General features: G+C 28.7%; 1 protein-coding gene across 1 annotated transcript; it reads left to right on the plus strand.

Annotated features, from left to right (window-relative positions):
* The first annotated feature begins 43676 nt into the window (after positions 1–43676).
* Positions 43677–107823, plus strand: LOC132928056 (protein glass). Its single transcript, XM_060992619.1, has 5 exons — positions 43677–44549; positions 71866–72762; positions 74733–75099; positions 76311–76510; positions 106971–107823. The coding sequence occupies exons 1-5, from the start codon at positions 44171–44173 to the stop codon at positions 107165–107167; spliced, it is 2040 nt and encodes a 679-aa protein (XP_060848602.1). The 5' UTR covers positions 43677–44170; the 3' UTR covers positions 107168–107823.
* Positions 107824–144179: the final 36356 nt, after the last annotated feature.

Below are 144179 nucleotides of genomic sequence, written 5' to 3' on the forward strand. Positions count from 1 at the left end.
AAAATGTAAATAATGCATATAATTCCAGTCTCTATAAAGTAATATTATAATATCGGATGATTAATTTACTCATGGGTATTATAAAAATCTATTTTGTTTTATTACTCACCTAATTAGGTGTTTCTATGTCCGATATTGTCTATAATAAATAAATATATGAAAATATAAATTTGATGGCTGAAATTGTGTGTAGACAATTGGCGAAAAAAAACTTAACATATCAAAAATATTATTTGCGTACTGCAACGCAGTATGTGCCTTCTAAACAATTTGAAAAGTCTACGGTGCCATTTATTATATTCTGTACATAGACATAGAATAGGTATAAGCCATGTGTAATGCTAAATGTTTATAAAAATAATATATAGTCCCACGTCAATTGTTGCAGTGTTCAATTGTGGGTGTGATCGTGTATAATACTACTATATAATATCTAAATATATACACACACATTTAAAATATAAATATTATGCTATATATAGTGGAACTCGTCCGTCATATTCCTCCACGGAAGACCACTGCGCCGATTAGATGTTATATACATACGTCGCAAAAAGTCTTTGAATTGTTAATAAAAATAAAATATACGCGCACACACGTCATCGAAATATATAGTATGTACTCGTGTACGACTCATCCTGTGTGATGTATAACCACCGTGCATATTATTATTAATTATAATAATAATATGATGTGTGTAATATCGTGTGATCCTCGCCGTTGTTAGTTCTGCGCAATTTGATGATTATAAATTGCTAGCGATGAGAGGCACTTAATAGGTGTTTATAATATGCGACATTTAAATATTGACATTGCGATGCTGCAGTGCAATAAAATACGTGCATATATTATATTGTTACAAACCTGCTAGGTATAATAGTGATATTATCATAAAATTATGGTCAGTTATAGTTACTTGTGCTAAAAATTATATTTGTTATATTGCAGGCGATATAGTACCTAATACCTATGAATCTAGGACAAAATATCGTGTACTTATCCAAAGGATAAAATAACCAAATAATTTTTTTTATAAAAATCTGTTAAAAAAAGATTATTAATACATTATTTTTTTAGTTAGATATATTGTTCATTTAAAGAACATTGAATAATAGTATAATAATTACATCTTAAGCTAGGCTTGAACCAACTTATTATGTCTACTACCATATAGATTACAGATATGAACATATTATTACTATTATTATTTTATTGCTGCATTAAATTTTATTAAAATGTGATTTAAAAATAAACAATGTATCTAACTAAAAAAATAATTTATTAATATTTTTTTAATACTCTTTTTTAACAGGTCTTAAAATATTTTTATTTGAATATTTTGTCCTATACATTGGTTATTTTATCCGTTGGATATTTTAGTACAAGATATTTTGTTCCAATTCCAGCATCTATACGTAGTATGTATCATCATTCATCATTAATTAGTAATTACAATTATCAAATATCTAGCTATAGGACACTTTAAAATACCAATAGTAGTTAATAATACCCACAATCTTGACCACTTACCCGATTTGGTATGGAAACATGGAGTATTGCTGTCATGATAAAGCAGCAGTGCAGCACATAAACCTAAGGATAGCTACCACCAGGCGCGAACGCAGAGGGAGGGGTTTGGGTGTTTAAACCCCCTCCGAAATATCAGAAACAAAAAATAAATTACCTGACCTACTCGTACAAATGAATAGTATGATATTTATGTAAATTTTTTCAACCCCCCCTCCTTCCGGAATTTTTTCCTGCGTTCACGCCTGGCTACCACTAATTAGGATGATATTTTTTCGAATTATAGTTAGTTAACGCAGTGGAAAAACAATTTGTTCAAAACATAGTTCAAAACCTATAAACTCGATAACTCAACGTAAACCTTACTTACAATATATTATATTATTATTACAAGTTTACTGTAAGGTTAAAAGCTGATTCAGAACAAGTTCGAAACAAACGCAGCACTTTTGCAGTTGAGTAATTTTTTTAATTTTATTAAAAAATAATCAAATAAATATGTTTAAATTATGTTATACTATATTCATCTATAACATTATACTATGAGTTTTATTTCTAATGTATATATTATATTTATTTGATTTATTTTATATATATATGGGTTCCTTGTTACTTAGACGCATCATATAGTCAATCGGTAGTTGATAGGTACTATGTACAGAAACAACAAAGAAAATTTAGGACCTATAGTGGAACGATAAGGAATTTTAAAGTTTATTTGCGAGAGCAAGGAAAGAGCATAAATTAAACCATCAATTAACCTGCGCAGAATTACTTGCATTAGATAAACAACACGTCCGTCAGCTAAGGAAGTAAGACTGAGCTCGTATATAACTGGATATAGTTTCGTCATGTGGAAAATGTTCTATTTTCAGCATATAAACTGCCGATGATAAAAATCGTATTTGGACTCGCTATAAATGGTTTATTGTTCTCTATTGTTATTATTATAGATATATTTTAATCTTTCTTTAATAAAAACTCGTAAGAGTATGAAAATGATACAGTTTTAAAATGTAAATATCATAAATAATTTTTTGATAAATGATTAAGTAATTAAAATATTCAAAAATCATTTTTTATACTTGATTATTTTAATTTCAAAATTCAATCCCTTTTTACTGTGTTCTAAAATATCAAATTAAGTCATAATAGTATACACTACTAGTACGATCATTATAAAACATTAAAAAAATAAATAAGCAATAGCAATACTATTTAGTTTTCCATTTGTATACTGCAATACCGAATTTGTGAAAACCCCTTTCAACTTTTAAACTTCAATTCTTCTTATTTCAAAAAATTGGAATTAATACTTCTTTATGGTTGTCTTATAGTTTTATAATGTTGTATATTAAATATAAATAAATAAATAAATAAGATTAAGAAATAATTATATAATAAAATGTAATATATACAGATATAGACCGTTTAAATAAAGATTCTAGATAGGTACCTAGTATATTATTGCCACAGCCACCGCAGTAATAAACTATATTGTAAGTGTTGAAACTAATAATATTATTACCTAACGCGTATGTGAGTCAACAACACTTAATATCAATTAATAATTAAATATTTTATTAATATCAGTTTAATAAATAAAAGTAATAATATGATGATCAATAAAATAATAAAATATATAGGTTGTTCATTAATTTGTAATACAACGTAGGTATCTACTGTATTGAACTAATATATTGGTCATAAACCCATAACTCTCATTTTCACAAATTTACAAACATTATCATAATATCGTTATCAAAATATATCAATATACCTACTATAAATTTATAATTAAGTAATTTTCCATATTATTTTTTTAAGTTCCTTTATTTGAGAACTTTTGTGATAAAATAATCTTTTGTAGAAAGTAATGTCCCTGTAAAATCAATGAGCGTCACAAAATCTATAATGCTCCTATTAATCTTTGTTTTTATAGGTATACAATACTTGTATATTATTTTTATAATTTATTATGATTTGATCATTTAATCCAAGAATAATTATTTCAAGTATGTAAAATGAACTTGATACACGTGCACGTAGAATAGTCACACTTGTAATTATTGCGAGTGTCGTAGGTAGTAGATATGTATTTAATTATGTATTCGAGTTTCGACGTATCCACAAAGACTGATTTATTGAATGTTTTTTACTTTGTATTCGAATAAATCATAATACATTTATATATGTGTCGATACTTATCTATTCATGGTATTAGATTAACTCATTTTGATATGTTGTAAATTATGTCAATACTAAAAACACTCCACTAAATATTGAAATCGTAATATCGACATTTTATTTCCCTATGCGGCATTTAACAATTGTTGAACCAATAATTGTAGACGCGTAAATATACATACTAGATACCTAAGTATGAAGTATATAGGTAGAATGCCGTAACCTGCTTTCTATCTGTGGTCGATCATTACCTCAAGTATAGGGTATGATATTGGAACCGTTGCGGAAAACCTTTGTAGTTTTTGGACACGGAACCTTGTTGACTATTTCGAAGAATTGACTATATAAAGAATTTCGCGTGTTTCAGATATCCTTCATGCATAAATATAAATGCAATAAATATATAATGTATCGACATGGCGAGCGCCAATCGATTCGTTTCTCAACTACCGTCGTTAGCCAATTGTGAACGTTCAGAATTTTTTAGCGCAAGCTGAATTTCCCATGTACACCTACACTCCGGAGAACCAATTATTAAATTTATTTTATTTTAATTCATTATTCGTAAATAAATTTGTTTTTTTCTCGCTGTCAGTTCGTACTTTGTCGTCACTTGCTGTATTACGTTCGTTGATAACGTTTACGAACCTTTAGAGTTTAGATCATAATATCCTTTGCTGTAACTGGGAATCACGCGTTGATTGTAACTTGTCAACCGCGAGTAGTGGGTACGTAAACGTTTTATTTAAAAACATGATTTTGATACTTAAGCCTAATACACCGATAATAAGTTTATAAAATTTCTGAAGTGGTCTGACATTGCATTTAAGAGGACGCCACTCTCGAATGTGTTGTCTCTGTCTTACATATACATATAACGCAGCAAATTTTCGTTTATCAGAATCCATTTTACGTTGTTGGTTTAATTTTTAGTTAGTTATAGGCTATAGCTATGTAGAATATTAAAACTTTAAATGACATTCATAATTCCCTTTAAAATAAAAATGTCAATGAAATTATACTCTAGATAATATTCTTACCTTTAATTTTGATAATAAGTAAATTTATTCTATAATATAAGCTAACAACATAAAATTGATTCTGTTAAACAAAAATTTGGTATATTGTGTGCATTTAAGACGGAGACATCACATGTTTGTGGTGTCCTCTAAACGTTAAAAAATCCATGAAATAATTTTAATAGACTATTCATTTATTGTCTTTATATAATTTTATATTGATATTATATTGCGTGTCATTTAGAATTTTAGATTCTGATTTCTGAGCAAAGTGATTGGTTTTACATTGATATGATGTAACTATATCTTTTTTGTATCTAGTACTTATGTAGTTAAAATTTTGGGAAGAGTTAATAGCAAAAACGTCCTGTAATTTTTTCTCAATATTAGAAAAATATTTAAAGAATACCGTAAAAGGTCCATTTTTTTCACAAAATCGATTTTTAAAATTTTAGTTGTGATTCAAAAATAAATTAACTGTAATTATTAAAAATAAAATAATTATTTTTAAAATATTTAGACTATCGTTTTGAGTTTTTTATAAATATTTAAAACATTTATCTTTCTTATTTGTTTTTCCTATAAATTTTGATAAAAAAGTTATGCAAAAAGCTTGAAAATGCAATCACATTAATTTTTATGAGAATAATTTGAAGTTCAAATTATGATGACATTAGATATTCATACGTATAATAATAATTTATCCTCAACCGATGTATTTGTTATTTTGTTAACATTCGAATAATTCACTATATTACTTAGGTATAACTTATTATATCTATCTATCTATTAATTTAAATTTTAAAAATATATAGACCAGATACGTATTTATAGGGTTATAAAATTTTAAAGCTTTTTTTTTCTTAAAAGAAATTATGCTTTGTCAAAAAGCTTGAAAATGTAATATAAAGTTTCTCATAAATATTACTTATACTGATAAAAAAATATTAAAAATATACATAAATATATTTTTATTACATTTAATGAAATTCATCAAAATCACGAAAATTTCCTACTATTTTATAGTTCAAAATTCATACAATATTCAATTGTAATAGTTATAAGTTATAACTGTTATAAGGGTTGAAAATGAAATATAAAGTTGCTCATACTAGTTGTTCTTACAGTAACATAAAAATGGTACACCATTATAATGTTGCAGATTGCAAGTATACAAATATAGTTTGATTATTAAAATGTTATTATATTGCAACAGCATTTTGTTTTTAAGTAAAACACTTCGCATAAAATATTTAAATATATAAAATTAATTAAAACAAATATCGCATTACATTATAATATTTTAGCAAAATATAATTCCTAAATACAAAATATAATATAAATAAAAATATTTTATTAAATAAACATTGTATTTTCGTTAAGAATTAATGCTTTACAATAAATTGTATTAAACAGGGTGCCCAAAAAAGAAGGCTTTTAAAAATTAACTAAAAAGCACTTTACTTTTCAAACAAATATAAAAAAAGGGTGGGCAAGTGGATATCGCTTTGCTGTTTAGTAGTGATGAAGAGTAGGTCACTCTAATGGGTGTGTTAAATTTGAATGCAATGACGGGTATCATTGTATACGAAAAACGATTCTGAACGGAGATGATTTGCAAGTCAATAATAATTAGTAGGATATAATATATTATAACCTATATATTCAAATTGTAATTATATCGTTATTTTACGCGATTTTGTAAAAAATTAAATTTCATTCGCTCATACATTTTTTTCTATATTGACGCTAAAATTTTTTTTACGGTTATTTGAAGAAAACATTTTGGAGAACCTTGTATTGAATTTTTTAACCTTAGATATAAATGACAACAATTTTTTGAATTTTCAACTTTAAAATTCCTTGCAAGTTTTTGCGATTTTGGAAATATTTCATAAACATTTGAATTTAAATGCTTATAAATAAAAATTGTGACTTATTCTCTCTGGCGAGTTTCAGGAGGACACCTTAACCTAACCGGGGTCTAGTTTTTTTTTTTTTTTATTATCCAACGAATCGATGACTCACGCACCACTTTCATACTTTTTTTTCAGTTTTAAGATTTGGGGTTTACTCTATAATATAGAGACCTAAGGTTCATTTAGATTTTATTAAGGATTTGTGCATGAGCATATTTCAATGTTTAAATGTGTGTTGTTAAATCAAATATTTAATGAAAATTAATGATATTAGTTGTTTTGTTGTAATTCGATAAATATTATTCGTTGAGATTATGCCATTACTTTAAATTATTATTTGCTATAAACAATAAATTGTATTTTTTAAGATATTTAGATTGATTTTTAGCCATTTTTAGTACAATTCTTTCTACGTCAACATAGACTTAATAAGTTAATAACATTAGTATTATTAATGATATATTAATATAAGGTAACTGTTTTTATATAATACGTGAATTACTGGGTAATATCTAAATAAATACATAATAATTTATATTTATACATTATTCCTTTAGAAATATAGGCAGACTGCAGACCACTGCCATTCCTGCAGTTCAAAATTTTTTTTTATATGCAATGATTAAATAAATTTACAATAACAAGAACCCCTTGACATCTACTACATACAGCAGAACGTCTTTCCCGCAAACTTTTAATTATTATATTTTTAACATATTATTTTTTATTTTTAATATTTTTCTTGTTTTATTTTTCAGTCATTTTATAAAAATAATTACATCAAAATAAGTATTTATAACTTGCATAAATTAATATAGTGTGTATATTATATTTTTCATTCCATTAATTGTTTAAGCAGAAAAAAAGTTTTATGTTATTAACACCAGTTGCAGCCTTGCAGGTACTTAATAAATCGCACATTTAATAACCACTATAAATAATTCGCTATATATATATATATATATATATATTACTTACCATAACATATTTTTTATGAATAAAAATAATTTGTTAATTGACAATGGTTGATATTCACTAGATTAAAATCGTAGTCTGCCAAAAATGGCTAATAGGTCATAAGCTATATAGTATATAGTGACATAGACCATGTGTTATTAGAACTAACTTTTTTATTCAACCTAGAATATTTTGTTAAATATGCTGATGTGTTTTCGTAATACCTATAATTTATTTTTGGTAAGAAACATAATATAATATTCATTGCGAAAAAAATGACATTTTTAAGAATCGATTTTTTAATTGGTTCATAGGTATTTCATATAAATTATTAATTGTTAAAAACTATTAAAAATTCGAGAAATAAAATTGGTTGTTTCGTACACCACAGTTATCTATAATATATATTAATTAAACATTTATACTTTGATATATACATGTATATATTTAATATTAATATTTATATCAAAACCATCAAAATATATTGTATAGAAATTATAGTGATAAATGCAGAAAACAATTTCATGAGGGGTGTTGAAAAACTATTATAACATCGTATAAATTAACGGTACTTAATTTTTTTTTTAGTTTTTCTGTATTTTTTTCTTTTTTGAGGGGGACATTAACCCTTGAGATAATGAGATTCCTTCTTGTCTATGTGTAATGATAATTACCGAATTAAAATTAGTCCAGGTGCAGTTAACTGAATATCTAAATGACTAAATTTTCATCACTTTTTATAGGCGTAGGTACATAAACCATGATGTAAGAGTTTAAATTTGCATGTAATATAGTATATACCTACTATTTTAGCACGGTCGACAATATATGTATAGTGATTTAAGTCTTTATTATTATCTTGTTGGCGCCATCTACTTGTAAAAATGTATTTCACCCCGAAGGGTTACTTTTAACAAATCCGCCACTAGACCTCACCCTCGGCATTGAACAATGAAAATAATACTACAAAACGTTATAGTATACAAGTGAACAAAACTAAATTTATTATAAAATTAATCAAAATTCTGATTTTTATTTGCATCAAAATTCAGAACGTATACTATACCTATAAATGACAATTAACTTTCAAGTAATAACAATTAATTCAATATACGTAGTTATAGTTAAGTGTGTACATATTTACTATATGTAATGCACTTTTGTGTTTTATCTAAGTGAATATCAACTTAGGTAATTAGGTTGTAGACTTGTAGATAGAATGACAATAAATAGCACAATAAGATCCAAAATATTTTGAAAATTTTATTATTATTAGAATATAATTGTATAAATATTTTATTCAATTTTCAAGTCTAAATTTACAGTTATTATTTTTTAAATTACAAAATAAAATCAAAATATTTGTGTTTTCCATTATATTATTTGAATTGTTGTTAAATATACTAAAATCACTTTTGACTTCCCAATTACCAACTAGATCCAATTCGCAATTATAAAAATCTGATTTTTCATAATTTGAAATTCGGAAATTAAACCTAACGTTGAAATTAGCTATAAAAACGCGTATAATTGTAAAATGATTAAAATTAATACATGTAACTCAGAATCTTACATAAATTTCAAAATCAATTGATTTACACATTTTTTGGATTGCCATTAATAAAAATATATTTAGAATATATTGAATAATATATAATCTATTATGTTGTATATAGTGACATTGTTGAACAACGAAGGCGATGGAAATATATTAGTACTAATATAAGTACTTTTTAATTCAATAATCAAAGGAAAATAAAATTCTAGTTATTAAAACTTTCAAATATCAAAAACCAATATATAAGTTTTGTGGCATTTGAAGGAGAAGAATCTAATTCACTGAGAGTCGAATGTATTATGTGATTCAGTTAAAAAATGATTTTATTCACAGCGAAAGTAGAAACTGTGCATTTTCACTATTCTGACAAGTAAGTGTAGAAATATAATTAGGATACGATCAATGACAAAATGCTTAATCGACCAAACTCATTTAGAATGCGTTAAAAGAAACGAAGGGCACAGTATGTATAATATATACTCTTTTTGACAGTTATTAACTCAATAAACGCCCACCCACCCAGCTCACATTCTGCCAATAAATACACCGAACCATTTTTAAATTAAATTATGTTTATGTACTTTTTCCGAATACTGTACACGCCTCTTAACACTACAGCTTTCCCCCAATGCAGTACTTAACAAAAAAACTATGTAACTTGACTTGACACAACAAACGGCTTCAATATAAAATCTAATACAACATATAGGAAACAAAACTACCTATTGGCTATTGTGTAATATTAAAAAAAAGACATAATATTATTATTATAAAAATAAATAAATAATTTCATATACGCATTACATGCGTTTTTATTAAATGTTTGCAGTTGATTTAAACATTAGTTTCAACCAAAACTAAAAACCAGATATGCAAAATAATAAGCTGTTTCAACGGATGATAAAGTATATAAATTATAAATTTGTATAGTAATTAAAAACAGTTTTGAAGTAGACATATATAAGAATTTATGTCTTAAGATATAGCCATGAAATATACCATCAGCGTAAATATAAACCGTGAATGTATTTTCCATAAAACTATAATTAAAAATGCATGCACTTGTAAGGAAAAAATTAGTAGAGTAAGATGTATTAAAATAATCAACCCAACTCAAAAACTTTTACGCCAAGCTGTAAGATTCGGACTGAGCCCGTCATTACCAACTACGAAGGAAAACCAAAAATAGGCGACTGTGACCACGACTATCCCAAGACATCCTCCATACGGACACCGAAGAGTCCTCATCGGAAGATGAAAATAATCAGCACTAATAATATCAAACTTAAAACTACGAATTAACCTATAACCTTTTGTCACTAATATAAATGTGAAAATTAAATTGTAATTGTAATTTACTGTACTTATTGTAATGACAATAGCACCCATTGTGCTAAAACATTTTAATAATAATAAAAGACAAAAAAAACCTAAAAATCAACGTTCTGCAAATACTGCTATAAAGCTAATATTATAACGACTTTAAAATCATAGAAATAATAAATAAATAATTTAAAAATGATTTAAATGAAATTATTTTATATAATTATATAACACAATACTATAATTAAAATATGTGAAAATATTTAATATCACAAAAATATTTTTGTATTTTATATAATTGTAGTAACAAAAATAAATGTTGATCAAATATAACCATTTTAATGAAATTTCAAAAAATAAGTCATGCGCAATAAATTAAATTAACCACTGGTAGCGGATTTTCCTATTTTATTCAAATACCTACTTTCTCGAGTATTTAGTTATTACCTAATTTTTCAACTTAAATATTCTATTTAATACTTACACGAGTCTCTATCAACTTACTTAGATACCTGAATATATTTTTTTTACAATAATAAATTTTTTAATTCTCATTTATTTATGAATTAGCATTGAATATGAGCTTTAACAATTGTTTTGCTATTTATCACACTATATTATGTATAAGAAAACATATTTTGTATTTTTAATTTTTTAATTTTGGTATTTTCAACTTGGACATACTATTTAAAATTTCTTCACGTACTTCCTCAGTAGAACATTTGAAATGGTTAGCCATCTTTGAGTTAGGTATGTGCTATTCGTTCGATGTTCAGTGGTTAAATTAATAAAACGTGGTCCCCTGTATGGCTATACCTCCATGTTATTAATTTATTTTTTCATAAAAAAATTTGAAATTGTCGGTATTGATGTTTTGGTCATTCGGTTTGTTAAAAAATTATACTAAATAATAATATTACTATGTAAATTTGACGCACCTATATACATATTTGAATACTATTATATTTGTTTACATGACGAATTATTTATTATTTTGTAATTGATAAAATGATCTTGAAATTTTTAATGTAAAAAAATCATGATGTTTAATCCCACAAGTTCCGTAGCATTTATTTTGGATTAGAATATTCATAAAAATGTTTGTAGAATAAAAAATGTAAATTTTTAGTATTTTTGAAAACATATTTTGTGTTTATGTGATGAACCATGAATACAAACAAATAATTTAAAATATTTATCCTTCATAATATTATTTTTATTATTACCTATTTATTTTTACACGATTTAGTAGAATAACACTTGAGAATTGTATAGACTATCTGCTTTCCTATACTTGCATTTATTTGTTTTGCAAAACTGCGTACATGTTTACTGATCATATCCTTGTCCTCCTAAATTGGCTGCTTCTCGCAATGAAATTAAATTACCCGGTACATCTTCAATCAGTGCACATTTTTTTTTATTAATCGTAAATTGGTGTTTGTTGTAGAATTGTTGCAGTTTTACTTTGGTTATACCAATTTTATAGAAATTATTTTTCAATGAAATATAGGTATATTTAATTTAACTTACTCCCCAATATTTCATTGACCAAATCATTTTTTGGACATTTCCATCATTTTTGTTAACCTTGAAATTTTAGATTATTTTAACTACTCTTTTCTATTTTGTTGATTGATATTAGTCTTGTATTTGTCGTTATTAAATTATTTTATCTTCATTATCTTTTTTTTCTATTTCACGAATCACTTCATTAGTTCATTATTTTTTTTTGTCGTTAGAAAGGACTTGTTGACTCTAAGTAATCTGTAGTTCTTCTTCGGTTTTTAATTTTGCAATTATACTTACAGGAAGCAATGAAAAGACGTTAAACCAATTTTAGGGGTGTATCAACATCACTTCATATTATGGTTAATATTTTGTATGTTGTATCATGGTGACAATCCCGATTTTTCATTAACTGTACATATCTTAGCTCAATTAAAAAAAAATTGTATTTAAATAATAATTTAAAAAACTTTTAACTTTAGATACAAATGTTTAACATACACAATAATAAATAATAAAACATAATAAACAAATTGAATTATTAAAAATTTACTGTTTTTATTTTATAATCAAATTAATTAAGTGTTTGCTATCAATATTATTATAGTGCATCTGTAACTATAATTGTTGATTGAGCCCATTCATTTTTTGAAAATAAATACATAACGCGAGAAAGTACATATTATGTACTATACAGTTACTTTCATTGTATAATAAACCATATGAAATTTAAATGTTAAATTAGTTTAAAATAATATAAGTACTGTAGTTAATAATTGTTAATATTAGGCTAGTATAAAGGAGGGTTGGGAATTCAACTCCTCCCTCGAAAATTAACAGTTGTGTAATTTATTTATATTAATCATCAATAACTATAACAATGTAGATATAATAATCTAAATTTAAATCTTATAATTCATTTTTGGACTATTTTTTAGTCATTTAAATTAATTAAATCATTTTAATCTACAAGTTATAAAATATATCTAAAATTGATCATTGTAAATTTGTCATGAATCCCTCCACCCCCTGAATTTTTTTTTGTACGAACCTGGTTAATTTAATAGAAATTTAAATAAAAAAATATTAAGATTTTAAAATGGTATATAATTTCAGAACACGTTCATTTTAGTTTTGTGTTAAATTTAAGGTTTACTTATAAACAAAATATGGCTTTTATTTCAAAAAGTTGGACGTAATATATTAAATATCGACGTTTAACATTTACGTGCTGTGCAGTGTATATTGTATAATATATAATATCCATGCCACTGATTAGATACTAAATCGACTGGCAATGTTTTTAAAAGGCGAACGAGGGGGTAAAAGAAGGGTTTTCCTGTATAATAATATTTTTGAACCTTTGATAGTCAATTTCTTATTCCGGCTAAGCACAGCGTGTGTGGAGGGGGGACGAAACGATGGGAAGAAATTGTTACACTCTTTGATGTTGAATGAAATTGGGTGTATATGCCGTAGCGGTATCGTCCTGTATCCAGTGTGTATATTATGTATATATATGTTCGCGCCCACATCCCCTCCAGAACCATCGCGCATCCCGTTCTCGAAAAGGGGTTGTAGATTTTTGACGGTCCGGGCCCGGAAGCTTAAAACGATTCAACAGATTATAGACTTTTACTTGGCCAACGGGCTTTTTCATTTCAGACATTTGCATAGCAAAGAGATCAAGCCGACAATTTTATGTACGGTGCTTTCAGTACACTTCTTACACCGCTTTCTAACGTTTACACATACACGTTCACATAATATATAGTTTCAAATATTTTTATTGTTGAAAACGTCAGTTTTTTGGGTCACATATGACACATATTAAATTATTTTAGATGATATCTTCGTGCGAAAAAATATGTATAGAAAGTGCAAACTTATATGGGATAGTATATTAAAATTTATCCCAACATATAAGGGGAATACGGGGGATCTATTAGTCCAATGAGTGTCTTATATTAAATCGATATCTTATCGTCATTATTACCACATAATATTAAGGCTTTAGAATGAGTTATAAATATTATAGTAAAATAATTATAAAATATAAATCAACCGGAAAAAAAAAGTTTTCAATGAATATGGTGAGTCATTAATCAACACCACTCTTTATTGGTTTATTACGAAATATAGTAAAGAGTTTTCTTTTTTTAAACTAAATATATTATAGTTAATAGTAATATTATATACATAATTATCTATATTATCTTTTTAAAATTATTTCAATAAAATCAACTGGAAATTAATTTAAAAAAATATTGATTTATTGTTTTTATTTAGATTATTTAATGCAGCATTCATTTAATGGCTAGAATTTATTTGATGGTTACATTTTTTGCCTCTTGAATGACCAAATAGGATAAATAATTTGTTTTTTTTCTCCTTAATATTTAAAAAATAATTGAAATTTTTATAATTTGATTGCCATGTGTCATGTGGTATGCATATTATATTTTAAATATTGATTTGATTGTTACTTTTACATCAGAAATACCAAATTTATATATATTTATATATTTACGTATACTATGTTTATACTACATTATATATGTAATATGTTAAAATAATAACATCTTATTTAATTTATAGCTGATAAATGTAAATTGGCATAGTATTATTTTTCATATGAATGAACCAATGCTACCTTTTTTATAAATTGGTTTTTTGTAATTTTGACAATGTTTCATTAATAAATTATAAATTATAATTTAAATAGATCCTATATTATTAGAATGTGGGTAGAATATATAAAGTATATATTTTATATTTTACAATATACTATAGTGGAAATCATGATTATTGACTATGAATTATTATATTATATAATTTATTATGTTTGTTTTTAAATTAAAAAATATTGTTTTATTATTTTTTAAACATCAATCAATTTTGTTTATTGTAAAAAGTAAGTATATTTCAACAATAATTTTTAGCTTCTATAATATTCAATATTTTTATTATACTGTTTGAACTGTGGTAATATATTATATTATATTATTATTATATAATTTATTGTTTAATAAATAAGGCTATAAATTTAAAATATTTACATATTTTGTTTTTGCTCGGATATATGTGGTTTTTACATAATATTGATTTTTCCGGATTGTATTTCAAAGTATAATCGATCCATAAACTAAAATTTAAAGTTACATTTACTTATTAGATTATAAATTATGTATATGTAGTATATGTATTAGATTTTGGTACCTATATAATATAACATTAAAACTATTATATTTTATTATTTTGTGAATTAATATGATATTTTAATTTATGTCATCCTAGGTCATCTTCAAAACATAAACAATTTTAAATATTATGTACAATATTATTCAAGTTATAATAGTTTAAAAATATTTTGACTTAATAATTTTTTATTGCTTTTATTTTATAACAATTTTATTAAATGTTGTATTATTATCATGTATAGTTTTGTATTGATGGGTATTTATTGTTAGGTATATCACAAGATAAAACACGTCGCTTTTTTTACTGTATATACCTATGCATTAATATATTAGAATTTTAATTGCTTTAATATTCACAGTCTGAACAAATATTTGACAATGTTATAATTCGACATACCTACATAAATGGGATATTAGATAAATAAATCGTATATAATGTATTGAGTGCTATAGACAATTTTGAGTTTAAAATTTCAAATAATACTGATCGAACTATATACACTTAAATACTTTATGCCAATAGCTATGAAATTTTTAATACAAAATTAAGAAATATTATATTGTCATTATTATTTCGAACTAAAAATAATTATATGAAATTTGCTACTTTTTTGTATCGATTTATTTTATGATAGTAGCTGTCGTCTATAAAATACTCTAAAATATAAAATATAGATACTAAGTTAATATTATATAAGTCCCTGCTGGTTGAAACGTATTATATTATTAGCTTAAATTTAACCAGACTGATACGCATTAATACAGAGACTTATCAAACATATATTATTCACGGAGGATGAAATATATATATCGATTGCTTTTAGTTATTTTTCTTTCGGTATGAAGGGTCGAAACACTGCCTGGTTTACGTATATACATATATATTGTCATAGTATTATGTTTGTGGTAGATACATGTATCTCTTAAATCCATTTATATTACGATTTATATGAACAGATAGTATCCTATTAAATAGCCAATAGGTAATTTTCTAGGCTTTCAAGTATTTATTAGTGCAACAGTATCACATTTATGAACGTTTGTACTTGAAAAATGTAAATTTTAAATTTGTGTATTTTAATATTTATTTATTAATGGTCTAACATCATATGTCAATTTTATTTAAATTGAAATAATTAATATTAAATATTGTATACACATTTTATAAAGTATGCATGCGCCATGCATGCATGTTAAGTGTTAACTGTACCGCGAATCGTTTAAAATTACAAAGGTCCGGTAATCCTGGAGTGTGTTGTATGTTATACTGATACTTTTGTAATGCATATCATGATAAAATTTTAAACAAAAAGTAACATTTAGTTTTCCAAAAATATTATTTCTAGAAAAATCAAACTGTTCACTATCTCGTATTCTCGTTGATATTATTTAATTATACAATGACATTTACAAAATATTCATACTAATTTTAACTACACTATGAACCTATTTATACCATTATATTATATAGTATATATTATACATTTCGATTTTCTATGAATATGATCATTATGATCAGTTATTACTTTGTATGCAATATGCGTGTATAATATATAAATATTATTTGCGGTTAAATCACGTAGTTGATATTATTTAATAAATATTAATAATAATATTTGTTCCTAATTTATAATATTATTCTATATCATATATTATATTCAACATCAATGTAAAACGTTAGATGCCTATTATTCCATTGGCAGGAAGTTACATATTATAATATGATACTTTATTTTTATACAATTATTTTAGTTTTTTTAAACGTATGCTAATAAGATATACTTCACAAAATAATGCTTGAAAATTAAGAATAATATTTTTGATATAAATTTTTTTGATGATAGCAAAGTCAAAGTTGTATTTTAATTACATTTGTTATTAAATCTTGATATAATAAATATGTAATTATTTATTAAAGAAAATAATAATAATAATAATACAATAATAAAAAAAAATGAAAATGAAAATATAATATATTATCATATTAAATGTCTAAAAAGTGTATAATTATGTGATCAGTTTAAAAACTGAAATAAAGGGTCATTTTCCTTCAAAAAAAAAAATAAATAAATAAAATGAAAACAAACAAATAAATATAGGCTTTTTCTTCACTAATAATTTTTTTATAATAAAATAGGAAATTATAATTTTCTCAATAAGCATTATAAACCCATAATTTACATATTTTAAATTCTAAATAGAGCAATGAATGTACCTATTGATTTTATAATGAAGTGTGTGTTTATGCTTAAATTTTAAATTTTGAGGATGGTTTTTTATAACAAATTTAATCTAATTATCTTCAGAGAGATCAAAATTAAAACTCTAATATTTTTGAGATAATCGGTAAAAGATTTTTACGCAAATCCAGTTTTAGACAAAATCGATTTTGTTTTTTGTTGTTACTAAAATACATGTAAATATTTCAAATTTTCACCAAATAGTTAAAATGTTTATATTATTATTTTATATACATAATATAATTTTCTGAATATTTTTACTCTTTTTGAACTATTTATAAACATTTAAGATTTTTATAAAAGTATTTTGTAGTAAAAAAATTGTAAGTGGATAACATTTTGTATAAAAAAAGTTGATACAATTATTATAATTATGAACGTAATATACGGAATGACCATTTATGTGTATTTTTATTGATATTTATAAGTTTCGAGATGATAAATAGTTAGTGTCATACATTCATACTGAAGTGTGTACACAACAGTTGTAGGTTATAGGTTTTTGGTACAGGCTAGTAAATATAGCTTGTAATGTAAAAATTATGATGTATTACATACGATTTAATTATGAATTCAATTTTAATATAATCTAACTTAACCAATACTATGACTTTATACTTGGGTGCATATATGTATATATATATATATATGATTTTAGTTTCAAAATATGTAGAAGGTAAACAGAATATGGTTTTTAGAGGAAAATATTACATATTAATAACTTATAATATACAACCATAATATTGACCAAAATCAAACTATTTTAACTATTTTAAGTGTATATTGTTCTTATAAATATATAAGATAGGCCTACAGCCTACATGTCTGATAAGGAGTCTGTGTGATTATATTATTAAGTTATGATTTTATTGATTCTTTTATTTTATAAAAAGAAAGAAACACTTTTATGTTAATATTATTTAAGTATTAACCTATTTACAAAAACTATAAACTATTTATTATAAGCTATTGAAAACCATAGTCATTTTTGTAATTTAAAATGTCTTCTTCTTTCTTTTCTCAAATTAACCTTAAAGTTCTTGCTTGTTTCTCTACATTATATTTTCCCTTTGTTATTCCTGTTCATACAATATTATAACTATGATAGGAATAGTTAAATTGATCGGATAATGTGCCTGATAGTCAATGAGCAACTTACTTTGTTCAGTTACAAATAAATAATTATAAATAGTTGTATTTAATATTCAACACGTTTGTATTTGTTAAACATAATTTATTTATTTATTGACTGTCTATTTTATTGAGTATAAGTTTTCTGTAAAATTAATATGAATTTTTATTAAATTGTACAATATTGGGCACCATTTCCATATATAATAATAAATAAATATTGAAATAAAAATATCATCAGCTTTCCACAACCTGGGATTTATCTTATTTACGATAATGTACATTAATAATATAATAATATACCTATTTTTAAAAAGTATATATATTTCAACTTATAAACATCAAGCTTTGGATAATTTATTTCCCCGAAACTTGAGATATAGTCGATGTAGCGAAGTATTTATAATTATATAAATTTTTAGTTTGTACTATGTATACTATAATAATATAAGTATACTGTACAATTCTCGAAACATGCTTAAAAAATGTATGCATACAAAGAATAATATTATAATTTTCGGTGTAAATATGGTTTATTTCATGAAAAAGTTGAGTAAAATATAATTTATATTAATATTTGAAATTAATGACATTTTATTTTTGAGAAAATGAAATATAACTTACAAGTTAAAAGTATAAAAATCTGAGTCACTAGTAAATAATATTGGTTGAAATATTTTAATTAAAATTCATCCATGATCATAAAAAATATGTAAAAGGTAAATATACAGTACATAAATTCTTATTTTAAGTTGAATGGTCGAGGAAAGAGTATATAATATATAATTTTTATAACCTTATTTTATTTTAAAACTTAATCTTGTCTTATTTTGGCTTGCTAAATGACTAACTAAACATGAGTATTTAAAAAAATATATATTTGTTTATTATCAACAGAAATAGTTGGTGTAAAATAAATTTGATTTAGACACGTATATGATATATTATTATGTAGGTAAACCACGTTGCGTCGTAATATTGTGATAGCGGATGTATGTCGACAGTATACACGCCAGTACTTAATAGGAAACTTTAACTAAACGGTTTTTGTAGTGTACTGTTATGTATCGTACTATAGAATAGGGACATACCCCGGACTTGAGAAATCGTTTCTACAAAAAATGTCAACTGTCTCGCGGCCGCCAGCGTATTATAATAATACGCAATGAGGGTCGTACTCTGGGAAACCGATCCAGACGCGCGTTGCCGTCGTAAGAACATAATAATAATAATAATAATAATAATGAAATAACTCGAGCGAAAACTGATCCCATTCTGTTTATTATATATAGTACGCTATAACGATAATTACGTTCATCGAAAAGCTTCGCCCACCCCCAGCTCTCGCGCTACCCAGTCGTATATGGTACGAAAAACGGAATCTGCCCCATGGGTGTACGCGACGGCACACGATGTCATACACGACGAGTGACGACCAGTGGTTTCTGTTGACACGACACGACGTGTAAAATAATGTTATCCCGGGTGCATCGATTGACGACGTATTGTACTACGCGTATACATATAGTGCGTATATTATTGTTATTATTGTATACGTATAATATTATTATGATATTATTATTAATATTCTGATTATTGTGTTGTGGTGACGGACAATGTGATTCGTCGAGGGTATATAGACGCGACGCGCGTCATTGTTATATTTCACGCATAATATAATAACAGTGTATAATATATACCTAATGACGGTGATGATGATTTCGCGTATTATGTCGTACTGTTTATTATAATATAATAACAATACAGCATGCGCGAGCGGATTTTGACGGCGACTTTGCGCAAAAATACATGGGTTAGCGGCAACGCGATTCGGCGGGGATTTACGGCCCGGGTTTTATTTTCGTCTCTCACAACCCTCCTCTGACAACATCGTTTATTCGTGCTATTTTTGTTATTGTTTTAGTTTTATTCATTTTTTTCTTCCGTTATTTTGCTTTCGACGAGCTTCGCGCTGGACGCGGTTGATATAGAGCTGGTTGGTGGTGGAAAGCCCATGCGGCGCAGATCGCGACTATGTAATAATATGTATATACATCGCAGAGTACGGCAATAACAATGGGATTTTTCACCATCCCACGTCCGTTAACACATATACACATACATACACACATATTACATATTATATATATACACGGATAAAGGCCTGAGACGGCGGCGGTGGCAGTGGCAGTTGCGGCAGTGGAGATTCAGTAATCCCGGCGCGTCAAGATAGGCGATAGATGACCTTTGCAGCTGACTCGTTCTCACGATAGTTTTCCACGCGAAACGTTACCACACAGATACGCACACACACACGCGCAAAAACATATACAATATATATATTATAAATACCCGCGCTTTCTATCTACCTCCTCGCCACTTACCCGAACCCAGTCATCATTCATCGCGTGAACACCCCTCGGTGTTACTCTCCTCCGCCGACCACCATCTGCTGGACTAACCCTAATCTATGTCCTACCCCTCAACTCTTCACTACTGGCTGCCCGCATGAAACACATCATATTCTTCACGTTTACACACACACACTATTCACATCATAGACTATATTCTATAAATATACATATCGCATTTACATGTATAGAACCTATTTTAATTTTTATACTACGATTTGTAGTTTATATAATATTAATATACAAGTATGTTGAGTTGATACTTTATATATATTTAAAAATAATAAAAATTATCATTAAGTAAAAGTGCGAGTATCAATTTTTTTTATAGTGTTAGGAATTTAATATTTTTGACATTCCAAAATCTAATTATCTAATTAAATACAATTGCAATCAGAAACCACCCTTAATATTTAAATTAAGTTAAATTTATCAAAGCCCAAAAAATAATTTGTATATTTTTAAAGTTATTTTTAAATTTTTATTTATCCCAACAAACAGCAGTTGCTTAAAAAACTCTTATTTTGCAGGAAAACTTATATGAATAAAATTCAACATACTATTAATTAACAGAGTTATATATAGGTATTATAAATTATAATAATTTGTGAGGTGTTTATAAATTATTATTATCATGTAAATTTAATTTTGCTGAGGTACTTCAGCACCTCGTTTTGTACCTAATTAGAACATTTATTAAAAATATTTGTAATTGGAACTAATTCAAAGTTGATTGAGTTATAATTAAATAGGTTTATTATAAGTTTAATCTTACACAATATCTTCATATAATATATAATATGATTATAATAACAATTTATTACAAGTTAATGAAATTTCTAATTAACGAATAAAAACTGTACCAATCTAATATAACTTTTAACATGAGAACTAAACAATAAGTATGTAGTAAATAATATAATAAATAGTTACAGTGTTTCTACACACATATAAACATAGTATGCATACAATTTATGAAAAATGATAATAATACACTGCGTTGTATATTTTGCGAGGTTGAAAATGCTAACAACATCAGACCACGGAGGAAAACATTCGGTTTTCGTATGGAAAATAATTGTTTCCAGTGAAATCCAATGCCTCTTTTCAATGGAAAACAGCCAACGGCAGAAACAACTGATCACTGGACCGCATGATTAAAACGGTTGCACCATGCGCGTACACACACACACAAACGCGCGTATATGTATATAACTAACCTATATATATATTGAAAGAAACATGCGACGAATGAATTTTTCTCTTCTACTTTTACAAGCTCACACATGTACACGGATACACATGATATATACATATGTGTGTGTGTGTGTGTGTGTGTGTGTTTGATAATAATAGTAACGTGAGCTAATGAATTAAACGCACAATATAAACATATATAATATAGAATATGTGTTCAACGACCGATGCTTCTACTAACTTTGCTCAGTGTTCTCTTATACTACTTCCAGTCAGCAGTCATCGTGTTAAATGGTCCCAAACAAAACAAAATGCGTTTTTTCTACGCTGCGTTCACCACTCCCTAGCCACTGGTTTCCGCTATTCACTTGACCTTTCAAATTAAATTCGAATTTATTACCCAAGTATATAAGATTATATATTATTATATATAATATAGTAATAATATATGTAGAGATGTAGAGTGTGATATACAGATATCCTTCAAAAGACTCTCCCGCAGAGGTCATGACGGTCACATAATGAATCAATCTCCGTATACAATGAACACAAAAATATTAAATACATAATATAATACACCGCTATATAGCGCTAATATAGCGGAATACGTACAATACAGTCAAACCAATGCATATTGGGTATATATCGTTCATTTCATGAAAACTTGGCATACTCCTGATTAAATTTTGATATGTAGAGGGTAATAAGATCAGATAATTATTATTATATACACAGTACTTGTGAATGAATAAATATTACATAATAGGTAATAATTATTGTTCCAGTATTCATTAAATATTCTTTTATTTTTTTTTAATTGAATAATTATAAAAGTAAGTACTTTGTGCATGCCGAGTAATTACACAAAAACCTTCTCCGAAGTAATCTCACGTAAAACTATTTAACTATTTATCCTCAAATTTGACCAGTAGATCTTTTGAATTTCTATTAGCTTAATTATTGGGGAGGGTGAATAATTAAGCGTAAAGCTATTAACACAATATCAGTTTTACTAAACGTAAATTTGTTATATTGTATGTTTGTAAGACGAGGAAAACACACTTTGGTGTATAGTGTCCTCTTATATATATAAAAAACCAGAAAGAAAGTAAATCGCTATACTATACAGACAATAGAACATACACTAAGAGTGTATCTTGTGATTGTTACGAATGTGTCAAATTTAAGTTCAATAATAAATACGAAATTAAAAAAATTAAAATGCCTATATATTGATTAAAATTTTATCAAGTAAAGATAATTATAATTTTACTAACACTATACCTAGTATATTTTTAGTTTCTAGTATCGATCAATATTTTTTGAGTTATCTCAAAGACGAGAAATCGTTAATTTATGTGTGACTATCCAATTTCCCAATTTAGAAAATTATAAAAAATATTTGTGAACTGTAAAATAAACGGAACTTTTTTTTATTTTTAACAATTTTATACTTAAAAATATGGGGAAGATAGTTAATCACTCCGCTCTATAATAGGTGTCGAGTATTGTAAGAGACCTATTGTCTCATTGAATAATTGAACCTAATGTATTAATGTATATGTTAAATTTTAATTTAATGAAGTGACATTGCATACGAATTAGGGCAAAGACGGTCTATTATAGCCTGTAAAATTATCAATTATAATTTATATATTTTTTTGAAATTGCTATTAAAGTAAATAAGTATTTTATTTTGATAATAATAGTAAATATTACGAAAGTTGCTAGTAGGTTGATATAATTTTTATACGATATAAATCATATTTAGTTATAATGTTGTAGTATATATTAATAATACATATTATATAATTGTTATTCAATTTTGAGTTACTTCCTTAATATAATATAGTTTTAATATAGGTTCATTTACTATTGCATAGATAAGTAATAGCTTAAAATTAATCTACATATTTTTAATAATTGTAATCGTATAGTAAAATTCATAATATACGTAAAAAAACCGTCTTTAGGTACGACCTTATTAAGAAACCTTGTATTACATTTTTAAGGTTCTAGACCATGCGAATAATTTTTTTAATCAAGAGTAAAAAATAAATGAAAATACCTATGGTTATTTATTTTTGAGTTCACCAAAAAGTAGAATTGATTTTTTAAAAATTGGTTTTACGTAAAAATTTCCGTTTTACTTAATTTTTTATTTTTTTCACTAATAATTATATTTTGTAAAATATTGGGGTTTTTGAATTTTGGTCTAAAAAGTAAAAACTAAATTTAAAATGTATTATCACAAATCACCCTCGAAGTTGAAGATCAAAGTATTTTTCAATTAAGTACTTATTATGTATAGTCATTAGGTGATAATTATAAAATATATACATTAATTAATCCACTCAGAATTTAAAATTGTATGCAATTTTAACTACAAATTAGTACCTATACAGTAAATATACTATTGAAAAAAATTATTATATATATATATATATTATATTATATCCAAAAAACTACTCACTAAGTGAAAAATCGAAGAATTTTTACTATTACAAAAAGTGATGACTAATGAGTAATGACAGACCCAATAATAAAAATACACATAATTGTAAAATCATTATTGTATTCATCTCTATAATACGCTTGGAATCTAAAATAAATATAATATTTTGTCTGCTAGAAAATGTAATAATGATTATTTGACCAAATAATTGCGTTCACACGTACCGAATGCGGGACTACAAGATCATATTGAAAGTGGAAATTTTAAATAATAATAAATTTATTAAATCATCTTTCATATCAATATTATTAATCTTATATAACTTTAGGTACTTAGACTATCTAGACGTTTACTTAATGAATAAATAGAAACTCATAATATTGATGGGATAATTATTTTTTGATGCAAATGTAATTCAAGTAATATTTTTACTCAATAAATAGTGTATAATATGACTCAATGATTGGGTGGACATGGTAGTATAGTACTACAATTGGTACCAAAGGTACATTTGTTTTCAAACTATTTGAACATTTTGTATACACTATTAGGTATATTATATAGGATCGCATTATTCACCTGCGGGTCGCGGTCCAACGGATTGTTTCGAATAATTTATTATAGCACTGCGCTTCTGTCGCCATCGCGACCGCACTACAGTCGTGTGTGATAGATTATATGTTGTCAGCGAGTCGCTAACCGACGATCGGGTGGAACAAATGACCGCAGAGTTTTGACGACGGACAGCGATGGGGTTACAACTTCGATATTATACACACAACACACACGTATTATGTATATACACACGCTCAGTATTCACATACGTAATAATAATATATCGTGTACTCTTGTCCGCGTAATAATACGAAAACGCTGTGCTGCAGAACCCCGAAACTCATTATGCACTAATTGTCGGCGCATGCATTGCCGTTTTGTCGGCGTCCGACCGTAAAGTACAACACACACACACACACACTAATACGGGACGCGTGGCGTTAATCACAACCAGATTAGTCAAACCAACTTTCGAGTACACGTTCACAAGTATATATATGTATACCTACATAACGATAACACAACTTGAATTACATAATTTATATTATTTTGTAATATACTCGGTTTCCCGGCCCAGTGCTGCGGTCGTAATAATAGCTGTACTAGTAGTTTATGTTAAGTATATGTTATATATTATATACGTCAATATTATTATACCTACCACAGATGTTAAGATGACGTTTTACTGAAGATAAATCAGCTCAACGATTATTGCTGTTTCTTACAATATTGCCTAAACAACAATTTACGCAAACCATTTTGATCGATAATAAACACACACACACACACAGAGATATATGTACATATTACATATATCATAGAAATAACAAAAGATTATGCTCTATGCAATAGTATACAATATATTACATATGATTGATAAATATAATATTTTAGGAATATTATCTCGTTATGAATAATATATTTCTATTTATCATACATGCAGACATTTTATAAATATATATTATATATACCTATATAAGTGTTATGAAAATATTAATTTTTAATTTTGCTTACATACAATAAGCTTTATAAACAGGTTTATAGCTTTGAAAATCATGCTATGTATGATTTCACTTTGGTAATATACTAGTATTTTTAATTTTAAGACTATAACAATATAACTATTTGTAAAAATCGTATACGTTAATAACCTTTGCTGTTGAAGCCTTAATTCTTTAAAAAAAAAAAAAAAAAAAATTAAATACTTTAAACTGTGCGAGTCTAGTCTAATTTTTTTTGTATAAATAAATTCATCGTATCAAATATTGTTTGTTTGTACTATCAAATGTTTCATTATCGTTAACTAACTCTACTGAATTTATAACAAAATTATGACAACAACTATAAAAAAAGCATTTATTTAAAATTATAAAATATTTAATGTATAGGTGTTAGAGTTAGGTAGCATAATAAAAATAAAATTGTGTGCATATAAACTTAAACCTTTTACTTTCTAAACAAAATTAGTTTTATATTTTTATATTTGTATATGACATAGGTATATATGTATATATATTATATTGGTTTTACGACGATGTGCGTGTTTATTTTCTTTCATAAAACTCTTTTGGGACAGTAAAAAAGACACTTGTTTTAGTTGACTGCAGAGTGTAGGTGATGCACATAGAAAATGATTTATCTTGCAGCAGACCACACGAATCAAAATTTTTCCATTCAATCAATTATTGTTTTAGGCGTTTTAGCTATAGATTTTATGCATAAGTTGTATTTGACTATCTGTGGTTGTATATGCGACGATTTCATTATTTCGTGATATCTTACCCATTTACCCCTATTAATGTGACGGATTTTATCTGTAAAGGGTTATATGAATATAATGTAGTTTAAAGGTTTTAGGCATACCTGTACAATATAATAGTAATTATCTAGTAAATTGTAAGTGCATATCCAGATATGCGTTTGATATAGTACAGGTATACATAATATATATAATGTAGGTATATCATGTGCACGCACACACACTTATATTTATATATATATATGTATACAATCATGAAAATGATGTCAATTCCCGGGTTCGTGACGGACTTATCCAAACAAACACACACCCGCGTTGGGGTCATCAAAATATCGGACATTTACACACACAAGCACTGCGTAATCACGATATTATAATACATTGCAGTGTGTATATATATATTATATATACATACGTGCGTGTGTTAGCGGGTTCGCGTAATATTATAGTATACAGTTATGTTTAATTATTCATTACAGTTGTGGTAGCTAGTATACCTATATACATATGAGATATACCACCAACACGTGCTCGGTTGACGCCAGTGCTTTGGGATTTGCGTGACTGCGCACAATGAACAGTAACGCGGCCGCCGTCTAAGTCGAGAGAAAGACAGACGATACGTATGGATGATAGTCGATGGGGTGAAAGAGAGAGATGCAGAGAGAGCAAATTATTTTCTCGTCATCACGAAGCTTGCTGTAGTGCGCGGTGGATGGACTGGCTGACGACGAAAATTCGAACCCCCGTACCCACGCCCGTGTGTAAACACTGGTGGTAGAGACGGCAAGAGACGCCGGTCATCGCGTATCGCCACTTTGAATTATTTCACCTCGGGGACCCGATAACGTCTATATAACATATATAATGGCTATTATACGGCCACGTCATTATGTTGATTTCGCCGCTGTTATTTTCTTTATTTCTCTTTCCCACACACTATACACACGTACGCACTCTCCCTTACAATAGTTTTATTTTAATCACATTCGTTTATAATAACTTATAATAATATACAGTCCGATTCGGTTACATTTTGGTTTTATAAAATTTGTATGTGACGTATTAACTTATAAATTTATCATAACATCACTATGTGTGTATGTGTATATGATACCGGAGTACTGTTTGTACAAACAGTTATGAAAAGGTAATGTATATTGTCTCACCTGTTACAAATTGAAAGTGATGTTAGATTATATTTGGTCAAAAATTGTTACGACATAAATACCTTTTTTACGACACGATTTAGTAAAATTATTGGCATATATCAAAGGATATACAAAATACTATTTACAAAAGAAAACCTACACGATTGATGTGCATAAAAATCTCTGTCATTTCTCCATTTGCAATTATGAACTGTATTATACAAAAACTATTAATTTAAATAATTACGGTAATACAAAATATATGATTAAAAAATAACACGATGTTATATATGCAACGTATTGTTGATATGCTAATTTACCTATTTGATAATAATAATAAAATATTCAGAATCACTAGTTACTGTATATCATTAAGTTAAAATTGTTGATGATAATAATAATAATAATAAATGTAATTAGTTTACCTTGGTATCTGTTTCCAATTCTACCTAAATATAATAGTAGAGATTAAGTATTTTTAAAATTTGTATATTGGTCGAAAGCTTTCATGTTTAATTCTATTTTAACATATAATTAACACTGTTGATAAAACTGGGCTGGGCTCATCGCTCATGGCTCGTGGCCCATGTAAGTTTGGTATCATAATAATAGATGTAATAATTTGTGAAAATAATAAATTACAAAATTTTGGTAACGTCACATAAAATATTCTATTTTCAATCGTGTTGCTAAAAAGGTATGTGCTCAATCTTGTTTTACCGAAATAATATAAAGTTTAATTTGTTTACATATCCCTAGGTTATATAGGTAGTAATCGTAAACTTTTATTTTTTTAAATTAAAAATTAAATATTTGAAAAAGTGTATAAGCATAATAAAATATTAACTATATAGGAACCACTCCAACGTCACCGCTTTTGACTGACAAATAAATATTACACGGAAAAAAATATTTAGTTGATCTAACTTCAATTTTAGGTACATTAACTTTAAATTATAGTTTCCTATGGAATAGCTATATTTTTTAGTTCCGGATACTATTATTTTATAGTTAGAAGATTAGTCTTGACTCTTCATAATCGTTCAAAATCATTATTCAAATTAATTGTTTTAACTTTTTTTTACATTATGAGTATGTCAACTTTGATAATTAGATATATATATATGATTTATATTTTATACCACGCAGATTCGCATTTAGATTTATTTTAAATAAAAATAATAAATTTGAAGTTCAATTGATTTCAGCCAGTCGTAAATAGATAAGTGACTTTAAAGAAAAAAAATTAGAATTGATTAGCATTGATTTTATAGTAAGTATATACTATAGATTTATTACTTGATTTCGTCGGGTTAAAACAAATCTCTTTTCATCGTTTTCCGTTTTGTTCCAGTTTAAATATATACGAATAGGACTACTAAGTACTAATAGGAGTTATTCAAACTCAATTATAATGATTAATTTCATGATTTTTCACTTTTTAATATTCTTAATAGTTAATATATTTTTAAAGTGGATATTGCAATTTACTTTTTTTTTATATATAAAAACAATTTATATGAGGTTTTATATTACATTAGCAAGCTTTTTGAATGATTATACATTTTATTATCAATATTTATAGAATCTTAAAATACCTATAAAATTATACTACACATGGAAAATGTTAATATAAATAGTTGGTGAAAATGTCAAGTATTTACAATTATTCATTTTTGAATTATAAACAGTAAAATAAAAAAATTGATAGGTTAGAAATTATTTATGATCAAAATTTGTCTTCGTCTCGTAGGTTTAAAACGTCCAGAACAATTATACTAACATTATGACGACACTTAAACTAGTAAGTCCAAGACCAAGACCTAGTCTGCAAGACGAGATCAAATAAAAAATATTAACACTGTTAACTTTTTTTATTTTTTTTATCCAAAAAAATTGAAAAAAACATTTATAGCGTAACTGTTTTGATTTATTTATTAATATTGCATTAATTTTGAAATAATAAGTACCTGTAGAAATTATTAATTTCGGGTTAATTAGTTTATTTTCCAAAGCGACACAAACGCTGATATGTTCATTTATATCCGTAAATAAATTTCTACTTTGAAAATTATATTAATAACAGAAGTTCTTATGGCGGTTATTATACGATTACATGCCTTGTTATTATTTTATAAACAATTTTAACAAGGTATTCTTCTTTGGATTTTACAAATCCACATCACAATAGTATACAGTACCTACTACCTTCCGTGCTAGCAGAATACCCCCTTGAGACGGATTTTAAAATGCTGCTCTTTATTTTTTTCTATTCATCACAAAAAAATAAATAAAAATAATTAAATAACTGCATTGTTACAAAATTATAATTATGTATAATATTATACTTACACACACATTTATAAAATTGGCACGAATTAAATGTATTCGCTTACTTTTCCTTATTAGATCTAAATTATTTTTAATAAAATATTAAAAGAAACTTTAAGTGTTAAATGAAATTTTTGGTTTTCCAGTCAATCAAGAAGGCTCTCATTTTCTCGGTGAGATACAAGTGTACTAAATTCATAACTAGGAATATACCAATAAATATACACATTAAACAATATAATATGTATATATTATAAAATTCTGCAATAACTATGCAGTTATAGAAAACTTTATTAGGAAACTACTGAAATTATATTTTTGTTCACTTTCAATAAATCGCAGTTTCTTAAAATGTGACACTCAGGTCAATTACTATTTTCTCCTTTTCATTAACACGGAATCGTATATTTTTATACGTATAATAATAATCTATAGCATGCTATACTAAAAATCTACATAATACTATGGCGCGTTTCACATATATTCTACGAACCTAAATATCTATCCTATACGTATTATATAATATAATAAGTAAATAAATGTCATCTTAAATATAACTGTTGTATATCGGGATAGGTGCTTATATAAAACTATGTATATCTACAGTGAGTTTAAGAATGATATATCAAATATAGATTTAATAAGTCTTACCTTGATGCGCTGACTTCGTTAAATAATCGAGGCGATTTCATCAAACGGGGTTTATAAGGCTCGCAAATGTACATTATACGTTTCATTTCATTTCAGTGAATGACATTGGTCTGCACACTATTAGTAAACAGTAAATCGTCAAACGGTGACACTAAAACGGTTGTAACGAAAATCGGATAGCGCGAAAAAAAAAACGGAAAAAGCGGCATGCACGCAGGAACTATAACGTTTTAACATTATTAACTGACAGAAAAATAGTGGTTATCTACTTATGAATATCGATTACCGAGTATACACTTATAAACTCACTGGATTTCGTTAATGGAGCGAGCGTATGGAAATACGCCGAAACCTGATTAGCACTTCCAAGAATTAATTATAGAAAGAAAATATATTATAAGGATTCGGCCATTAAGTGCTACGATGTAATCATTATTTATGAACATCATGAACATATTTTATGATTTAGAAAGATAAAAAAAAAGTATGATTACCACGGTCTATTGAAATTTTATAGAAAAACCGTGGTTAGCGCTACTGGTCGAAAACTGGAAACGACCGTGGTCTAAATTGTATACAGTGAATTATATTGATTGTTAGTGAGAAGGTCAGTTTTAGGAAATTGATCGTCGTCGATCGCCGTGTACGTTTTCTCCGCGCCCTTTCGCGTCGCGCTTCATTCGATTCTTGATCTAACTGTTTTCGCATTGTGTTCAAGTGTGTATATATTATTTAGTATACTTAATGGTATGTTCTATAATTAGTGCTGCAGTACAGTGTAAAAAAAATTCCGCCGAAACAATTCTATGTTTGTGTTCTTATCATTGTCACTTTCGGGCTAACGAAACGCGTCGACAGTTTTCTAGCTAGTTTTCTACGCCTAAGGAACGCGTGTCAAGGTAAGACGTATTTATATTATAGGTACCTATTATTATTATTATCAGATTTTTTCGTTCTAATTGAAATATTTGGAATAGGTATTTTTTTTATATATGATATGTATTACGTTTGCAGTGATAAATTGCTAAAAAAAAACTGTTAATAGGTATACGTATTTTTTTCGTAGGTAGGTGACAATCATGGTAATAACCTTAATATATTAAAAGTAACTTACACTTAATTTGGTTTTGGATCTCTTTAAGTACTATTCAGAAAAAAAATTAAAAAGATAAAAATTGTAACTACGTTAAACATAAACAAGACAAATGTAAATTATTTAATACTAAAAAATGTTCACAAACTATACATAATTATATATATTTTTAAGAATATAAGCATAAGCATGATAACAAAATAGTTATATTTAAATGAGTAAAAATGAATAGTTTATCATTATCGAGGTTATAGTTTCTTAACTTCAATAATTCAACACCTCCCATTATTTAAAAATTATTTAGTTTAATTTTATAAATACTAGTATACCTAGTTAATAAGTATAAGTATTAGTTATATCTAGCTATATCAACGATATATAATATGATACACACATACATAGTTATTAAATCGATACAATCGTCGCTTCATTCATAATTTAATATGAAAAGGGTCTACAAAAAAGGTAAAATCTTCAAATAATTACATGTATAGGAATTTTGAGAAATTAATGAACTATAGGTGTACAGTCATTATCGAATGTCTTGGCGTCCTCTGGGTTGTATTTTCGAGTAAAAGATTCCAATCTGGTATGCAATGTTGAAATTATCAACTATTAAAATTAAATTAAAAGATAAACTATAAGTTGAATTCACAAAGTGTGTTTCACTTATTACCAACCAACTCCATGGTTCTCTAATTAATTTGTTGGTTAAACAATATCAAAACCGAGGAGGTTATACAACTTAAACTATGTATTCATATTTAAATTTTAAATAGGTTCATAATATATATTATTTAATATTGCATTTTTATTATACTTTAAAACCTATCAATATTTAAAAACAAATTTTATTACGCAACAATTATTATTAAGATTAAAAGAAATTATTTTCTTTATAATTAAAGATACTTAAATTATTTATATATATTATATGTATTATGAACCTACCTATATATTAAAATAAATTAAAAGCTAAATTTAATTTAACTTTAAGTTAATTTTAAAAAAAAAGGTCATGTGAAAAATTTGATAAATATACTTGGTCACATTAGAGGTACACAAAGGTTAAGAACCGCTGTTTTAAACTGTTTCAGGCTTCAACTAGGGAAAAAAAATATTTTTTCTATACTTTAATAACATATATTATACTTGAACATTATACTTGGCCAACGAGTAAATGTCATTTTAAATAGTAATGGTTTTATTATATAGCATGGCGCTTTGCTATATTGATCGTACAGTACAATGATAGTATTATTATACGACCAGAAGGGTTGACAATTTTTTTAATAATCAGAATTTCCGTACAATACAACTGAGTTTATGTCCACATTGACATCTAAATTTACGATTGTCTGCGATACTAAATAATTTATTAGTTTATACAGTTAATGACAATACATATTATTTACCTATATATGTGTTTGTATAGATCACTTGCAGTTAAGTTGTAAAAAACGTGACAAAATATATATTATTCATTTATATATACCTACCCTATAACAACAATACAACAATCCCCTAAGCGGAACGAAAATGAAAAAAAAAATATTCCATCGAGGTGTAGTTTTTATGTATTTGTTCTTATAGCGGGAACCCTCCTTTTATAGCTCTTTTATTCGCATCTCCCCTAGCGTGGCAGAAACAAATGATTTACTAATTGTATGTAATGATACTGTGCAACATATATATCGAATAGACAAGTTATTAACGTTTTAATCACGCCATTTATTTATTGTATTTATCATTTATGGCGATTGTTTTAAACATACTGTAACCTAATTAGTATATTTAATATATTTCGTAAAATGAATAACTTTGTATGTAATAGGTTAGAATATGTAGTTATACTGATAGTATTTTTTTAAATGTTTTGTAATAAATCGTGACTTACAATTACAATTTAACTACGTACCTATGTGGAGAGGTATTCATTTTATATACATAATGTTATTAGTTAATTATACCATTCATTTACTCTATACAATTTAAATAATTATAAAATATAGGTAGCTAAAAAAAATATCATTAATCTGGCATTATATTATAATATATTAATAGATAGATTCCTTTTGGATGTTATACAAAGGGTAAGAACCTGAAAGTTTTTAAATTATTTAATTATCATTTTACATTTTACGCAGGATTAAGATTTAGGACTAACAAACATTATTAGCATGGTTAAAAATGCTATTTTTGAACATTTTTATCTTATGTTATTTTAATAGATATTCTAATTATTGTGTTGTAAAAGCTTTGAACTAACTATAACTATAGCTTTCACTTATCTTCTCTTCTAGTACCCTTCATACATTCATACATTACACTCGGGTCATTCACTATATCCACTATGTTATAACCTCTTACCTGTTGTCCGCACGAACATCTAAGATTCTTAGATGAAAAAAAAAGACCTACTACTATATAGTTTCAGATTACTCATACGTTTTAACATTTTTTACCTGACTCATTTTAGTCGCTTTTATAGGTGTAATTAGTCCTTTAAGTTAGGGGGGGGAGGCTAAATTCCTAAAAATGTTTTATAGCAATTTTTTTTTTATTTGATTATTATTTATTGTTTTTATTGTTGTTTACAATACATTTTAATGATAATTTGTCATTATATTTTGTTATATTGTAGGCAAAAATAAAGTTAATACTAATATGTTTATATGCACATACATTTACCCAACGATTTTTGGGGGGGGGATTGAATCCTACCTAAGCCTCCCCTAGTTACGCCTATAGTCGCCTTATACAACAGGCATGTGGGTACCGTAGGACTGCCGACTGCTGGAACACTCTGATCCCGTCTCATAGAAAGTTTTGGACCTATTATAAATATTATAATTTTTGGGGCTTAAATAACTACTTTATCCCTATCTAGATACGCCTAATGCCTATGAAAGATGTCAAGAATTTTCAAATATATGTTAGAATGTAAACTAATTAACAATGCATTCGTTTTTATATATAACTGTCCAAATGAATAATTCTTTAATCAGTTGACAATTATTGACAAGCCCTAACAAGAAATAGTCATAATCAGTCTATATCATCTGTACTTTTGATATTATGTAAAATGCAGTGGCAATACAATTTAAATTATACGTCGGTGACAAGAAAAAAGCTGTCATCAACTTGTCCATAAAATAGTTCAAAGGTTGTGATGAAAACTGTTGAAACAATGATGAAATAAAACATTAGTAGGGGACGTTGACAAATATCGATATATTTATGGTTAAATTGATCAGGTGGAGAGTCATTGCGATTACAGTTTTGTGCGTAGGTACCTATCAATATAGATCGTTAACAAAAATAAATTAACATAAATTTTTCTGCTAAATCTAATCGACAGTATTCTGCGTTTACGTGGTTTCCATTTTGTATTCGCAATATTATAAAGGTACCGTACATATTATTTAATAATAAAGCCACTACCACTATAATAATAATACTACATGCGTACCCGTGGCACACAAAGCGCCGGATCGAATTACATGTATTTTATCATTTGTTACACATTTTTCGTAGTCAACACACGATGCGACAAGGTTAAAACGATTACGGCACAGGAAGTTATGGTTGGGGAAAGGGTGGATCCGTTCCGCAAATGGAATATCTGAGTTGAACGCGGTGTGTATATACTATAAACCATATTATCATATACTTTTTACAAGTAGTATACTCTGACGATTATAATATTATACCTTATACTTGCACGTCACATGTTTTTTCTCTTTATAAGATGGAGGGGAAAGAAAAATTCGACGGACAAGTTGACAGCATCGTCATATCAATTCTCGATATTGATATACATATGTATACTATAAGTTAATCTGATTGTGTTATTTAATGTAGGTGAAATTAAAATAATAGATTCGATTTCTTATGCCGACGTAAAATAAAACACCTACAAGTTATAAAAGTAACACATGTACTTAAGCTAACCTTTACGACTGTATGACAATTCTCTTTTATATTATATGTATAATGATAATGACTAATGATGTCGGATGTACGCTGGTAATGGAGCTGAGTTACCTAAGTATTATTATTTTGTTATCTTGCCAATATAATACTTTATTAGTTAATACCTAACTTGTTCCTACGCTGGTTACCGTTCGTGTATTCGTTGTTGTCTGACGTTGACATCAGTGTTGTACAGATTAAACATGTGTAAAATACTATAAAATGTATATATATATCTAACATTTAATTATTTAACATGCATTCTTACCTGTATTATACATATTATAAGTTAAAAATAATCAAAGAGGCGTGGCTGGAAAAAACCATAGCCAACAGTATTGAAGTCATTATTCACACCCCAGCTCTTTGTATGAATTTAAATGCGGTTCCGCCATCCTTTCCTTTCAGACAATCAAATTTCTTATGCGCGCAGTGTACCCCTTCATATTCCAACACTATTTCTCCGTTCAAATCGTTCAACCAACCACCTTTCACCCTTTGTTATCACTATCTAGTCACCCTCCTCACCAATTTTCTATAGTTAATAGGAGCTGCAGTATAGTATATATATTATATATGTGTGTAGCCGTGTAGCCTACACGGTGTAGGTATATAATATATTATATAAAAATAACTTTTTGCTTAGCCTCTTCTCTTATATCGCATTGTCTTTTTTTCGCCAACAGTATCACGTATCTTTTTTTTCGGTGGTTCTGTCTACGTCCTAAGTATCTAAAATTGAATAAAAAATTTGGTTATTAGCATTTACTATACATATAATACATATATTATATAGTATTATAATCTAAGTTGTCTTACATTCAACATTTGATCGTGACTTCTATCGTTATCTTCCTAAAGGTATGCTCCTAATACCTATACAATATAGTATACGATATTATATACTATATAGGTACTTTATAATATATACCTAATTTATTATATATATATCAAACATCTCATTTGTATATATACTAACTGTAGATTGTAGCCGTGTAAATAATATTATACACTAACTAAAATTTCAGAATGCCACTATTGCCACTCATCCAACGACACCATTACATATCTATGCTCTTCAATATTATACTGAACTATACATATTAGTTCACTGTTTTCCGCCATGTGAATTATAAGTGTATAAAATGTATTGTATTTAAAATTCTAACTGTATCTATAATCTCCAATATTGTTCATATTTCAAATAATATCAAAGCCATTGTAAATATTCAAACACTGAAAGATGCTATATAATAAACTCTACATATTAGTTTATTTATACATTTATAATGAAACATTTTGAATATCACATTTAATTTCAGAAATATGTTTTTGAATGTCTGAAAATATATCGTCAATTCATTATAGTGTTATTTGACAATGGGATATGAGAAACTTTTTTTCCTTGCACTGTCATCTAACATTGATTTAAAATTGCTTTGCTAGTTGGTAATATTAAACTTTGTGCTATAATGTGAAGCTATATTTTTTCAATATTAACTCGGCAACTTTATAACTAACAATTTGAGCTTTCTTGGTTATATTTATTAGTTTTTCGAATATTTTACATGTGTTAATAATAACACCAAACAATTAAAATAATATGTTTTATCTTTATTTAATAAATAACTGTGTATTATAGTTGTAAGATGTATTTTCAATTTAGTAAACAGTCCATACGCTTAGCTATTGCTGAGTTTTATCCCCATAAAAGAAAAATACTTAGGAATAAGGCAAATTTCAGATCAATAATAGGTAAAACCAAAATTTACATAATTATCTTACGGTCAGTACCAGGAGATTGTGGACCAGATTTGATAGCATCGATAGCTATTTTTTTGTGTGTAATTTCGTCGATATTCTCATCAGAATCGTTAAGCTTTTGTTTTTAATTAAAAACTTGTCCATATTTGAACGTGTTTATTGGTCCTAAAGTACTTAATTTTAGCAAATAGACATATTTACCAAAGTGTGTCACGATTTATAATAACTCATTATAAGGAAGCCACTGCCTTAAATAATAGAGAGATTTCGAAAATTTATCTAATTACGTCCATATTTAGTGTATTTATAGTGAATATTAATAATAAATGTCGAACCTACCTATGTAATTTAGATAGTATTTAATGCGTGTCTATAACCATACATTATTTTAAAAATAAAACTCAAGTTGTTATCTTAGCTAAATATGTATTTTGATTAATTATAATTATTATTATACTAACTATACTAACTAAAAATATTTAGCTATGTAAAATATAAATACATTTTAGTTTCGCATAATATTTATAATATTGTATTAAATCGTAATTATCTATATGGTGATAAATGATAACTAAGTAATCAAGAGTTAAAAATGCGCAATCAGTAAACTGTTAACTGTTATAATACTATATTATATGCGATTTCCGATTGACCTATTTTATTGTTATTTTCATTAATTAACAAAACTCAAGAAACTATAAATTCGCTTTTCGCAAAAAGAAAAAATACGCAAATTGTTAAATACAAAAAAAGTCTGTATATTTCCATTTTATTTGTTCGTATTAATTGCGTTTATAAATAAGTATATATATAACGACACGGACATCGCAGCTTATTTCAATTGAATTTACACAATTTGCATTTCTCGCTATTAAACACTCGGACGTCTAATGACTGAGAGTACGTGTACAGAAATGTAAATGTGGAATTTTGATTTGAAATGAAGTAGTATTTTACCCTTGATGCCTTCACTTAATTCCATTCTGAACGTGCTAAATTATTTACCCTCTGAAAATCTGTTACATTGTGGAACCGTATAAAAAAATTAGGTATCTTGAGCTTATACTGAGCACAGCTCATTATTAGACTTCATAATTTACACATCGTATTAATATTGATAGGATGTAGTTTTATGATCTTTGATTTTATCATTTTAAATAAAATATATTGAACAGAAATTTAGCAAAACGTAGTATAAAAATGAATCGAATTAAATAAAAATGGTGCAATTAGAAAAACTAAGTACCTAAAATATAAAATTAAAATATGCTTAAACTTTAGGTTTAATTTTAATTTTACGTTTTAAGTGAACGTACAAAAACATATAAGTACAAAACATGATTAAGCCTTTTTAAGTTTTAAGTAACTGTAGATTATTTTATGGAGTGAACATTGTTGATGCTTAGATAGGTATAGATGTACAATAGGTATATATGATAATATGTAAAAATATGACTATATGAGGTACACCAGCTTATAATATGACTATATTATAATATTATTATTTGTATAAATTATAGACCAATATTTTACAATCATGTGTATTTTTTTTGTGTGTACATACACGATAAAAAATGTTTTGATTTTCAATTTTGAGAGTGGTTTAAGATAATAAATTGGGTTTAGTTTGTATTTTTGAGAGATTAAAATAAAAAATTTCACAGTATTTTTTAAAATGACAGAATAACAATAAATTACGGGAAAACGGTCATTTTAACGGAAATAAAGTTTAAGATAAATTTAATTGTTTTTTTTTTTTTGGTGTCACTTAAAAACGGAGTCATCTAATGCTTTTAAATTATAACAATAGAGTAAACATAATCATCATTAATAATTAATATATGTAATTTCTTCCAAATTGGAAATATTAATAACAAGTATACATATAAAAATAATTATATTTGTATATTTTATAGATTTTTAATTTCTAGTATGAAAATGATTATGAGGAATGTTATATTGCATTTTTAAACCTTAACTATTAAATTAAAGTTAAAGATTTTTAAATCTTATAGATAAAATCAGAAAATTTTTTTATGAACCTTTAACTACAAAATAATTTGTAATTTTCGAGATTTTGAAGAATTTTGTTGAAATTCTAAATTTAAATGATTATAAAAAAAAAAATTGTGTCAATATTATTTTGATATTTTTAATTGGGAAATAAACCACATATTAGGGACCTTGTATTACATTTTAATAAAATGATAATTATATAATATGTACCTATATATAAAGAATCATAAAAACACTTGTTGAAATTTTCAATTTTATGCAGGATTATTAGTCTTAAATTATAACAAAATAAAAAAAATCAATTAAGTAAAAAACGGGTTTAGCGTAAAAATAGGAACCACTTTTTTTTTAATTTTTCATAAGGTTTTCCCAATTGTAATAAAAAGTACTTAGATAATATATTTATGATATTTTGAAAATTATATCATGAATAGAAAAGTATCATATAAACATTTGCCGAAAAATTAAAATATTTACAGTTATTAATTTTACAATTATAACAAAATTTTTCATTTTGTCTGTGGTTTTTCCCGGTTATTTTAAAAAATACTTAACGTTTTTAATGTTGAACTTCTAAAGCACAAATAAATTCCAATTTTTTTTTTATCCTTAACCAACTTTGAAAGTGAATATAAGTTTTTTATCTACTACCTATAGTGTATACAGAAAAAAAATCATACACGTCATTCTAAATAATACATTCATCTCTTCGTTCTGAACTTAAAAACAACATGAAATATACTCAGTAATAATATAGGATGATATATCATAATATATCGTTGGATTTAATTTTGACACACCCACAACGGGTACCTATTTGGCCAACTTTTTAAATCTTGAGATAGTGTACTAAACTATCTTAGCATAAAATATTGAACTTGGTGAATTACTTATGATTATTAGAATGTGTTCAAAATATGAATATGAAAAAGGTATACCATGTACGTTTAAATATTGAATTAGAGTTCTCTGTATTCAATTGTTTAATGTAATACATCATAAAATATAATATTATGGTAGTTTATTTTGTTCTGGGTAATTTTTTTCTGTTGGAATGATCTATAAACATTTAAATTCTTCACCTCGAATCGTGGCTTTTTAGATTCTCTTCCCAGATTTAAGTTATACATAACTTAACCAGTAAATATGTTTTATAACCACATTGCAAAGATGGTTTTAAACTGTGGTACCCCGTACACAGAAGACCTCGTGGTGGTACAGAATATAAATTAAATTACAGATATATTAAAAATGATCATAATATTTTTTCAATTTATCATTTTAAATAGTTTTGTTTTTAGTATTTATTTACCTAGTATTATAAGCAAATTTTTCGCTGTAAACATAACAGAAAGGTTTAAGAACATTCATTGCCTGTCGTGCACGAACTTTACTATAATAATATATATACTTCCGTACATGGTATATCCAATTTAAGTGTTTTAATATTGAAGTATTTTAGTAAAAAGTACATTAAAAAAGAAACCCTAAATCTAATATATATAATTAATAAGTGATGGCGATGTAATTTTTCCACGCGCTTCTTATATAATAATTTCTACCATTTCCTTTTCGTATATTAATACAATAATAAGTCGCGCGTGCTGCGTCTGGACAGTGTTTAGCAGCCACGTGCAAAGTGTATATACATTTTATAAACTTACGCCAGTTGTCTGAATGTATATAAAATGTATATAATATATCTCATCACCTTTGCAGCTTAGTGCTATACATATAAACGCTCATCACGTGAAAAGGCTTCCCAGAAAATTACGTCCGAAATACTGCTAATAGTATATAATATATATTTATATTATATCTTGTTTGTATGGTACGAAATGTGAATTATCGAAATTTCTACCCACAATCTGTGTTTGTGTAAATTTTATGTGTACCTAAATAGTTAAGTTCCTTTGCTCGTATCTCCTCCCGTAAGTTTTTAAACGACGTAATAATATATGATATAACATGCAGACGTCAGAGGTTAAACCACTGGTAAAAAATAAAAACCCGGATGGTAAAGTTAAAATAAAGGCACAAATATGAGTAATGTATTAAATATTAATTATCATAACCCTATATTATACTGAGTTTACTGGCATTGACATACACATACTGCTATACTTTATAATATGATCTATAGAAATAATAATATAAGCGATAATAAGAAAAAATAATAGTACACAATTAATTTAAATATTTTTCTGAAAGTAGATAAATAATAAATATTATATTGTTTTTATAAACAATAAATACATTAAAATGTATAGTAAAATATTTTTTTTTATAATTTATAATAATTTTAAAATAAACCTGTTTGTTAATTATTGCCTTATGTCTTGTGATACCAATCCATATATATGTATCACATCAAAGCCAGGTGACTTTTTGTGAGTAGCAAATAATCTATAAGACTTAGACTTTCATTTTTCATGATCGATATTTTTCTGTATCTCTATTTATATTACTTATATATAGATGTTATGATGTATATTGTATATTATAGTCTTATTACTATTGTTTTATTTAATATATTATACAAGCGTGGAAGAATATATGTTATACAAAATACACAAGAGTGTATGTTCAATATCAAAAATTAACAAAACCTATATTAAAACAATAATATAACAATAGGTAAGTGGGAAAGTCATTATTTCTATATAATATATTTAGGAAAAAAGTGGTGAAAACATCATAAAATATTTATAATTATTGTTAGGACATTGTCAGATTTTCGTTGTATCATAATGTAATTTCATGTACAAATAACCTATACTGAGGGTACAAATAATATTTATGTTGTTTACTTTAATGAATTAGTTCCTGCAATATTTGGTACTAATGTTTAATTTTAGAAATAAATAATACTATTAAAATGTTCATTTTTGGTGAAAACAAGTATTGGCATAATAGAGAGAGGCATACATTTATAATGAAAACAGGATACCGCCCTGTGTGACGATGGTTCGTATGCGTAATAACTTTTATAATGCGATGTGCATTGTGCACACAATTACATAAACAGTGCATCGAACAAAATCGATATTGGTGTAAAGTATATTATTAATAATGCAATGAATCAAATCATTATTATACGAATTACCACTATATGCATATTAAGTAGAATCCGACAACGACAAAAAAACCGTGAAAATCGAACGCCTCGACCTCGACACACGTAGGTACATAATGCTATAATAACGCCGCTGCACACTATACAAAATATTAATATTATTATGTGGTGCGCATCAGCGGCGGCGGCGGTGGTGGCAGTGGCTGACGCCACGCGCAAGTGTGGCCGTCACAGATTTGGTCGTCTACAACGCGCGTTATTATTATTATTATTATTATTATATTTCATAATAATAATATAAAGAGGCGATCGACGGCGGTGCAGGTGGTAGGGGACGACGACGTGGGACGGGAAGGGTAATAAGATTCAGGGGAGGGGGACGGCGCGGAAAAACCGCACGCACACTCACGTGGCTATAATACTGTAATACATATAATATTAAACCGGCGACGTCGCGGCGGTGGGTGATCGGCGGCGGCGGCGGCGGCGGCGGCAGCGAAGGCGGTGGGTGGGTGGGATTGGCGCGTCGCGATCCGTGTGCAGCGGCGGGTGTACGGGTTCGAGCGGGCGCCGCCGAGCGGACAGACGAGCGGCGAGCGTGTGTATAGGTAAAACCGCCGGCGTGCTCGCCCGTTGCGGTTAGTCAAAAGCCGTTTTGTGGGAGGAGTGTGTCCGGGGCGGCCGCGGGCGCCGCCGCCCACCGACGTGCCCGACCGTTCGGCCGGCGCCGCCGTCGCGACATTACAGTCCCGACCGGATCACGTACCGTACCATCCGTGCTGGCAGCGCGCGTCCACGACGCATACCTGTCGCCTGTCGGACTACCATAACATAGAAAACAGACCGTAAAAATATAATTTTCCGATTCGGAATCGCATCGAAATTTGCAACGACATTACAATTTGATATATACATACTGCAGATAAGCAACGTCGTTCACGCGTCGTAACACATCACGTTGCACCATACGGACCTCCGCGGCAATCGCATAACCAATAACAATAATCGTTTTTCGGCAACTGATTTCACGATATTCGCGCATAGATTTTCGCCGGCGAAATAATCACGCGCGGACGTGCGCACTTTTCCGTTTTTGCAGCCGTCGTCCGCTGCTGCAGCCGCGGACCACGACAACCCGTACGCCGCCGCTGTCGTTGTCCCGTCCGATGGAGATCACAGTGTCCGCGCCGATCGACTTTAGCGTGTCGGTCAAGAGAACGCCGCCGACGGCGGTCGTCAGGACGCCATCGTCTGGGGCCGCCGCGGCCGCTGCGGTGGCTGCTGCTGCCGTTGCGACGAGTTGTGCCGGTGGTGCTGCGTCCAACACCGCCGCACAGCAGTCCAACGACGGTCGCCGTTCACCGGTCGCACCGTCGTCCGGTCTCCTCAAGTTCGTTCAGCACGACCACCAACACCATCATCACCATCACCACCATGCCACCGGTGCCGCCGTTTTAAACGCAGCGGTCGTGAACGGCCACCATCACAGCAGCGCCGGCGGCAACAGCGCGTTCCGCTTGGTCACCCCGAAAGCCAAACATAACGGTAAGTCGACGATACGCCTAGACGAACGTTAATTATTGTTGTTACGGTAACGATGGAGTGATATTCTTATAATCAACTAGTAAACGATTATTTAAATTGGGATTATTGGTATCGCTGCAGTAATGGGTGAAAGTAATACGCGTTCAATATGAGGATATGTGGAAAACACAAATTCTTCATGTGTAAGGGTTAGTGGTAGATTGTGCGGCGTGAGGCCAGGAGTTTTCCCGGTAGGCTGTGGCCCAACTTTAACTTAAGTGCTACCCTTGTCGGCTGCTATATTAAAACTTCTTTCACAGTTGTACCTATAACTTATTATAATTAATTAATATAAATAAAATTATGATTTTATTCCTTTTTTAATTATCAAACTTATTCTATTTTTTTTTTTTTTTTTTGTAATTTAAAGTATATTATATAGCATTACTTTATTATCGATATTAAACAGACAATATTATGGGTATTAGGTCAAATAATCAAACTAATAACATTTCACGATAATGGATATTGTACTGTCTGGTGTAGAGACCTGTGGCATTAAGCTCTACGTTGGGTTCATATTACATATCATGGCTATTTATATATATATTATATTATATTAATTTAAATATTTTACTACTTATTAATTATGCATTCCTCTATAATATCTATCAATCAAAAATAAATATATTTTCTATATTAAAAAATATTATAATATAACCTAAACTTGAATACTAATATTTGTAATATGCTTTATTAAATATGAAAAATATAGACAAAAGGCATATCGAGCTGATTTTTATTTTGAGTCATCCCAGGGACGGATTTAGATATGTCAGTATGTGGTGGCCCTTGGGCGGAATACATTATGGTGGCCCCTTATATACATAAACAAGGAAATATATTTTTTTACTTATTAAATGATATTTATTATCATATTTAGTAGTAGTAACAATTAAACAATTAATTACTTATTTAATAATGAATAATAACTATAATAAAACAATCAAATCAAGTATAACTAGTATAAGTAATATCATCGTAATATTTTTCTTGTATCCTAATTTAAATATCATAAAATTATGGGGTCCCCGAATTTGTGGGGGCCCTTGGGCTGCAGCCCACTTAGCCCTCCTCTAAATCTGGCCCTGAGTCAGCCACTAAAAGGGAATCAAAACATGATGATGTTCATATAAATATATAATATACTATAAACCAATCAGCAATCTATAATGTAATAAACACGCAGGGTATGTTTTATATATTATGTTGATAATATGGCGTGTGTATGGGCCTACTATCCAATTTTCAAAACATAATTTATTGCTTACTGTATAGTTATAGGTACTACCTATATAATGTATATAAGCTATATATTTTATGATGTATAGGTTAATGTCTGTTTTCACTACTAGTGATAGAAACTGACAATACGTTTTAATATATTGTACATAATGTAGGTAATATTATTAATCATTATAATATACATTTTGCCATTTTGGTGATTCCCATAATATTAGTATAAGAATAAATACTCATTTAGTCTTTACAAAATAAGATACCTGTCTAATTATGTATCATGTGATGATAAATCTAAATCATATTCATTACCTATATTTTCTATATATCATCGTTTCGATGATTCATATGTACTTATTTCTTATTATTTAATTTAAATAGTTTATCCTGTATAGATAAGCTGGAAGGATTCTAGAACAATATATTTTTATTATACAACATTATGTATGAATATTAGTAATAATAAACCTGTAATAATGTTTAAAAAAACATCATGAATCGTTTATGATATTGTTTTAGCATTCGTGACATAATAAAGTAATCATAGTTAATTTTAAATAATATATTGGTGCACATATGTTTGATGATAGCTAAGAAAATTACATATTAACTTCAAGTAGGTTTTCGCAAAAATATCTCATGAGAAATAAATTGAAACAATAAAATATAAATAATCGAAGCGACAAAGCATTTCAAACGATAAAAGATTGATCATATCTTTCATGTACTCAATAGGTAAATGATTATATTTGTTAAGCATCATATTTTTGTTTTTTTTTTATTCCTTATACATATAAATTAATACATATATTATCTTTTTTGCATTAAAATAATAATAAAAAAAGTAATAATTTATAATTTTATATCAAACCAAAATGTTCTAAATCATAGCATTATCACTTTAGTTAGTTCTATTATTTGTACATTAAAAAATTTCAAAGATAATTTAATAGTTAATACCACTGTTATTTAAATTTTCGCAGATTGTAATTGTCAATTTATTTATAAACAAGTTATAATATAATCATCAGTAGTTAAATTTAATGATAATATACAAATAATACTATTTCAATAATATATTCTAGCTAAGATGACAATATATGGTATTATACTTCATATAACATTAATATTGAAAATACTTCTATATTAAAACATCAAATATCGGAGGCTATAGTTGCAGGTATAAATTTAAATGAGTTGAATAATCTTAATAAATATTTAAAAATAGCTAAAAATTATTTTGAAATTTTTATCATGTCTAGAAAATGTTTACATAAATAATATTTGGTAATAATCTCAAGTCTAATATTGTGTCAAGTATGAAATGATTTTATCAAAAACAAGTGATGTATAATATTCTTGTTTGTTATTAATTTTTGCTTGAGAAAAGTACTATAATAGTTTCCTATTTTTTACCCTAAAACTATTACCATATTGAATTTGGTTAGGAAATCACAGAAAACATACCTTTCGATGTTGAATATTGAAACATTTAAAACAAATATGCTGCACTTAAATATGTGATAACAGACACAAAATATAAATATACAAATAATAATAACATCTCATTTGTAAATCTAATAAATGCTTCGCTTGTTTAGAATTTAAAATATCGAATAAATTTCAAAAAAATATACCTATTAATTAAAAAATATAAATGCTGTTATTACTTACTTATTAAAAATATACTTTGTATAAGTAATAAATATACGTTGACACGAGGATAGTTTTTTATTATATTTTATAATACCTATATACTATAATTGTTTACCATACATACAATTTAGATGACTACATCATCGTGTAAAAACTGTTAAATAATAATACATTATGGATAATGATCATTTCAAATACTCCCCAAGTAAAACGATATTTATGAATAATTCAATTCAGCTACGATACACAATTTTGTAATTTCTTATTATAAAAAATACATAGCACATAATAATAATGTATGTTTTTATGATAAATATGCATTTAAATTGTTGAAATAATATGCTACTTGATATAATAGATAATGATATAATAGGCAGTGGTATATTAATTGTTATAGTTGCTGGTGCTATTCTTTGTAATAGTTAAAACTAATAAATCCTAATGAAAAAAAACCATAAGCAATTTTGCATCGGGTTACACCCGTATACCCATGGTTGTTCAATGTTCCGTAATATACGCCACTAGACAATTTAACGTCCTATTTATTAACGGGTAGATAAAAACAAAAATTAATGGCTCGCCATTAAAACACCTTTTAATACGTTACGCCACTTAAATCGGTTCCAGACTGCGGGAAAGCAAGAATACGTAAAAACAGGAAATGATCAATTAAAAAAAATCAAATTTTCACATAAATGTCAACGTTTGCCTACATAATAAATTATTAATCATTATATTTTACAAATGTTAAATGTTATTCATCTCCGCCGTCGCGTGTTTTTTGCGTAATAATAGTTATATACTTGATCATAGAATTCGCAATAGTTTTGATCTCAAAAATTATTGTCGTATATGTGTGGGTATATAGGAAAACAATTGTAGTATGGAAATCTTATATTTAATAAAATAAGATAGGTATTATAGTAAATATATATATTTTTAGGTGTTATGGTTCTAAAATGTAGCTTTCGACGTAATTTTAAAATTTGCTTTATAGTTCCATCGAATATACATGCATTTGACTTTGATATACGATACAGATAATTATAATTTTAGTTACTGACGAATGTATTGATAAGTAACAACCAATCGAGTTGTTTATTTATAAATAATATTATATATATAACCAAGTAGGTTTTTTTGGGCGCTGTCTACATATTATAATATACACACACACATATAATATGTACATACTCTCGTTTATATTGACAATAAACTATAAATATCATAAAACGATCGTATATAAATGCATTCAGCTTTCAGTGTTTTGAGTGCACGCACGAGAAACAGTGGCTTTAGATAAAACACCACACCAGTTGCGATTTTAATAATAGTAATAACCATGTATAATAGTAGACATTTATAATATATGATTGTAAAATAAATTATTAGGTTAATTATTACCAGCAGGTGGTATATATGGTATAATAAATTAGTATATATTTATGTAGCCTTAACTGTGATACTCTATAGAATAGCATCTGATGATGGTTATGGTTCTTAGGTGTATAAATGTATAATATACGAGATATCATAAGCCGGTATGGGTATGATTAGAGCGAAAAGTAGGTATTGTTGAGACAATCAAATCCGTGCGTGTATAAAACAGTGGATCAAGTGATATACAGTATTACAATTAAGACCTTGATTTACGTTTGATTTATCGTGAAATGAGAGGAAGGCTGGGGCGTGTGAAAGAAAATAAAAAATAAAGTAAACGAACATGACATAATGAGCACATCATATCATTATTACGAATGGTCAAAATGTATAATATAAAATAATATTATAACTCCATACTATCATTATACCCATATTGCGGTGCATTTTCGCGGCAGTATTTTACGGGCGGACTGATCAATATTTCACGGCTAACTATCGTATTTTTCTATTAATACTTATTAAAGATGATAATATTAACCAATCACACCTGTGTTAGATTACCATCTACGATAACTATGTATACATAAAATATATTTATTTATTTTATATTCACGGGCAAATGCCTTTTTTACAAGATTATAAAATACGCTATTGTAAAATTGTTGACAAGTATATTATACTATTATTTTATCACAATTAGTACTAATATAATTATTGTATTAATTCGAATGCGTTGAATCTAAATATGTTGCTAGGAAGTAAAAAATAATTTAATCTAACCTAACCTAAGCAGAAATCTTACTAGCCAAAGCAAAAGCTTTTGAATAAAAATGTATTATTTTCACTATTGATATCATAATAATTAGGCATTATGAATATAAATTCCGTATGTTTCTACATGGTATACTGAAACAGTTTTCAGATAATAATTCGAGACAGTCAATGGGGTTGTTCAAAATATCGTTAACTAACACAATATCTGCAAATGTTCGTCTTATACTTTGTGAATCAAGGCTCAAGAAGTTTTCACATAAGATACACAAGCAATTCTTTTCAAAAACTTACAGGGGATCATGGGGCATAGTGTTACGGTAACAATAATTTGTATTACGGAGTTGGTAACACCAAAATAATTAGATAATGAAAATTATCAAGATCATTTATATATTTTGAGTAATTATTTATAAGACCAGATAAATGAGCTTATTTCGAGAAAAATAATTATTAATATAAAATCACTACTTTTTTACCTAGATACCTATATTTTATACTCATATCTATATAATTATTATATTTATGTTTATTGTATAATCTATATAATATGTGGCGCGAAATGTTAAACCACGATTATGACGACAATGTCAATACATAATAAATAACCATGTACCTCGATACATCTATAATATAAAAAAGGTATGTGTGTATTTGTGTAATATATTATTGTTATATATAGGTGCCTATACTCGCGATTTGAGAATACGCAACGTTTGTCGGTAGCTGAAACGTGCCTGGAACATACAATGATAGAAACGCCTTTACACATTGCATGTATACACAATACGCACACACACACCAAGATTACCAGACCTTTGCAATTTTAAACGATTCGCAGTGCGGCTAACTTATTTAAAGACTAGGAAAAAACACGTTCAAGATTTTTATTTTTATTTCTCCCTGAAAAGGATTTTTCTCGTACACTCGTTTATGCTGTGCTGTGCACAGTTTTTCATCAAATTTTGCTTTTTCAACTGAAATTGTTTTTTTCTCTTTTCAGTGCACGTATATTGATCAAACAATACATTAAATATAAATTGATTTTATAATAAAAATATATAAAGATGTTATAGTACCTGTTTATATTATACATTATACTACAATAGTATAAATACTTTAAACAGTATAAACTATGCATTATTACAAAACAAACAGGAAAGAAGTCTGACCACTAAATCAGTTGGTCTGACTCATGAGTCATTAACGTATTAAGATAGTGCTTATATAGTACATAAGTACATATTCAGTATTAGAAAAAATGTCTGCACATGTGGAGACAATAATTAACAGTTATATAATAATCCAATTAATATTGTACGGTGATTAATGCTAATCGTCAAAATGATACGTCAGAATTATTATTTATATTACATATTTGCTCCCTTAAAAACAAGTAATAATTAGTGTAATTATTATTTATGTCTATGTTTAAATTAATATTTCAGTATTTAGTTGTTTGTAAACAGTAAATAGTTTGAAGAGCTCGAATTGAGATGGAGAACGCAATAAGGGGACGAAGGTCCATTACTTTTAGCATATAACTAATATATAAAAATAATGTTAATATCTAGTATCTAGTATTCTAGTATAAATATACCTCTGAACATAATCTATGACGAATAAAGTACCACTGGTTTTAAATTTGATGATAAATTATAATCTTGATCTAATATTCATGATTCTATTATAAAATTTCATAATGTTTAACTCAGCCTGCAGTATACTATTAATTAATTTTATTTATTTCAACAGGCACATTTTCACTATTATGGAAAACAATTTATGTAGTTCTAATTTGCATATGGTTAGATTTAAATAATGTGTTTTAATATGGGTGTATTATTTATATTAGGTACTAAATTAGTGTCAATAATATTGGCACCAGTTATTCTGAAAAGTGACCGCGGTAGGATGAGCAGTGCAATGTTCTCTAGATAATTCGATTGAGTTTAAAAATTGTAACTTTTAAGAATTCTTTACAATTATATATACAATTATAATTGTATTATATTTATAAAAATCCTATCTTTTATTTTTTTTTTTTTAACTTGAGCACTGGTATGTATGTAAAATAGAGCCAAGTATACTCTTTATACTTCAAGCTTAAAATTAATAGCACTATTACGTCAGGTTTATAACATGTGTATATAATATATATTAGTTTACAACTATTAGATTGGCTTGAAAACATTTTATTATTTGTAATAGTTTAATATAGTTGAGTTCTAGAGAAATTATACTGTAATTTAGTTTCTCGTTGTCTTCTGCAAAACGAGAATGGTGATCTCTCTTTATCTGTAGTTCGGATAGTCACTTACCTATATAATAATAATAATAATAACTTTTTATTTACAAAGTTAAAAACTCTATTTTCCTAGTATAAATAATAATTAACAATTTTATAGGTTTAATATTATTTTGTTTTACGAAATATTATTATATTGACAATATGTTTATGTTATTTATAATATTGTTATTTAGTATTATAAAATAATAATAATAATTAATTGGATTTTCTTAATAATATATAATTATTCCAAACGAGTAATATCTAAAGTTTGGTACCTTATTAATTACTTACCACAAGTCAATACTAGTTAAGTGAATATTTTATACATTCTTCCCACTAAAAGATTTTTTGCAACAAACAAATAATATTTATTTTTAAATTTACGATTTACAATTTTTTAAAACTATTGTACCTATTATAAAAGAAATGACTTAGCAAAAGAACAAAATTTAAAATGTATTAATACTAATCATTTGTAATTACTATAATTTAATTTAATGCTTCTAAAATAATTTTTTTATTAGGAATCTATAGTATATTATGTTTATTTAAAAAATTATAAAATTGTAATTAAGTATTTTATTTATTCAAATAATAATATTAAAACATTTAAATATTTTACTTATTTTTAAAATTTAAAATGGGTCCTTATAACAATCGTTATCTCATCTATTGGAAAATTAATGCTGGTTTATATTTTGTGTAGATAGGTTGTGCCTAAAGAATTATGGTTAGTTATCAGCTATTGAGCTATATTATAATACTTACTTATTTTTTATGGTATTTAACAACAAATTATATAAATGATAAAAATAATTATCTGCACATTAATATAGGTAATAATTTATTTATTTTGATTTGTGATCACATTAGAATTATACTCTGTGTATAGGCATTGCTCAAGAACAATATTATGATCGTCGAAGTCTTCTCTTTTGGGGCGTATATCGCATTATATTTATATGCTGTTGCGGCAACCAGGGGTGATCCAATGACGAGTGAAAAGAGGTAGAAACATAAGAAAAACGCCATCGTTGTCGACGTGGCTATATGTAAACTGCGGCAAAATTACACCTTTTTTTAAATTTGAAATGCAAATTGCGGCAAAAATATTTAATATTATACCTACTATCTTCGAAAAAACCGATAAGATACATTATACAAACTACGGCAATTGATTTTATACAAATAATATATAATATTATAATAATATATTATAATATATATAATATATGTCCATACCAATACGATAATAGTATAATACATATTAGGTATAGGTATATCATATATTAATATATACCTATAATCTATATATTATTATATACATAATTATATATGTTATATTGGATACAAATTGGTTAGGAAAATCTAAATGTAGTTTTAAGTTTAAACGTAATCTATTAAATATCGGTCCCTTTACAAGTAAAGGAATATCACACGTGATAATACTACTTAGTACATATTTACTAGAGTTGTATGTCACTAGAAGAAATAGTTTAAGAAGTGTTTTGTTGTTTAATATTTAATTTAATATGGAACTTAACACAATGTTTAGCTAGAATGTTAAACAATTAATAGTGTTAAACAATATTTTAAATTTAAATTTAAATATGAATTAAAAATAAGTGGTTATAAAACATGGAAATGCTTAAATAAAACATGCACTATATATGTAGTAGGTAGGTATATAAAATAAATTGCTGCAGTTTGTATAATGTATCTTAACGGGTTTGTCGCAGATTGTATAATGCCGCGGTTTACATATCGAATTTTAGAAAAGGTTTAATTTTGGCGCAGCTTATTATCTCCTTTCGACGTGCCCAAAACGGAAAAGGCTGTGTCGTTGTCATTAACCAAACATCGAAGGTGGGCGGGAAAGTGACGTGGGCAGCGGTAAAACTGTTTTGTTTTGGGAGACAACTGTCCGCGGAGAAATTAAACCTTGGAATCACACACACTGACACGCGCGCGCAGATGGTTAACAATCATATAAAGTATATCCCCCGTCAGTCCGTCCATCACACATTGTGGTGTCGCCGTAAAAGTCGTGCGTCGGGGTCCATTATATTATATTATTATATATCTCTGGTTTAGTTTCTAAACGGAAAGAGGAATGTATTTTTTATTTTTTATTTTTTTTAATAGAGTTTTATTACGATTGCTTTGTTGTTTTAGCGCTCTTATTCCTCTCCTCTTCCGTTATTATTATACTCTGTTCTTAATAGAAACGCCCGCGTGCGACCACTCGCTCATATATATTTATATTATATAATAGTATACTGCACGTGAGTCATCTGGTAAAACGATGTCAGTGTCGTTGAGGGTCAACTATCGTCTCGACCCTGGGATGTACGCATGCTACGATGATAGCTTTACGCGGCGGTGGCGGAATATTATACGTACTGCAGTTAATGAAAATTAACTGCCGTCGCGGCGCACCGCCACTGCCGACTTCTACTTCCGTGCTGCCACCACCCCGGGGTTCGGTACTGTTAGCGGATCGCGTTTTCTATAATTTAATACGTTGCACACACACATATACACTCTCGCGCGCGCATACATATATATATATATATATATAAATAATATAAATATAAATATTATTACGTAGTGATACTGCCGCTGCGCGCCAGACGGTAAATTTATTGTTTGTCGCGCCCGGTTGCGATAAATTACCCCGTCAAACGCAATTAGTGAGAAAATTTACAGAAACACGACATGTGGCTCATCGCCCCGTGTACCTTACTACTCGTATCGCGATTTTCAACCACTGACTTAACCTAGCTCATCAGAATGTTTTTCGCTTTTACCGTTTTCGTAAGTCTATTGTGAATAGATTATAAATAGCGATAAATAATTGATGGATAGAATGCTATTTGTGGTGTATAACCATGTACTATGATTGGATGATGACGAGGAACGTTTTACATAACTTTATGTAATATATTTGATATGGTATACACTATATACTCCACTATATACTCACTATACTGTAGAGCAGTGGTTCTCAATCTTTTTAGTACCGCACGGGGCAAATTCCCCCCGAAAAATCTTTCGCAACCCACATGGTTTCACTTTTCAAAAAGTAGTTATAAAAAACAAAATTTGTATTATATAAATATGTATAAATTTGTAATATGTTTTTTGTATTTTATAGGTTTATAATCAATTTATTTTTACAAATGTACTTTTAATAATGAGGTGTATGTGAAATGTGTGCTTAATTTCTGTTATGGTTAATAACAGCGTTGACATCATAATTCAAAAAATTGTTCGCGACCTACCAAAAATTGACTGACGACCCACCAGTGGGCCGCGACCCACATTTTGAGAAACGCTGTTGGGTTGTTGTAGTGGGTCATTTATCGTGTTCTTTTTTTCTTATTTATCTTTTAGTTCAATAATGTTTTTATTCAAATTTCAAATACTAATTTTTGAAATTTTTAAGTATATTTACTAAAAGACAATATAATATTTTCAATTACTTACTTGAATTTTTTATACTATTTAAAGAGTACTCTACATGAAATGCATGTGGTGAATGGTGATATAAACTTTTCTTTGTTAAATGAGAACGATCCTTTTTTACTGTAAATTATTATTTAGAAAATAATCTTTTTGAAAATTTTAATATATTTAAATTCAAATTCAAACATTTCAAATGAGTAATTTTAGAGTTATTAAACTTTATGTAGATACTAATTACTAATAAGGATAATATACTCGTAGTCCATGATATGAGTTTAAGGATATAGATAATATCTATATATTAACATTGTATAATTTGTAAAATTTGAATAGGTATAGTAAATACTAGATTAAATATTAGATATTATATCAATATTTTATATTTTTGTAAACCATTTTTAAGGACTATTATCATTGCTGTAAATACTTTAATAATTCAGACACTACTCATTTAAATGTTGGTTTTGATACATCAATATCAAAAAATGTTCTAATTAACAATTTACTGTAAAAACAAAGGAATCCATTTGAAAAACAGATAATTGTAACACTACAAAACACTTCTCATATGGCATAGAAAATGTAAATATTTAAAATTATGGCCTATAAGTATACCTACTAAGTAATTTCAAAAATTATTAGGTACTTGAATGAATACAAAATATAAAAATAAGTACAGAAATGAGCATGCTATAGTGAATCACTTAGTTTAAATATTTTATATAACATGTCAAATTGTAGCTGAGATATTTTGTTTTTTTGTCTATATATGTACTATTCAACATTTAGTTATTTACTTGTATTTTTATTTTACCCATTTTTTTTTTTAACAATTCATGACTTTTTAATGGTAACCTGTTAACAATATAATTTAATTTTACTAGTCGAATTTAACACGTATAATAAATATATTTATTTTACATGGGAAACTGTTATCATTATAGTTTTAAAACAATTATACTTTGATAATGTAAGATTTACCTACTATAATAAACTAACACTTTTGTATAAAATAAAAATATGTTATTTTTATAATAAGTAATAGTGTAATTTATATTAAAAACTATAATGCTTATAAAAATCGGAATTTAGTGCTTTTGATATAATTTTGATTGAATTTCTACTTGACAATTTTTTAAGATATTGACTTTTTTTTTGCTTTTGCTGTTTAAACTGTTGGTGACATACCCAGTAAATATCTTTAGCTTACACATATATTATAAATTGTTTTCATGTAAGTAAAGAATTATTAATATGGAGATTGATGGTTGGGTTACCTGAATAGTATATATTTAGTACTTGCACACAATTAAAATATTACGAAATTTATAGACTGTATTGATAACGAATTTTAGATTTTAATTTTATTACATACAATTTACTAGGTACCTAAGATCCACGCAATGACGTGTGTATGTCTGTTGAACTCAAATAGAAATTATGATCTCCATGAGCCAATCACGTGCATGCATGTACATTGTACAGTGAAACAAACCATATTATAATATAATATATAGGTTTTAATAAATATGTGTTTTATTTTATTCAAACCAAGTATAGATATACGAGCCATAATTACTTAAATAATAACCGTACAATCTAATACGAGTATATAGTTGTTTAGTTCTTAAATATTCACCCAATAATATTGTTCCCGGTGTAGTATAGATAACTTTTTAGGCTATAGTACAAATGTGTTTCAAAACAATTTCAAATACTATACACCATAAAATGATTAACTATACCTACTATAATACTTATATAGTATATAAGACATTATATTGTTTGCTATCGATAAACATAATTCCACGTGTTAATTATGCCTGTACTCCCGTAAACACATAAAATAAAATTTGCATAATGTGTCTATGACGGTATTATAAAGAATTCGAGGCAAAATATAATAAACATGTCTGATTATTTTGAGTAGTTGGGTTTCATACTGAACATTAAGGTGACAAAATAAAAAAGGGGGAAAAAATAATACTTTGTTTCTAAAATTTATTTTGACATTAAATTATTTTACCAAGATAAATACAACGAAACTAAGCTTAATTAACAGAATTTAAAAAGTTTGAATCCCTTCGTATAATTAAAATTAATTTAAAATAATTGATTTTCATTTATACTGAAAATGTTACTTAAGAATATGACTTGAATAATTTACTAGTACGGAGTTAAAATATTTAAAAAATAATTTTAAATATCAAAGTTGAATTAATATTAATTCAAATACTCTAATTTCATATCTATCTTATCTTAATTTAATATGTACTACCCACCATATAAAAATAAAATCGGTCAAAAGGCATTTTATTTGAATTATCATGGTGAAAACTAAAAATAAAACACAAAAAACAGTTTTTATCGACTAAGAAATAACAATTGAAAATTTAAATTGTCTATAAATAGCTCAAAAAGAGTTATAATATTTTCAAAATTATATCTTGTATAGAAAATGATAATATAAACACTTTGTGAAAAAAATGTTTGTATAAACAGTTATTCGTTTTAAGATTACAACAAAATAACAATAATCGTTTGAGGAGAAATAGTTATTTTACGGGTGAATAAGTAATATCGTAAATACTAACTTCAAACGCTCTTAAACAAGTAATTTGATTTTACGCTAAAAATGTTTTAATTGTTATCAATATTAAATTATGAGGAACTCGTGTTAAATATTTAAGCTTTTTGACATTTTTATTATCATTTGTAGAAAAAAAAAACTAAATCAATTATTAAATAGTGTTAAATTATTTTTATAACTGTATTACCTATATAATATATTATAATATGTTGGTATACATTATTCCCCCTGCTGAGTAATACCAATTAATATTTTCTTTGGGTTATTATGACTCTTTGTTTTATTCTAAAATTACTATAATTTTTTTAATTTAACTTTTGTATAATAATATTCCTAATAAAATACCAAAGTAAAACTACACCATTATCGTAACTTCTATAAAAATAAATATTCAAATTGATCTAGTAATTCTGAATAACTTCACAATATATTATTATAATATCAGCTATAAAAGGGGAGAGTCATCTCGGTGCATGCATGCACGATATAGGGCGGCGTGTATTATGATATTTCAAAGTATATATATACGTATCTCACGAAGATCTGACAAATGAAATAACTTTTGTTTTAATCAATATTTAAAAAAAAAATGTTTTAAATATAATTCATAGACACTTGCGCTACATTTTTAGTATACATTTTTTATTTTATATTTTTTAATATTGAAAATAAAAAAATAAAAAAATTGATAAAAATTTTTCCAAAATATTCGAAAATAGTAAATTAGTGAATCTAATTTAAAAAAAATTTAGATGGTAAAAACATTTATTTAAGTCCAGTGGCTGATTTTTTACAATTTTTTTAAATATCAATATTCTCGTTAAGTAAATTACGATCTAGTTTATGTAAAACAATAAAAAAATAGATTTTAACATACACCTATTTAAAAATATTTATATAAAATATTTTTAAAACAAATTAAATTTTTTGAAATTATAATGTTTCTAACATAAACGATCGTAATTTATCTAATTTATCTAACGTTATTACCATCTACATTTTTTTTTAAATCAGATTTACAAATTGGCTATTTTGAATATTTTTAAAAATTTTTTAATAAATTTTTAAGTTTTTTATTTTCTATATTAAAAAATAAAAAATGTATACTAAAAATTTAGAGCAAGTGTCTATGAATTATATTAAAAAAAAATTTTTTTAAATATTAATTAGAACAAAAGTTATTTCATTATTTCATTTGTCAAATCTCCGTGAGATATGTCGTAGGCCATATGGAAAATTAGTCTTTTTGGAAAAATATTAGGCTCCTTATTGCAACAGGGTAATTTGTTTGTAAACTACTTTTTTTTTCAAACGGCTATCTGTTTTTTTTAGCTTATTGCAGACAAACTAACAGAAATTAAGCCTTTTAAAAATTATTTATTATTTTTCCAAACGGCCAGTGGTTGTTCAGACTTATTGCAATGAAATAAATAAATAAATATAATAAAATAACTATATAATAATTGTAGTCTTTAAAAGGCCTTACTACTGTTTATTTGTAATAAGGCTAAAAATAGTCGGCTGTTTGGAAAAATAATAAGTATAGTTTGCTTATATGTTACCCCATCGCAAAGAGTCTAGCTAGACTTTTTTCAAAAAGACTAATTTTCCATATGATAGATTACGACATATGTGTTATATAGGTACCCATAATAATACATAGGATAAATTAATTTACATAAGCGAATATCAGTTAATAAAGTGTGTATGTATACTACTTATTCGTATTACTTTATGCTTTGTTGATTTTCACAATTTTCTAAAAAAAGTATAGAATTATATTTGAAAAATTATCTTTACATAGTTTATCTGTGTTTTTAATAGTTTTTAATCATAGTTTTGAACAAAAAAGGTTTATCACATAGATACTTTTCGACTTATTAAAAGAAAAAAAAAACTAATAAAAATCTCATCGTAACCAAATTTATATCATATATTCATATATATATATATATATATTGTAAACTCGTATGTGTTAATACCATGGCTACAGCTGTATTCCGAATTTCGACTACGATATTATTATACTAAATTACTTTCTTTTAAGCTTCACTCTACAAAACTATATTTTTGAGTAGCGTACCTAAACAAATCTTATTTTTTGTACAGACTACAGGTTACATAAATATAAGTTTCTAGCGAGTAGCGGTACTATAATAAAAATTTAACATTCATCGGGGTTGTTTAATATAGCCAGCAGCCCGTATATAGGTACATATTATATTATGTAATATCGCGACCGGCTCGTAAAGAGGTTATACGGTATGCGCGAGATTTTAGCCCATTACGTATATATTATGTATATTGTATACATATATCTACCTACGACGAGTTGCGCAGCATAAAGTTTTTCGGTCATCAGAGTTTTTAAACAGTTTAGCGGAGACATCAGGTGCGCTTGTACCGGAGACCACTCTGTGTTAATGCGCTTTATACATCCGCCACCCTTTCCGCGCTTTCGCGTATATATTATGAATACACACACACACACACACACACACACACACACACACATATATATATATATACGTAACCAGCGTCAATGGCAAGGTTAGAATAAACACACTGGAATATTATTATCATTATTATTATTATTATTATTATTATCGTGTACTTAATATATATGCGCGTGAACAAAAGCTATTCAGTATAATTTTGCCGCAGCGCGTTCTTGGCTCAACCTGGTTGGGTGGAAGAGAGTTGGTGTTTGGATGGTTAAAAGCAGTTCAGGTCGGCGGAATAGGGCGTATGATATTATAATATTATATTATATATACAGTGCGAATAATGATAATAATAATAATAATAACCCACAAATTCCGTTGTGATTATGGAAAGAGTGTCTTGATATATAATATCTGCAAGCGTATAAATGTGCGCATGCGAGATTCTTTGTGGGATGGGGTGGGAAGCTGCGCAAAGGGAGAACAGGCCATTATCAGATTCCTCGGGGAGAGCAAATTATACACACACACACACACACACACACACACACACACACAAATTATAATATTGCGAGTGCTCGAAAAGCGCATACCGTAAACAGTGTCGTGTATATTATATACATATACAATTATGCAGTATATACAATACGAAGTAAACGCGTTCGCAAAAATACACTGCCACGCGAGAGCGGTCAATCAACGCACACACGCATACATAACCTTGTCATGATTATTATTATTATTTTTCGTAGGCGTTAAATTACTCGGGCGAGATTAATTGTATGCAATTCTCTGGGTTTCATATTAACAGCCACCGTTGTTGAACTGATTATATACAAAAACAGGACGGCGTCGTCCATGTTATATTGCATGCACTAATTTAACGTCGGTGCTACACAGCTGAAATTTGATGTTGTCACCTTTAAATATTGTATTATTATATATTTTGTTTAACAAACAATGCAAAATTATATAAATATAAGCATTTTGTTTAAAATGTTTGGTATTTTAAGTAAAACCAAAAAAAAAAAAAATGTATTATGATTTCCGGATATCATTGAAGGAATATATAAGTATGTGTATTATATTATTCCTACCGCTGTTACGATTTGACAAGAGTGTGTCAGTTAAAAAAGTATTTACATTTTTTATACGTTTCATCAATGCGTGATAGTATGATGATGTATAACTATATTTTAATAATATATAGTTTTGTAGAGAACAATTCAATTTAAATCAAAGCTAAAATATATGACGAGAGCGATTATGTACCTAGTGCAATCGTTTTCTTATCGGCGTTGACGTCTAGTATATTATAATATAGGAGGAACCAATATAGTTTATGTTTCACCACATAGTTATTGTTCAGAGTAAATATTGTGTTAAGCCAGTGTAAATAAAATGTGGTTTTTGAGTATGGTAGGAGGAATAAAACGGTGCCGCCGTCTATGTGATGTACATAATAAACACAATATTTTATATAGATGCAATGGCTTTATGGTTGTACAATATTATATGTATTTAGTATTATGTCATAGTGATATAAACACACACACACACACATACACACACACACACACACACACATTCATATAGACATACATATCTATCTATATATATTTATATACGTATAATGGTGTATAGAACTAATGGTATTAATCTGGTGGGATTACGGAAATGCAGACGGTACGGCCACCGTCAGCGTCACTATTACAGCTAACTTGAGTTGGAGTTCGAAACTACAGTGTATAATATATCGATAGAATCATAAAATATAACGAGAAAAAAAACAATCATAAAATACTTAATGCTCATATATTTAATGATATTGTTGTTATCTGCTGAAATCCAATAAGCAGTTGAACGATTTTAAATTTGGTTCGGATTTTATTGTACTGTATTAGTCAAACATAAACAATTTTGAAGATAATAACAAATCCTAATCCGTTTCGTTACACCGGTTGATAATACCCACTTAAGGCATATACTGATATGTAAGGTCGGTGCGGTTAAAAGATCGCCATTCCATATTTTATTTCTTACAAAGTCATTCGGTAGTACCTTGAATTTTTGACAATATTCTTATTATACAGATAAATCTTTGACAAATTTGGCGAGGAATAGGTACCTTTATAACATTTTATATTATTATTTTATCGTGATATAATTTTTAATTTCCTTAGTGGACATATTATATTTATTTTGATGATTTTCTTTGTTCGGATAATTTAACGTGAAAAATTATAAGTACAAAAAATATGTTAAAATATATGGTGTATATTTTATGTGTGAAAAATGATTGTGGGCTATATGAAATGAACGATTTACTCATTGTGTATAATATTGTAATATGTATATACGCGTGGACGTATAATATAGGGAAAAGGTCATCTGAAATTATTGGGGAACCATTTTTATGGTTATTTTTTTATTATTATTATTCGTTTTCAACATTGTATGAGAGACAGAGAGCGAGAAGAAGAGAGAGACAGTAAAAGATAGTACCACCGACGGTGCAGAGAGTGAGTGAGATAGCAGGAGGTGAAAAAACGATTTACTCTGCAGCAGTGCATTGCCGGGAAGTTGAACGCGTTTATAACGGTGTGAGTGGAGGGTATGGTAGGATATATATATATAGGGCGGGTCTGGTAATGACATACCGCCGCCGGTGAAAAAGCGCCAAGGCTGAACTGGGCCGAACCACGACTGGTATTTGTAATTAAACGTCGACGGACTGCGAGATAGTGGTTGGATGGGTGGCGCGGGGCAGCCGGCGAGTTCATTTATACACTACACGCGCGACGGCCGAGTGGTGTAATTACTATCGGGTATTCCGCCATTTTTGCAATATATATATATATATATATAAATGCGGTGGTGGTGGATAGACCATCTCGGGGGGCCCGAGATTCCTGTTTCGTCCCTTTTCGAATCCATTTTGTGTAATATAATAATAATATATTCATCCCGAAGTATATATATGTATGTATATTATAATAAATGTGTGTGTGTAGAGAAAGGTGGATCGAGTAATATATATAGAAACGCTAAAAGAATATTCTAGACACGCAGAGAGTATAGAAGAAAGAGATATAATCTGCACTGTTGCTGATGCTGCTGACGATCTGCATATTTAATGTATACCCTACCGCCATCGTAGCTGTATAACTTTCCGTCGCGCGGATCTGTGCGGAAAAGCATGTATAAATTATTATGATTCTCAGATTGAAACTAATTAAATCAGAAGGTTACCCCGAAATGGTTTTACGTTTCCTTTTTCTCATCCACACTCTTTCTCTCACTCTCTCTCTCTCTCTCTCTCTCTCTCTCTCTCCTGGAGCACTTTGCAACTACGCCTTTGATTGTCGTAAAGTCCAATGGTACGATATTATATTACAATAGAGATCCACGCAGTTACACCTATCCTACCTTACAGTAAATCCTGAACACCAATTTTCATTTTTTTTTTCTTAATTTAAATCATTTTTCTTAAAGTTATAACAATTTACAGATAAGAGTATACGGCTAATAAATAAATTATATATATTTATTAATTAATAGATATATCACTTTATAAAATAAAATCAAAATAAAGAAGTCGGCTTTTGAGTGAAATCATAGGTAAAAATGATGGCGGAATCTTTTTGATTTAAAAGCAAAAATATACACAATATACTTATATAAACTTAATCATTATAACTGTATCTTAAAATAAAATAATTTAAATACGCTCACTAAAAACGTTTAAAAAAGTTTTTTTTTAAATATATATATTAATATGAATTAAGGTATAGTTATATGTAATGGAACATTAAAAACGTATATGCATATTCTATTCTGCTACACATGTGTTGTTAGTTTAATAATAATATGATTGCGAAAATTGCATTCTAAAAAACAAAGAGATAATAAAATCTATTTGTACCTATTAGCTAGGATTCTCGCTGTAGCGTCTAAAATATATATTATGATCACTGTGTCAAAATATTAATCGTAATTGTTCGTGTTTTTGTAGATTATAAAGTGGAAATAAAACCAAATAGGTAATATTATATATAAGTACCTAGTGTGTTTTAGTCGGTTGTAGGCTAGTGCAAATCCTGCAAATCCAACTACCCCACCCAGCCTATAGTGCTAGTGTTGCGGGGTTCGGAGTGGCCTTGATCCTGCCCCTCCTTTCCTGACAGTCCAAACCGTGAGTTGTCGTGACGTGCCGTGCCCCTACACCTCCCATAATGCTCTGCTATACTGTTAGTGTTTATACCACCAACCCTCCCTTTTTACTTCTCTACGAACTTAAATTTTTCAATGGCCTAGAGTCGGAGTGGAGTAGTGTGTATGACAGAGGTTTAACATACCAGATTATATAATACCTATCACAGTATCACAGGATATTATTTTACTTCTCGAAGAGAAGTCTAATTTTCGAACCGGAGCACAGTCACTCCGAACCCCACAACGCTAGCACCATAGGCATAGCGGGGTCATCAGATTTACCGGATTTGCGGGGGTCTAGAACCGATATAGTATCATGTATGGAAGGGAAATAGTGTACGCTTTTTCATTTGAAATCGTATACTTACCTATAAATATATTTATGAATAACCTACCTGTTTTTATTTTTGTTATAAAATTAACTATTCGGCTTACAACGAAATATTGTCATGACGCTTTCTATGACGTATTTAAAACTCAACGTTAAGCCTAAGATTACTTTTATGGTGGATGTTATTACTAGTTTTATTGTAATAACAGCCATACTTGATACCAGACATGTATTTTATGATACTCTAATTTAGTTCTGATATAATATACGATTATGAAATAAAAATATATTACGCTCGAAGTAGTCATAAACCAAACTTACCCCCGATGACTGTGAATAATATTTAATATGAAGTGGATTAACGATGAGAGATAGAAAAGGGATAAGAGGGAAGATCACGAGTGATTTCTATACTTTTTGATATGAATTTCGAGAATTGTGCGTGAATGATACGTGACGTAGAAAGGATTATAATAAATAAAAGGAGGAAATAAAAATGAAATCTATAATTGATAAAATAGGGATTTACCACAATGGAATTCCAATTACGTACGTCGTTTAAAGGATTATGCGACAGAACGAAAATTAAAAGCTTCTTGGCCGCCAAACGATTAATGGCTGTTGGTAACGGCGATGGGGAGTCGATCTCGGAAACCGCACGTATTATTATATGTATTATTTATTAACCTACGTGAACGCGCGTGCTTTTTCGACCGTTTGATGTTGTATATTATTGCGAAAGGGGTGTCGTAATCGAACACACTATATTATTATTATTTGAGGACATTTAAATATTATTAAATACGAGAGGGTCGCCGAACGGTATACGAAAAGAAATAATAAACGGCCGCAGGAGAATATATTGTGGAAAATTTGTTTAAAGCCTTTCTAGATCATTACCTCTAGGGTTAAATACCGGGTCGAACTACATATATATATATATCGAGTTCATGTGTTGTATATATGTATACTTACGCGTATTTATATGTTATGTACCCTCGACATAATGTCTATATACGTATATACCCTTTTGGATTTGTTACAACAAATCGCCCCCGTGGCCTTTGTGTTTTGAGTCCGGAGGAGTAAAGGAAAATAGAAAAAGAGGGACCGTCCGCGAACCGATGAATACGGTCGCGATTTTCGAAACAGATGTTTTCTGGGTCATTCGTTCTCTCTCCCCCGCGCACCGCCCAACAAATTGCCAACGAGTAAGATTATTCACAGTTTATGTACATTTATATATATATATATACATATGGATATGGATACACACACACATACACATATATATATATATATATATATATATACATACGTACACACACACCTAATTTCAGCTCCGGGACATAGCCTCGGAGAGGGCGCGCAATAACGTTGTATTGTTATCGAATCGATTCGTTCGCCTACATGGGGTTTGAAACAACTTCAATTAATCATTTCGATTCAAGCGACAAGAGCCTAATTACAAATTATTCGCATAGCCCGCGACTGTAAGTATATTATATATAAGTATAGCAATAGTTTCATGACAATCGCAACGTCGCGGGTTTCGGAGGTTGTGACGCGTAGTATGACCACACGGTGACAAACGTCCGGCTGGGTCAGCCGTCAACACTCAAGACATTAGACAATAGTTAGTTCATCGTTATTATTAGAAATGAGTATTATGTGACAACAATGTATCCTAAACGCTTGAGTAGTCTATCATCATCATAATTTTCTTCCCCGGTATTATTCAGTGTCATAATCGGTTTCTCGGATTATTAACAATAGGACGACAATATAATAAACAATTGCTTTTTGAAAAGTACTGTAATTATTATATTTTAAAGCTATTGATATCGTACATTTTTTTACGTAAATATGAAAAATTTACAAATAAACTATCATTTTGAGAATGCGTTTAAAAATTCACTATTATAACTTTTGATCTTTTTGAGTAATCACAAAATTATTTATAGTAACAATTAGGTGCGAACAAACATTACCCATAATAGACAGGCAGTAATATTAATACACAATAAGATAAACAAACAATTTTTGCATTATATATTTTATTTTTATTTTTGATTGTAAAACATTTAAGAAATCAACAAATATTAACAACCTATTCCAGTAGACATCGTCTACCAAAAATCACAAATCTTATAATATTATGATAACATATACATATTAAATAATATTATATGTCGTATTGCATCATTTTTTGCTATTTATACATCATTTTCGCTACATTGAACGATCAACATATTTAATGCCGCTTCACGTTTTCGGTCAAATGATCGATTAGTGGATTAATATACCACTTCATATTTATTTTGTACTATATGTACTATAATAATTATATCAAATCGTCCTAAATAAGTTTTATCTTTATAGGTTTATCCTTGAATTAATGCAAGCGTTAAATCCAATCCATGGTTAGATTATACAAAAAAAAAAAAGAATTCATTTTCACAGTGATTTATTATAAATCGATGAGTGGAATCAACAAATGATTTTTGTTTTGAGGAATTAACGAAATTAATGTTACAAGATAATGTAATAAGGATCCCATTCGGACACTTGAGTGTTTTCACACTTGATTTTCATAACTCAATTGATTTGAATCCTTACTATCACTGGATTTATAAACATCACGAATGCAATCAAATATAAGCCATCCGCTGAATTTTTATTAAATATATCTAGAAAATAATTGATAATTACTTAAAAATAATTGTTATTTCTGTCTTTATATAATATAAAACATTTTCGAAGAACTTCTTATGTCCGAAAAAAAATAATTTCAAACAATCCCATGCATTCGATAGTTGTTTGTTATTACTTATTTTCCAAATAATAAAACCCTATTCGAATCAATCTATGAACACATATTGTATACGTAGGTATACTAGACACAGTTTGGAGACAAATTGTAAAAAGAAATCATTTTATAGTTTATGATTTTATGATACAAATTGCGCTGTAAATATTAACCAATTGAGTATTTGTTCGTTTGCACATCATCTGTCATAAAAATAATCTCATATATAAATATATTTAACGTGGTTCTGACAACAATCGTAAAATAATTTACAATGTAATACTACGCGTGTACAATATAATATTATTATGAGATACGAATAATGCGTGTAACGTTAGTTAACAAACGAACTGACGAGTTAAAAATGTAAAATACGATCGGAATCAATTAAATTGTATATATATATATATATATGAATAGTATATAGATAATTAAGCAAACACGTGGTTATATTGTGTTGGATATTTTTAAATCTTAGACGGATCCAAAAGCAAATGTTAAAAAATCATTCACGTACGTTTGTAGGTATACGATGCGGTATTGTCTTTCGGGATTCCAATCTAAAATGCTCTGAAGTGATTTAGAATGGTTTTAAATGTATACATGTTCAAGCAAAACCATCGAAGCTGATGGTGTACCTATCTAATATGTATATTATGTTCGAAATATTTGCCGCCGACAAAAGAGTTTGACGTATATTTTTCTGAGAAACGTTTATATTGCAGGTGAAGGTGTATATACTTTATAGATAGCATACATTTAAGATAGGCAGCACTCTTCGCGTATTATTGAATCATACCTAATCAGTAACGCGCTGTACATATAGGAAGTCGTCGCCATGACTCAAAAACCGCTATTTGGCTTAACCATACCAAATATTGCACTATTCTTTTAACAACGTATACTATCTGGGAATGATGCTATATGTTTGTAAATTTAGTGATTTCCGTACAAATAATCATATCATGGATTTGTTTTTCAAATAGCTATATTATACAATAATATAATACTTACCTATGTTGTGTATAATATATTATACACGATTGCGACTGAGTTCAATGATTCATTATACCGTCGGATAGTCATGTGATTTCAGTAAAAAAATCATGTTGATTTTTAGCTGTTTGAAAATGCCGTGACGTGGTATACGATATCTATAAATGTGCCGATATTTACTACGTTGTATTTAGGGCGAGTGGGAAAGTAGTAGATTATTTTAAAAATGGTATTTAGTTTCGTATAAATTATACCAATATGAAGCTTAAAAAAAATTGTATTTAACTTAAGTAATATATTATCTATAATTAAAAGTATAGTAATATAATGCTGATTTAAAACACTAAGTCATGCATAACTCAATATTGTAAAATTGTATAAGCATAACATATTCAGTGAAATTTAAATCAATACTCATTCAACATTATTATTTGTAATTATATTATTATTTTGTAACAGTTGTCAACTTTAAAGCAACAACTTTTTTTCAGTATCAATTACTATTTATTATGCTATAAAAAAGCATGACGGTGTGACGAAATTCCTACTATATATTATGATATCACCCTTGAATGTATTTTTACAATTTATCTTTAATGGTGCAAATAATTTGTATGAAATAAATGTTACACTATTCCAAGTAAATCCAACTGTACAACTATACATGAGTAAACAAATATATAAAAAGAACATCCGTTTTGTTTAAATAAAATATTAGTAAAATTGGTCTGGTTTTAAGGTATCATTTACAATATTAAAGCATGTGAAAATGTGTAATGTCTATTATACAGCGATTTCGATTATGTTATAATAATACAAAAATGTTATTATATCTAGTAGAGAAGAGTTATAAACTTTAATAATTTTATAGTATTTTGAAACGCAGTGAACTGTAACTTTTCGTTGATTAGCGTAATTGGAGAAAATATAAAGCCAAATAATGCTCGGATACGGTAGATCCGACAAAGGTAAATTTGGTGAAACATATGATATAGGTACATTATGATACAAATTATGATATAGGTATAGTGGCTCCTATATTGAATGGTATTAGTAAATCGCTGTGATACGCCGCTGCCGGAACCCGGCATAATGTAATAATAACATACCCATAGATAACGATAAAAATACAAAAAAAAAATTATTCATTATATGTTTCTGGGTGGTTGGTAAAAAGTAATCAAAAAAAAAAAAGTCGTAGCTGGAATTGGTTATATCGGACAGGTATATTGCAGGCGTTGTCATATCGAATTCATTATAATTTAAATACTGATTGGATGGATGACGGGTGGTGGTATTAGTTGGTCGTGAAGGGGGGTGCGACGGAGACAAATAATACACGACAGTCATCTATAATATTATATATGGTTTATTGCACGCGTCGTAAATAATAAAACCGCGCGCGCGTGTGTATGAGTGTGTATATATTTTATTATTATTACTGATAAAAATTGACGGTTTGTTTATCCGGGCGCGCACGGCAACCGACAGTCGTGGCCCTGGCGTGTGTAGACGCGATGTGTTTACTTAGCGCACTATACATATATCTAAAACACGTGGAACGTCATGCGACACTGCGACAGTCTATATATATAACGCAATATTTATATTCATATAATATATATTATAAACGACGTGCCCACTCCAGGTATATATTCACTGGGACGTTATGATAATTTATGTGTGTGCGTGAGTGTGTGCTTGTACGATTGTCTATAATTCGGTGCGGGTATAATTTTTATTTTTTTATTTTTTATTCCCAACCCTTTTCGTGTAGTTTATTCGCTACGTATCGAGAACTTGGAGACCGCCGCCCAGACCACACATCAAGTAAATATTGGCACGAGGGGCATCGCGAGATGGTAATACTACGTTCTACGGCAACCTAAACAACGTTAACAATTGCCTCGTCCATCTATTCGTATATTGTTTTTATATTACTATGTTGTGCGTGTATAATAATAATAATACAGAACGTGTTTCAACTGTGTATTTCAGTATTTGATATCTTACAGCCGTTCACCTTCTATACATGATGCACCAGCTAGGTGCCCCTGCCCACCTCCTGATTAAGCTTTATTACTCATCTAATTATTTGAATGTGTACCTATTGGTTTACCTGATTTAACTATTTCAGATTTTAGAAACGTGAAAACAAATATGTTCATATATTATAATATGAATCATAATAATGGTTTTATAACAAGGCATCAATTGTACAAAATCATGCAAAAATATTAATTAGAAATAATTTATTGGTTAGGATAAAACAATTAACGTAAGACACATTTTATAATATTCTATTCAGTTCCACGGTGTGTTTCAATCAATATATTTTTTTTAATATTAACCCATTAAATTCCTAACCATATGTATTAAAATAAACTTTTCTTATGGTTTATTTATTTATTTTTTTATTTATATGGCGTGTATAAAGATTAATAGAAATGTAAAAACAAATTAAAATAATAACAAATAATAGATGAATTATAAATACCTAATAAAACAGAAATAAAAAAATATAATTCATAAAAATAATACAATAACACAATAGCATAATTACAAATAAGTAAAATTTAGATATAGGTATAGATTACATGAGAACATGGTAATATTTATAATTTAAGATCGACATTTGTTAGCCACTTTACGACAAGTAAGGGCACACTAGAAATTCATCCAAGCTTCCATTGTATTTTTTTTGTATTTGGTCATTAATTCTCACATGTTTTTGCTGTTATGATGGCCGCAATCACAGTTTGTTGTATATATATTTGATAAAAAATTATTATCGTTGCTTATATTTTCAATATTATCATCCATGTATTTACATTTATTACCCTGTGGAACTTATATCAATATGCCTATATATAAGTATATAATCAACGTATTTATTTGAATATATAAAAATGATTGTTCATTTATTAGTACTCTGGAATCTAAGAAATTAAAAATCCTATATTGGCATTGGTTTTTGTATTAGTTGGATGTCACCTAAAAAAATCCCTTACGGGCTTATATTATGTTTGACTGGTTAGGTAGTTATTATGTAATACAGATCTATATTTAGTTCTATTTCCAGATTGTATTAAATTCGGTATCAGCCGCCTGGTGGAAAAGTTCAACGACAGCCGTTCGACTTACGATACGTCGTATGCTGCGAACAACAACAACAACATCACCAAGAGCCTCAATGAACCAGATGTCGATAACCGTCGCGGTGACGATGACGACGATGAACGAGAAGTGAAGAGCGGCCGCTGTACGAGAGAGTTAGCCCGGAAGATATGGTCACCGATGAGGAGTTCGCCATCGCCGTCCTCGTCATCCGAATTGGACGTGGAGAGCCGATTAGCATCGCCGGACATCGACGTGACCAAGTGTGGCACTACTCCGCCACCACCGGTGCAACCACCGCAGCCTGCCGTCTCTATACTGCAGGTGACCACCCGCAAGCCACCCGTGACCGCCAAGAACTCGGAGGCGTTTAGCGTTAGCGCGCTACTTAAGCCGGACGCGCCCCGCACTACCAGACATCCGTTCAACAATCATCACCACCACCATCATCAGCAACAACACCACCAACAGCATCATCACCAGCAGCAGCAACAACCGCCGGCCATGACAGCCGCTGACACAATTTCGGTCACCAGATCGTTATTGTATCCGGCCGTCCAGTTCCCGGATCTGATCAAAGACACCCGGAAGGAAGTGCACCTGCACCCGTCCGCGGCCAATACGCTGCTCCAGAAACACTTTTCCGGTTTCAGCTTTCACCCACACTTCTATTCGGCCGCCAACATGTTAAACCCATCTAGTGGCTCACCTGAGCACGCTGGCAGTGGTGCCGGCAGTGGTGGCAGTGGTGACCCGCACACTGACAACAATCACAACCTGCTCACTAGCTCACTGTACCTGAGTCTGGGTGCCGTGCAGGCCGCCGCCGCCGCCGCTTTTGTCCATCCGCTGTCCACAACCGGTAAGTCAACGACGTAGTTATACCCACTCAATTATAACTGCCCTACATATTATATATTATCCTATAAGTATTCTTCCCAATTGTGCGTTAAGTCAAAGTTAGAGAATTCTCAATAATTTTCTTAATAATTGAGAAAAATCAGCGGTGGAAAACGATGATATAAACTTACACCAGATTTCAAACCAATTGATTTTTTTTTTTTTGTTATACTATACTTATTAGACTTAGTAAGAATAATATATAATTATGTATATAGACTATTGTTATTTAATTTTCATAAAATAACTAATCTTCAGAAATTTAAAAGTTTTAAAGTTTAAAGTTTTTTTACAAATTAAAATTGAATTATCAAAATTGTTGTTTTACTGGCCTTAAAACATGAAAATGTAAATCATTCTTATAAACTGAAAAAATAGCTGTTAATTTACAATATTAACATAAATACATGGAAAGTCTCATTTTTTTTTATAACAAGATAATTTTAATAGCTGTATACCTATTTACTATTAATACTTAGATTAGATGCATTTTATTCGTTCATAATTGTTAGATATTTAACCATAGTTGTTCACGGTTGAAAAAAAAAATCGTAATCGTAGTTTTAGTTCATTGTTTCGATTGATAGTAATTTTTGGTTTATTAGGTATCAATTAACAAAGTGTGGTTGCTTTAAAGAATATAAATAAATATAAATTCTTATTACTTCAATCAAATGTTTGATATTGCATGTACGATGTAGGTACCTCAAATATATCATTATCCATAATTTATGTGTGTGATTAGTTATTACTTATTAGTATGAGGGTTACCAACGTATTATTGTGGTCGTTAATTAGGAAATAGGGGGAAGGGTTCTTTAAAACAACCTAGGCGCCAATATGTGTTCACTCGTAAATTGAATAGTCACAATATAATTTAACTGCAGCAGTACTTTTTGTCTATAAGAAACATTTCCAATTCAATAAATCAATAAAACAATTTTACATATCATATTGGATATTCTAAAAATGAAATTTAAAAAAACTTAAAAAACCAAGTATAAGGGTTATATAAAATTAAAATAATAATTAATAAATATACGTAGGTAGTTTCCTTTGTACAAGACTTTTTTCAATTCTATGTACTTATTTGTATATTATGTTCAAATTAGTAACAAATAACAATACATAATATAATTTATTGTACGTTTAAATTATTTATATATGTTATTGTTATAATTTAGTTTTGAGTAGAATAATTAAGTTCTAATCCTTCATTTCCATAATAATAGTTAATTAGTTCACGATGTTATGCAATTACGTTATTTGATTTAATTTTGGTACAGCTAACCCGTACCATAAGTTATTACGAATTTTTGGAGACCAAAAACTAAGCATCTCACTCAGCTAGTCCTCGGCCCATCACTTCAAAATATAAAAACATGGTAGTTTATAGTTTATTATATAAGGGAAAGTAAAAAAAAAATAATTAATTTTATGATGGTTTTTCCATCCGTAAAAAATGTACGTATAATTTTAAAATGATCTTACAAAATGATGATTAGTGATTTTAAATCTATTTTAATGGAAATCACTGAAATTAAAAAACAAATAAAATATTTTTTTTTTTTGCAATATAAAAAGATTGTTGCAAAATGTCTAAAATCGAATTCAATTTAAAAATGCATACTTACAATGTGACTGGAAAAATATACATTCAAAACTTGTTTTCAAACTATGTAGGTACCTTATTATAGTATAGTTAAGGTTATACTCATTGTATCTTCACCAATTCATTGATACATTAAAATGGTTTAGTATCAATTGTCAACTTTTTCATTTTTTTTTTTTATCGATTAAACATATAATAATATAACAATTAACTAATGTGTGGGCTACCCTTTTACCAAACTGAGGACAAATACCCGTAACTCGACCTTCATCATGAGGTATATTAAAAATGACGTGCATGCGTGTGCCATCATATTGCAGGCATGAATTCACCGGCGGCCAATCCGTTCCACTCGTCTGGCCAACAGCAGACTTCGGGTGGTGTTGTGGTGCCTCACCCGTCAGCCGAGGATATGATGAAGCTGCGGCAGCAGTTCGCGCCTGGCGCCAACCAGCCGCTGGCCGCTGCGCCGCCGTCGGACCCCGGTGGCCACATGCGACACCATCACATGCTAATGAGGGGCTCAGTATTCGGAGACGTGTACTCGTGCATCAAGTGTGACAAAATGTTCCCCACATCGCACGGCTTGGAGGTGCACTCCCGGAGGTCACACAACGGCAAGAGGCCGTTCTCATGCGAGCTGTGCAACAAATCGTTCGGTGCCGAGATAAGCCTGAACCAACACCGGTTAGTCGTGTCCGACCTGTTCTATAGTAATCAAATTCTTACCCTCATTGTAATATTACCAACATATTTTGTTGAATTATTATAACAGTGTATTCTACTAGATGTTTACTATAAAATCTATAATATATCTAAATATATATATATACACATATATTTATGCCACAAGTCATCTGCCCCCTTACCATAACGATATTTTCCATTTTTTGTTTTTATTCTACGAAAATGCTAATGGAATTTTATAAATATATAACAAAACAATACATTTTATAAAACTGCAAATTTGTTGTGCATTTACCAGCAGCAATAAAACATTTTTTCCGTTACAAATATTTGTGTTGAAGTTTGTTAATTTTGGCTGCTTATAATAATAATAAATAATAAGACATGTTTAATAAATAGTAATTACTTTAACCTTGTGATAGGTTCTAACAATATTTAAAAATAAAAACAACAAACTTACCTAAAATAAAAATTCCTTTTATAAAAAAAATATATGTTAAAAAACACAATAAATGTCTTTAATTTATAAATTCTTCGATAACTTAAGTTAAAAGAAACCATAAATAAAATTTATAAAATAAAATATGTTTGTGAGATGAAAAAAAATTATTTGCTTAAAATTTCTGAAAATTTCAGCTTTGATGATTAGCATAACAATTAATTAATGGATAAAATAATTGTATTATTATACATTTTGATATTTTATTGATTGAATGAATAAGTAATATTTATAGTTTTATAGTTTAGTGGGAAATTTAAAAACAAATTAAGCATACCTACTGTTAATATAACATATTTTATACATTTATACGTATAATAAATACACCAATAGATAGTTAGTTATTTGATTAAATTCAATTGTTTTCTTTCAACAATAAATATAACTGTTTCAATATAGTAATCACATCAACAAATCTTGTTATTTTGTAGTATTGTTCGAAATGTGCGCCGTATTGCAGTGTTGTGGATATAATTTTTGACATTCAATCACAAGCCCAAAACACTGCATGAATACCATCGCACTTTCACCTATATAATGTTAATTTTGTCAACATAAACCTTTTAAAAGTTTAGATTAATAAATTGATCTCGTTTTTTATAATTGTCTATAACTGTCTATACCTGTGAAAAATGATCATTTTTTTTTTACTTTAGAAATATTATTGCATTATCATTCTATCGTTACTGTACTCAGTTGCTGTTTTTTTTAGGTGGCTCTGTTGTCGTCGATCGGCGCACAACGTAGAAAAGCTGTTTGAGTGTAAACAGTGTGGCAAAACGTTCAAAAGGTCATCTACTCTATCTACGCACTTGCTAATCCACTCAGACACTCGACCATATCCATGTCAGTTTTGCGGAAAACGATTTCATCAGAAATCCGACATGAAGAAGCACACGTACATTCACACAGGTGAGTGTATTATATATATATATATATTTTAATAATATTAAGATTTATTTCGACCAATATATAGGTAAGTTCAGCCATGTATAATAGTAGCTGTATGATAACAAAAACTATATAATGTATAAAGTATTATTGAACGCATCACCACGAGGGTTCGTTTTTGATGGGATAACTTTGGCCAACTAATTTGTCGAGATAACGGAGGGTTCTTTAAAGGCCCGTCACTGTAATCCTTTTCCTTTGACAGCCATTAAAACGAGTCAATTAGATCAACAAGCCAAGACGACGGCTGCGTTCCAATTTTCCTCTCCACCGTCGCTCGTTTCGTGTTTTAACATGTTGTCGCCCCCTCACACTTTAATATTTGAAAACCTCTTACTCACTCTATCATTATTCAACTTGCGCTCTTCTCACTATCTCTCTTTATCTCTCTTACTCTTTTTTCTTTCCGACCACTCCTTATTCGCACATATATGTGTATACACCGATGAAAAAGTTGTGTCCACTCTCCGCGTCCTTGGCGGTGTCACCGGTCAAACGACGACCGGGCGGAGTTGTAAATTGAAAACAATTACGTAATGATGGTGGGCGCAACGTATTGCAGCTAGCTATTATTGTCGGACTATATATTTATAGGACGGTAGAGAAAGAGTGATGGAGATAAACGCGTGGCTGAGAGAGAATAACGTCTCTGCTTTATATTATATATAAAACGGCATACCGGAGGGTTGATACTTATACTGATTAATTGCTAAACAAGACGGCTGCTGTCGGAGCAGCATAAGTCTTGCGGAAAAGATCGTCCGGACGCTATTAATTGTTAACCCTGAGTACCACTAAACCACCCGCACCTCACTGCACCTTACAGTACCCGCCGGGTAAAGTGTTCCGCATCACCGGCGTCCCTTGTCCAGGTGAATTATTCTGCTAATTACTCGTTAAGGGGTAGCCCGAAGTTTAACAGTAAATAGTAACAATAATAATCACTTTGAATTTCGATGGAATATTGCAGTAAACGTATTTTTTTAAAGATATTTTTTTCTTCGTATTTTTTTAGTTTTTTACAGCAAATGAAACGTATGAGTATATCTATATTTTTGATGTTTTTGCTCTCTAAAAGTCTTAACAAAACTAATGATAATGACAACTTTATACAATGAAGAAAATTTATTAACCCTCTAAATAATTGTAAGTAAAAAAATAATGATAAACCATAGACCATTGATTTTGTATTTCGTAATAGGTATAGGTTACGTACATTTTATTTTAAAAATATTATTTATCTCTGTTTTATAGACGAATAGATAAATAATTGATGTCCTTTGTTATAGTAACAGTTAAAGTGTATGTTTACACCGTATAAAAGTAAACAAATACCCTAAATTATATACTTATCTATATTCTATACTACATTATTGACTAATATTATTTTAAAACATCCAAGCGTGTTTTTACGTATATATTATCGCTACACGTAATAATATATTATTATATGTTACATTTGTAAACTGATATTACGTAGGTAGCCTGTTAGGTAAAATATTGTATTATTATAATATACGATGATGTCCTTTAAATGGCGTTACCGATCTAAAAATGTGATGTTACTATACAGTAATGTAAGTAAACATTTTAATAATCTATATATAAAAAAAAAATAATAACTTTTGAGGATATTATCGTATACGATCAACATAAATAAGCTATGAAGGTTTATAAAACAAGGTCGTGACCTCTTTGAATATTTTACCAACTATAATAATATCAATTGACATCATTCTTTTATGCGTCCTGTTAATATAAGATTGGTTATAGGAATTAGATAAAACAAAATTTGTAGCATGAATATTTTTTTTTAATTAATTATAAAAAAAAGCAGGTATGTATACCTATATTTTTTACTTTTTGTAAATAACTTTATTTTTATGTGATTAATAATAATAATTTTTATGTACACTTAAATTATAGTATTATTTTTCTAAAAGCTCTGTTTATAGATTAGTTATAAGTTATAAGTAAATTGTAACTTGTATCATAAATTTAATATTAGAATTGTATTATTTATTACCGATATACATATTTCATGTATATGTTCCTAGTATAGCATGAACTAGTAATTTTATAAATCTTTGATACTGTTTATTTTCTTGAATGTCGGTAACCGTAGTAACTAGTAGGTGTACTATAATGAGTAGAAACAAAATATAATAAAAAATTATTTGACAAAAAAATACCTAAGAAATAAAGTATCAATAATTTATAGGATTTGGTATGAATAGGGCAATGAATATATCGATGACCATAGATTTTCTCGCTTAAAAAGTAATTTATTAATTTAATGTTTAAAATAATATGTATACATTTTTTTGTTTATTTTTTTTTTTATTAGAATGTTCGCATTTTACTGTCACGAGGGTTCTCTTTACACATCCAATTAAAACGAGAGGGAAAAAACTGCTAGAATTAAAAAAAATATATATATGTATAGGTATATACATATATATACTCTCTAAGGGGAACGAGAAAAAATAAAGGAAATTAAACAAGAGGGCAAATCTCCGGTAATTCCGAAAAAAAACTCTCCCTCCGCACTTGACCGACGCGTGTTCGGGTCGGAATTTTTTTCCTTTTTAATTTCCCGAAAGTGGGTCCTTATACAAATGCAGTTGATTAAAAAATGAATTAAGAAGAATACAAATTTATTTTGAGTCGAAAAAAATAAAAAACTGGTTGAAAAGATTACCTCGTCTATCCTAGACCTGTTACTATAAATGTACCTTCATACTTTATACTTTATGCTCATATTTTACGCACAATAATAATTATTGTAAAAATAATACGATTAAATAGTACAACCAAATGAATTGATCGGGTTCTTCTTCGATCACAAATGCGCAGATATTATAATATTATATACCCACATCCACATGAGATTTCATCTAGTACTGGTCATTTATCGTGGGATTGCCCTAAATTGAACCTTCGCTTACTTTTCAGTGAACAATTGTATTTTAATGCTCTATTTGTCTTTTTATATCGAGTTAATAGAGAGTTTACTGAAAATGTCTGTCGCTTCATCGATTTTAGACCTTGCTATTAGGTACTTAAATCGTATCCGACTTTTATATACTTGGTCTGTAAGTGTACTGTAAATGTTACGACGTGTACAATGTATATGTTACCATAAAGTAGCGTAGCTTGGCTTAACTAATATTAAGTTTAATCGCGGCTTTAAGTTAATGACAACTTTTTAGACTTCTGTTACCATTTTACCAATACAAGTGTATGATATTTATACTTTAGCCGATAATATTTACATAACCCAGCACTATACATCAAATAACAATACAATATATAAATAAAATTAAAATGACTCGTACAAACAGGTAGTAATGATGGCATTTTAAATATTTAAAATGCATTATAATTCGATTCAAAAATTGATGATTTGGTTATTCTACGTCTTAGAAAATACTTTTCTAGCTACAGATAAATTTCAATTGTCTATAAATTTTAAAAATATTTATTTTTTATTACCTTTTTTATAAAAACATTATAGCTCTAAAATCATACGTATATACTAGTAATAATACTTAAGTTATTTTTCGTAATTGAAAGTCATTACAAATTTCCACTAATTGAAAGAAAAATCATGACTATTTTTTATGAATATTTATATTTAGTTTGAAAAATTATACAAATTATTGTTGAAATATATATTGTTCAATTCAAGGTGTCGCAATAATTCTATATGTAATAAAAATATACGCATTTTCTTTATACTACCTTTTTTGTTTTTATATCAATTACAAATTAACATATTTTTATAAATTAAATCATTTTATTGTTTGTGTGCAAATAATGTTATTAATCATATGTAGTTGGATAATTTTAAGTATTGGTGGCTTAAGTTCATGGGTAATCTTAACATAAGTCAGACATTGGATATTAAATACAACATATACATATTATACTATGATTCTATATTCATAATATATAATGAGTCACATTTAAAGGTGACATAAAATAATTAGGATAGAAGACCTTGAATTTGAATCAGATTTTGAACCAATTTTTTACTAATATTTTTGAAAAAAATACAAATCGGAGGTCTCTTATAAGAATTATTTCGTCTAAAACTCAGTATATCACACGTGTATGTTGTGATGAGCGTAGGCTAAAAAATAAATATGTGCTTTCCGGTAGCGGCAGTGACACCGAATGATTTCGTCGTGATGGCCGTATATTGCGGCGAACGGTACTAAACGGCATAGGCGTACGTTTAACGGTCGTTTATAAGTATACGGTATTAAGCAGCTTAGAAGTAAAGCTAAGTATTATCACTGTAATCGGCGTTGTACCATAACATTGCAGTCGGGCGGCGTACACGTACACATTGTGCTCGTGTGTTCGTGTTAAACCACTGCCGCGGGGAAGTTTGTTCGCCGGGATTATCTGTGAAATTCATTCACGGCGATTATATTATACTTTTATGGTGCGGGGATCTGCGGACGGCCGTACCGTGATCACGTATTTATATCCAATCATGATTTTCCTATTAAATGGTGTAATATTGTTAATTTCTATACAAAGCTGATACTATTTGATGATAATCCAGGCATTCCGTTACACGCAGATGAATCTGCTTTTCCGCGCATTAATACGGAAATATGTTATTCGCGTTTTAGGAGATGATTTATAAATTATTACTATCGATATTTTTAAACCTCCTAAGTATCTATAAAAAAATGCAAGAAAATACATATGATTAGTACGAATTGTGTTTATTTTTTTTATCGTTTTAAAATAAAATATATAATAAAGTTGAATGTGCATGATATGTCATGCTCTATAATGTGATAAATTAAATACGGACAGTGTTTATTAAAAAACTCGCGAAAACAATTTTTATGTATGGAAGGAGAGGTTAGGGGTTGGTAAAATAATAGTAATGATATTATCGCGGTGCCACACTGACTGTTGTACGATGAAAACGAAAAGTGTTCGTGGCATGTAAGACGTATATAAATAATGAAGAAAATAAAAAAAAAACAACCGTATAGCTTAATCGAAAAGCAACTCGGTGTGCACTCGCACGTGTTTGTCTTGTGTTCGTATATTGAGTTGTAATGAAAATGTTTTCGTTCGTCGTCAGCAATATATAGGTATACGATACAATATTATAAGGTCCCGAGGAAAGTCGTTGAAACTTCACCACGCCGGTCTGCACTTATAACAATAATATATACATATATACGCTACCCAAGATGACAAAACGTTTCGAGTGGTTGAGGATAGGTAGGTATATACTATAAAATATAATATATATATATTGCGGAAAACGGAAGGAAGTAGATATGCACGGCGGTCGGTGGTGGTTGGTCGTGGTTTTGCCGAGTAAATATAATACGTATAATAAACCGAAACGAAAGGTTCTGTCAAGAGATCGGGCGAAGAAGTGTGTTGTGGGAGGTGGTTGGGAAGTGGAGGGTAGAGAAATAACCTGCGCGTTTGTATGCGCGTACATCACCACTAGTATATAGTATTATAGGTACCTATGTGCGGTGGCTGTGTAACGGTTGCAGTTGTAGAGTCCGTCCGAATCCATTTAGAGTGAACTGAAATAATATTTTCGTAAGCAGCTTTGCTCGAGTGGCGGAGGACGAGGCGGCGGCCACTTTAATATAATATAATCCCTCGCGCCGTACACGCACAGTTGAACCTCATCGCGTCCCTTGAAAACCTCTCGTCGCCGCCGCCGCACCCGTAAACCGCCGCCATACATAAACACGCGTGAGTGTGCGCTCGCCGAGTCTTTGGAGAGCCTGCACACTGCTGCCGGTATATAACCGCCGCGGGAAAACACTTTGCGAAAGCGGCGGCGAGTAGATTGATTTTAGTAAACCTTCTGCCAAACTTTAACCTCTCGCTCTCTCCACTCCACGTCGAGCGCGCGCGCGTACGCACTCACATCACGCGCGCTCCCGCCGCCAGTCAGTACCTGCTAATCAAATTACGACGGCTCGTGCGCGTATATTTTCGGGGCGTATCTTCTCCTCTCGTCCTCCCACCCACCGTCGTCCGCCGTCGAACCGTCCACCGTCGTCGTACCGGCGCAGCCAACTCAGCCCACCTGACGCCACGCGCGGTTTTCCCGTCCTACGCGTATATACGTGTACGTATACGTATATATAGATATAGATATTGCGCGTGCCGTCGCCGCCGCGAGCCCTTTTATTCATCGTCGACTTCGGTGCCCATCGCCAAACTCCGCTCGGCCACACCTCCCCTTTATCGTCCTGTACCTCCGTCCGTCGTATTTCTCACATTTCTTTTTTTTTATCGTTCCTTTTACCTTCTTTTTTCGGCCGGCCGGCAAAATCTCGTTACCGATAACAATCTCACTTTAACCGACGCCGTTCAGCGTACCCATACACGCGCATGTATATATATATATACGCTATTACGATGCGATTCAACACATACTCACCCACCCGCGCGCACACACGCGCGCACATATAAGTACATATGTATATGCGCGTACCCGACTTTCGACTGTGTCTATTTTGGGGTGACGTCCCGACTTCGTTGTGCAGCTGCAGATTTTATTCCAACGTTTATTTTTTACTACTATTTTGTTTTTTCCATATTATCCTACAAACGTGTGTAGTACGGGTCCCGCGAATCGCAATAGCCAGCCGATTCTCACGGTAATATTCATAAAAACAAAAAAAAAAACGAAAGAGTTTTAGGTATACACTATATTATTTTAAATTTTAATATGTACAGATATATTTTCATTCTCTCTCCCTAGTTGTTTGATTGTTACAATGTTACAACATTTTAACGGTAATTTTAATTTAATATAATTAATTGCGCGAGAATATTTAGGAATAAATACGATAATTAATATTTTGTGTACTTTTGTATATTGCGCGTTTTTATTCGTTATTCATAAATCGGCCACGACCGTGATTATTTCATCAATTCATCACCTTATTGTATACGACATAATATTTTATATTTTCCATCGTGGGTGTATCACACAAACTAATAAGTATATGCATTTGTAATCTACCAAACAGTTTGCTATTCTATTACTAAATGATAAATTTACATATTTCCGCGGGTAACACATTAGAATATTTTGTATTATCTTTTACAATCAAACTGTTGTAATAAAAATAAAAAATTACCTATCACGATGATAACATTGTTTAATGACACACAAGACCGTAACTGGAAATTAATTCCGGGGGTGGAGGTTAAGCTAAAAAAATTGTGTTTTGATTAAAACAGAGATTGAAATAGTTATTTTACTACCACATAATATAACACGAAAAAATTTCGGGGGGGTTGACCCCCCCACAGGTACGGCCTTGATAACACAGATATACATTTTAAATGTTTGTTTAATAATATAGTATTATAAGATCATAATTATTGGTCCAAAAATTTTGTAAAGATCACTGCGTTTAATAATAACATTTATGGCAGATATATTGATAACGTGACGTTATGAGATATATAAAACCAGCATACCAATAACAGAAATAACCAATACTAATAATACACATGTTATACATAAAGATGGGTTAACATTTACCGCTATGTCATTTGTCGTGTAGTGCCCAAAAGTTGAGCTCGTACAGTTGCCGAGTTGCCCTAACTCTATAAATTTCCTAGTAGGTCATAGTTAGTGAATGACACCATTCTAGTATATAGCCTATCGAGATACGAGTAAAAGCCATATGACGCGACAACCGACGTACCCGGCCTTATACTAACATATGGCGAATGCTAACAGTGTGGGTAAAATGTCGGTTCAATAAAAAAATATAACGCGATTATTGTATGACAACCTACACATATATATATAACGACAAAAACAATAATATCATATTATAACATGTATTATTATTGTTTTTATTACTCAATGTCGCGTATATATGGTGCATGTGAGCAGGACGATTGACAACCGCGTGAGTCGAAAAACTACGAGTAGGTGTATTATTATTATTATTATTATATTGTTATTATTTATTATTACAAGGTCACGCTACCATCACCACTATGACGAAGTGGCAAACGCAAGTCTGTTTCGCCACTGCTCTCCTTCCGACTTTCGTCTTATAATCATTGCTGCTATCCTCGTAAAGCAGCCGCGCCTTTTAACCACCCCACATAGCAATCGTCCTTCCCTCCTACCGCTCTTTCACGCACACACCCGCACGCCAGCGCAGTTGTTTTATACGAACTACATTGTGGACCGTGTGCGCGTGCGTGTACCGTCGTCGATTTCTCTCTCTTTTTTCGCCGTCGTGCCAACGTTCACAATAATAACACTTGACTGGAATTGGCTATACGCTCCTATATATACAGTAAATACACTTGTCCCATCTGTCGAACGGCAATCTCGATGTCTCACTTCGTTTTCGACCTCTCTCCACTCTCCCCTTCACTGAACGATCCCTCTCCATACTTTAACCACTTCGTGCTCGTCCCGTGTTCCTGTTCTTCCGCTGTGGTAACAAAACAATATATTGGTTTTCGGCGTTTTCGCGCACAATACCTATAGGTTTTTTTTCATTTTGTATCTCTCCTACTGCAGTTTATCAACTTTACGTCTCCATTCTCTCATTTGCTAATACTGTATCTGCACCACTATTTCATTCTGCCACACCTCTCGCCCGTGTTGTTCTGTCACCTTAGAACTTTGGTGTTAATTAATAAAACAACGTACGCACGTTATAAAAATAACGAGAAAATCGTGTACAGCTGTAATATTATTATGGTACACCAGTACTATCGATCGATTCAAAGTCTGCGGAAGATGCGGTAAACAAAACTGTTAGGTTGATTATAATATTATATTACAATAATAACGTCAAGTACCTACTGCTTTTATATATATAATATAGTCATCGTGTTAAACGAAATAACAGAATCGCTTCAAGTGGATTATAGTCGACCCTACGTTGAAAATGTGTTGATTTTACACGTTTTGTCAGTTTCCCGAACGTAGAATTTTAGATTACAAAACACAATAACAGTAGGTAGTGACAAAAAAAAATATTTCACATGCCCATACAACAGGCATTTAATAATATTATACTCTACACCATCAGTTGGTAAACAATTGACTTTGTATATTGTGTAAACATAGTACGAACAATGTAGTATAATATATATATACATAGGTAATTTACAGTGTTTACGCATATATAGTATTATATACGCGACGCGAAAAATCTCCTAACTTTTTGTACCGCAATATAGTGGTGTGAAAATTGTTGCTGTGGTTTTTTTATGTAATGTTTTCTTAAACAGCTTGGTCCGAATTCCAATGAAATAACAACACAAAATAAATATACGTACCTACCTACGCGTGTAAATATATATATATATATATTGTTGCATTATTTTGTTCGAGCGATTTTTTTAGCAAAAAAAAAAAACATATAATTGATCCGCCGCGTAATATTATATTATTAATACTGTATTATTACAAGGGTTAGAAGCAAGTCGGGGTGAAAATAAAAATAGAGCACCCGAAACCTGGATAAATGGTAGCGTGGTGGGAAGTGAGAAGCGATAGAAAGAGATAGAGTGAGACTGTGAGAGAGAGATGTGAAAATTGATAATAAATATAAAAAAAAAACTAAAAAAACATGGACACGAACGGCGACCGCCGCGTGACGGTTTGCTCGGTATACATATTATATTATACATATTGTAGTCCTGGTGAATGGCGTGAAACTATATATACATTGTGCTAAACATCCCTCGGGAGCTCTGACCCAATCGCGTTAATTATTAGCGCGCGGGTCTTTATCGCACAGGGGATTTGACTACGTCAAGGGCCATACGTGCGCAGTCGGAGGGACGTGTATTTTATGTATATATCATAATATTCATAATCATCATGACTACAATTATGCATCTATAGCGTGTGAGTATTTTACTATACACTATACGTCTATAACTATTACCTATATAATATTTATATATCTGTGCGCGCACGTGTATGTGTGTGTGGGTGCGTGTTTGCTTATTTTCTGCCAAACTCAAGTCTTGAGGGGTGTTATAAAATCAAAAATTCAGCTTACTCATTGCACCTCAAATAGTCTGACAGTTATACGTACCTGATGCTATAAATATGCGTTTAATTATGATTATCAATTTTATTATATAGTGACTTAAAAATTATGAAACAATGTTTTAGATTTAATATTTTTGACATAACTGCTTTAAAAAATAACAATAACTAAATGCATTTGATATTTATCTAAATGAAAATGTATTATCTTTATACACATGAATATTGAGCTCGGTGGTGTTTTTCATTATCTAAACGTGTTTTTTGCTATCTGGTCGGACTAGTTCTAAATTTTCTAATGAAGCCATAGGACATTATACATAGAAATGATTACTAGTGTAAGGTCATGCCCTTAAAGAATACAACGAGCATGACCCCCCTCCCCCGATTTTTTTTGCATAATTTTCCTAAGAGGGAAAAATATTATTCAAATGTATTCATGTATATGTAATCCCGTTCGTTACAAATACTACCACTACCTATAATATACAGTAACTATACACTATAATATTATACACCCTTAACAATACATTTTCCATTTTCAAAAACAAAATGATACAACTGCAATTTAGCATAATGTATCTCACCCACGCTCATCAGTTATAATAATATGATTCGACGCATGATGGTATTACTTAAACGCACGCACACTGAATATAAATATATCATAACTCATACTACAACATGTATATAAATAAATATATATATTATATACACATACATGAATGAACACGGTGAGATCCAAAGATTTATCTTAATGCGTTACTCCGACATTAGATCAGCACTCGCATCCGATTACATATTCGGATCGACATATCGTTATTATAATATTTTAGCTCAAAAAATAAAAATGAATTGTTAGACTGTAGCAATTATGGTAGTATTATACCGATACACATGGTACACATTATAATAATTATAGTTAAATTTTAATGCATATGTACGATTGAATAACACGCAATTATAATGCATCAATTGTGTGCATTTTATTTTATAACTAGGTATTTTTGTCTAAATCACATATCTAAAGCTATTAAAGGCAACAAAACAGAATGCGATATTTATACAATATCCAATATACAGATTGCCCAATTTAAGTAAACTGGATAGAAATTATCGCAATATATAACCTTGGCAATATGTACAATAACTAAGATATATCTTAATGTAAAATATAAAGTTATATTTAAATACCGGTGACAGAATACAAAATAGAAATTTAAAGTTTAAAATAATTATGATTTTATATTTTATTACTATTTATTAAAACATTGATAATTTGATTTAATTCCATTGATTTTTAATATAAAAAAGTCGTGCAGAAATTTGATCTTCGTCATAATGTTAAAGAATATATTTTATCATTATGTACATAATATTCAATTGTAGTTAAGTGATTATAAAGTTATGGATATTAACGTACTCATCATGTAGTTGTACACCGTACACGATTATAATATGAATGATTTACTACTTAATACGAGTAAATGTATGTACATAAAGTAAGTAGGTGGTAAATACAATAAAAATGACAGCTTAATAATTTATATTTTCGAAATTTGGAAATTTAGAAATATCAAAATTATTAAAATATAGATACGAGTATATGATAATTATATCAAGTATATTCATAATTATTATTATCAACTTAATAGTCAATTGCGATGAATCAAAGAAAGACCAATTATTATCACCCTACACTATGAATTGCGCTATTATCTATAATAATTATTTGTATGTTATAAATAATAAATTAAACACGAATTCTTATGTTTCAATAGTTTCATATTATCTGAAAAAGTATAGAACGCACAATAGTTTATATAACCCAAAAAATAGGCATTTAGAGTTTTGATGCTCTGGGTAAAGCTTAAACACTTTCTCAATTGTCCCTTTGATTATATTAATCAACGGCAATTAATTGGATACAAAAAACTTGAAACAACTTTTACAATCACTCAATGATACATTCAAGTCAATTTTCTTTGTCATTCAATAATTGTCTAATTTATGAACATAAAAGAAATAGTAAGAAGTTAATTTATTTTCTCGAAGCTAGACCTCTTAGTTTTATTATTTTTCTACTTGTTTTAACATGGTTTGTTTTTACAACATTAAAACATATTATCAGATAACAGCGTTATGTCATAATAATGAACCTGTAACTATATTATACATACTATAAACTATTATAATACAATACAACAAAACTGAAAATACAATTTAAGATTAATTTCATTTATCAGTCAGGAATACTTACATATCTTAGGTAAATTTATTTACTAACAAGAACAGTTTAAAAATGATTAAAATAACTATATGTTGTGGACGTTAACATGCCGCCGCATCTAAATCTTTCAAAATGCACCATTCACGTGGTGCTCCTTGAATATACGTTGCGGTATTATCCCGGTAAAATTTTCAGTGATATTTACACGACATACGCGTACATTGATCGTTATCATTTTTTACCACAAGATTTTTTTGAACAGGACACCCGTCCGACTATAATATCGTGGTCGTATATTATATATAATGTACACAGCACACGAACGAGACGATAACCAGATTTCATCCCTCTCGTCCTACCCCTTCATGGGTCTTAAATTCGGGTCCTGTGTATGATAATGACGCGCGCATTGTTCGCGGTACGCAAAATTAAATCTAATAATATGGGCGCGTAAGTGACGCCGCCGCCGCCCTCGAGGCGAAACGGATATAATATTATAAACTGTGCCGCCGCTGCCGTCTACCCGGAGAACGCAAGTCACCGGTGCCAGCAATGTGTGCACGACCATCAGGCCGGGGGTATATCGCGTAATCTCGTTATAGAATGCGCTCACCCTGTATATAATACGCGTAAAGTACAATGATTCATGGGTCATACACGCCGGAGCAGAATTATTATTATTATGATGTACATCACGCAACCACCCGCTTGCACGTGTCAAACGACGACGGGCGCACTCCGACTATATTACAAAATATCACCGTTCGTATAATTATTAATTATTATTATTATTATTTAATACTATTATTATATAGTCTCGTTTCGTGTTATTATGTTTCACCGTTACGGTGCAACCGACGATGAGATAATAATTGTAATATTATTTTAACGACGCTCAGTTGTACGACGTCGTGCGCTGCTGCTGCAGCAGGTGCTTCAGTCGTTTTATGCGCACTATAAATTGTTTATTTACTATTATCGATTTAAGGGGAAAAATTACTATCTATGGAATTAGACACGTTCGCGTATATTATGTGCATACTAAACGAAATATAACTATGGACTTGCAATTATTAGGCATTATGATTTATGGATAAATTGAGCAAACTCTGAGATTTATCTTTACGATTTCAACCTCTGAATGAATAATATTAAAACGATTAAATCAACCGTATTTATAGAATGTGTTTAAAAAAATTAATTAATATACTATCAATCTTCATTATATAACACTGTTGTGGCGAATTGTCTAGTAAATATAGTGATGATGTTCTAAATCTAATTATTATTGTCTCATCGCATAGTCTATATATTATATTGACGTTTAGCGATGACGATGAGCTGCGTTTACCCAAAATCATCATCGTTTCTGATACATTATTAAAATTTTTAAGTGCTTAAAATTCGTTTTAACTAAAGTCAGTCAAAAGTCGGCGTTATTATTTGAAATTTTTACTTATCTTGAGATATAATTTTCATTTTTTATTTATATTTTTGCATGTAATAATAATATAATAAATAGTTGTATCATTAGGACGAAAGGGAATTTATCAGCTTTATTACCTATAACTTATAAGACATCAAGTCTAACTACGTCATAAGTATACAATAAGATAACTGAATTCTTATTTTCCCTGAAAAAAATTTGTAAGCAGCTGATAGCCACTGGTTTTCTTTTAATTTCTCGTTCTTATTCCAAAATGTATATAATTTATAAAGGCAGGTGACAGAAATCTTCAACTATTCGCAACGAAATATTAACCAAACATTATAGAGGCTCGTATGATTATTCAATAAACAATACTTAAATACCTTGCTAAACTATAAATAATTATGCTTCTAAAAGTTTTAACTGCCAAAATAGTCAATAAAAATCATAAATATGAAAATAAATTATTTGAAAAAAAAAATAATAATATTATTATTATCCTAATATTTTTAATTCCATTCTGGTATAAATAAATTCCTTTTTTTGTTAATTTATCAATTTATTTTTTCTTTTGCAAGACGATTATTACTTTGGAAGTTTTTTTTAAATAATTTAACCGTTTAGCTACATAATATGTTGATTATATATTTATGATATACTATCTGTATCAGGGAGTCAAAACGGGTTTTAACCCGGGTTGTAAAACCGGGTTACCCGCAAAAAATTTTCCACGGTTTTTAACACGAAACACGAAACCCAAAACCCGCAAAAAAATTTACCCGGTTTTAAACACAAAACCCGAAACCCGCAAAAAATGTTACCCGGTTTTGAACACGAAACCCGAAACCCGAAATATTTTAACCCGTTTTTACTCCCTGATCTGTATTACGAGACTCTGTCTGGAAAATAACAAACAAATATAAAATAATATATAGTGTCTAGTATATATTTCGATTTGAGTGCACATCAGTTAACTGGAAAGTCAATATCAGTATACCTCGCTTTATGGATAAATCAAACCTCGGTAAATTAGATATAGTACATGTTATTGCTGTATTTCAATTTAAGTATATTTATTTAATTTTGTATTCCGTTTGTTGACTTGCTAAAAATAAATATTATTATTATAAGTATAGGTACGTATAAATATACGATAAAATCGGTTTAAGCTTACCTCCGCTTGGAAATACAGATTTAATGCTGTTAATAATTAACTAAATTATTTAATGTGGTTCCGTTGAAAAAAACTTTAACAAGCAACTGTAAAAACCAGGCAGATGTCGTGGATTTCATCGCTCAATTATCCCGAGACAGAGGTTGGGCTTATAAAATTATGCTAAAATTTACTTCGTGGTATGTTCTATATATATTTTTTTTTTAAAACTGCAGCTTAACAATTGTTTAGTCGCTCTAGACTTTCAGAGCTAAACTCATTATCGGAATATTTATTTCAGTCTTACATTTATAATATGTAGACTATTGTTATTCGTGGTGTAATGTGAAACGCAATAAAATGTTTAATACAATATTATATTGTATCCCATGTGTATAATACTATATCGTATATTAAAAATGTTTTAGTAATCTGTAACCACCGTACGCGATTGATGAGTAGTGGCAGTTCTAGGCTCTTTTACTTTATCGCAGGGCTATGGTACGGGGGACGGTAGGTACTTATTTTGAATTGATAATTTTTCGTCGTTTCTTTAATGCCATATACGTATTGTATATTATACGTCGCGGGATTTGTGGTTTCGGTTAAGCCATTTATACTGCCACACCCATCACATATATTCCGAAACGTCACACCAAATAACATTATCGTCGTATAGTATACCCTTTGCAAACATCGACGGAAACAACTCACTGTATATAAGCCAATAGTTCGCATACATATTTTGTTTTGTATACATGTCAAACGTGACGCCCGGGACCCACCGCACTCGCAGTCGACGGAATCCGTTTATATAGCCTCCGACCGCGTGAAACGGTGTCGAGTTACGTACATGTATATATACGTATAATAACAATAATAATAATAATAATAGTATAATGTACACATATATACGACACCCTGTTAATAATACCACGCGTCGAGCTCATTAACGTGACAGTCCGTTTTACTAGGCTATACCGCGTAAAATCGCGTTAGGATAATATTAATATATTAGGTATACATCACACACAGTCCTTATTATAGTATAAACAGCTGCAATCGCAAACCTCGCGCATCAAGCTCACACAAATAATAATATGATGTGTGTGCAAACTGCAACTTTAGTGCGTAATGACAATAAAAATGTTGTGTGCAACGATATACGTTTAAGCATTATTGTACTTTATAATATATACGCGTATATTATGTGTATATAAACTGTGGAGAGAATATTGTACGATATAAATGCTGCTGCAGGGACAACGGCCGGTGCACCCTAAATAGTAGTACCGAACTGAGCAATTTGCGGAGTCTCGCCGGGGGAATTGGCGGCGGAGAAAAAAATTTGTTCTATTGTCGACTGCCCGGCGACCCTATGTTCGCGCTGTCCGTGATATTAGCTTTATTGCCCTCTTCTCGCGTGAAGCACTCTGTCGTATATAATATACGTACAAAAAATATATACGTTTATACATATATGTGTGTAGATAATAATAATCGTATAGATATATAATAATAATATCGCACCCAAGACGTATTATATTATATAATACGAGAGAGCGTTAAGTGCCGGTCTGAAATGACTTCGTGTTCGCAGGCGCAGTGGTGGCCGTGCGTGTACGCGTGCGACGACGACTTTTATTGGAACACATAAATCATAATAAACACCGCTCGCGCGTCGGAGGCGGTTTAATAGTTTAATTTGACTATATGTCTTCCTATATAACATGTAATAATATATATATATCCTTTGCAGCGTTTGAGGGGTTCGATCAAATCTCCAAAGTCTGCACGTATATTGCACTATGCCGCTGCAGTACAGCAGCGTACGTCTGCCAAATCGCACACGTCACATTATGATATACAATATAATAATTGTATTATAATAAGCACGTGTGTATATACATCCCTGATAAGTTAATAACGCGGATATAGGTGATGTATCGACGAGACCCCTCGAGTAGAATAGATTTTGCATCGTCAACCTATCGAAAGACACTATAGGGTAATATATACATATAATATCATATTTTCTGTAACCAACGGAAACTCAATAAAAACAAAAAAAAATTTCGATTTTAGTTAGCCAATAAATGTGAGCCTTCTCTTTGAAATGCTTAAAAAAAAAAAAACTTAATACATTGCCTTTATTAATATAGAAGATATTATATGGATACCTATGTAATAATTATTGTTACTTGTTAATTTTGTCTATCTCTTTTATACATAGGTATATACGGTTGTTTACTTCCATCGACTTAATTATAATTAATTACTCTATACCTGCTGATATATTTATATCTTTATAACTATATACTCGACCTAACTACACTAGAACTACGTGACTTTTAGGAACCATCTAATCCTCTATTACGTAAAGCTGTTTTATAATATATATTTATTATGGAAAATTTCTCGTCATTGAATCAATATAAATATCATGTCTACGCTACTAGAACGAGTATACTGTATTGGCTTCTTTAAAAATAAAATAACACAATATTTTAATTTATGTCCAGCGAAAATATAGTTTAATTTTAAGGTATTATTATAGCCTATCGGGGAATTAATTTTTAACGCGTTTTTGGCTGCAAATCGAGAAGCAACAGCGAGAAAGTTTTTGACAGCGCGTGAAAATCAAAATTTCAAGCAGTGATAATCTGAACTAATAGCGTCAGGGACAATATTACTAGCTATCATATTTATATTTGTATAGTATATATATATATTATATTGTATAGCATAAAGTATACACACCCTAGCTAACTAATAACTATATATTTAATTATGATAAAGTATTACAACTCGTACCATAATAAACTATCGCCATAGTATAATAATATACGGTTACTTTAATAGTAATAGTGATCATATTATATACGAACGACGGTGCGACTCGCACGCGGTAAATGTAAGACACTCAGGGAAAAGCGGTAAAAGAGAAAAAGCAGAAAGAAAAAAAAATTCGACAAATGGATATATAATATATAGTCGTACGCACGGCCCTACATTACATAATATATTATATATATAAGTCCTGCGGGAGACCTATATAGTGCTGTGCGAGACGAATCCGAGAGCTGATATATTGACGACCGTTTGATAAATAAGATATAAGATGTAGGGAATGTCGGGCACGTACGGAATTTGATAAGACGATGAACACATTTAAAAATCCCAGGACTTTATTACTGGACCGAATGCTGTATACTCGCACATGTATAAAGCAATCGGAACGGCGGTTGCGACGGGGTGCGCGTATCCGTATATATAGGTTTATATTGATATGTATAGTGGTGTGGGCCTCGGAGGTGGGTGCAGTGCGCAACTGCAGCAGCAGGAGAGTGAAGGGGCGAGGTGAGAAAAACGCGTGCTCGTTGATCTGTATAATGGAAATCTTGGTTCGGAATCAATCAACGTACACGCGTGTAACATACTACACACGTATACACACACACTCATTTATATATTATATACTCCCGTCTCGACTCAGACTCGATCGCCACCCCCTCGTCGGTTTAAACGATGTGCTTTTTTACTTTGTGTCCGATAGTATACGTGTGCACACGATTCACGAATACGTGGTGCTCGCATACAGGCAATACCCACCCTAACCAGCAGTAGCCCACCACCCCTATGATATTAAATAAATACCTGTATATTGTATATATATATATATATATATCCACATCACGTGTGTCTATTTTATATAGGTATGTTTATGCTATTTACTCTGTTCGCAACGTTTTATTTGAACTGCTGTGCAATCGTTTTTATACACACCGTTTTCTATCTATCCGGAACTTTGCGTTTTTTTTTTTTTTTATAAATCCTACCCGGGAATTTCCAACGTGGTATTTTTTTTTACCGCCTATCGCGTATCTCGATTCAACGCTTCTATAAATTTATCATTATGACGTATAATAATACCGCATTATATTATATAGGAGTATACAGTAGTGTTATACTGTACAAGAAATGTTATTATATCCAAGCGGCTTTATTACTTTGTGTTTTAACTATCACTATGTATTCATACTGACTACGTGTATTTGAAAGAAATTCAAGTTAGTTTTATTCCAGTATAAAATTAATATTATTATCTAATTTATCTTTGTATAATAAAAAAACCATATTTTTTAGACTAATTAATGCATAAGAGTTTAAAATTGTAGATATCAATTTTGAACGAGAATGGTATTAACTAGTACAAAATATTAATGTAAAAATTTTATAAATATATCGATAAGTTAAGATACCTTAAATACCACTAAATATGTTAATTTATTTTAAATATTTTTATCAATATTTTTATTTCAATTAACATATTGTAGCTTATTTAAAGTTAATTGTACAGGCAGTTACTTATTCTTTTTGCAAATAAATCTAAATAAAAATAATCAAAAAATTGAATATTTGTTTTTGGATTTAATAAATTTGAATAGTGGACGACAATATCAATGTGTTTGATTATAATTTGTATATTTCATGTTCGTCATAACTCATAATAATATATTGCAAATCTACGTACGATCTTAATAGAGGAACTAACACAGAGCCTATTTTTATTGGATAATTTTTGTATTCGTATGACTATTTACTAGTTCACTATTTTCACGTGTTACTAGTTCTTATACACCCTTATTGGTGTTATTGCTGATTTCAGTTTTAATATAAAATTTGAAAATTACATTTGTGGATGTTCAATACTGTTTTGATTAATGGTTATGCTTTTTTTTTAATAATAATCCCGTTAAAAATATGTCGACTCTGTGGCGCCGGGTGAACGACTGCATACGATATAATAAAATATTCCGATTACATAGTCAGTTTTATATATACATTAATTGGGACGAAAAGCGTAAGAATGTTTTGGCGCATTTTCTGCTATGAAAATTGTATATATAAATATGATATAATATACCTACGTATTTATCCAGTATTCACAATTAAAATAATCACATATATATGAATATATAGGTACGAATTTATTAATACATAATAGTTTCTATATAATCCAAGTCACCTTGACTATAGTATGTGAAAAGTTATAATATTATATGGAGAAGAATACCATGAATTACTTAACGGATTTATAGGAGGTACCGTGTGCACCATGGGATTCTACAAGGGGGCTATCAAAGTCTTCTGTTATTTATTACATGTGTTAATTCAGTTACTAAGTAGGTCATAAAAGATAAAAGTCACCTAACATGTGAAGGATTTATAATTTTTTTTTTTATCATAGTATAGTATTCTTCAATTTGATCTCGAAATTTTTACCACCTAGGTAGAAGGTAGTGGTATTGATGTAGACCAATGCCATGTCATGACTTTTTCCTATTCATTATTATACCTTTTAATCTTTTAATAAAAACGTTCTTCGCCGTGTTTTCGTTTATAAAGATCTCGGCATTCATTTTTTACGCATCATTGAATTTTAAGCATCATAGAAATATTATCTTCCAATGTTATAACTTTAAAAGTTTTGGGATTTATAAGAAATAATATAATACCAAACCGTTCACACATAATATAATAGTTATTGGTTTATTGCCAGATATTATATTTTACATTAATTATTCGAATTAACGCTAAATAACTGAACGTGAAGTAGTATATCTTTATGATATCTTTATTTAGCTAAGAATGGTTTAAGGCTCAACTGTTTTCGGAATAGGTTTTTATCTTGTATTGCCTAAATTTTCCCGATAGATAATCCTAGATACGATTAGTATTTTGAGCGGAATGTGTTTAGAATACCGATGCCATTGTCTTGTCAACAAGATGCAGGCGTGCATTTTATTTGCTCAATGGTATTAGACCTTCCCACATTAATTTGTATGTCTCTGACTTTTTCTTCAAATACTATTATGTTTTTCGTGCACTTATATCCACTAACTTTTATAGATGTTAACCAACCTTTAATCTTTATACATAGTATTTCGATATTTGAATAATTATTCATTATTAATCTTGATTTCAGGGTATAAATATATATGTTATTATGTTTTGTTTATAATTATGTGCTGTATATAAGTATGTTAGCAGTATATTATCATATTATTTATATTGAGTTGTCTATTTATTTTTCATTTTATTGTATACGATATATTTATGTGCAGGTTGCCTATTTTGCTGTAAATAAAAAATAAGAAAAAAATTCGGGCAATTGGGTCTACTATATTATAGTGAGCCACTGTAAAGAATATGTTAAATTTAAAAATGGTATATAATTGTAAATAAAAAACAATTCTAAGCAGAGACGTTCTATCAACCTTTATAATAGTAATATTAATTTAGTAATCTACTATTATTTTTTTTATTTTTTTATGAAAATATTAGATTTATTTTATTATTATGATAGTCATAAATATAATTTATGTTTAGTTATCATATATTATTTCATTTTTTAGTGGTTTTTGTAGTTTAACTCATGAGGTATTCCTGTAGTAAATGTTCAAACTTAGCTATTCAAATTGAAGATTTTATTAACTTTTTACTACAAAATATTTATAGTTATACATTTTCATGATTCTAGTTAGGTTAATCAGATTCGATTTTCTACCAGATACCATCCCTAAAGTTAAAAATTGAAGTATTTTTAATATCTCAAGAGGTGATGAGAGACACAAAAAAAAAATACATATTAAAAAATCAATACATTTAGTGCTTCACCAGAATCTAAAATAATATTAATATTATAATATATTATAAGATTTTATTAAAGCCTGTTTACATTACAGTGCTAATCTCGCTGTATTTGACATATTATTGAAAATAATACTTATGGTTCTGCTATACAGAATTGTTATACATATTTTTTCGATTATTTCTTAATAATAATAAGATAGTTTCTACAATATGTCAATTTTGTGGGGTATCATATTATTAAGCACAGCCTCGGTCGTTTTTATATTTGATTAAAAACATGATGACATCTGTCATCTAAATTATCTATAACATGACAATTGTGTAGTTTGTATTGAAAATGCCCAAAAACTTCAATGAAATTGCTTTCGAATATATCTGTGCTTTATTGCTATTATATAAATAATACATGCATATAACTACAAACATTTCTGGCGATTCTGAATAATAACTTAAAAATGCATATTGTAAATCGTGCACGTTGTATAATCTATAATAGCACATTGTGCACGCATACACGGTGAAAATAATATTATAAATGCAGAAATACATAAAACTATATTTATTATAGCGTGACTTGAAAATCATAAATATCTATATACAATAAGACACAATATAATATACATACATAAAAACATTATATACTTTAGTATTACTGTAGCATTATTGCACATAATATGCAGTATCGAACTGTAATGATTGTGTAGGAACTATAATAGTATAGGAGCATATAATATAACACAATATATTGTTATTTATTTTATCATACTACAGTTGGTATTTTAGTAATATAAGTACGACGGTTTTATGACGCCAACAAATTTAGATATATCATATATATGAGTATGGGATTTATAATTTTATTTTTCGATAATCGCTAATCGGTGTATCATATAATATAATATTATGCAGATATCTAGTATTACATATTATACCTAGTATTATATGGTTATTATAAACATAAATATAAATCACGTTCCGCTTAGGTATATTTCTTGCGTCACAATATAGCTGTTTTTACCGACCTTTTGGTAACTAATATCATGTAATAAATATTAAGTAACAATAATACCTACAGAGTACTTTAAAGTAATTTATTGTACGTTGTATAATATAGATATAATGTAGCATGTGCTTCATAGTAAAAAATGTATAATACGTTTTTTGCAAAAACGACTCGATTTACAATAATTTCACTCCGGAGGATTTTGTAGAATGATCGGTTTTCACGAATACACATGGCCGCCTCCTTGATAATAATACCTTTAGGTATGAAGTATGGCCTGTCCTACATACATACACACACACACGCACACACACACATTACACTTTACGCACTTATATATACATCGTACGCTGTGCAGTAAGCCCCTGGGGAAACCTATATTTCGCATTCCAAAGTGGCTCTTGGTTTGGGATTCTGCATTTACACAATATAGGAATATATAATATTAAAACCCGTCTCTCTGTATCTATATTATACACATGCATATACATATTACACACATACAAATATACATAATATTAGATATTATATTATACATGTATTATATATACATATTTTATATATTATAGTATTATTATATATAACACTTAGTGCAGGTTGATTGATTCGTTTTTCAGCATATTAAATTTAATACACAGTGACAACGCGTATAATGTATTTTATTGCTGTATATTATAAAATCGCTATTACCTATTATATAATACAAAGCATAAAAGCGAATGACAATAAACTTTGATAAACGCGCTTACCGTTTTATACGATAGCCGATAAGTCTAGATGAAAACTCAACTATACCCCAATTACGTATATTTGTATTATTTACAATACCTACCTATATTTTTATGTCAATATAAATTAATAATTACACATTTATAGTGATCACATTTAAATAAGTTATAACTTATATGATATGAACTTGCACTTTGCCGTAGACTGTTTGAAGTAAATTTCTGATGACGGCTATTACCTGGATACTATTTACTATTAACTACACACATTGGTTATAGTAAAATTTAACACTTTTCTCATTTACTCGGAAAAACTTTCAAAACTTTACAAGTTTAGTTGGATAAATGTAGACGTCGTAAAATTGCACTCTCGCAAATATTTTTGTATAAATATATAACTATAAAGCTTTCGACGCTAGTACCTATATATTATATCTAATATCTATCATACTATCAGTGAATTGTGTATTTGTGCGTGTATTATAACTTTTAATTTATATTTATATGTATATATAGGCACGTTGAATTTTTTTTTGCAGAAAGTGACATGTAAATGTACCTATTTAGGATAAATCTATAATGTGTATAATATATAGTAATATTACATAAAATTCAGTATTATATGCCTATATACAAAAACATATTTCAATAATATAATATAATCTTTGATTGTAATTGATTTAAAACCCTGATAGTTCACATATATTGTACTGTAGAACTGTATAATATACATGTATGATAGCTGATAATAAATTTAGAACAAAATAGTAAAATGATATACCAATTGCAGGCAATTACTAATTTGTTAACTTTTAGTATACGTCAGAAAACGATACATTTTTAGGAGAAGCGCGCTTTATATTAATAACGTCAATTTAAATTAACCGTAACCAGATCACCTGATGAAAAAAATAAAAATACCCTAAAGCCATCGCCAGGTATATTAGCTATATTATGTACAGAATAAGTGCACACATACTAAAATAAACAAATATGATATTAATCAGAGTTATTTTAAACGAACATTTTAGAGAAAATTCTTCAAATTGGATAATTTATACATTTTTTCTTTTATACGCATCACTTATTGATTTTTCCGATTTTGGTTAAATGAGTATTGCTATAGTTGATAAAATATATATAATTTCAAATTTTCATCATTATTGTACGTTCAAGTAAATAATAAATTATGATACATATAGAATAATAAAATGTAAATAAAAATATATTATAATGTTATAAAACATAACAACAAACGATAATAACTTTGCATCGTTTTACTGATACTCATCCTATAGGTACTAAAAATATTCATACCTATTTAAATGAGTTTTTTCTTCTCTATAACAGTTATACAAGAATATATGTATATATATTATTTAATTTTTTTTAAATCTTTTTTATTCTTCAAGAAAATAATGGGCCCCACTAAACATGTTCGTGTGGGGGTCCATGAGTTCAGAAATTGAAATATAAATTCATTAATTAATCACTATAAAATTAAATTATTACAATAAATTGGCAATAAACGGTTCTCATATAACTAAAATATCAATATAAATAATTAAATATTTTTTCTTTATTTATATAATATAATATTACCATGTAGTACCTATATATTCTGTAAAAAATCGTCTAGTTTAAAAAATAATACAATATTTGACAAAAAAAAAAAAAAACATCAATAATTACTAAAATAATCTAACTAATATACCTAAGTAAATAATACGATAATAATCCTTTACATTTATTGGTACGGGTCTGTCTATTTATTTCTTGTAAGTATAGCCAAAATTTAACTTTTTTTTAAGAATTTTAAAAGAGTTGCTATGTTTAATTTCTAACGGTAATATATTGCATGTAAATTTGTATACATCATTTCATGATCTTATATTTACGCCAGAATATTCTCGCAGTTCGAATCACTGTAACTCACGCGCTATTATCACAACTGTTGTTTTCTATTCATATAATTATAATATATTATTGGCCGTATCGCGCGTTCGCGTGACGATGATTTTCTATTCGTGTAAGATATTCCTCTCTAACCCTCCTCCTGACTCGTTTTTTTACTTTTATAAAAAAACATTATCGTATATTATATACCTATTAGGTATATCGCGCGTCATCACAGCTATAATATTATGACGGTTACCTGCAGCATCTCTATCACGCCTCTGTCGCTTATAGGTACATAATACTATATAATATTATATTGTATATACGATATTATCGTTCAATAAGGTACTCTGCACATACACATACACCCGCCCCGCCCACGTGTATATATAATAACATAATACGGACCAACTACGTTATTATTTTATACATCGCTCTGGCTATATTATATTATTACACAACCTGCAGCAGCAACCTTTATAATATATACAACGTGCGACGAATATTCCCTCGGGGCAGTTATCCGCGTTCACATTCGATAGCAGTATATATATATATATAAATAATAATATAATATTACGAAATATCGGCGGCGGGTCGAAACGCCACGGGGTGGGTGACCGTCGGTCGCGCGCTGCGGCGGCGAGGCGGCGTGATGCGGGCTGGTCGACGGGCGGGCGGTGGCGGGCTGCAGCGCGGTGGCAATAATAGAAACCTCGGTTGGGTGCAGTGATTGGCCGCGCACCGGCTCCACCCATTCGGGCAAGAGCTCACACACACGTACACGCTTACGCGCGTTACACGCGTACACGCAAGCACACACGCGCACACACACACGCGCGCGCACGCTCGATCGCGCGCACACAACCGCGTCGACTTGTAAACCGCGTGTAATCTGCTCGCGGGTGTGCGTGCGCAAGCCGTTTGTGTTCGGCATGCGTCGCGGAAAAAGACGAACAAGCGGGCGCGGTGTGTATAGTAGTTGCGGTGGCGGCGGCGGTGACGGCGCGGTGGCCGTGCTGCAGATGGTGGGATGCTGCGGCGGTGGCTGCAGAAAGGCGTCCGTAATCGTAACCATGGTAACGGTTTCGGCCGAAGAGAACTTCATTAGGAGCTGCTATATACCGTTCAATCACGCCGCCACCACCGCTGCCTATACTTATATACATATACTCGCCGTTATATATATATATATGTATATATATGTAAAATAATATATATATATATATATATGCGGCGAACGCGAAAATCCCCGGGCCGTCGAATACCTCCACAGGACCGAGCACGTCGTCACCGCATACCCCGCGGTCTACTAAAAATATATACGCTTATTTATATGCTGAAATGCAAAAGCGATGATGCTATTTATGTGTGGTTATTTTGCATGTACCTATATATATTATACGTCATGTAATTTTATAATGTATTATTATATTATACACTGATCGTCCGCGGGTAATAGTCGTTATATCCATTGTATAAATAATAATTAATAATACGTATTATTGTTAAAATTTATATATTTATTTAAATTTATAATAGTTAAAAATTGTACTTCATATTATATACTCGCTGGTTATATGGAATAACTATAGGTATACTGCTTAAATTTGGTAAAATATTGCGACAAAACGTAATTATTTCTGTTAGTTTTTCCTACTTTCATTACAAGTCTTATAATATTTGAAAATATTAGTTCTGCAGTACTCAGTGGGACCCTACTGGTTACTAATTAAACAAACAAAGCTCAATGGTGATATCTCACTGAAATTATTTCAACTTCGATAACTAATAATCATTTAAAATAAAATAAATTTACTGTACCTACATCACACTGTTCTGGAACCAAGTGCAAGCAGACAATACTATATAGTATCAAATGTTCTGTAATAAATTATGAATAAAATCCTAGAGTTTTGCTTTTATTTGTAATACAATTTTTAATTTTGATTTGGTTATAACCCTACATAGCTGTACGCATAAACACGGCAGTGTGTATATGCGAATACGACGTAGGAATTTTATAATAAGCTTGGGCGCTTGGCATGAGAGTTGGACGGTTCTATTTAATAGGGCCCTGACGCCCTGTGCGTGATGCACTTTTCTGCAATCATCAATCAGTATAAATATGCCACGGCCTTATCCATAAAAAATAGTAAGTACCTATACCTATATACACGTCTTCATTTAACATCATGTATATAGTTATGTATATATGTTATAGACGTTAAGTTCGGTGGCATCTGTACAACGAATCACGTAGAAATATAATATATTATTATGGATTTAGTTTTTGATTATGGACTGCTATTATTCGTATATAACATACACTTGTATATATAGGTATGCTGTTAGTAAAGATATAAAAAAAAATAATCTTATTTTTACTTACGAAAATGTAATGTCTTACGGTTTTATGTAACGATTTGATGGATGTTTTTGTCGTAAATATTATGTTGTTGATAAAACCTCAAGTGATTTTTAAATACGGATCACTCATCGTTGTATATAATATATATATTATATATTATATATATAGGTACGCCTATATATTATAGTGGTCGTTATAACATTGAATACATATTAAAATATTATTAAATTAAATAATAATCATTTTATTTTGATCTTGCTGCATCTAATCAAATTATATTATATTCGGAATTTATTTATTTAATTAACATTCAACTAACTACATAAATGAAATATGTACTTGTACGAAAAAAAAACAATAACAAATAAATAAACTCAATACAAATAAGATGATATATTACACTGCTAACATAATTATACATATGTATATGTGTATTATATATTATAATATAAGGTCATACGAGCATGATGGCCAAAAGAGATATAGAGTTTATAGGTAAATAAATGAAAAACAGAATGATTGCTGGATCAAAGGTAGGGGACACGAAAGTCAATGTTGAAGAGGAAATAATAGATGCAGCTATTAAGTGCCATTTAGGCACTAAATATAAGTATAATAATGTGTACGTCCGCATCATGTTGCGGATACGACTATAGTGTCAGTATATTTCTAGAAGACTCTTTCTGAAAGAATATAATCGATGTCTAGAATGATCTATCTGGAGAATGAAGAGTTTTAATATAGTGAGTAGGAAAAAGCCACGACATGACATTTATCTACATTAAGGTTAAGATCACTATACCTACTATTGTACCCGGCCGGTGGTTAAAATCTCGAGATCAGATTGAAGAGTATTACAATTATGTGGACCATTTAAGAAAAACATTATATCATCCACGCAAGTAGAGGAGCTTATTATTTATGATAATCTAATTATTGGTAACTAGGTTGACAAATATAATATATATATATATAAGAATACTGATAAATGTCTTCTTTGAAATAAGACCCTAATATAATCACGATATATCTATTATTATTTTTTTTCACTTTCTGAAAATGCTCAAAGTTCTGTTAACTGTTTCCGTGTAACATTTTAAATACGAATAACTCGACTCTGCCGAAACTCTACTATAAGCAGTACTAACCATGTTCGTCTATTTTATGTAATTTAGGTGTTGATCTTAAGTAAATTTTCAATTTGCATACAATTATAGCAATATTATATTATATAATTACATAGGTATATATTATATCGCTTTCGGTGTCACTCAGTATAATATTAATATATATACTCTATTTCACTTATTATTACACACAAATGTATATAGCTTTATGTATGTAACTTAAATAATATTGTTTTGCTTACACTTTATAGATACTTATAAATTATAACATTATACATTAAATTATTTGAAAAAAATATTATCACATCTGCACAGTTTTCTATTATTTTATTTATGTTCTAAACTTAAATCGTAATTTTTTATGCACATGAATGGCTATATTACTCTTGTTTTATGGTTTAAAATTGTGGTAAAGAATAGTTTTCTAAGAAAATATAATACGAGTGAATATTTAATGTTTAACACAAATAATCTTTTAAAGTTCAACAAAAAGAAGTGAAATGTTGTGCACTTCGCATAAAGTACAGAAAAAAATGTATTTCTTGTTATTAATTTTATTTATGACCATTCCCCTTCTCTCATCATAGCACACCTATGCTACCATTGCTACCTATATTGTTATTTTACCAAAACGATTTCACTAAATGTATCTTATCATCATGCATATAATTAAAATATTAAATATAAGACAATATACTGTATTTATGATATATATGACAATATATATAATATATTGTCTTGCTATAATGAAAACTAATACTACAAAAAAGTAAAAATTGGGAAAATTGTTTTTTTTTTTTGATTTTTTAATTTTTTTGCTTATTATCAAAACTATTCAATAATATTTAGATTGTTAGTAGTTGTAGTAATTACTAATTTATCTCAAAAATCGTTTTGGATAATTTTCTTTTTGCTACATCAATTATTAATATATTTTTATGAAGTTGATACCTCTATAGTAAACACTGTGTTGGCGATAAAAATTATTATTACGTTTACAAATAACTAAGTAGATATCGTGTACAATAGTGTACATACATTTCCATATTATTTATACTTTATAGAATACTGCTTATCGTTGTTCGGTAAATTTAGGGTTAGCAGATAAATACATAGACACCAGCGTATAATATAATATACTACATATTTTATACCCCCAAATATAATTTACTAAACAGATAGCAGTAAGCCAGTAGCTATACAAATAATAATAATACTGTACAGTGTTTTTTAGGATACATTATTATTTACAGCTTATTTGTCTAGTATTTGGCGATATTTTGGTAGATACTATATGTAGGTACTATGTACTATATTTCTCTGTATTTTAAAATAGTAAAATCGATCTAAAATGACTCAATAAATTATATGTCGATAATTCATAGATTTGAGGTCAAATCTATCGTTTCTTGATAGTACTGCTAGCTAGTTCGTGATTAAATTTCAGGATCTGAATTTCCGGACGAAATTTAAATTGTTGACAGTCACTTTGATTTTTAATTGTTTTGATTGATATTACATATTTTATCATCGTGTGTATTCCTTATCGCGTAATAATAAAAAAGTGTCTATAAATATTTTATCAAATAAATTATAATGTCTACAGCTGTTGCTCGTGCGATTTCCGTCTATACAATTATCATGAATATATTCGTATATGTGATATATTTGGTTTTATTGAAATTGTTGAATATTTATATAAACATTCACTGTTATTGAAATTTTTGTTTCATTAAATAAATGTTTTACTCGTTATTCGGTTTACAGGTGAAAAACCGCACAAATGTCAAGTGTGCGGCAAAGCATTCAGCCAGTCGTCGAATTTAATTACGCACAGCCGGAAGCATACTGGATACAAACCGTTTGCGTGCGACCTATGCGGCCGTGCTTTTCAACGTAAAGTCGACCTCCGCAGGCACAAGGAAACGCAACACACTGATTTCCGGTCTGGAAATCTCACGTAAGCCTAACCACCACCTACTCCACCACACACACACACAAACACACACACACACACACACATACATATATATATAAAAAAAAATAAAACAAAAAAATGTCTATAATAATTGTCGCGCATACAACACTATATTATAACTCGCACCTGTATCCACTTTTACATTACATTGTTATATATTATATATATAAACTTATATATTATATTAAATATGTATATAAGTGTCTTATCGTTTCTTCTGTTTCTTTATTTTTAAACTTCATTGTTTATAAAGTTTTTCCAACTTCAATGATCAATGGTAAATCATCATAATTATAATTATTAGTACCTATTATTATTATTGTCGTTATATTGGATTAAATATAAACCGCAGTCGCTGTGTGTTCATAATGTATTATAATATGTTATTATATTGTACACTTGACGACGTGCGATGTCATGTATGACATATATTTCTTAAATTAAATTATATAATTCATATTATAATACTTAATATTGTGTATTTGTTATGTATAATATACACATAAATCTTATACTTTGCTTATAAGATCAATGAGTATAAATATAGTTATATCATATATCATTAAGAACGTGCTTTTAATAATTATTATTATATATATCATATAATATATAATAGCTGTGTTCTTGTTTTCATATAAATGTTTCCATATTATTTATTTACGTATTTATTATCATTATCATTATTATTATTATTATTATTATATTATTTTTTTTTACCCTAAATAGTTACCTGTATTGTCTAGCTTTTCTTAAATAATAATAATTTTTAATGTATTTATAATATGTATTTCGTTTGATATTTACGTAATTTACGGCGATTTTGTTTTGTTGAATAAACGAACTTATCATTTTAACACATTTCGTTTCAACTGTTATTTGGAAAATTGAATAAAACAAATGTGTCTTTATCTGCATTGAAATCGTATTTAAATTTTCTTCTATTTATCTAAGCCTAAAATCTATTGTAATAATGTTTATTAAAAAAAAATATAATAAAAAAAATGAGTTTTATCAATGGTTTATATACTGCAATAGCAATGCAGATTATATCATCTACAGCTCACAAATCTTAATGACTAAATATTCATAGAAGTACTGTCTTTTTCTAGATATTATATTATTATTTTTCTAATCAGAATAAACTAACTTTATTGTGAAGTACATAACAATACTTATATTGCCTTCACGTACTCCAGCTTCACAGTTGTATATACAACTGAATAATTTTAAAACCAAAATGTTAATAATAATATTGACTTATTGTAGTTATATTTAAGTATGATTTATATTTCAGAAAATTCACTCCGTAAATTGATTATCTGTATTATTTCTTAATAAAAATAAAATTAACAGACTTCCCGTTGAAAAAATAAAATTATTTTAGTATCATTATGTATCACTTAAAATAAATAATAAATATTTATTATTATATGTACACCTATAATTATTTAAAAATTATAACTTTAGTAAAATTATATTAAAATGAGTTTATATTTAATATACATAGATTCATATTAATTAAATTCATAGTGTATATAATAAGGAAATAATCTTCATTAATTAATTACATTCAGGTTAAATTAAAGTTGGATAATACTATACTACAATATATGCGTAAGTAATACAAATATATGGTTAAAAACAATGATTTTCATTAAAAAAAAAAACTAATAATATCACATTTCACAGAATTTAAAGAATATAAATATTCTAAAAACATTTTTAATATATCTTATATTAGATATATATAAGTTATATTATTATTGTAATATTTTTAATGAATTATAATATATAACGATTAAAACAAGTTTAATTTGTCTAATAATATAGAAAATATAAAGTATGAAATGTTTCTGGATCGAAATAAAATACTATTATAAGTAAGTTTAACGCAGAATTGAGAAAATTTGAACTTTCAATATGTGACTTGGAATCAAAGTAAGTTAAATTACTAACCTAAACTTATATCGTAAAAAAACCTGCAACAATTTAAATAAAATAGTACCATCAACCAATAAAGTTATTCTATTTAAAATGCGTTACCATGTATATTATAATTTATAATTATATACAGTAATATGATTTACGTTTGTACGTTAAATTTGAACTTTTTAAAAAACAAATCAAAATCAATGTTTCACAATGTTACTTGTAAAACAATGTAAGTATTTAATAATATAGAGTAGATACCTATAGCTAGTACAATTTGCACCAACGTACACGATCGATTTTTTTTTCAACAATTAGTTTAAGCTACATCGTGTTCTGCATGAAATAGGTCATGAATAAATAAAAAAATAAACGAAAACTGTACATCAAAAAATTTAAAAACAGTGTTGATTAACACTATATATCCAGTAATTATATTTACATTATGTAGAGTACAATCATTAATCAAACTGCCACAAAATATACTAATTTGTATTAAATTTGAAATATTTGGATTTAATTCTTCAATTTGTTAAATTGCGGAACAATATATTTTTTTTGATTTAATATACTACACTTTTTTTACTTGACTGTTTTTGTGACATTAAAACATTTAAAATAAAAATATATGACCAGAGATGAATCTATCATTGATAATATAATATACCTATAGTTTTTATTCTTATAGCACTGCAAAATTTCTATACATTAGACCAGGGGTGTCCAACCCGCGGCCAGTGGTAAATTTTTGTGCGGCCCTCACTTCAATTTAAAAAACATTAATTAATTGTATAAAATCTATTAATATTACGAGAAAAAATGTATTAATTAAATGTATTAAATATTAATAATTGTAAAATATTGCTGGTTATTATTCGCTATAGTAAAATTATAAAAAAATATATTGTTGTAATATAGAATATAATTTAATCATTAAATTTGAATTTAATATTATTAAAAAGTATATGGCCCATAACAATACGTCTATACCTATTTGATGTGGCCCAGTGTTCACAAAATGTTGGACACTCCCGCATTAGACTATACCTATACTGCCCTCCTAGTGGAACAAGCAGTATCTCCAAAAATTGAATTGTTGGGAAAATTAGTTTTTCGATTTCTTTGTTTTTCACCTTAAAATCATTATTTTTACCCACTTTTTTTTTAATTAATTATTACTCATAGGTATTCTTAATTTTTAATTTCTAAACTTTTAATATAACTTTTTTTATTGTATTTAAGGTGATCAAATCAAAAAATGTGGTAATGTCGATGTCAAGTAGACTTCACAACAAATTTGAATCTGTTTTCATATACATTATCAGTTCATTAGATCAATCGATACATTTAACAAAGAGTACGTTTAAATTTCTATGTTCTGCGTGTATTAGACAAAGACAAAAAAGTCGGAATCGAAACCCTGTAAATTAATTTGTTTCAGTTATAAGTAAGTAAATTAAGGTAAAATGTTTCCATTATGTTGACCCCATAGATTTGAAATATATTTTGTATTGTGTATAGATTATTGTTTTTTATATTATAATCGTATATACTCGTATATATAAAAAATATATTCGAAAATATTATTTATAGATAAACAAATAAATATATATATATATATCAAATGTCGTATTGTAAATACGAAATTGTGGATGGTCGAAGTGTATTATCATTAATATACTATTAATGAATTCTAATAGCTAAAGGGATTAAAATAATCTATATCAATTATAAATACTAAATTTTATAAAAATATACACAGAAAATTACAATCTAGCCCAAACACATTTAATTAAAATGTATCAACATTACCACATAACACAGTTCGATGTTTAAAATAATGTTTTTTCTGTATAGTGCACTATACATGACTGTATGGTCTCTTATTATTGACCTATAAATTACTTCTGTTAATAGAATTGTAACATTGGATAGTCTTAAAGAAGGATTAATTTCTTATATTTATAATTGTTGTATCGTAATACTTAAAAGTTAAAACCCTTATATTAACCTAATTAAATACTTAAGAGTACAATATGTACATGTATACTGCTGTAAATGCGAAAATAACGAAAACGCAAGAGAAAATGTTATGTTTAATAATATAAATAATAAACCACTAGCAGTACTGGCAATGATGATGGCAGTTTGATGTCGAATATTGATAGGCGTTAAACTGTAACTTATTAAGTTGCGCACGTCATACACAAACGATCCGTTGTGAGGTTAAAAAAAAAGGAAATATCGCAGTATATTCGGTTCAGAATTTAAAACGTACTGCGTTTAGTTTTTGGAATTTAAGCCTGTGCCCTTGTGACACAAATTCCGAATCAGTATTATATATTGCACGTCTGTTAATATATCATATTATTTACACGAGATTGGTAAATAAGTATATTAGATAAAGCTAGTTTCCATATAAATATATTTTAAAAATTATTGATTTTCTCGAAAACACGTATAATATGAGCTGCATAACTCGCGTCCAAAGTGTTTCCGGCATATTATATATATGCGATTACCTATATTATATCGACTCAAAAACTATATTATGCACAATGTACAACATCGCATATATGCTGAATAAACTATTATTATTATTATTATTATTATTATTTATTTTTTTTTTTTAATAAACTTAAACGCGTCGAATACATTTTTATCTCCTTTTTATTAGGCGTACGCCCAAGGATTTTATCCGTGTGACCTCCGCCGCCTCCGGCTTTTCAATCATTTTATATTTGTCCGTACCTATATTATATTATTATATTGTGTGTATATATATATATATATATATATATATATATAGGTACGTATTATATGAGGGGCGCACCCCGGCACGAGCGCCAACGCGTATATATACGTGCGGGTTTCTCATCGAGAGGTTTTCACGAACATAAATATATAAATGCCGTTTTTATTCCTCCTCGCGCTTTTGAATGTTGAACGATCTTTGCTGACATTTTTTCTCTTTTTTTTTTTACGCTCGATTTTGCTCCCGCTCCACACTCCCAGCGTACGGGCGGACGATCCCTCAGAGAATCCCGTTTCTACCCCCCCCCCACCCACCTCATCGCCACCACTCGATCTGCACTACTCAATCACACTCCTCTATCTCTATATACACGTACATATATACGCATATACACATACCATACATAGACAATATGATATATAATATATACCGCGTACGCGTATGGCGTGTATATAATACTGTGCGATATGAATTCGAAATCAATAACGCGTGCGATATACGTATAGTCGTGTAATATTGCATTATACGCATTATTATTCGTTCTCGTTCACCGGTACACGCGCCGCCGCGGATTGTGCGTCCAAAACACAGTGCATGATAATAATATTATACTGCGCTGTACAATAATATACGGCGCGGTATGCGCTTTGTGATTGAAAAGTGATGACTCCCGATAAATTACGAATATAAATCGTAAATCAAACGTCTTTCGTTTTGTGTCCTGTGATTCAATGTGACTGTACACATATAGGAGGTATCTGCTTCGATATAAACTAATACACGCCGAACTCTTTGCGGATGTATATATAACACCGAACCTTAATTATTTTGACTCCGACCGACCTCTGACACGGATTATTATGTTCAGTTGTGAGTTAAAGTTGTTTTTTATAGAGGGGGAGAAATTGTAAGTTACAGTTTTCTAAACTCCTAAAAAATGCTAGAAAATTAAATATTATGTTATGCGTCAATCACTTTATATCTAACTGTTTAACGGGTAAATTTTACAACCATATGCCGTCAATGGATAGGTACCACAAATAGGTATGATAAATTAATTGAAAATACTAGATTCTGAAACTGTTTAATGTATATAACATTTATTTTTGTTTGTATACCTAGCATATAATTTATCAACAACTTGATTCCAAAAATGTTTAAAAAAAAATAAATAAAAGATTTCTATTATATATTGCCAATATTTAAGTATTTCTTTATCTTTATACACGAGTTCAAGAAAATATAAATAAAAGCATATAATACATTTTCTAAAGGGTGGAAAACACCTATAACCCCTCCCCACATAAATATGACTGTGATTATGTCCACGCGTAGGTATAAAATTATATAGTATGATCGTTACCTACTACAAAAGAACCACATCATTACTCGCGGTTTCTCATCCCGTGTATGTATAATTTTCCGAGCAATTTCAAATACCGTGGAGCAGTTCTGATAGAATTTTCGCTGTCAGATGTAGGGCTTGAGGTTTTAAAGTTATTAGCAAGAGGATAGGGTAAACATTTTCAACCAAAAACCATAATATTACATTATAACCGCTACAAAAACGACGAGCTTTTATGCTATACGTACTTTTAGGTATGCACCAGAACCAGGTAGAATATATATATATTATTTTATTATACGTCCCTAAAATAACGTTTATATTAAGTAACGAAGAGCAACTGAACAAATTTTCAAGGCACTCGTCTTGCCCCAGGGACGACCCCGCTGAGTCGAGTAGAGTTAATAATAACTTTTTAAACTGTTTTCTCATCGTGTAATACACGCATATTATTACGTTCGGGCTCACATTCAGATTTTTAACGAGCGCTTCGGTGTAGGTTAAGTCGTTTATTTATTCGATTGCTTCACGCCTCACACGACTCTTATTTATATATATATATACAGTCATCCCCCCTCATGCACATACAGTTTACTTTTAAGTTGAACATCTAAAACTTGAGATACTTTTTTATGCATTTATATATATATATATATATATACAATTTCATTATGGTAATTTAACGTTTCTGCATTACTTGCGTACTACTATATTTTAACGCTTTAAGAAAGCTCGTCGGAAACTCCGTTTATGCAACAAATTTACATTTTATTTCGCCAAAGTTCGGTCGACTCCGGTGCGTATTTTACTCCATCAAACTCTTTCGGAATACATACGAGGTTGAGTGTACACCATTACACCATGAGAACAAAATATATTGTGCGTATTACGTTATAAAATCTTTCGTGAAACGTACAAGTCAATGATATATACGAATGAAGTAGATAATTTAAATAACGTCATTATACAAAATCTAAAATTGTATATAAATCATATACGAAATACAGTATCGCGCTTGGGAAATATTTTAATGCAATAAAGATATATAATGATATTGTTATTATTATTATTATTATTATTATTGCGTAGACATCATGCGTGAAATTATTCATTTTGTGCAATTTCGATTTTTACACCGCTCGCCGCCGACACGTTTATCGTACCGGATAAAAGTGGTCGAGATGAAACGGGACAAGTGAATGGTCAATCAAACTGCGGGTCCGGACCTAATAGGTATATGTATATATATATATATATATCGACAGGTTTTTCCAATCATAAAGGAGATTTACGGCGGCTCAACCGGACGGTCGAAACGTTTCACGAAAACACACACGAATATATATATATATACCCACAGACATTTCCGGGTGCGGACGAGAGAATATAAAGGGATGATGCGGTGTTGTGCGAAACAATTGGCACGGCGAGTCCGGTCCCCAGAGAAATCCTGGGCCGAAACAAAATCCTTGCAATAATGAGGTCTCACACAAACTGGCCGTATACACTGCGTATAAATACACACATATACACACATACATAGTAGACAGTCGAATCTTTCGCCAGACCCGAAAATGCGGTGAATTCAATTTCGCTCTCGCCGTCGCTTATATCTGTGTGTGCGTGAAATATTGTGTATGAAAAACCCGTCGCCGAAAGCGCGTGTCCTGGATTTAAAGGATCTCGGCGGTCATTCTTTTGAAGTAATTTAAATGAACTGTGCGTTGATTTTCCCGCGACAACGCGATTTTCACTGCTGGACGCGCAGCCGCCGCTGATACTGCTGCTGTCGGGGGCGATCGAGGTCATCGTCCAGGATAATTTAATAATATAATTTAATCGATCCGAACCGTCAGTCATCGTGAGCGTCGTTCCGACGTGCGGCAAATCGCGCTGAAGAGTTTCGCATGATAATATTATTATTAGAGATAATAGGTGTGTATTTAAAAAAAAAAAAATATTTTATTATTATTGTAACTATATAAATTGTCTTAACAATATATTATTATTAGCATAATGATGTTTCAATATAATGTTTCCACAGAATTGTATTTAATATAGTCTTAATAATATGTCTGTTAGATATATTGCTTGTACATATTTTTCACAACAGCAACGACTCAAAATCGTTTAATTATTTATCAATTATTATTATTATAATAAAATGTTGTATAGGTTGTCGACGCACGACGTTCACTGCAACAATATGGTAACGTCGAAAGACACACGTTTATGCAGAAATTCGCGTAATGATTACAATTTATTTAAAATATAAAATAATAGGTATTTTTTATTTAATATACACTTGGAATTTTATCACTAAATAATATTTTAACCGGCATTCTTTTTTAAGCATCGATAGGTTTCAAAGAACATAAATACACTGATACACAGTTTATAGTCTAACACACAATGTATAAAATCACAATATTTTAAACGTTATTGTTTTAATATAATTTTTCATGCCATAAATACAAACCGTGACATTAATTTTATCTTACACGTTTTAAACACAAATGTATTGGTATCCATACAATATAATAATTGTATACTATAGCGAATTGAGGATCATTGCGCACCACTATAATATATACAACCATCATGGGTGTATTATTATTATGTATTATATATTATTATTCTACGAAAACCATTCGCATCATCAATCAGCCCTTGTGCGCATATTATGTAATATATCATATATATACTTTATCCGTCGGGAGCGTCTGTGTATGCAGAGTAGACACGAAATCTTCATTGAAATCCAAATTTAACACCGAGTGCATACAGATTTTTGTATTTTCTCGTAATCAATCAACCAACGCGGTGGAGCATATTACGTGCACGTCACGGCTTACTACGTGTGTATCAGTGCCACGAATGTACAGGTATGGTATAAATATATAATTTTATTCACACGTGTACCTATACCATACTGGAACAAAACACAGTAAATCCATTTCCTAAACTGTACCTATATAATATAATATATTTTGTGAAATAAATAATTATTTACTGGAATTCAAATAATGGTTTCCCGACAGCACACTAGAGAAACATTGCTTCGAAATTTCAGATATAATAACACATATTAAAAATAAAAATGATAGTAATTTATAGTTTTGTAATAAAAATATTTTAAATTTCTTTCGTTTAAACTGTTATAGGTTATTGCTTTAAATACTTAAGCATGTGATACATAAATGAGACATATCAAGTTATCAAGTTTTATGTATTCTCGAAGTTGAAATCAAATTAAATTGAATTTGAAACAAATATTTTTCGCCGCAGAAAAACAACACTACCAGTTTATATCCTTTTTAAAAGATAATATTATATAGAACCAAAACCGTAACGACCAAAAGGTATCTGTAGTTTCGACGGTGTAAACCAATGAAACGCTCTGCAGATGTATTGTGTACATAATATTATATATTTAGATTTTGTGAATAGCGTTTCGCCGTTACTCACAATAATATTATAATGTACCTAATATTTGCGTGGAACATAAATTCGTATTCGTCAGCGTACGCGTACGCGTGTGCTTTTATTGACAAAAGTCTAGATGTAGTTGTTTGGCGGCGGGCGGAACGATAAATTGTTGCCTTGGGAATCGTTCGCCGTTCAGCGAGATTACATTTTGATCTGATCATCCGACACCATCACGATATTATACCAAGACCGAACGCCACCCGCCCCCCCCCCCCACGCACTACTCACGCGCCCCGCAGCAAGGGGCAATTTGAATAAAAATATTAATATTATTATTATTATCATTTACCGTCCAAACGGTTTGATTATTTTTCTTCCCCCACAGCCACAGAAAGGCTGACAGCTATTTACCGTTATATCGTTATAATTTATATAACACCGGTGTGTATGTGTATAATATATGTGTATTTGTATGTATGTGTGTGTGTGTGTATAAAACTGTATCTTATATAGTTATATAGTAAAACGTCAATCATGCGGCCGACATAAATGATTTATGAGTCAAAAACGTAGAACGTGTTTACTTAAAATAACCAACCCGAGTCGACAAGTTAATTGAGTGATATTCAACGCTAAAAAATGTTTCATACGAGTTATTCAAAAGTTTCTTCGTCGCGTTCAATTGCTGTTATCATAGCTTATAGATATAATATTAATATTATACTTTGAATGGCGCGATCATCATGTTGGGCAAAAGCTAATATCAATAGTGCGCAATCGAATCAGATTTCCGAAATATTTTCTATCGACACGTCATATTTATACTGTACGTGTCCGGTCGGACGTAGACAAGGTATTTACTTCGAGTACGTCAAAATAAAATATTGAAGTGATATATTATCATAATATAATAATTATCATAACAAGAGCAACCGGAAAAGTAGAGCAATAACAGTGTAATGTACCGAGATGGCCTATCCAGAACGCCGTGTGAACAGTGATCATAATAAGATATATCTCGTTGACAATAATTATAATTACAAAGCATTAAAAATATGATAATATGATATTATTTCTAAGGAAATGTTTGGCACCTACTTAATTTCAATAATAAGTTGTTATTAAACATTTTTTTTATACAAGATTATGAACACTCTTCATTCAGCCATCTTTTAAATTCGTTTAAATATATATTTAAAAAATGATACAATTAAATAAAAAATAACTGATTTGGAAAATTAATATGTTCAATAAGGTGTTTTATGCATAAATTTAAAATTTAATTTTTCAACGAGATTATTATACGAATATAAAATTAATTTAATGAAATTAAAATTGATATAAATAGTTATTAAATTCAAATATTGGTCATTAGTTTTTAAAGAAATCTATTAGAACTTAGTCCTCTAGACAATTCATTTTTCAAAAATTAAAATAAGAATGTATTATTTACCAAGTAATGATTTAGGGTGAAACTTATAAGGGTTTTAAGTCGTCTTTGTCAACTATGTCTGAAGTAAATAATTTATGTAAATTTATTCATCAATAAGACGAGACAAATATTCAGTCCTTTTAAACTATATAGTGAATTCTCCCTTCGTAGGTATTAAACATTTTATTTCCGACAAAAAAAAAAATAATAATAACATCATTAAAATATTAAATATAAATTTATACTACAACACTTGAATACATATTATAATAAATAATAAAAATAAACTTTTTATGTATAAATTTAAATGAGAAAGAAACCCAACAAATTACATCAGTACATTTTAACATAATAAATTGAATTATTTTAAAAGGCCTTATTGATATTCCATTCAAGCTTTTAATACAAAATTTTAAACTAAATTATAATAAATTGTGTATTAATACATTATTTAAGAATATTGACCTAAAGAAATAATTAATAAAATATTTTATACCTACATATTTTACTGGATGGTTTACTAAGTATGCTCTTTTCCGTTTTTTTTTTTTAAATTTAATTATAAATTTATTTAAATGCTGAATTCTGTTTTTAAAATGAAATATTTTTTTATAAATTACCAACACTTTCAAATTGCCATAGCCCTCATATTTTTCAAACCTACTATCATATACCCGTTAATTGTTATCCTTAAAATACAAAGTTAAAAAACTTAAACATCACTCTATTATGAATTTTGTTTAAGTCCTCTTGTTAAAAATATTTTAAATTTAATTCAGATCTTAACAAAAATCATAATATTGTTATTTGATTATTTATTTTTTATTTTTCTAATAACAACTATAGATACGACTAGAAATTCTAAAATACCTTTTATAAAATGAAGAACCATATTTAATCCAGACGTATTATTACTAAATATGTTTGAACATAATATTAAAAAAATTCTAGCAAATGTTGTATCATACTTCCTTTATACATCTCAAAAATAAAATTATTATTCTATTATCGTGTTCAGGATTTTTTTCGTGAATGGGGTGGGGGAGGAATATTCATGATTTCATTCTTAGTCTAATGTTTTATAAGCACATACCGGTAATATTTTGCAAGATGAACGATAAAAATATAAATCAATATAATTTTAATGAATTTGTGATTTTAGTCGGTATATACTCGTATTTAGTTTTAACTACGAGTGAAGATTATGTTACATCTAATAAAATATAATGATTACATGATTTAATTTATCTTTCTATAATCAAAATATTTAATTTAATGTCTCCAGAACTACTATAATGAATTAAAATCCAATAAACAAGTTAAAAACGCAGTTTTCATTTATGATCTCTGGGTACGAGTAGTAGTATACAAACGCATAAACATGGATAGAGGTCCTCATGTTTTATTGCAAATCAAAATTAAATAGTTATAACTTTAATATACCTATTATCCAATAGTTGTAAACCGGTTACGAGGAATTTTATATTTTCAAGCAATGAAATGGAAGGGAATCGTTAATCCAAAGAAATTGCAACAAGCTTTGTTTTAAAGTATACCCATAAACTTTCGGTGAAGAAGATAGAAACTGAAAGCCGTTAAAATTCGTTAGGTTGTATCTTTTACACTAACAGTTTATTTTGATTCCTGACCACTCTGAATCAAAAAATATTTTTCAACTTAAATACAAAAATACTATACATGTATACATGGTACTTGAAATTTTAATTTTTGTTCAACCATATTGTTTTTGGTGTATCATCGACAAAATTAAATTGTTATTTTTAATTCTAAAATGTTTTACGTATTTTTTTTTTTTTTTTGTAAGCCAAAATAATATATTGTTATAATATTATAATAAATCTTTTAGAAAAAATTGTTTCATGACTTCCACGTTTTGTGATAAAACAAAATATTAGTATGATTGTACTATACATTAACAATATGGTAAATGCATGATGTATTAGTTGAAATTATTTTTGATTGTTATTATTAGACATTACTTGCAGCTATAATATAATAATTTTCAACTGCTTATGTCAATTGTATTATAATTAATTTATTGTCGACAGCCACAGGTTGATATCCTTGCTTGAATAGGATATAGATACTAAAAGAAACAAAAAAATCTACAGTAAGCATCATAACCGATCGAGTAAACTTTTGTGCATATTCAAATATTGTGAAGTTATAGAAATTGTACTTCTACGGTTTTCGAAAAAATATAAACTTGAATAATCAAAAGTAAAGATAAGTATTATTTTTAATTTATGATATCAAAGTCTGCAGGTAGTAATTTATAATTTTCAATCACCAATTTCGAATGAATATCAGAAAAATTGCAATTACATTATAAGAACTACGACCATCGTTAAGCCTTGGTGGTGATAAGGCTTGATTTCAAACTATTTCGCCGATGGGATTGTTTTTGTATTCATACACCATTATTGCGTCGGATATATTATCGCGTTTTAGAAACAAAACATTTTCAATCGCGAAAAAGGTATTATTATGGGCGCTGCATTTTTATTAGCAAACCCCGAGCACCATAATAACGCGTCCTGGGCCCGGCTCAGATACACTCGATTTGCGAGGATAATTCCCATGTATACGTATTATTATGTATTTTGCATACGAAATTTAAACGCTCCTAAACCACCAAATATTATACGTTACGCAACGTAAACGGTATTTATCGGACCTCGCGTCTCCGCCCTGTACGTATCATATATTATAATATAAATTATTATTATTATCAAACGGCGTGTGTGGGTGGAGGCTGATTAATGCCGCGGAGGATTCCGACCGGCAATAGAACATCACGGTCGGCGTGTACATGCAGACGTCCGTTGCGAATGTCGCCCGCGCCCGCGATATTTATTAACGCGAAAGTATGCGCGTACGCTTGCAACTTCTGCGGGAGGGTCGGATTTAATTTCGGGACTGATTTCGAGCGGTTAATCACTTTTTCGCGGGGGCGCCGTCGTACGTACGTATATGTACTATATATAATATGCGATATGCCTGCCCACATAATGTGCGCTACGTATGCCTATATATATACTATACAGGGTGATTCACCAAGCATGTCCGCCCCCTTTTTTCTTCAATAATGGAGTTATTCAAAATTTAATTTTTGAAAGTTTCAAATATACACGAAGACCATGTTTTAAAATTCTTGAGATTTTTTTGTACTATTTAAGGAGTGTCCTGTGTGGAAATACGATCATCTGCTGTTCAAATGAAAACCTATCCCGTTTTCTATTATATATTATTATTTTGAATTCGAACGTGTAGTTTTTGAGTTATGACTGTAATAAGGATATTATTAGGTCCGTGATAATGAGTTTGGAAGATATTATGGTGGTTGTGATGATTTAAAAATGTTAGTAATTAATATTAATATCCATCAACATTTATAATTTATAAAAATAGCCCAAGCATAATAAATAATAAATCTAATATTAAATTTATTTTATATTTTTATAGAACCATTTTTTTAAGACTATTATCATTAGTATAAACATTTTCATAACTAAGAAACTACTAGTTTGAGTTTTTTATTAAGTTTATCAAAAATTTCAAAAAATTATCCACTAAATAATTTGCAGAAAACAAATAATATTTCTCGAGTAGAAAAAAAAAATCAAAGATTTAAAAATGTTATTTTTGAGTTTATTTAAAAATTGAAAAAAATTTGGATTTTAATAAATTCATTATTAAAGAAAAAATTAAAGTATATTAAAAACTGTATATCTATTAGAATATGAAAAGTGTTATCAATTTATTTTTTTAACTCTATGAACAGAAACTGATGACCACAAAAACATAAAATACTTAATGTATATTATTGAAAAGAACAATTATATCAAGATCCTATATGTGACGTATTTCCTATGACAAAACATTGTTTGAGTACCTATATACTTTTCTGATGCAGTACCCATAGGCCATAAGTTAAGGTTGTGAGTGATTTGTGGAAAATAATCTGGTCAAACATACAGTTGCCACGATGAAGGTTAATTTTTGATTTTCAATAAATAAGCTTTAATGATAATCTTTGTTGAAATACGTTCACTATAATATATAAGTTCACTTATCGGTTAACTTCAGTTACTTTTATCACACTTGTCATTGTAGACGAACGGACGTCTATATTTAATGTGTATTGCGCACCACTAAATACAATACGAATTTCAAACCGCCTCTGGTTTACAATGAAATAATCACTCTGTATACGTACAAGCGATGGACGAGAGAACTGCGGCTTCGTAGTATATAGACGCGATTTATCCGCTCGCAGACAGGACTATATCATATCATTACATGTGTATAATATAATATGTACACGCGCGCTCGTACCGGACTTGATTGATGACCAGCTCGTATGTACATGTATAAAATGTTATTTTGCGCGGCCCAACTTTGCGCAATCTTCTCCTCCCGGCGTGTACGTATACAATACACAGACTCTTCAATTTACAAATATTATGTTGTATTATTAATACGTATTTTTCATTCTGTAGAATTTGCATGCATATAGGTCCATCTACTCGCGCCACCGCCGAGACTATGAACTAAGAAATGTGTAATATTCGCGGACTGTCGTGCGAAATTAAAATCGGAAGATAGAAATACAATCGAAAATAGAATTCTCTTGACGACAAACAACGCGCGCGTAGAATGTCGACCGTACCATCGCATCAGCGCGTTAACAATTAAAAAGAGGGAGGTTGAAATATGGTCACGCCCATTTATATATGCAAAATACAAATTATTTGAGTGATAATTATCTTGGATTTCACGTAGGCACGTATATGTACCTGCACTATAAAATTTAATAATATGATATAACATACAATTCGATTTTTTTATTATTGTACTACGCTAATTTTGTACTGGAGGAATTATCAATCAAATTAAAATGCGCGTTATCACGCGGGTTACCCACGCGCCAGGGGTTGATTGGCATACCAGGAAAATATAATGTAGGTATACTTTGTAGTACCTATCATTTTAAATCAATTAAAATATTAACTTAACACAATAAATTTAAAAATTTATATATTTGAAAAATTTGCTGTAACAATATATAATATAATACTATGACGAATAATGTTGATGAATGTATGGGGAATATTTACGCATTTACCATATTTGTTTAACTTATAATATTTAAAATACCTAGTTTTAAAAATAATTTTCTAGGATATTTATACATATATTATTATGAATAGGTAGCTCATAATCAGAATTATTAAATTCTGGTTTAATTTGAATTATAATTAAAAAATTCTTAATTCGTGTACAAAAAATTATAATTTGTATAAAAATGAGTACCTACCTTCAATAACAATATAGTTAATTTTTGTTTTAGACGAATCAGAAAACCTATAATAATGAATGCAGTTTAATTCCTGTGCATTTTCTGAAGAAAACATAAATGCAATTATTTAATTCCAAGTAAAACCTAGCTGAATTGTAACAACACTATTTTACGATACGAAAACTAGTGTTACGTACATACATAGTACATTTTAATTAAAACTGTAATCAAACACTGCACTGAATCGAGCGAAAAACTATCGGTAAATACATTTGTTTATTTTAAATAATTAAAGTTTCTATGAGAAATCCTATGAATTATAATAAATTAATAATCATATATTTACGTATAATATTTATGTAATTGATTGTTTGTAAGAGAACACGTCGAGACATTTTGATAAATGATTACATTATATGAATAAATTAGATGACATTTTGTATAAAAATATCCAACACTTTTGCCAACAACATATTATAATTTATAGGTTACCAACAAACATTGAACACATCAACATAACAATTTAAAAATGCATTACTAGATTGGGAGTTTTTTTTTGTGATAGTGTGATAGGTACTCAGATGCGATCACTGTAAAACAGTATTAAAAAAAACGAGTGTTTTAACATTATATTCTGTCTTTTTATCTTGTATGCGTATATATTACAGCTAAAATAATCAGTGAGTACAACAAAAAAATTTAAAATACATAATTTGCATTTAAAACATCTAAAACAATAATCATTATAAATGCAGATACTAATGTGTACGAATGGAAAATAGACACACGTCCACACTTAATAATTTATCACGTCCTGCTGTTATGCTTTGCTCTAGTAGTCTAGTGGTTTCGGAGGAAAATTTGACAGTGATTTTATTATTTAAAGAGCATCATATACTTTTTTTTAAATTATTGCTTAATTTATAAATAATACCTTTTTTTATCGCATAAATAAACTTAATACTAAAAAAATCGATTATAATATTATATTAATAATTATTTCATACAATTTATTAGTATAATAATAATAATTATTATTAACCATGATAACTTATAAATTCATCTGAATTTATCATTTATAACAAATTAAAGTAAATAATCTATAAAAGTAATTTTGATTTCCAAATTCAAAAACTAAATATAAAAAAATTATCAGAAATCACGCTTTGAAATTATTAAAATAATGAAATACAAACTGGCAAATACGTAGAATTCATCGTGGAGTTAATACGAAAAATAAATGAATATTAAATAGTAATAAAATATACCTACCTAATTTCAAGTTTAAAAAAAAAATATATAATTTGTATATCATGTTATGTATCTACTATCTATATTATAATAAAATTAAAAATTATTTTTGGAAGATATAATGAGGATCGCTAAGAAGTGATGTCCTATAGAGTATGAATTTTCTTATACATAGAATGTTAAGCCTAAATTTATATAATAGTCTATTATTTGTTTGTCATTAATAATTCGGGAGCCATTAAAATGCCCTGAAGAGACAAAGAAACCGTGCGATGAAAAAATTTAAATATCCTTGCAATGAAACTTATTACGATTATTAGTGGGCAGCATTTACCATCACCCCTTTTTTTATTTTGAGTCATTTTTTGACGCTGATTAACCTAACTACATGATAAATTGTTATTTCGTATATAATTAGAATCAACACCCGTTTGACCCATTCACGCCTTGGGAATTTGTAAATATCACTACGATTTTTTTTTATTTATTTAAAACGAAGAAGTTTCGTAATCACAAAGGGGTTTTTTTCAAACTACAGATCCTTTTTTAATTAAATTTTTAAAATTACAGTTCATCAATCTTAATGGTAATTTTTCACTTAAACAATTGGGTATAATCTAGTAGTTTTATTTTTAATTTAAGGGCTAAAAGAGTTTAAAAAAAAAATAATTGTTGCACGTAGGTACTAAATACTCTATATATCTTAAATTTGTTATTGCAATGTGAAGCATTCTCCGACTATTGACGCAAGTTACCTTCTTGCAGGAAAAACTAAACGATTAATTATTAAATAAATACTATCAATTATATTATAATAATTAGTAATTAAAAAAAAGAAGTCTATACAAGTTATTTATTTTCTCATTCTCACAATAATTATTTAAATCATTGTAAAGTTGTAGCATTGTTCAAAACTTCAAGAGTATAATGTATATATGCTAAAGTTTAAAATGGTTTGTCATGTTTTGATCTAAAAAATTGTGAATGTACGTATAGGTATATTGTTAATTTAAATCTGGATGTAAGTATTTGGTAATTAATATTGATATTTTTTGTAATAATATTTTTTTCGAATAAACTAAAATGTATGAAAAATAGTCTCATGGTCTTTATCATTGTTTTCGAACATTAAGCATTAGTATATTACGTATGTTTATTAATAAATTAAAAAAACATTTTTAATCAAACGTTTTATCAATTTTCATTAGCTATAAATATGTTACTTACTACTTAGTCATACTGTTCTAGGATCATAGGAACAAAAGTGTTCAATTTATCACTCAAATTTATGCTTAAAAATTTAAAAAATTAAAATTACTTATATATACAATATGAGTTTATTATTATTACCTATTTAAAAATGTTTTATATAAATTATTTTATTTTGAATGTCTAGAATTTATTATACACATCCAACTATATTTTACAAATTCTTTCCTGCTATTGTTTCATTTTTTCTGTATAGAATATTTAATTATATTTATAAAGTTAATTTGCTGTTATGATTTATATAGGCTTATATTGACATATTAAAAATATTAATATTATTATTGTGCTTTATTGGATATTTCCGATATTCTATATTGGATTTTAAGGATAAACAGCGCGGATTTCGGTAGATTCAACAGTGAAATCCAATTCAATATTATATCTATTCCTTATTTCCTTTCAATTTAATATGACATGTGATTTCACAAAATGAATTGGAGTAAGAATAAACTCGTAAACCTACACATATTCCGTGAGTCTACCAAATTGAAAAATGAATTACGTAATATTGCAGGTGTCTATCAAAATCGAGATCAAAATACAATAATATTATGTTCGAAAATGACAACAATAACAATATATGAAATACACACACACATATATATATATACCTATATTTACATTTCTGTTTCTTTTATAAACAATATAAATATATACTCATATCCTTACCAAAAATGCAAAAAGTTTAGTTTTCAAAAGTTTTATAAAATTCAGTTACACACCTACGCTTTGTATTTACTGGTATATGACTTTTTAAGGATACTATATTCTATAGTTTATGCATAAAATATATTTTAGAACCAATGTTTGTAGTTTTTTATTTTTTTTATAATTTAACCTCACGTTATTAATCGTAGTTACCCAAGTGCTGGGATAACATACGTTAATTTACAGTAAGACGTCAACTAATATTTAACGAATACAAATTAATATATAATTATAATTATAACATTATACAAATTTGCTATTATTTGACGACGAGTCGCTATAAATGTATCATCGAGTTTCATTTCGTGCCGTTGCAGCCTCAATTTAATAAATGCCGTGGTTATGATAATGGTCATCGTTTGATACGAGTCTATTATCGCGGTAATGATAATATAATTACATTAACGAATTGTGTATTATAAGACACATCGCACATAACACACAACGATTTTGTCCGTCCATCGTGTCTCCTGTATATATGCGGACAGCGTAGTAGACGCAATGATACACTATTATCGGTAATGATATTATACAAAATAATAATGTGTGCTGCATAATAATCATCCTGTTACTATTTGATCAAGTCCAATCACTGCTCGGGAAAAACTGCTAGAATATACATTGTATATACCTAATACACGTCATATTATTATGTTATTGTTGTACAATAATTATTATTGTAATATATAGTTTTCGAATCGAATAACCCCGAAGACCAGTGTGCCATTAGCTTATTAAAACGCGAAAACGCGGAAGAAAAGGCCAAAAATAAAAAAATAAGCGCAGCATCATGTGTAATGGAGAACGCGTACGAAAACTTTGCACTGTAACACATCGAGGGACCACTAACGTCATTGTTCCCGGCGTAACGAACACCATATGCGGCACGTGTCAGTGCATTATCAATTTTTTTCACTTCTTCAATCTCTCTCACTCACTTTCGTTCTGCAAGCATGTGCGGCGTGTGTGTACATACACACTCTCTCAAAACACATTTCAACCGCATGGCCCGCGCGTTATCGTACCCGAAGTTTATTCGATAATAATTTTTTCCACACAAACCGTATATACACAGTCCTCTTTCTCCTGCTATACTGCCCGTCCAATTTGTCGGGGCGTACTGCACCCTTTCCGAGCGCGCGTGGACGACATTAGCATCATTCGCCGTGTTGTTTTATTGACATAAAAAAAAAAAAAAAAAAAATCCGCTGGGACACTATACGCGCGTCTTTGTCGAAAACCAACACTCGTCGCAAAAATAATAACAATAATAATAATAATGGGGACGCGAGTGTACCACATAATATTATTATTATTTCGATAGTCTGTCGCGCCACCCGTCGACCGCGATTTCCACGCGATCCGGTCTGTCAATGTTTTCAAACGCACGTTTACCTTCTGTAACAATAACAATAATAACAATAATAATATACCATTTGAACGATGTCGGGGAAAACTGTTAAGTTGACACGTGATAATTACAAAAGCCGCCGAAAGTCGACACGGGGAATATAAATGGCGTAAGCTTATATAGAACCTTTATATATATTGTATACTTCATTAATAAGTCAAATCAAATTAACGCTTTCAGTTCACACCGATCGCGATGAATTAATTTTTAACAGTTAAACAAATCCAAACTCCGCCTACTCAATGAATTAAATATTAATTCACAAACTTTTGTTGATTTAATATAAATCAAAACATGACACGGTATACTTTAATTATTGTGTAGCTTTTACACAACAGTAAGTACAGTAGTAATATTGATTAAAGTGATTTTGAATAGTTTATATAATAATGCAATTTGTGATTTATATACAGAGTAAACTGAAAGTCTCCATCTGTTACAGCAAATTGATATAGCTCAACAACCGTAAATTACAGATAAACGACGTGGGTAGGTATACACCATTGTAAATATAAGATAGTCAAGTATATATTCGTTGCTGATAAGCGTGTTTCGTGAGGTACATTTGTAATGCAATTATCGTACTGCTGTCAGCTATGGTGTCGAGATAGAAAAATAAGAAATTATCGTATTTTGAATTTCGTATGTACAGGTATGTGTATCGGATTCAAGCCCGTTCGGCGACACCAAATTAACCGACTATACTCTCGCTGCCGCGAAGACAGGAGACCGATCTTTGGTAAAAATGGGAAAAGTTTTAACTTTTAATTCACCGACAAAGTAGTTTCAGAATCTACAAAAATAATATTGTTGTCTGGAAATCTAGAATCTTACATTCTACAATCAAAACGTTGATAAAACTACACTATGATATTCTTGGCATTTGCCAATTGATAGTTAGTTATCATTGCATCGTTAGTTAGTTATTTGACAATATTTCATTTAAAATGTCATGGTTTATTATAAATTCGGAACGCGATGGCCAACTTTTAGTTTTTGGATAATTTTATACAACGAATTGATAGAATAAGAAGTTCTAACCACTGTTATGAATGTATTGATAATTCTGAGAATCAATAAGCAATACACAGAGAAGATTCAAATAAAGCTATAAATCTATAATGTCGAAAATGTATGAAATTCAATTGGCTGAATGTGATTTTCGAAATAAGCTTAAAGTTAGTTTGTTTGAATTTATACAATTTCATTTGCGTATTTTTATTTTTAAATTAGTTTTTAAACATTATTATAATAGTTATATATTTAAAGGACGAAGTGATTCCATAAAAACTATACCACAGACATCTTATGAAATCAGAAGATCAATTATGGTTTCAAGAAAAGAGAATTCTACGGGATTTGAAATAAATGACACTGTACCAATATACCAATGTAAAAAGTTCGGCATATACAAGAAACGTATGAAGTTAATGCGAAAATAAAATATTGAAAGTGATAGGCGATCAACGAATGATGGAAAAGATTTTTTTTTAGGTATTAATATAAATTATTTAATTAGTTATAACTTATACTATTTATAACAATATTATTACAAAATATGAAATGGCATAGTCGCATAGATGATAAAATTGTTTTATTTGGTACATTTAATTCAGCACTAAAATTATAATTTTATTTTTTACTTTTATAAAAATAATTTATCTTATTCAAAATAAAAAAATGTATACCACGTGAATCATAATATCATATTATTATTTAATACTTAGAAATTATAACTTAGAACAAATTTAAGCATAATTTATTTAAAATAATGAATAAATCTAAAAATAAAATATATGTTTTTAGGCTTATGCACTGTTGCCCAAGAAAAGCATATCACCATATTTAAGAATGTTTAAAATAATAAAAGAAATTATATTAATAAATGGATTATTAGAGTTCAATCCTGATTGTTTCCAAATAGATTTTAAAATTACACTCATAAAAGGGTGTTTATTTCACTCAGGGCAATCTATTTTGCGTAAAGTTCAAAGTGAGGGATTAGCTTATGATTATAATTTATAATACATGTGGAAATATTATTAAAAAATTGTTCGTCGTCATTGTTCATTAGCCTTAGTTCTGATTGAACAAATAGATAACTGTTGAATAGAAATTCGTATTTACCACAATTATTAAAAAGTAAATATAACTTGTTACATTATTTGATAAAACTTTATTAGCAAAACTGAAATTTTTTATAATTATTATTTAGTTGTACTAAAATGGCATGCAGCTCTTAATAAAGATGTTAGTAGACCAAAACCAATCATTTTTATTTTAACCAAAGAGCTAAAAAACCAACAAACAAAATTCAAGTTTGACCTCATAGCACAAAAAAACTGCAACCGACTAGAAAATATGAAAACTAAATATGTAAAATTAAAAGAAAGATTATCATTTGCAAAAGAAAGGTAGGTATATTATTTATATATTTGAATGATATAATATAATAATACAATTTTTTTCTAATAACGTTTCAAATTATAATTATTGACTAAAAAATTGTACGATTTGTATTCTTGGAAACAATAATGTTCCATTTTTATTTAGAAAACAAAAGATCATAAGGTTAGATATGTTGAATGTTGATATATAGTTGATAGTTAACTGTGACAATGTTTGTAATTTATGCAAATAATTTGAAACAATAAAACAATTATAGTTTTTAGTAAAATTAATTTTCAATTAAATCTAATGTGTGTGTGTCAGATGTCGGCAAATCGATTGTCAATAAAATAGTGTGTCGACGATTAACTTGTCAACCAATCGGTACATCACGGTGTGTCGGGCAGTGAATGGGACCATATTAAACATTTATTGAATACACTATATAAAAAACTTTATTATTTTAAAAATATTTTAATCTTTAACCACTAATATTTTTCATTTTTAATAGAAATATGATTGTTTTGAAACCGGATGAATCCCACCCTGTGCCTATTTTGAAAAGCTTTATAAAAATATTTAATTATACAATGTCCAAAAAAATGTTATGAAATCATGTTTAAATGTGATAAAACAAAAAATATTTAAAATATTTATGTTCAGAATCTTGTAAATTGTTTAAAATATTAAAATATGCATTGGAACAATTGTGTCGAGTCTGGTTTATAATTATTTGTTTTTTGTGTTTTATTATTAAATATTTAAATATTTCTATTTTATATTGTATATATTATAATAAAAATATAAAATACTACTAATAAAAAAAAAATCTTTAAACCACAGATTAAAACCCTAATAATTTATTTATTAATATTATTTTAAACAAAAAATACTGTTGCTTTCAAAAATGCAATAATACAGCAATCCTGATGAATCATAACAAATTGACTACGTACCTAATAATATTGTAATTCAATGTTTTATATTATAAACTGTGTATATTGATAAAATATTAAAAATTTAGTTTTATAAAAATAATATTACTTTCAAACCTACATCATTTATAAGATACTTGCATAGTTGCATTATGTATAAGCCCAGATTAAAATTTTTGAAGTATTGTTGAAATTAAAAAAGGAGAATGTAGGTAACTTAACTCTAGATGTCGAGTATACCTTGTCATTAAGTATAAGCCGCTGTTATTGATGTGTTAAATTTTAATTCAATGATAAGTCATATAATACATATAATAAACAGATCTGAACGAAGAGGGTCGGTCAGCCTATATTACTAAATAGTAAATACATTTTATACGATATATTTATATTGCTATTATTATAGTAATTTGCATGTTTTACAGTTATTAGCAACATGGTAAATCGAATTCATATTATTGCCAAAAACATTTTTAATTTATTATATTATTACAATAATCATAAATCCTAATACCTATATAATATATATAGTATATACCTATGTATATTATACAGTATTGTTAATATTGTTATTAACTATTGAACTTAAAGAAATTGTTGACTCGCAAAAAAAAAATATTTTTAGGATTGATTATAGGGTTGTCATCGGTTACAAAAAAATAAATTGATTATCATGATATCATTTTAAACCCACATTTTATACTAAGCGAAAACAACTGAAATAATTTTGTTAAAAATCTTTCCAGCTTACATTTAACGGAATTTAAAATTGAGTAAATCCGCAGACGTATAAATTGTCAAAGCCAACGGCATTCAGGATCAGCTAGTAAGTAATAATGATAAATAAATTGTACATAATATATAGGATACGATACATTACCATCAGTAACCATATCACGATGGATAGGAACTTTGAAACTAATAGAATAACCAATAAGTAAGTGAACCTATCCACATTTATCTAATAAGTGATAGACTGCCGAAAGGAGTTCTAAACTTCATTGGGTAATATGCATTACCCATATTACACATTGCCAATACGATCATGATTCATGATCTTAGTTTAGTACATAATATAGGTATGTATAATTTTAAATTAAAAATTAAGTTTTAAGAATATTCCAATTAAAAACGCTAAATCGATGATAGCACAATAATAAACTAATTAATTATTGAATCCGAATAAACACGTGCGATAAAATCATTACCAATTATGACTTATGGTAAGCGTTTGCGATCGAAGGTCAATCTTCTCAACTACATGTCCGCGAATACCTGTACTATATTATTATATTATATGTAGTTAATTATTATCTATACTCATTTAGTTGTACATTTTTAAATCATAAAACGACTAGATAGTTGCTTTAAATTAAATATGATTTATTATGCTAAAAGGACTTGTTAATTTATTTTTGTATATATTTTCAATGAGTGATTTTAATATAATCGTATTTAATATTTACATTTATTTAACTGCACCTTTATTTTTTGTTTGAACTAAAAAAAAATATAGGCAAGTGGGTGGGTAGGTGTCAAGTGGGTCGATGTCATGATGAGTATGTTAAATATGAATTCAATAATATATCTTATATCTTTGTATACAAAAAACGATTCTGAGTAGAGACGATCTATTGACCTACATCACTATGTAATATGTATTAAAATATATAATTTAATATAGCCGTTGAAGTCATTTATTTTAATTTAGTATTGCAGTAAACTGATACATTTTTTTCTGAAAATATTATATTTATTATATTATTTTAACAATATAAATGTATATTAAATTATATAACTCATAATGCAATTATACCTTTCCTTAAATACCGTAAAATAGTACAAATATATTCATAGTATAAATAGATAATATCATAAAATAAATCAAAACTTTCATTGCAATTGGAAAAAATGCATAATAATAATATAATATACGTAGAAGTTTTAAGTCTCCAGGTTCATCTATGAAAAAATAATTCATTATTATTTAATTATTTATCGTTTAAATAAGTAATTTCATCCAAATTAGAATTTAAATGTTTATAAAATTATTGTGCTTATATATTTTTATATATTTATAACTTATACTTGTGAAGAATCTTTTGTTAAATAGTAAAGTTTTTACGAATTTCTAACTACAAGATATAATTTATAATTTTCGAGATTTTGAAGAACATCATTGTATACGCTTATAAAAATTGTGACTAAACATTTTAACTTTTAATTGAGAGATTGATAACTTTTAAGAAACTTTGTATTCAATTTTCAAACATTTCTACACAGTGAATAATTTTTAATTTTTAATTTTTTTATTTATTTAATATACATATATAGATCTAAAATTTATATTTTACACGCATATCCGGTACCAGACACCAGTGATTACATTATTATTTCCAATATCTGGTTCACATAAATATAAATCGCACAAAGGCTGTGGGCCTGTGGTGGTGAGTACACCACACGTATTTTTTTTTCTTGATACTATCGTACATTCATTCGAGAGGAATGAAATTTGGCGCGATTCGTCATGTTAAATTCATGTGGGCCGCGGCGGTGGCGGAAGAAATATACGCACCGCGCATAGAGATGAATATTATGCGCGTTCGTGGGACACCCCGTGTGTTTGACGGGAAAAACAGGAGGTAAGGGGTTGAAAATAAAAAGTGAAAAGAAAAAGCGCATATATATATATATATATATATATATATATAATATAATATAAATATACGCGCATGCATGTAAAAAGGGGTGGCCATAAAATAAAGTCACGTAAACGCCAAAAAAAAAAAAACGCGAGATCCGCTGCGAAAAAAACATATATTCCGCAAGAGTTATGGGTCGCGTGTGTGCTCGCCGTGTCTCGATATAGACGCTCTCGTCTTCGTCGACGAAGAGTTATTATGATCCGGGGACTGAGAGCCGCGACCACACTATGTTATATATATACATATATGGTTTATGGGCTGTAGTCTCCCGTTTACTGTGACCCTGTGACGCCATGCATATATGTATATGATGTGTACATGTATATTGTATAGAAAAACGTGAGAGGAGACGTCGGAAAAAGTGTATTTCTACATATACATAATAAATACTATATTATAAATTATAATATATATGCTGGTGCGTGGGCGTGTGTGTGAGCATATTTATGAGGGTTAGCGATAAAAAAAAACTTATATATATACGTCGCACTCGTGTATATATATATGTGTATATATTATCTAAGAGTATATGCGAAAAAGCTCCGACGACAGCTTGCAGCGGTCACTATTATTATAATATCATAGAACAAATTACCATCATCGCGCGCGAGTGTGTGTGCGCGCGCGATTTCACGAACTCACCGATATTTATTCACCGAGAAATATTAATACAAGTTTTTTTGTACTCATCATATTCAACTAAAATAATAAAAATCATATTATATATCGTTATTTGTTATATTATATGTCGTAAAATACTGTACCTAGATAAATGCATTGCGTATCAATGCGCCGTGTGAATGTGTGACGCGGCAAATAATCGACATTCTCTACGGAATAATATTATACAGTTCATTTCACGACGTGTCGACGTGTTTTGAGAAAATCACTTGTTACGCAAAAAATGAATAACTTTACAGTAACAACCGATAAGACATTTTTTGCGTGATATAACGCGCAAACCTAAAAATCCGGAACGAGGTGTTGTGACTACATTTTTAAATACAAATATATAGATAAAATATTAGGTACCTATTATACATCAACCCCTTAATTATTTACATATTCTAATAACTAAAAGACTAGTGTTTTTTACTGTAAATGGATTTTATAATATAATATTAGTTTATTTTGATTTAATATTAATAATAATACTTTGTCGTTAAAAAATTACAATATCATTTAGTAAGTATTTATAATTATTAAAACTAAAAAATAAATTCTAAACGATGAAACAAATTCAACATTGATTAACAACATTTTTCAAATAGGTAAATTGTGTATGATATAATATCTATTTATGAATAATTGTGTAGTAAGAGAAAGCCCATTTAATTTTTCCTCAGTCACGGTGAACCCATGGACATAAACCAAGTTTTGAGGTAACGTAAAATTAAAAAATGTACTTCAAAACTTAAAACGCTGACAGACAATAATAAGGCAACATTTATTTTCAAAATAATGTTGAAATAAGCTGAAGAAAAATTATCTTTATCACAAATTATTATGAAAAAATATATTAGGTATATTTAATTTATTGTCGTTTTCTCTGATAAATTGAGTTAACATATATATTTTATTATAAGTAGGTATGGGAATTTATAGTTTTCTAGTAGTGTACAATTATTTAAAAGTAGTTGTTGTTTAGTGAAGTCAACTACCTACAGATTTTTCAATAAAATTACCAATAGTTACTACTATAATCGTACTTCGTTAAACTTATATTATAAGTTGTAGGTTAGATTGATACTTGTTAACTGAATACCGGGCGTTAGAATTTGTGAGTTGGTTTTACTCTTCTAAGATATTATTTAAGGCATCAGTGCTAAAATAGTCTTCAATTATTTAAACAGGTGAAAGAAATAGTAGTGGATTTGATATTAACGTTTTCATAGAAAATAGAAAGTGGTGAAAAAAATATCAATGCCTGTGTAGTAAATAATCGTTTTCTATTTTATTTTTATTTTTATTTTTATCGTAAGCCCAAAAATAGAATATAAATAGATAAAATTCTGCCTCTAAGAAAAAACACGTTAGAAACAATGAAAAACGATTTTTTTTTTATATAAACTCGGATAATATTACTTACATCATATAGTTGTTATTGTACATTATGTGGTGGCGACGCGGTAACGACCACCAGACACCACTACCGTCGTCATTATTTTTATGATTTTATAAGAAATATCATAAAATAATGACATTAGACATTGTAATAATATTATATGCATTGTTTTTTTATTTTTTAAATGTGCATCAAATAAATTATTAGCAAATATGTTATTTTGTTGCATGACCTATCGTCGCATGACCTATCATGTGTAAGCAACCCGCATTGTATAGATCCATTAATGAACACAACGAAAATACTTAATTAGTCGTTCGTTAGGGTGAGTAATCGTTAACTGGGTTATTGACAGTTAATGACTGTACCTAACACTCAAACAATATTAAATTTGTATACTCGCATAGAAATAACAATAATTAATTTAATTCAATATAATATTGTTGTGCAAATATTTGCTTTTCAATTTCAAGATTAATAATACCCAATTTATATTCATTCGAATGAAATGGTTTTTAACTTGAATGTGACTTTTTTAAATATCTCGTCACGCAATAAACGGTATAAAAAATAAAAATAAATTTAAATAAATTTAGACTCGCGGTAATTTGGCCGTTGGGGACCAATATTTTTTTCTGTAATAATAATATCATGATCTTAATGATTGTTAGTTTTTTTCTCAGGCCATATATTTTTTTTTTTTTACTTACCAATAGGTAATAAGTTATTATACGTTATTTTTAAAAATTTTAACGATATTTTTTGATAGTTATCTCGTTTGATACTAGTGATTCACGAAGAAACTCGAGAATATTCTATTTGAATTTAGCAGTGTTTCCGTTTATCAGAATAAGATGAGAAGGTGCCTTATTTTTAAATTTTACAGGTTGAGCATTTTAGTTTGACGTGCAGAAGAAGGTGTAATTCAACAACGAAGTAAAGCAATAACGCAAAAATACAAATTTATTAGCAAACAAGGACAAATGACAGAAAATGGACGAATTTCAAGATATGAATCTTTGAATATGTTTTTAAAATAAATGAAAAAAATTACAGTAAACAATATTATTATATTCGTATCGGTATGTATATATAGTATTATTACATTAGGTATATAACATAAATTGCCGCAGTTGGTATACTGTATCTTATCGATTTTGTCGTCGCGGATTGTATAATAATGTTAAATTTTTATTCGTCGCAATTTATAAATCGACTTTTAGAAATTTAATAGAGTAATTTTACCGTAGTTTGCCGCCTCCCGATAGAATATTAAAATGAAAAAAAAATTACTTAGTAGAAGTTATTAATTTGAGTAGACAAAATAAGTTTTTACATAACATTTTTATTTAACATAACACATAGTTAATAAGTAATATCTAATAAGTAATAACATTTATTTTAATAAAACTAAATACACGCCGTACAAAACGCAACTTAAAATACGTTGAAGGTTTAGTATTCACCTATGTATTTTTACTTTTTTAAGAGTACAAGTACGTACAATATTATGTTATATTATAGTATTTTTATTTTATTTAATATTAAAGTACAATAATTTGCAAAGTAATAATTTTGTGAAATTGTATTTCTAAACATGAACACTAATAGAAATTTGAAATTTTGTTAATTCCTATCACTATTTCTATTTTTATCACTTTAAATCACAAAATATTTGCTCATTGTTTCAATAATTTTATACAATAAAAAAATAACATTTTTTTTTTAATAAATTTAAGTATTATTAAAATATTGGATACCGCTTTGCTGTACAATAGGTGTCGGGTGGGTCACTGTTATGGATGTGTTAAATTATAAACATATTTCGTAAACATTTGAACTTTAAACGCTTATAAACAAAAATTGTAACTAACAATTTTTGATTTTTTTTTTACTATGATAAGTACAATTTATAATAAACCTTGTATTAAATTTTAAAGATTTTTTTTGAATGCCAAATTTTTTTGTGGGTACTTCAAAAAATAACTTAGGAAAATCGAAAATTTCAATTGTCTATAAATGGCTTAGAAAAATTCATAATATTTAGAAAATTTAATCGTAAATAGGTAACGCTAATATAAACATTTGGTGAAAATAACAAGTATTTACAATAAGTTGTTTTTGAGTTGCAACAAAATAAAAAAATCGATTTTGTCAAAAACTGGCTATGTGTAAAAATTCCCACATTTTTCCGTTACTTTTTCCTGATTATTTTGAAAATTATTAGACATTTTTACTTTTGACCCCTCAAAGTACTAAGTAGATTCACTTTCCTTTTAGAAACAGTGCTGAAGTCAAAAATCAAAGCACTATTACTACTTCAAAACGTGATGATGACACAAAAATAAATAAATAAATAAATAAACACACATCATTGTAAGATTGATACATACATCACTCCGTTCAGAATCTAAATAAGTAATTTTTAATATACACTGCAGATTATTCAACAAAATTTAAAGTAATATTTTTAAAATATCATATGAATTAATTGAGCTTTGAAAAACCTTCGAAAAATATTATGTCATTATGACAACTAATTGATGTAGTTTGTCTATACTATCTATAGTATTAAATAAAAACACAAAAATATCCTCATTTATCAGATATTGTATTTATACATTTAAACAATTATTGATAACTATCAACTATTAACATCTAAAACACTAATTGCGTGATATATTAAAATGTATAAAAATTACTTTTAAAGTTAATTAAAATTAAAGTGTAATTAATTAATGTGTATACCCAGTTAAATAGGTAGGTACGTAAATATATTTTTTTAATTAAATTTCTAAATTTTACTAACCCAAAAAATCGTGATAAAAATTAATTTTGAGAAGGAGAAAATATGAATAATATCTAACTTAAAAATATGTATTTATATTACTCTTTAAAACGAATTATAATACATATGTATATTATAATTTACCTATTTAGTAATATACTAACAATAATACTACTATAGGTAATTTAATTTTCTGAATTATTTATCACTGAACTTTTCCTTTTATAGAATAAATATAAATTATAACTAATTACTAATAAGCGTGCATGTATATTATATATTAACTTTAAAATTTGATTTTGGGAAACTGCTTTTTGATAAGTACAATTTTAATTTTTGAACATGGTGAGTGGCGTAGGTAGTAATATAATAATAATATTTTGTAGGTAAATCACAACACTTTGTTCATCTTAACTGTAAATACTTATAATATAAGTAATATATTATAAACCAGGGGTGGCCAACCAGTTGATCGCGAGATGAATTTGAGTCGATCGCGACTCCCTTTCGTATTTTCTTGAATTTTTGAATTTTTTCTGTAAATTTGTATATCTTTATATCAACGAATATAAAAATTATACTTAGAAAATGCAATAAATAACTATGAAAAACGAGATTATACACAGATATCGAATAAAAGAAGTGTAACACGCATGTACATATTATATAATATACATATTTTAGATTCTGAACGGAGTGATGAATGTATTGATTTTACAATGATGTGTGTTTTTTATTTTTTTATTTTTGTGTCTGTCATCACTTTTTGGAGTAGTAATAATGCTTCGATTTTTGACTTCAGCACCTCTTTGAAAAGAAAAATTCATCTAGTTGGGTCAAAATGTCCAAAAGTTTTCAAAAGCGTCAGGAAAAACCCTGAAAAATTACGGAAAAACGGGAATTTTTACGCATAATCACTTTTTGACAAAATCGATTTTTTTATTTTGCTATAACTCAAAAACGAATCAATGTAAATACTTGAAATTTTCACAAAATTTATATATTAGCGTTATCAATTTACGATTAAATTTTCAAAATATTTTGACCTTTTTTAAGCTACTTATAGACAAATGAAATTTTCGACATTTTTAAGTTTTTTTTCTTAAAATGCCGATAAAAAATTTTGGCTGGCCAAAAAATCTTTAAAATTTAATACAAAGTTTATTATAAGTTGTACTTATCGTAGAAAAAAAAATCAATAATCGTTTGTTACAATTTTTTTTTACAAGCATTTAAAGTTCGAATGTTTACAAAATATATCAAAATCACGAAAATTTGCAAAGAATTTTGAAGTTAAAAATTCATAAAATTTTTATGATTTATACTTAAGGTTCAAAAATCCAATACAAGGTTATCCATAAGTTTTCCTTTAAGTAATTGTAAAAAAAAAATTCCAGCGTCAATATAGAAAATATTTTATGAGCGTATGAAATTTTATTTTTTACAAAATCGCGTAAAATAACGATATATTACAATTTAAATATAAGTAATAATAATATAATATTTCCAACTAATTACCATTGACTGACAAATCATATCCGTTCAGAATCGTTTTTCGTATACATTGATACCCGTCATTGCATTCAAATTTAACACATCCACACGACCAGTGTCCTACTCTACATCTCTACTATACAGCAGAGCGATACCCACTTGCCCACTTTTTTTCTATTGACAATCTTTTTTTTTTTTTTTGGTCGATCGCGACAACCTTGAAAATCTCGGAGGTCGATCGCAAGTCTATTAAAGTTGGCCACCCCTGTTATAAACCTATAAATATTAAATACTCATTTTAAAATAAATTTTGAAATATGTTCTATTTTAGCAACAATCGATTCGTTTGAAAATTTTGTATATTTTAGATACTTTCCATCCGATATAATAATAATAATAATAATAAAAAAAAATAATTTTAATAATTTATATGTATATATAGTAGTTCTTGTTGACAATACCTACGACTTACGAGTATAACGCATGAACTTCTATAATATAAGTATATAATAGTCTATATATATATATATATATATATATAAGACTTATTTAGTCTCTTAGTTTCAGATATATTTTATTTACGACACACTTTTGGTATGTTGTCAGATAGAAATTTGAACAGATTACGGAGAAAAATGCATGGCGGTGGTGTGTGAACTCATAACATCAGTGACCCGCCAAAACCGGAGAATAAATTGCGAAAAAATAAAACGTTGTCACGTACGAAGCGGAAAGGGAACAAGCCGAGTTTAGCATTCGGAGCGAAGAAATTTGTCTTTGCACGCAAAATGACGCGGACCGATACATCACTTTTTTAATGTTTTCGCCTGGTAGGAAAAAAAGTGAGCGACCGAAAACAAAACTGAAAAAAAAAATAAAATAAACATCGGAAAAAAGCCACTGTTAAAATACATTTTGTGTGGAATCACTTAGATGTCAAATAGATTGCCCAATTTTTCATTTTTTTTCTTTCGTCTTTTTACGCCTATCTCGCGTGTTCCCGTCCCACCCGCATTCTTAAACAACGTCAGTTTCCCTTCGTTTGACAGGGTCAACGCCGTACCCAATATCCGAACACATAAACGTGATATTTGAATGTCTTAAATAAACGCTAAGGTTCGTTTCCACGAGAAAAAAAAAGGGAGCAAACGAGAGAGAAATAAAGAAAAACTCTATTAAACGAGAGTTATGGGTTGCCCTGCAGCACTGGCTCAACGCGGAAAGTTGTTGATTAACTTTCTTGAATTTAATATTTATTATGAAAAAATGTAAGTACATCATAATATTTTTATATATATATATATTTTTTTTTTTTAGCAAACACAATTCGCCATTATTATGAACGTGTATAATATTGCAGTGTTTCATTTACGCGTTATAATAATATTAACCACTGACGTTTCAAAAGTATGACACATTTTTTTCCTCTTGTGATATTTAATTACCAAATATTTTCAGCGGGTATTATAAATCGTACATATTACTAATTGGAAAATAATTTTTTGACGATTATACATACATCATACATATTATGTATAATAATATATAAAATATAATAATATATATATATTATATATGTATATTTAATATGTATTGTGATAATTACTTCTAATTACGGTCTTCATATAATTATACATATAAATCAACTTGATAATAGTCAAGTTTATTTTACGCAACTATATAAATTATTGTTATTTTAATAAAACGTACATTAAATTAACTCACAGCGTATTAGTGTAACTTTCAAATAATAAAATTGTCTTATTCACATAAAATAGTTCTTAGGATATATTTAGGTAATTATTAAAACAACACAAGACGAATACTAAAAATTAAATTCATATATTAGCTATACGGACAATTTATTATTTAATCAATTGTTTGAATTAAATGTAATATAATTTATATAAGCTATTTTATATATTATATATCCAATATAACGTGTGTTGTAAAAATAAGTCAACTTAAACAATTTTTTTTTAAAATTTATTTCATATATTTATATTTTGAATCAATATCGTAGGAACAGAAGCTATATTGCCTTTATGTTGTTTCTGACATATGAAATACAAAATACAGCTCAAAGTCACGTATTTGCTATATAACAACAAGCGTGGGCGAGTGTCGAAAAGGGCAACTTTATATAGCTTTATTGAATATGATAGTATGATACTCAAAAACCGTTTTTAAACAGCAATATTTTAAAGTGTGCATAAATATTTATGCAAAATATGTACCCAAGGTTTGTCGTTTGATACTAAAAAACGGGGTTTATTTTCAACTTTTATAAGAACTAGATTTAAGTGCAATATCCGATTACCAATAAATAACAATTATTATTGTGTGTGACATTAAAAATTGAGAAGTTATATTATATAGGTAAGTACAGTGCTTGTGCTTTAATGCCCTAATAAATAATGAATAAATATATAGCGTATATTATCAATTATAAGAACATTTCGTAAATGGGTCACTGCACGATTTCATTCTATTTTACTTTCATATTACTATGTAGATATACCATATACGAGTACCTATATTTAAACCATTTTTAATTTAGCTATATTTTATTAAAATGTAAAATATGTACAATTCTCGTGATAATATGTAGGTACGCGATGGATTTTAGTTTTATAGATTTTTATTTATTGTTAGATAAACTCAGATTTCAAAACAACTGTTATATGTTTAATGTTTATAACATAAATGTTTATGTAGCCATGGTAATATTATATGTGCTCCGCTCTCAAAACTATTTTAGAGTATTTATAAGTAATATATTTATTGTTTATTATTATTATATAAAATTATTTATACGTTATTAAATTTAGGCGCATATTATATTCGTTTCTTAAACCAATTCCGAATAAATATTTCACCACACCCAGTGTACCCCTAAATCATTTATAGGCTCCGGATTCACGGCAAAAACATATTTGCACACGGATCGTCCTCCATAAGTGCACTACTACATAATATATTACTATTTACTATACATAGTATGTTGTATAATATTATGTGTATATACACAATATAATATTATACTCGTACCTGTTTTAAAATTGAATTGCCTTTCGCCGGCCGTACGATGGTTATACGACATGATCAATACGCGGTTCGATATAGTATACAATTTCGACCCTCTGCCCTTGCGGCGCGGCCACTGATTATACGTCCCATGGGCTGTATATTTATGTGAGTGTATGTGTGTGCATGGTTTCCGCCGTCGAAAACGATGCTAACAACTGTTGGAATTCCGACAAAAGCAGAACGGACGGTAGCGGTGTCTATACGTACGCGTATACAGAGCGATCCTAGCGAGCGGAAGACGGCGAGAGATGGGCCTAAGTATATAGCGTACAACATATTGTATTCAAATGGAAATTCGAACGAATGGTTAATTATTTATCTATTTTACATTATATTATGTACCTGCTAAATAGGTCCGTGATAATAGGTTTACGACAATTTGAAAATGATAATAATATTTACAATTAATGCTGATACTTTATATTATATAATATTAAATTATACTTTGTAAATTAATATCTCAGTTGAACAATAAGTACTCAATTAAACGTTACATCTCTATTTTATAGTTTTTTAAAACCATTTGTTCGAATTTTGATTTATAGATAAAATTATCACCAAATTGTTCAAAAAAGAAAAATAATAATAATAATAATCACTCGCATAATAATTTACAGTAAAAAAAGTTCGATTCTCGTTTGAAAAAAAAGAAGTCACACATGACTCATACGGTACTCC

Source organism: Rhopalosiphum padi, chromosome 3, assembly GCF_020882245.1.
Source record: "Rhopalosiphum padi isolate XX-2018 chromosome 3, ASM2088224v1, whole genome shotgun sequence".
In the NCBI taxonomy this organism is placed as follows: Eukaryota; Metazoa; Arthropoda; class Insecta; order Hemiptera; family Aphididae; genus Rhopalosiphum; species Rhopalosiphum padi.

Excerpts from the sequence above, each read along its gene's own strand:
- LOC132928056 (XM_060992619.1), top strand. The coding sequence starts at position 44,171 with ATGGAGATCACAGTGTCCGCGCCGATCGACTTTAGCGTGTCGGTCAAG. Across the intron at positions 72,763-74,732 it reads CCATCCGCTGTCCACAACCG|GCATGAATTCACCGGCGGCC; the intron begins GTAAGTCAACGA and ends ATCATATTGCAG. Across the intron at positions 76,511-106,970 it reads GCACACGTACATTCACACAG|GTGAAAAACCGCACAAATGT; the intron begins GTGAGTGTATTA and ends TTCGGTTTACAG.